General features: G+C 39.7%; 2 protein-coding genes and 2 pseudogenes across 2 annotated transcripts; 2 read left to right on the top strand and 2 right to left on the bottom strand.

Moving 5' to 3' along the window:
• Positions 1-21,960: 21,960 nt before the first annotated feature.
• On the bottom strand, positions 21,961-23,358 carry LOC109439013 (elongation factor 1-alpha 1 pseudogene; annotated as a pseudogene).
• Positions 23,359-38,567: 15,209 nt separating this feature from the next.
• On the top strand, positions 38,568-98,821 carry GCSAML (germinal center associated signaling and motility like). Its single transcript, XM_019719201.3, has 5 exons — positions 38,568-38,761; positions 66,181-66,240; positions 72,443-72,492; positions 95,867-95,895; positions 97,057-98,821. Exons 1-5 carry the CDS (start codon positions 38,733-38,735, stop codon positions 97,300-97,302), a joined length of 414 nt encoding a protein of 137 aa, XP_019574760.1. The 5' UTR covers positions 38,568-38,732; the 3' UTR covers positions 97,303-98,821.
• Positions 98,822-131,701: 32,880 nt separating this feature from the next.
• Positions 131,702-132,671, top strand: OR2G2 (olfactory receptor family 2 subfamily G member 2). Its single transcript, XM_019719198.2, has one exon. It carries the CDS (start codon positions 131,718-131,720, stop codon positions 132,669-132,671), a length of 954 nt encoding a protein of 317 aa, XP_019574757.2. The 5' UTR covers positions 131,702-131,717.
• Positions 132,672-133,942: 1,271 nt separating this feature from the next.
• LOC141567425 (U6 spliceosomal RNA) lies at positions 133,943-134,056 on the bottom strand (annotated as a pseudogene).
• Positions 134,057-144,179: the final 10,123 nt, after the last annotated feature.

The raw sequence follows: 144,179 nt of genomic DNA, 5'->3' as shown, positions 1-144,179 counted from the left end.
AGACACATCATAATTAGAATGCCAAAGTTTAAAGACAAAGAAAGAATCTTAAAGGCAGCAAGAGAAAAGCAATTAGTTACCTACATGGAAGCTCCCATAAGACTATCAGATGATTTCTCAACAGAAACTTTGCAGGCCAGAAGGGACTGGCATGAAATATTCAAAGTGATGAAAAACGAGGATCTCCAACCAAGAGTTCTCTACCTAGCAACGCTATCATTTAGAATGAAAGGACAGATAAAGAGCTTCCCAGAAAAGAAAAAGTTTAAAAAGTTTATCACCTCCAAATCAGTGTTACAAGAAATGTTAGAGGAACTTATTTAAGAATATGAAGAAGAAGAAAAAAGATACAAAATATGAATAATAAAATGGCAATAACAACATATGTATTAATATCAACAATTACTTTCAATGTAAGTGGATTAAATGCTCCAATCAAAAGATAGGGTGGCTGAGTGGATGAGAAAAGAAGGCCTTTACATATGGTGCCTACAAGAGACTAACTTCAGATGGAAAAACACACACAGACTGAAAATAAAGGAATGGAATAAGATATTTCATGAAAATGGAAATGAAATAGGAAAAATAAAACGCTGGGGTAGCAATATTTATACCAGAAAAAACAGTTTTTAAACAAAGGCTATAACAAGAGACAAAGAAGGACTCAGTAATCCCACTTCTGGGTATTTATTCAAAGAATCCCAAAATGCTACTTCAAGAAGACATGTGCATTCATATATTCATTGCAGCATTATTTACAATAGCCAAGATATGGTGGCAGCCTGTATTTCCATCAATGGGTTAATGGATAAAGAAGAGGTGGTACATATATACAATGGAATATTACTCAGCCATATAAAATAATGAAATCTTGCCATCTGCAACAACATGGATGGACCTTCAGGGTATTGTGCTGAGTAAAGTAAGTCAGACAGAAAAAGACAAATGCCATATGATATCACTTATAAGTGAAATCTATAGGACAAAATACACAAACAAACAAAATAGAATCAAACTCATAGATACAGAGAACATTTGATGGTTGCTAGATGGGAGGCAGGTGGGGGGCTAGGTGAAAAATGTGAAGGAATTAAGAAGTTGTCATGCAGGGCAGCATACGGGGTCTCTGGTCCCGCTCCCCACATAAGAACACAGGACATGGTGAGGCCAAAAAGGAACACCCATGGAGCCATAGATAGGGGAGTCACGCCACTATATTCTCGCTGGCGGCTGGGTTGGAGACACAGGAAGCAGGAGCCACACTGTGGGGACAGAGCCCCAGAAACCAGTTTCCAGGCTCTCGGCCTCACATAGAAAGCTGCTGGCTCAGGTAGTAAATGGCCATCAACTGTGATTGGATCGCCATCAGCTGTGGCTAGTTGGCCGTCAGCTATAACCAGTGAGCCATTGGCCACTAATATAACTGCCGTGGCTACGCTAGCAGAAAAATGGGGGCTAGCAAGAGGATGGTGGCTGAGTCTGCAAGTGGCGTAATGAGGGTTGAGAATTGTGTGGCTCCTGTTTCCTGTGTCTCCAACCCAGCAGCCCGCAAGAATATACTAGTATGACTCCTCTATCTATGGCTCCGTGGGTGTTCCTTTTTGGCCTCGCCATGTCCTGCCTTCTTATGTGGGGAGCGGGAGCAGAGACCCCACCGGATGCCCTGCACGACAAATGGCGCAGCGAGCAGGGTATGGTGCCGGCCAAAGCTCTCCGAAGGACGGTAGAGCAGTTTGTGCATATGAACACTCAGTCTCAGGAAGACCAGGAGGAGCAGCTGCCTGAAAGATGGACCCCCATGGAGGGGTGGGAAGACGTGGACGGTTCCCCAACCAGCATAGGCCGGAGAAAGCGAAGGTCTTTGCGGCCTTGTGGGCTGGAAGTTCTTGCTGAGGCAGCCTGGATGCAGGACTTGTAGTCCCAGGAGGAAACACTTGCTGAGCCCTCTGTGGGAGCTGAGGGTGAGGTCAAGTTTGTCCCTCACCCCCAGGACAGCCCTGGTGAATGACTATGGACTATGGGGAATTGCCTTCTATCCCTGATTTAATGGACTGCTTGACTGTTTGCTTGGGAACACGCCACCATGTAGTGGAACTGGTGGATGTTTGCTTTTGTGTCTTGACTGGCTGCCATCGAGAATATGTAAGCACCTTGACTATGAGCTGCTACCCTGAGAGGCCTAGAGAGAGTGGTAGTGCCCTGAGAACCCTGGCTGAGCCCAGGAAGTCTGACTGTGTCCAGAGAGAGTGGCAGTGCCCTTAGAACCCTGGCTGAGCCCAGGAAGTCTGACTGTGTCCAGAGAGAGTGGCAGTGCCTTGAGAGCCCTGGCTGAGTCCAGGAAGTCTGGCTGTGCCCAGAGAGAGTGGCAGTGCCCTGAGAGCCCTGGCTGAGCCCAGGAAGTCTAGCTGTGCCCAGAGAGAGTGGCAGTTCCCTGAGAGCCCTGGCTGAGTCCAGGAAGTCTGGCTGTGCCCAGAGAGAATGGCAGTGCCCTGAGAGCCCTGGCTGTGTCCAGGAAGACTACTGGTACCCTAAGAAATCCAGGAAGTCTGGCTGTGCCCAGAAGCACTGGTGGTGCCCTGAGAAACCCTGGCTGTGCCCAGAGAGCTTGGCTGTGCCCAGGATATTGTATTCACCTCCAGGGTCCTCACACAGGGCCCCTAGTGGAAGACGCTTGTGTAGATTGTGAGGCGAGAGCCTGTAGGGGTGGAATGTGGGGACAGAGCCCCAAAAAGCAGTTTCCAGGCTCTCGGCCTCACATAGAAAGCTGCTGGCTCAGGTAGTAAATGGCCATCAACTGTGATTGGACGGCCATCAGCTGTGGCTAGTTGGTCATCAGCTGTAACTAGTGAACCATTGGCCACTAATATAACTGCCGTGGCTATGCTAGCAGAAAAATGGGAGCTAGCAAGAAGATGGTGGCTGAGCCTGCAAGCAGCGCAATGAGGGTTGAGAATTGTGTGGCTCCTGTTTCCTGTTTCTCCAACCCAGCCGCCAGCGAGACTATAGTGGTATGACTCCCCTATCTATGGCTCCGTGGGTGTTCCTTTTTGGCCTTGCCATGTCCTGCGTTCTTATGTGGGGAGCGGGAGTAGAGACCCCACAGGATCTCCTGCATGACACACACTGTCCACAACCTGCTGTCCACTTCTCTCTCTGCCAACCAACCTCACTTATTAGCTGCAATCTGCTGTGCTAACTGTAGTCCGCTCTTGCTCGCTCAGCCACCATCTTCTTGCTAGCCCCCATTTTCTGCTAGCATAGTCACAACAGTTACATTAGTGGCCAGTGGCTCACTGTTACAGCTGATGACCAACTAGCCACAGCTGATGGCCATCCAATCACAGTTGATGGCCATTTACCTCCTGAGCCAGCATCTTTCCACGTGAGGCCGAGAGCTTGGAAACTGGTTCTGTCCCCACAGAAGTACAAATTGGTAGTTAGAAAATAATCAGGGGGATGTAAAGTATAGCATAGGGAATATAATCAACAATATTGTAGTAACTATGTATGGTGTCAGATGGGTACTAGACTTATTGAGGTGATCACTTAGTAAGTTATGCAAATGTGTAACACTATGTTGTACATCTGAAAGTAATATAATATTGTATATCAACTGTAACTGGAAAATAAAACAATTATTAAAAAATAAACAAAATTTACTCCTTTATTAACTTTCAAAAAAAAAGAAAAGAAAAGAAAAACACATGAGTCCTATTCGGTAACTTTCAGTGATGCCTCTTTGGTGAGCTCTGCTTGGGGGCCTGGACTAGTCTGTGGATGAGAACATCAGTCCCTGTAAACAAACCAATGTCTTTCCTCAGGCTCCCAAACGATTTCAAATTCCATAGGTGACAGGGTATTAAAGTTGTTCTCCCATCTTCTTAGTGTGCACCAATAAAATGACATTGTTTATGTTCTTAAAGCTCTTAGAACTGAGTCTACTTCCCTTTATCTCTGCAGGCTCTGCCATCTCCTTCACCCTCGGGTAACTGTGTACACGAGTGTGAGATAAAACATGCTGATTTGAACTGTGGTGCCATGCCACTTTGATCAGTCAGAGCCAGTGCCACCTCTGGCTGGTACTGATAGCTTCTGCCTACAGCTAACTATTTCTTTTCTAGGCTATGATATTTAAATTTCATTAACAGTTTAATTGAGCAGATTATTTTTGTGCTCAATCCCCCATTAGAGTTTTTGGCTGGAATTTACTTCAGAAGATCTGGAAACTGAAAGGGACCAGAATAAATTCCCTTATCCCTGAAAAAAACTCCTGGTTGAGCTCTGGAATTGAAGTGAGGAGGGCTGATCAAATGTTAGGTCTTCTACTTTCTGGAAAGAGTAAGAGTGAAGATTTTGATATGAGCTTTGTTGTAGCAATGAGTTTTATTTTTGCATTTTTGTTCCCTCGAGTATGGATACATAATTATATTTGGGATAGTGCTGTTAGGGTTTATATATGTCAGGGCACCAGGGTGAGAGGGTTCCCAGGGCCAAGTCACACTTTAACTGCATTTTGGAACAGAACTGCTGCCTCCAACCCAGAAACAATTGAACACATCAAATTCTAACAAAGTGGGTGTAGGACAGGCAGGTTAGGAGAGAGTTTGTTCTGCTTGCTTCCCATTCCTTGCTGGGCAGTCCAAGGGCAATCCCTGGTCCTGGATGCAGACTTGTTGTCGTGGAGGGAGGCCTGCAGGGTCTCTGCTCCCGCTCTCCACACAAGAACGCAGGATATGGTGAGGCCAAAAAGGAACACCCACGGAGCCATAAGTAGGGGAGTCATACCACTACGGTCTCACTGGAGGCTGGGTTCACTGGATGTGCGACCTGCTGTCCGTTTTGTCTGCAACCCACTGACGACTCTCTTTGACTCTCCTCCACTCTCCTCGGCTCTCCTTCGTAGCCGCAGCAGTTATATTAGCGGCTAATTGGCTAACTGGCTACAGCTGACAGCCAATCAGCCACAGCTGACGGCCATCTACTACCCGAGCCAGCACCCCTCCACATGAGGCCGAGAGCCTGTAAACTACTTTCTGGGGCTCTGTCCCCACACTCCACCCCTACAGGTTCTCGCCTCACAATCTAGGTGACAAGCGTCTTCCGCGAGGGTCCCTGTGCCATATTAGCCTACTGACACCTACGGACGAAAAGAAACGGTAGTCTTAGGAACCAACAATGGCAAATCCCTTCCATCTGGGAGGATACATGCCAGCTTCTTGTCCTGGGAAAGGAGGGTTGCTGCCACTGGCACCTTTCCCGGTTTGTGGTACCAAACCTTTATGGCAGTGCTTGGGGTCCCTTGCATAGTTTCAACATGTAACAGAACAGGGGACCCCATAATAGGCCATAGTGAGAGCACATAGTTTCCTCGCAAAATCATCCCGGTATCGGGACCTCTGTATACTACAGTCCCTTGAGGTGGCCACTCAGCCACCACCCCTGGCGTCACTTGCAAATCATGAGTCAAACCGGCCCCCCATGGGGCTATCAGACCCAACCACCGACAGTGGGGGCTTTTGACCTGCCAGGGCCAAGTCCATTGCTGCCGTTTCCCTGCTTTCAAGCATGTGGGTGCTGGCAGCAAAATGTTCCCATTTCTGCCATAGCCTGGCTTTAACAGAGTCTCACTGGTAGTAACTTGCAATTGAATGGGAGCGGCCGTTCGATGTAGCAGAGCTTCTACTGGCGCGGGCCCTCCCTTCCGTGGTCTCTCATTCAGGACTCTCAGGACGTCCCATAGACGCGAGGTCCAGTCATGCATCGTGGGAGGGTGTTTTGATACCCGGAGACCTTGCTTCAAAAGACCATTATAACGTTCAATCATGCCAGCTGCTTGCGGATTGTACGGGGTGTGAAACAACCATTGCACGTCCATCCTGGCAGCCCAGCGCTGCACTTCTTGCCCCGTAAAATGGATACCCCTGTCACTTTCAATGACTTGGGGGCGCCCATAGAGGGCGCACAGCCGTGTAAGGGCGACCACTGTATGCCGCTGATCCGCAGCCGGACAGGGTCAAGCAAACATCAACCCCGTAGCAGTGTCCACTGCTGTAAATGCATATATCGCATTGCGGGCCTTAGGCAGGGGTCCAATGTAATCCACTTGCCACCGAGTGAGGGGCACCCTCCCTTGCGTAATCTGCTGTGTCTCCCAGGGGAGCCTCCGCTTTTGGGGGCTGTCCTGGGCACAGACGGCACAGTCATAGCAGGCATCTGCTATCTCCTGCCATTTCAAAGGCAGGCCCCAGCGTCTGCTCACCTGCCACATGGTTCGGCTTCCAGCGTGCTGTAATTTCCTATGCAGCCAATGGGCCACATCAGTGGCAGGAACCCGCTCTAACCATCGTACCCGTGCTAGGGCGTCTGCTTCATCATTACCTGGGGACACTAAGGGGGAGTGACCTGTGACATGCATTAAGGTCACCTCTTTTTTCTGCCCTAGGTCCCAGAGGTCCTGCCACATGGCTTGACCCCACAGTGGACGGTGTCCCACCAACCAGTTTTGGTGTTTCCATGTAGGGAGCCACAACGTTAGGCCCCGGAACACCGCCCAGCTGTCAGTGCAAATAACTAGGGGCCCAGGCTCATGGCTGATCACCATCCACACAGCCCGTAATTCAGCCCACTGGCTACTCTGGCCCGTCCCAGTATCAAACCAAATGGTGTCTGTTTTGGGCTGCACACCAATAGCCATCCAAACAGCTGCAGCCCCTCGGCTAGAACCATCGGTAAACCAGGCATCCTCAGGTACTGGGGACTGTCCTTCTTTGTAGGGCGAGGGCTCCAAGTCCTCCCCTCTAGGCAGAGCACTTGGCTCAGCCTGGGCTACAAGCTCCACAGGCCCCAGGACCTATTGTAGCTCTGTGCTCAAAGGGCTTGAACTAAGGGTGCTACGTTGCTCCAAGTAGGCACCCCATTTGGCGAGGGTGGTGGTCTGTGCCACCCCCGTTTTGGGTCCCTGGGTCCACGTACGGACCCACCCCTGGACAGGATACGTTGTTCTAACCAACACGCGTGCCGTTCCTGTGATGGCTTCTGTGGCCACTAGGGCTGCATACACAGCAGCCAGCTGTTTCTCTATTAGAGAGTAGCGGACCTCCGCTCCTTTCCATAATTGGGACCAAAATCCCACTGGCAACCGGAGACGCTCCTGCCGTTGCCAGAGGCCCCATCCGTACCCCTCTTGGGTTACGTGAACATCAAGTTCAAATGGGCGGCCTGGGTCCACTACTTGCAGAGCCTGTGCCTGCTGCACTGCCCGTTTCGTGGCAACGAAGGCTTGCTCTATAGCCTCAGTCCAATCCCATGAGGCCCCCTTTTGTATCATATTGTACAAGGGCCTTGCCATTTGTGCTAAATGGGGTACAAACGCCCGCCAATATCCTAGCAGACCCAAATACGTCTGCAGTTGGGAGACCTTGGTCGGCCGGGGAAAGGCTTGTATTTTGTCAATGATTGCCTCAGGTATAACCTTTGTCTTACCCGACCACACAACACCCAAAAACTTGACGGATAAGCCAGGGCCTTGGACCTTTTCCTCATTCACCGCCCAGCCGCGTGACTTCAGGTGGCGGAGAAGAGAGGGAGCTGCTTGCTCTAAATCAGAAAGAGAATCTGAGGTTAACAGAATGTCATCAACATAATGAAACAAGGCCACAGAGGATGGGTGATCCCACTGTGCCAAATCCTGGGCCACAAGCCCGTGGCAGATAGTGGGGCTGTGCAAGTATCCTTGCGGAAGGACTTGAAAAGTCCACTGACGCCCATCCCACGTAAAAGCAAACTGCTCTTGACACTCGGGTGCAATGTCAATGGAGAAAAAAAGCATTGGCCAAGTCCACTACATAGTGATATGTCCCTAGGCGGACAGTCAGACGATCCATTAAATCATGAATTGAAGGCACTGCAGCGTGCAAGGGTGGCGTCACCTTATTTAACTCCCTATAGTCCACAGTCATTCGCTAGGTCCCATCTGGCTTCTTGACAGGCCATACTGGGGAGTTAAAGGGACTGTGCGTTGGCCTCACAATATGTGCCTTCTCCAATTCCAATATTGTACGACCGATCTCCTCCTGTCCTCCTGGCAGGCGGTACTGTTGCACTGTAACCACGTGCCAGGGTTGTGGCAACGCTTGAGGAGGGTGGTGAGCATGCCCGCGTGTCACCGCTTTCACCACCCGGATCCGGAGACGGAACTCTCTGACCGACGTCTGTAAGCTGAGGCCATGTAGCACGTCCACCCCTAGAATATACTCCGGAACGGGGGAGACATAAACCTTGTAGGTACGAGGAGGGAGCCTTCCTATACCCAGTGGTAAGGAAACGGCTTTCACAGTCACAGTTTTCCCCCCGTAGCCATCAATGCAGACTGCTGGTCCGGGGAACAGTTCTGGGTTCCCATAAACGAGACTGCAGTCAGCACCAGTGTCAACTAGAGCCAAAACCCTCTGTACATTCGAAGGGGACCAATGTATGGACAGTTCCACGTGGGGCCTCCGGTCCCTGCTTGTCCCCTCTGACCGGGTACCTTGGCCCCACCCCTAATCAAGCTGCAAGGAGTCGGCCTCAAGCGGCTGCATGAAGTCCTGGAGGGACACCGGTCGCGCTTTGCCAGACTCCTCCTTTATGTTTCTCCGGAATTGTTGTTCCGGACACAACTGTTTCCAAAGTTCCAGCAGGAGTGCGTTGAGTTGCTGGTCTATTTTCTTCCTATCGACCCCTGCTGCCACGAGATCACGCCACATCTGTGCGTGTGTTACTCTCTGAGGCCCGCGACCTCGCCCCTTTACCTTTGGTTTGGGCTTCCAGGTCTCAACTGTGCGGACCTCCTGTCTTAACTTCCTTCGCCTCCGGCTTTCAACATCCCCTAGGGTGGCCATGGCAGTTGTAACTTCATGGATCCGTCGCCCTACATACGGTGTAAGAATAGCAACCAAGGATCCAAAAGCACTCGCAGGTGCAGTATCCAAAACCAGATCTCTCATGCTGGCAGTAAAAAGCTCATCATCTGGGCCCTGCATGTTGAGGTTAAAAATAGCATGTCTCATACCCATTTCACGGATTATTTGCGTAAGTTCTGTATATGACTGCCATTGACTCACAGTGTCTGGCAGCTCGCCAGCCTGTTCCCATACGGTGCGTACCGCAGCCGTGAGCCACGCCATTAGAGAATGGTTGCCTTGGTTGTTGGCCAACCTATGGCAGTTTTGTAACCTTTGTCGCAGGGACAGATGCACTGTCATGAAGGCTAGCTTTTCCATCTCGCCTGGGGAGCAGAGAATGTTGTCTGCTTCCTCATCCCATAAACGTAACAGCCAAGCCGAGACTGGCTCTCCAGGGCGTTGTCTGTACCGCCTCCCCAGCTCCTGCAACTCAGTGGGAGTCTATGGGGTGTAGGTAGTGAACTCAGTCACAGCTGGGTTGCCGGCAGCAACGCCCCCGGGGCCCAAAGGTTGCTCACGTTTTACCCTTTGCTTCAAGATTGGCCGGGCTTGGGGATTGGGAGCTACATTGTTTCCACTTGCTTCCTCCGCCTCTGCCTCAGAGTCTCCACTGTGGGGCCCCTGTTCTAACAGGCAGACCCGGGCTTCCAGCGCTTCCAACCGGGACACCTGGTCAGGCACCCAGGCCACTTCATTAAGCACATTTTCCGTGTTGAGACTCAAGGCCTTGAGGAACATCCAGCCCACACGGCCGGCTGTAGCCTTCTCCTCCTCTGGCAACTGCTCAGCCAGAGCCTGCAGGGCCCTCTCCACGCTGGCCGGAGAGCTGTCCATGTCCTCCCACCCCTCCTTGGGGGTCCAACCCTTGAGAACAGTGGCCACTGTACACCACACATTGTGTGGGGGCCATACATCCTCCTGCCCAGAGTCAGACGCCATTCCTACCTGGTCGGAATCTTGCTTACCGTGCCAGGTGTCTGAGTGGGTGGAGGCCTCGATGTAAGATGTCCACAGCCCTCGGAGCCTATAGCAGCAGCCCACCAAAAAGCCGGTAATGCCTGCTATGGCCAACAGGGCGGCATGCCATCAGGAGGCTCGAGAGGACCACCAATTCACCGAGGGGTCACGTCTCTCCCAGGCAGACTGTGCTCCCCCTCTCTGGCGCGGCTCCTCATGGGCTTCCTGAGACTGCATTTTCACACGCACAAACTGCTCTACCATCCCTCGGAGAGCCTTGGCTGGCGCCATACCCTGCTCGCTGCGCCATTTGTCGTGCAGGAGACCCTGCTCGCTGTGCCATTTGTCGTGGAGGGAGGCCTGCAGGGTCTCTGCTCCCGCTCTCCACACAAGAACGCAGGATATGGTGAGGCCAAAAAGGAACACCCACGGAGCCATAGGTAGGGGAGTCATACCACTACGGTCTCACTGGAGGCTGGGTTCACTGGACGTGCGACCTGCTGTCTGTTTTGTCTGCAACCCACCGACGACTCTCTTTCACTCTCCTCCACTCTCCTCGGCTCTCCTTCGTAGCCGCAGCAGTTATATTAGCGGCTTATTGGCTAACTGGCTACAGCTGACGGCCAATCAGCCACAGCTGACGGCCATCTACTACCCGAGCCAGCACTCCTCCACGTGAGGCCGAGAGCCTGTAAACTACTTTCTGGGGCTCTGTCCCCACACTTGTCAAATCATTCTATTTAATTGCCTCATGAAATGACAGTGAATTTGAACAGAAAACCTTTGCATTGTCTCTTCCGGTACAGTGGCAAACCAAGTGTTGCATGCCTGCTCTGGCAATGTTGAGGATGCCAGCAAGCTCTCTCCCAGCAAGTGCTTGTCATGGATTTTATTGTCGGGCCTGCATGTGCCAATTAGGGGACAGTACCAACGGATCACCTTTAAAATGTTTAAGTAGATAGGAGCAGGGGGAGGGCGGCAGAGTGAACCCAGTACTGAACTAAGGGGTAGGACTAGCGTTTTGGACCTTGCTCAGGTAAAAGGCTGTTGTGTCACTTTTGGCTATGCTTTGACCTCTCTGTCACTGGGTTGTTCTTTCCAACATGGAGACCATAACGTTTGGCCTGCCCACCTTGTGGGGCTGCTGTGAGTATGGCCTCTAACTGTAGTGTCAAAACTGTGCAAAATGTTTACCATATTGGAAATGTGAAAAGAGTGATGATAAAGATGTGCTATATCCCTGAGATAGACACAAAACAGCTCTACTGTTTTGATGTTGTTAAGTCCCATTCAATAAGCTTGGAGAGCCATTCACCAGGTCCTCCTATGGGGGTCGGTGCTGGTTTGGCCATAGCCTTTGGTCAGAGGATCAAATCCGGTGCACCAATCCAATTTCAGACTCTTTTTTCTTTTTTAAAAATTATTATTATTATTTGTTTAATTTCAGGTGTACAAAATGATGTAATAGTTAGACACTTACACCCCTCACAAAGTGATAACCCCCCCAACCTACTATCCCTCTGACATCATATATAGCTGTTACAATTCCATTGACTCTATTCCCTATGTTGTTCTCCACATCCCCTGGGGGGAAAATATATATATATATATATATATATATATATATATATATATATATATATATAATTATTATAGCTTCTGCCCACAGTTAACTATTGATATATAACTATTGATGTACTATTGATATATAACTATTGATATATATAACTATCAGTTATATATACTGATATATAACTGATATATAACTATATAACTATTATAGATATATAATTATAGTTGACAGTCAATATTATTCAGTGACAGCCTCAGATGTATAGCACAGTGGTCAGACATCTACAGTCTATGAAGTGTTCTCCCTAATAAGCCCAGTGCCCATCTGACACCTTACATAATCTTTACAACATTATCGATTGTATTCTCCATACTGTATTTCATATCTTCATGAGTATATTGTGGACTAATTTGTGCTTTCTAATCTCTTTACCGTCTTCCTCAGCCCCACCCCTTTCCATCTAGCAACCATGTTTTTCCCCCCTATATCTCTGAGTCTATTTCTGTTTGGTTTGTGTGTTTATTCTGTTCTTTAGATTCCACATATAAGTGAGATCTCTGTCTAACTTATTTCATGTAGCACAATATTCCTAGGTCCATCCATTTCATTGCAAATGGTAAGATTTCATCCTTCTTTATGGCTGAGTAATACTCCATTGTATAAATGTACCACAGTTTGTTTATCCAATCATTTATTGATGGGCATTTTTGCTATTTCCATATCTTGGCTATTGGGAAAAGTGCTGCAAAAAACATAGGAGTGCATATATTTATTCGAATTAGTGTTTTGGATTTCTTTGGATAGATACCCAGGAGTGGAATTGCTGGGTCATAACGTAATTTTTCCATTTTCAAATTTTTGAAGTACCTCCATACTGTTTTCCATGGTGGCTTCACCAATCTGCAATCCCACCAACAGTACATGAGGGTTCCCTTTTCTCCACATCATCACCAGCACTTGCTGTTTGTTGATTTACTGATGATAGCCATTCTGACAGGAGTGAGGTGGTATCTCATTGTGGTTTTTATTTGCATTTCTCTAATGATTAGTGATGTTGAGCATTTTTTCATATGTCTATTGGTCATCTGTATGTCCTCTTTAGAGAAATGTCTCTTCATGTCCTCTGCCCATTTTTAAATTGGGTTGTTTTTGTCTCTTGTTGTCGAGTTGTATGAATTTTTTATAAATTTTGGATATTAACCCCTTTTCAGGTGTATCATTGGCAAATGTCCTCTCCCACTTGGTAGGATGCCTTTTTGTTTTGTAATGGTTTCCTTTACTTTGAAAAAACTTTTTAGTTCGATGTAGTCCCACATGTTTATTTTTTTTATTTTGCTTCCCTTGCCTGAGGGCATATATCAGAAAAATATTACTAAGGGTAATGTCTGCAAATTTACTTGCTATATTTTCTTTTGGGAGTTTTATGGTTTTAGGTTTTACATTTAAGTCTTTCATCTATTTTGAATTTATTCTTGTATATGGTTTCATATTTTTGCATGTGTCTCTTCAGTTTTTCCAGCACCATTTATTAAATTCTTGCTTCCATTGTCATAGATTAAATGACCATATAAGCATGGATTTATTTCTGGGCTCTCTATTCTGTTCCATTGATCTATGTGCCTATTTTTATGTCAATACCATGCTGTTTTGATTACTATAGCCTTATATAATAGTATGATTTGATGTCAGATAGTGTGATACCTCCCACTTTGTTCTTATTTCTCAAGATTGCCATGGCTATTTGGATTCTTTTATGGTTCCAAATAAATTTTAAGATTATATGTTCTAATTCTGTGAAAATGTCATTGGTAATTTGATAGGGATTGCATTGAATCTATATATTGCCTTAGGTAGTATGGACATTTTAACTATATTAATTTTTCCTATCTGTGAGCTTGGTATATGTTTCCATTTATTGTGTCTTTAATTTCTTTCTTCAGTGTCTTATAATTTTCTGCATACAGGTCTTTCACTTCCTTGGTTAAATTTATTCCTAATAAAAAAAAAATTATTCCTAAGTATTTTATTGTTTCTGAAGCAATTATAAATGGGATTGTTTTCTTAATTTTTCCTTCTGATAGATTGTTATTGGTGTATACAAATGCAAATGATTTCTAAATATTAATCTTGTATCCTACTACTTTACTAAATGTATTTATCAGTTCTAATAGTTTTTTGGGGGAGTCTTTGGGGTTCTCTCTATATAGTATCATGTCATCTGCATATAATGACAGTTTTACTTCCTTCTTTCCAATTTGGGTGACTTTTTTTTTTTTTTTCTTGTTTGATTGCTGTGGCTAGAACTTCCAGAACTAAGTGGTGAAAGTGGGCAGCCTTGTCTTGTTCCTGATCTTAGGGGGAATGCTTTTCCTCATTGAGTATGATGTTAGCTGTGGGTTTATCATGTAAGGGCTTTATTATGTTGAGATATGATCCCTCTTTTCCCACTTTGCTTAGAGTTTTTATCATAAATAAATGCTGGATTTTGTTAAATGCTTTTTCTGCATCTATTGATATGACCAAATGATTTTTATTTTTCATTTTGTTAATCTGGTGTATAACATTAATTGATTTACTGATATTGAACCAATCTTGCATACCAGGAATGAATCCCACTTGATTGTGTTGCATGATCTTTTTAATGTATTACTGAATTCAGTTTGCTAATATTTTATTGAGTATATTTGCATCTATATTCATTAGGGATACTGATCTATAGTTTTTTGTTTTCTGTTTTTTTGTAATATGTTTGTCTGGTTTTGGGATCAGAGTGATAGTGGCCTCGTAAAATGTGCTTGTGTAAAGTAAATATAATTTAAGTTAGGTGCCCCTTTGTGCCTTCCACTTGTTGCATCAGGGGAACTCTCTGTCCGGGTGGTACCGGACGTTGACTCCCCAGTCAGCAGGAGTAAACTCAGGAAGGCCTTGTCAGCCTTCCTTGTTGAACAATAGCTGACCCGCCAGTGGCACGCTTGAATAGGATCACGTAGGTTGCCCTGTGGTAATAGTAACCTCATGTACATTGTGAAATTGCCGAAATTATGTCCCCTGCCTTCTACCCTAGATAATTACCCTGAAACTTGATTCATTGTCCCCATGCTTGCTGATTGTAATCCTATGGTCTAGCATTCTTTCCTGACTGGTAATCTATTAGAAAAAACTCTATAAAATTAGTGTCCTGGGGGACTCGTAGTTGGAACTCTTTCACAGGGACGCTCGCTGGACACACTTGAAGCCAAGATGCTGTCTCGGTTCCCCAGCGCCTTAGAAACATTAGTTGGGTGGTGAGAACTCGCTGTTGCTCTTTGTCTTACTTTGCTTTATTCTGTCTATCTTACTTATTGCCTCACTTAATAAATAGAGTTTTGCTGCCTCAACTCCGTCTCAGTGTGAATGGTGAATGCGTATTCAACACCCAAATTCTGTAGCTATATAAAACGTAGCCCGAGGCTAGGTGAGGAAAAATGGCGGTGTGAGGTGAGCCTCTGTAAAGCTCCCCTGGAATTTACAATGAATCGAACAACAAAAACCCCACAAAGGACTCCCTGCACAGCAGACAGGCAAGAAGAAGAGGCCCACTACCGACTGAAATCACCTACAGGTGGTAGATTCGCACGAGCGGGGGGAGGAGGAAAGGGAGAAGTATGGTGACGGAGCCGTGAGGGCTCAGGACGCAGACCTAGCTCAGTGCTCCGAGCTCGCTGCATCCCGGAAATACTGCAGATGCGGGAGAGGGAAGACCTCGGACTGCTAGGGCTCCGCTTGTGGCCCACAGGGCTGAGGGGGCAGCATATGACACAGCTGAACCCAACGCTCACGGCAGAGACCTCAGAGAAAAGACTGAGGGAAGAGGCTGAAAATGGTGGTTTAAGCCCTCACTGCCGAGCAGAAAACGGAAGCCTTAGGCACTGAGACTAGCCGCCCCCTCCCTACCCTCCCAGAGCTCACAACGCCCCCACCTGCCTGGTGCTAGAAACAGAACAGTACCAGTGTCAGATCAAAAGAACAGAATATTTGCTGTTCTGAGAACTGTGGACTGCAGACACAGATTCGCAGCCCAAATAGTTTTGGCAAAGGGGAGGGAGCTGTGGAAGCAGGACCGGCTTTGGTGGTGGTCGCCGCCATTGCTCTGGGCCACCTCTCACAACTCACCCTGCCCCTGACCCCACCTATCTGGGTGGACCCCTACAGGAGTAAACAGAGCTGCTGAAACATATGGGCTCTGAATCTGGAGCTGGAAGAGCTTTGGAACATCAAAAGCTCTTCACATACCCACCAGGACACTGCACCCTGTGACCTAGACGAACTATTAGCAGAGGAGAAGCCCTTCTCCCAGGGAATCCCCCCATTGTGTGAGAAGCTGGAATAGTGCAGAGAAAACATAGCACTACCGTGTGGGAGAAGAAAAATAAGCTGCAGTCGGAGAAAAAATAAAACATTCTACCAACAAGTACTGGAAAACAAAAGAAAGACTGCTTCTTATCAACCTGTCGCAGAAGCCACTCCTGTAGATGTCTAGGAAGAGAAATAGTGAACCAGTAATTGCCATGAATAAGCAAGGCAACAAGATAGCTCAGAAAGAAAATGAAAAATCTCCAGAAAAGGCACTTAAAGATACAGAAATATGTGACTTAAATGACAGAGAATTCAAGATTGCAGTTCTGAAAAAACTCAACAAGATGCAAGAAAACACAGACAGGCAGTTTAATGAACTCAGAAACACAATCAAAGAACAGCATGAGCATTTTACGAAAGAGATTGAAATTTTAAAAAAGAACCAAATAGAATTTCTGGGGATTAAGAACTCAATAGAAGAAATTAAGAATGAAATAACCATCTTAGGTAGTAAAGTTGACCAGATGGAGGAAAGACTCAGTGACATTGAAGATAGAAACCTGGAAATGACACAGATGGAACAAGAAAGAGACTTGACTTAAAAGAAATGGAAGAACTCTACAAGAAGTTTCTGACTCCATCAGAAAGAGCAATATAAGACTAATGGGCATACCAGAAGGAGAAGAAAGAGAGAAGGGAACAGAGAATATATTCAAACAAACCGGCGATGAGAACTTCCCAAACTTGTGGACAGAACTAAACCCAACCATATGCTGTCTCCAAGAGACACATCTCAGATACAAGGACAAGCATAGACTCAAAGTGAAAGGGTGGAAATTGACAATCCAAGCAAATGGTACCTGAGAAAATCAGGTGTAGCCATAATGATATCAGATGAAACAGACGTCAAGGTGAAAAAGATAACAAGAGACAACGATGGACATTTCATAATGGTGAAGGGGACTATACAACAAGAAGACATAACAGTCATCAATATTTATGCCCCCAACCAGGGAGCACCGAAATATACCAAGCAACGACTAACAGAACTAAAGTGAGAAATTGACCAAACACACAATTATACTAGGGGACTTAAATACATCATTGACAGCTATGGATAGATCATCCAAACAGAAACTAAATTTAAAAAGAGCAGCCCTAAATGACACATTAGATGAAATGGACATAATTGACACTTATGGAGCACTTCATCCTAAAACATCAGACTATACATTCTTTTCTAGTGTACACGGAACATTCTCAAGGATAGACCATATAGTGTGACATAAAATCAGTCTCAGCAAATTTAAGAAGATTGAAATCATACCAAGCATATTCTCTGATCACCAGTCTTTGAAACTGGATATCAACTGCAAAAAGAAAGCGGGAAGAAACACAAATACATGGAGATTAAACAACATAGTTTTAAAGAACGACTGGGTCAAAGAAGAAGTTAAGAGGAGAGATCAAAAGATACATAGAAACAAATGACAATGAAAATACATCCTACCAAAATTTTTGGGATGTAGCGAAAGCAGTTTTAAGAGGGAAATTTATCTCATTACAGGCCTATCTCAAGAAACAAGAAAAATCCCAAATAAATAACCTCATGTTACACCTTAAAGAACTAGAAAAAGAAGAACAAATAAAACCCAAGTTCAGCAGAAGAAAGGAAATAACAAAAATCAGAGCAGAACTAAATGAAATAGAGAACAAAAAGACAATAGAAAAAAGTAATGTGACAAAGAGCGGGTTCTTTGAAAAGATTGACAAACCCTTGGCTAGACTCATTAAGATAAAAAGAGAGAAGACACTAATTAACAAAATCAGAATGAAAAAGGAGAAGTTATCACGGACACCACAGAAATACAAAGGATCATCCAAGAATACTATGAAGGACTTTATGCTACCAAATTCAATAACCTAGAAGAAATGGACAAGTTCTTAGAAACATATAGCCTTCCAAGGCTGAACCATAAAGAACTGGAAAATCTAAACAGACCGATCACCAGTAACAAAATTGAATCAGTCATCCAAAACCTTCCCAAAAGCCAAAGTCTGGGAGCAGATGGCTTCACTAGTGAATTCTACCAAACCTTCAAAGAGGATCTAATACCAGTCCTGCTCAAACTCTTCCAAAAAATTGAAGAAGAGACAGTACTCCCTAACTCATTTTATGAGGCCAACATTACCCTGATACCAAAACCTGGTAAGGACAGCACAAAAAAAGAAAACTACAGACCAATATCTCTGATGAATACCGATGCAAAAATCCTAAATAAAATTCTAGCAAATCGAATACAACAATGCATTAAAAAGATTATTCATCACGACCAAGTGGGGTTCATCCCCGGGGCACAAGGATGGTTCAACATCCGCAAATCCATCAATGTGATACATCACATAAACAAAATAAAGGACAAAAATCATATGATTATATCAATTGATGCAGAAAAAGCATTTGACAAGATACAACATCCATTTATGATTAAAACACTTAATAAAATAGGTATAGAAGGAAAATACCTTAACATAATAAAGGCCATATATGACAAGCCCTCTGCTAATCTCATAATTAATGGTGAAAAACTGAAGCCCTTTGCTCTACGTTCAGGAACATGACAGGGCTGTCCCCTATCACCTCTGCTTTTCAACATAGTGTTGGAAGTCCTCGCCAGAGCAATCAGGCAAGAGAAAGAAATAAAAGGCATCCAAATGGGAATGAAGAAGTTAAATTGTCACTCTTTGCAGATGACATGATGCTATATATAGAAAACCCTAAAGACTCCACCAAAAAGCTATTAGAAACAATCAACGAATACAGTAAAGTTGCTGGCTGCAAAATCAACGTACAAAAGTCCATTGCTTTCCTATATACTAACAATGAAATCTCAGAAAAAGAAAAACACACACAAACAATTCCTTTTGCAATTGAAGCAAAAAGAATAAAATACCTAGGAATAAACTTAACCAAGGATGTGAAAGTCCTATATGCTGAAAACTGTAAGTCATTTTTGAAAGAAATTGAAGAAGACACAAAGAAATGGAAAGACATTCCATGCTCATGGATTGGAAGAATCAACATAGTTAAAATGGCCATATTACCCAAAGCAATATACAGATTCAATGCAATCCCCATCAAAATCCCAATGGCATATTTTAAAGAAATAGAACAAAAAAATCATCAGATTTGTTTGGAACCACAAAAGACCCCGAATAGCCAAAGCAATCTTAAGAAAAAAGAACAATAATGGAGGTATCACACTTCCTGACTTTGGCTTGTACTACAGGGCTACAATAATCAAAACAGCATGGTATTGGCAGAAAAACAGACATAGACCAATGGAATAGAATTGAGCACCCTGAAATAAAACCACATAAATATGGACAGATAATTTTTGACAAAGAAGCTAAAAACATACAATGGAGGAAAGACAGCTTCTTCAATAAATGGTGCTGGGAGAATTGGATAGACACGTGCAAAAGAATGAAACTAGACTGCTATCTGTCACCATGTACCAAAGTTAATTCAAAATGGATCAAAGACTTAAGCATAAGACCTGACACAATAAACTGCATAGAAGAAAACATAGGTACTAAACTTATGGACCTTGGGTTCAAAGAGCATTTTATGAACTTGACTCCAAAGGCAATGGAAGTAAAGGCTAAAATAAACGAATGGGACTATATGAAACTTACAGCAAAAGAAAGCATCGACAAAATAAAGAGGCCACCAACTGAATAGGAGAAGATTTTTGCAAATAGTGCCTCCGATAAGGGGCTAATATCCAGAATATACAAGGAACTCATGCAACTCAACAACAAAAAAATAAACAACCCAATTGAAAAATGGGCAGAGGACTTGAAGAGACATTTCTCCAAAGAGGACATACAAATGGCAAATAGACATGAAAAAATGCTCAACATCACTAATCATCAGAGAAATGCAAATAAAAACCACAATGAGATATCATCTCACCCCAGTCAGAATGGGTATCATCAACAAAACAAATAGTAGCAAGTGTTGGAAAGGCTGTGGAGAAAAAGGAACCCTCATACACTGTTGGTGGGAATGCAGACTGGTGCATCCATTATGGAAGGCAGTGTGGAGGGTCCTCAAAAAATTACGAATAGAATTGCCATATGACCCAGTAATCCCTCTCCTGGGTATCTACCCAAAAAATCTGAAAACATTTATATATAAAGACACGTGTGCTCCAGTGTTCATTGCAGCTTTGTTTACGGTGGCCAAGACATGGAAACAACCAAAATGTCCTTCAATAGATGAATGGATAAAGAAGTTGTGGTACAGACATTACCCAGAGTAAGATTTTTACTGATATATTCCCTCGTGCGAGGGAAGTGAGAGAAAAAATAAACATGTGGGATTACATCAAACTAAAAAGCTTTTTCACAGCAAAGGAAACCATCAATAAAACAAAAAGGGATCCTACTGAATGGGAAAAGATATTTGCCAACGATATATCTGATAAGGGGTTAATATCACAAATTTATAAAAAACTCACTCAACTCAACTCAACTCCAAAAAAACAAACAACCCAATTAAAAAATGGGCAGAGGACATGAAGAGACATTTTTCTAAAAAGGACATACAGATGGCAAACAGACATATGAAGAAATGCTCAACCTCACTAACCATCAGAGAAATGCAAATAAAAACCACAGTGAGATACCACCTCACCCCAGTCAAGATGGCTATCATCAAAAAATCAACAAACAACAAGTGCTGGCGTGGATGTGGAGAAAAGGGAACGCTGGTGCACTGTTGGTGGGAATGCAGATTGGTGCAGCCACTATGGAAAACAGTTTGGAGGTATCTCAAAAATCTGAAAATGGAACTACCTTATGATCCAGCAATCCCACTCCTAGGTATCTATCCGGAGAAATCCAAAACTCCAATTCAAAAATCTTTATGCTCTCCTATGTTTATTGCAGCACTATACACAATAGCCAAGACCTAGAAACAACCGAAATGCCCGTCAGTAGATGACTGGATTAAGAAACCGTGGTACATTTATACAATGGAGTATTACGCAGCCATAAAGAAGAAAGAAATCTTACCATTTGCAACAACATGGATGGACCTAGAGAACATTATGTTAAGTGAAATAAGTCAGAAAGAGAAAGACAAATACCATATGATCTCACTTATATGCGGAATCTAAAGAAAATAATAAGTGAATGAACTAATCAGAGACAGTTTTGGAAACATGGAGGAAAAACAGAGGGTTGCTAGAGGGGCGGGGGGGGTGGGGATAAGGGGAAGGTGAGAGGTTTTGAAAAAAAGTCGGTAACCACAAGATGGTCATGGGGGTTTGAAAATTAATTTGGGGAACGTACAGAGGGATAGTGGATGGGGGGAGGGGGGTTCACACAGTGTGAGGGATATAAATGATAAACGTCTAAGTTTTGCTTTGTCTTGTGCACCTGAAACTAATTAAAAATAAATAAATTAATTAAAATGAAAAAAAAAAGAAGTCGTGGTATATATACACAATGGAATACTATTCGGCAGTAAGAAAAGATGATATAGGAACATTTGTGACAACATTGATGGATCTTGAGAGTGTAATGCTGAGCGAAATAAGTCAGACAGAAAAAGCAGAGAACCATGTGATTTCACTGATATGTGGTATATAAACCAAAAACAACAAAAGAACAACACAAACAAATGAGAAATAGAAACTCATAGACACAGACAATAGTTTAGTGGTTACCAGAGGGTAAGGGGGGTGGGGGTGGGAGACGAGGGTAAGGGGGATCAAATATATGGTGATGGAAGGAGAACTGACTCTGGGTGGTGAACACACAATGGGATTTATAGATGATGTAATACAGAATTGTACACCTGAAATCTATGCAATTTTACTAACAATTGTCACCCCAATAAATTTCATAAAAGAAAGGAAAAACAAAAGAAAAAAACCCAAAGCAAAACAAAAAAAAACTACCCCACACAAAAAACAAATGGTCCACAAAACATTCTTCTTTCCTTCTGAAGTTTGTATGGTTCATTGTAATTATTAAGCAGTCTTTTACTATGAAACTTAAATGGCCAATTGAGTCAAACAGTTCTGAGACCATTCTTCCACCACTGGTTAAGACTGGGGTGGCAGGTATTGGGGATAATATTCATTTAGCCTTCTGTGCTCTCTGGGCAGACTTGGTGACCTTGCCAATCCCAGTTGCCTTCTTGTCCACGGCTGTGATGACATCCACAGCAACTGTCTGTCTCATGTCACAAGCAGCAAAATGGCCCAGAGGAGGGTCATCAGAGAAGCTCTCAACACACGTAGGCTTGCCAGGAACCATGTCAACGATGGCAGCATCACCAGATTTCAAAAACTTGGGGCCATCTTCCAGCTTTTCCTTGAATGACAATTAATCTTCTCCTTCAGCTCAGCAAATTTGCAAGCAATGTGAGCTGTGTGACAATGAAGCACAGGTGTGTATCTGGCACTGATTTGGCCTGGATGGTTTGGGATAATGATCTGAACCATGAAGCCAGCTACCTCAGTTGGTGGGTCATTTTTGCTGTCACCAGCCACACTGCCACGACAAACATCTTTGACAGACACATTCTTGACCTTGAAGCTCACATTGTTCCAGGAACAGCTTCACTCAAAGTTTGATGGTGCATTTCAACAGACTTTACTTCAGTTGTTATATTGACTGAAGCAAAGGTGCCGGGTCTGAGAACACCGGTCTCCACTTGGCCCACAGGGACAGTACCAATACCACCAATTTTGTAGACATCCTGGAGGGGTAGATGCAAATGTTTGTCAGTTGGACAAGTTGGTGGCAGGATGCAATCCAGAGCTTCAAGCATCCTGGTTCCACTGGCACTGCCATATTCATGGGTGACTTTCCATCCCTTGGACCAAGGCATGTTAGCATTTGGCTCCAGCATGTTGTCACCATTCCAACCAGAAATTGGCACAAATGCAACTGTGCCAGCATTGTAGCCAATTTTCTTAATGTAGGTGCTGACTTCCTTCATGATTTCCTCATATCTCTTCTGGTTATGAGGTGGCTTAGTGGAGTCCATTTTGTTAATACCCACAATTAATTGTTTCACACCCAGTGTGTCAGCCAGAGGGCATGCTCACGGGTCTGCCCATTCTGGGAGACACCTGCTTCACATTCACCAACACCACCAGCAGCAACTAGGACAGCATAGTTGGCCTGAGATATGACTGTAATCATGTTTTTGATAAAGTCTCTGTGTCCTGGGGCATCAGTGATGGTCACATAATACTTGTTGGTCTCTAATTTCCACGGGGAGATATCAATGGTGATTCCACATTCACATTCAGCTTTCAGTTTATCCAAGACCCAGGCATACTTGAAGGAGCCCTTTGCCATCTCAGCAGCCTCCTTCTCAAATTTTTTGATGGTTCTTTTGTTGATCCCACCACATTTGTAGATCAGATGACCAGTAGTGGTAGACTTGCTGGAATCTACGTGTCCGATGACAATGATGTTGATGTGTGTCTTTTCCTTTCCCATTTTGGGTTAGATTTAGTGGTGGTTTTCACTACATCTGTGTTCTGGCAGCAAACCCCTTTCAAAAAAGCTTTCTCCTCATTTTTAATGGCAGGTGTGGGACCAGCCCGTTCCTCATCTCTGCCCCTCCTACCAGTTTGAGGTGCCTTCTTCTGCACGTCCATAGTTGTAGGGTTTCGGTTAAGCAAGATTTCAGGCAATTCTCAATGATGCTTGTTCTGTGGTTTAGTTGTACTTTTGATGTAGTTGTGAGAGAAGGTGAGCACAGCATTACCTAATCCACCCTTTTGAACGGAATCCCCTAATTATGATTTATTTTGTGTGGTGACAACACTTGATATTTACTCTTTCAGCAACTTTCAAGTATATGATACAGTATTAACTATAATCGCCATGCTGTACATGATATCCTCAAAACTTAACTATCTTTTAACTGTAATTTTGTACCCTTTGATCAGTATCTCCTTGTTTCCCCACTTCTAAGCCCCTGACAACTACCATTCTACTCTGTTTTAATGAGTTTCATATACAAGTGATACTATATATGTGATTCTACATATGTGATATTATACAGTATTTGTCTTTCTCTGTCTGACTTATTTCACTTAGTATAATACCCTGTGTGCCCATCCATGTTGTTGCAAATGTCAGGATTTCCTTCTTCCTCATGGCTGGAGAATATTTTATTGTATGTGTATGTATGTGCCACTTTACCCATTCATCTATTGTAGGACACTTAGGTTGTTTCCATGTCTTGGTTGTTGTGAATAAAGCTGCAGTGAACATCGGAGGGATGATATATCTTTGTGATTCTGTTTTCATTTCTTTTAGGTAAATACCCAGAAGTGAGATTGCTGGGTCATATGGTAGTTCTATTTTTATTTTTTTGATAAACTTTTGTACTGTTTTCCATGATGGCTGCACAAATTTACATCTGACCAACAGTGCACAAGAGTTCCTTTTTCTCCACATCCTCACCAACACTTGTTATCTCTGTCTTTTTGATAAAACCATTCTAATAGGTGTGAGGTGATATGTCATTGTGGTTTTGACTTGTACTTCCAGGATGATTATTGATGTATTTTTTCATTTACTTGTTGGCCATTTGGATGTCCTCTTTGGAAAAAAAATGTTTATTCAGATCCTCTGCCCATTTTAATAAAATTGTTTAATTGATTTTTTGCTATTGAGTTATATGAGTTATTCATATATTTTGGGTACTAACCCCTTATCAGATATATGTTTTGTAAACATTTTCTCCCAGTCCATACATTGTCTTTTCATTTTCTTGGTTGTTTGTCGCGTCCAGCACAACACGGGCAGTGAGGGTGCGAGAAGGGGCGGTTTGGGTTAAGTTTTTTAGAAAGAAACAAACAGAGACTTAATGCAGTTAAATCTCTCCGAAGGCCACGGGTCTCTCAGTCTCAGAGGACTGGAGCCCAGAATAAGGCTGACTGGGGGTTTTTATTGAAGAGGTATACAAAAACAAGAGAAAGCAACATTGTTTCTTACACGGTCTCTGAAACTCACACATCATAACAGAAAAATATTTATCTCAATCACCCTTTGTCAGTCAACAGCTGAAGCACAAGGTCCCACAATGTCCTAATTAAGGTATGTACCTTCTCAGGGTCAGAAGGGCCAAGTCTCTTATTTTGTAACAGTTCCGTTGAGCTAAGTGGAGAGAACTGACCTTTATTGTTTTTGTAACTTCTCTCACAAACAGGTGCCAGGGAAAAGGCAGAGCCGGCAACAGCTTTTCCCAGGCCGGGGAAAGGGGAGGCAAGGCCCCTTCCCATATTTTTCTAAGGCAGCTCATTGGGGGTCCCCACTCGGTTCTGCCTGGCTTAGGTTGTATCTCCCGTGAGATATCTTACCCGTCTTTGGCTGCAAACCATCTTTTGGGGACCAGACAGAGAGACATAAGGTGTAAACATAAGGATGGAACAAAGACCCAGAAAGGCAGTCTCACAGACTCTTCTTTCCTTAAGGAAAGACATGGGGGGACAGTTGGCTAGGCTGTTGTGTGACTATAGTTGTTTCTTTTGCGTGCAGAAGCTTTTAGTTTAATTGTAGTCCCATTTATTGATTTTCACTTTTGTTGCTTGTAATTTTGGTGTCATATTAAAAAAATCATTGCAAAGACTGATGTCAAGGAGTAACTTTTCTGCATTGTTTTCTAGGTGTTTAAGGTTTCAGATCTTACATGTAAGTCTTTAATCTATTTCTAGTTAATTTTTGTAAGCACAGTAAGATAGGGATCCAATGTCACTCTTCTGTATATGATTATCCAGTTTTCCCAACACCATTTATTGAAGAGATTGTCCTTTCCCCACTGAGTACTTGGCTCCCTTGTCAAATGTTAGTTGACCATCTATACAAGGGTTCATTTCTGGGCTCTTGATTCTGTTCCACTGGTTTATGTGTCTATTTTTCTGCCACTACCATACTGTTTTGATTACTATAGCTTTGTTGTATAGTTGGAAATAAGGAACTGTGATGCTTCCACCTTTGTTATTTTTTCCTGAAGATTGCTTTAGTTATTCAGCATCTTTTGTGGTTCCATACACATTTCAGGATTTATTATTTCTATTTCTGTGGAAAATGACATTGGATTTTGATAGGGATTGCACTGAATCTATAAATGGTTTTGGGTAGTATGGACATTTGAACAATATTAATTTGTCTGATCCATGAGCAAAAGGTATTTTTCCATTTGTTTGTCTTCTTCAATTTCTTTCTTCAAAGTCTTATAGTTTTGAACATAAAGGTATTTTACCTCCTTGGTTAAATTTATTCCTAAGTATTTTATTGTTTTTGATTCTATTGTGAATGGGATATAACCAAGCAATATAGGCAGTGAAATATGTGATTGACACAATCTACTGCCTATAATCTTGTATGAGGCATTTGATACCAATCATACTTTTATCTGATTTTTCAGTCCAACCTGAATTATCCAAATTACTCTTAATTTGACTCTTCAAAGAGCTCTTATGAACCCCACTTTAAAGATGAGGTCACTGAGGCTTTGAGTGGGCTGGTGACTTGCTCAACGTAACATCGTAATTAGATGGTAGAGAAAGGACCACACATAGGTTTGCATTCACAAAGTATTTCTGTTCCTTCTCACATACTCCATTAGTGATTTCAAGTAGCCTAATGGGTTCAAATGCTAACTGCATCCTGAAGCCTCTCCCAGTTATAGCCCTGGCCAGCATGTCTATGACAAACTTCAGGTTTCTACAGCTTACTGCCTTACAGCTTACCACCTTCATTTGGAAAGTGATATGGACTGAATGCCCCCTCTCCCCAATTCATATGTTGAAACCCTTACTCCTATTGTGACTGTATTTGGAGATGGGCCCTTTAAGGAATAATTACTGTTAGCTGAGGGAGGGTCATAAGAGTGGCACCCTAACCCCATAGGACTGGTGTTCTTACAAGAAAAGAAAACAAAAACAAAACAAAAACAGGTTGTCCCTTCCCTCTCCCCCGAGCATGCACAGGGAAAGCGGGAAAGGCCCAATGAGGACACAGGAGGGCAGCTATCTATAAGTCAGGGGGAGAGGTCAGAATCCAATCTTGACCACACCTTGATCTAGGAATCTAAGAAAATAAATTTCTGTTTAAACTGCCCAGTGTGTGGTATTGTGTGTTGGCAGCCTGAGCTGATTAATGCAAACGGTTAATATAAAGCCCTCAGAAAATAATAAACCCTGTTCCCTCCCAGGTCTGCTGCAACTTCAGGACCCATGTCAGTTTATCACAACTCTGTGCTTGGCCTTCCCCGGTCAGAAAGCTCAGCGTGGACTTGACCACTCTCTCTTCCCCACCCACTACCCTCACCCAGCAGCTACAATCCATTAGTAAACCCTATTGACTCTGCGTTCAAAATAGATTACAATTACTTCTCACAACTTGTTCGTCTTCCTGTCTTGGCCATAATAATCATACTAATGTGAATCAAACCATATCCATCTTCCCTGAAAACCCTTCATTCAGTGCCTTCCACCTGACAGAGTAAGCATTCAGTCTTGCTGTAAAGTCTGTGGTGCCCTGTACTGGCTGGCCTTTGGGCTCTCCCTACCCGTCACCTCTCTGACCTGTTTCCCACCCCCACCCCTGAGTGGAGCCAAACGAGTCTCCTGCCTGCCCCTGAAAGCAGTGCGAGGCACTTACTTGCCATGTTGCCTTTGTCCCTTCTGACGACCCTGCCTAGGATTGCTACCATCTCCTCAGGTCTGTCCTCAAGCTTCACCTCAGGACAGCTTCTCAGATTGCTACTCAGAACTGGAGACCCACCTTTCCTCCATCCCTGCTCTGCTTCTCTCCATCGCTTCCCACTGCCACACTCTGTCAGACAGCAAGCTCACGAGAGAAATGGCCTGCTGCTCGCTTCCGTTGCTTCTGCATTCCCAGCTCCCAGAAGCACATCGGTGCTGCACGAAACCCTTGTGAATGAGTAAGCTGGATTGTAGAGCGCACGGTGCTGGGCGCCTGCGGAAGTCATGTATAAGGTCATTCTTACATAACTCCATTTCTGTATAGAATTCAATAAGCTTGGAATATTAGCACTGTAAGAGAAATTCGTATCTCAAGATAAAAAAAATCATTTTTTTCAAAATGACAAATATTTTAAATGATAATTATGTTACTCAAGTCTTTTACTATTATTTTTTATACCTTCCTCAAAGACCTATGTGGTCATAGTTTTGTCTTAAAATACGCTGTTTTACAATTAAAATACTGTGACTTTTTAAAATAGAAATCATATATGTATTTCCTATGGAAGCTACTAAAACAAAAAGAAATGTACTTCATTAGTCATACAGAAATTCATTGCATCTTCCCAGGCTTCAAGCTCCCCTGAGTTCACAGTTCTGTGTATGTCACTCAGCAAAGCAGTGGCTGTGGCCTCCTGTCATGCAGGCCACATTAACTGGGATACAACAGCGAGGATTGAGTCATCCATTAATCACATAATGGTACATTTTAGATGGTCTTGAAAAATTCTGAGATGTTCTGAATTAAGTTACAGTGGACCAGACAGGGAGAGAAAGAGACAAGATTAATTAACTAGTTACTAGCTGTGTGCCAACTAGACGGCTCACATCCCCAAGTGTGTGTTGGAGCTTTGAGTCACCTTCTGTCATGACCAGCAGAGACCACCGGGTCCTGCACGAGAACTTTCAGAACTGTTACCTGTAAGTGATCAGAAGTAGTGAATGTCTCTTCCTCACAGATTGTGTTCCTAGTATAGAAATGCCTGCCTTCACCACATCCCACCTCCTTCTCTGTAGCTGGTGTCAATTTTTTCAAAACAGCTTGCATCTTTCTTCCCCAAAATATCACTTGTAAAAGCGCCTGTCAAATCCAGGATGACAGACAAGTTGTCTTCTCCATCTAACCCTGTTGTTGGTGTTTCAAGGGTCATGACCTAGCACCTGGTCCGTTTCTGGCCAGCATATGACTCAACACAGCCTTTCTTTCAGAAAAGCCTTTGGCAGTGAATGTTTTTGTCTAATGGCCTCCTTCTGCCTGATGTGGGGCAAGCAATCTACGTCCAAGAGTGCTGATACCAAGGTATAGACCCCAAACAGAGAATCCCAAGCAGAAAACCAGGCCACTGCATTTTGATATCGTGGCGTCAGAAAACAAATGGTGGTTTTCAGTCAGAACTCACTCTGACAGACATTCCAAATGTGGGGTGTTGATTTGTAACATAGAGACTTCTTAAAATGGGAAATCCTCAGGTGAACGGTGGCAGCGATTTCTATTTTTAAGGATGGTAATGGACTCTTAGAAAAGATGAAAAGACAAACTAATAACTAGTAAATACTCTTGTTGTATTTCCATAGCACATGTTATATAATATGGTTTAGGGAAAAAATGCCTGCTAGTGTAATATTTTCAATGGAGAGGACCTCCTTGTAGGGGTATTGGTGATCCAAGGAATTGCATGTGGGGAAGGGTGCTTACGTCCTGCCCCATGGAAGGAAAGGTCTGCACAGAAAACCCCCACATGGGACATTTCATCCTGTCAGGTGTATTCTGTCCTGGATTTTTCCATTGCACCTCAGAGAGAAAAGTGAATTGCTCCCTAGGTTTATGATTTATGAAAACCTGAAATTTTGCAGACTGAGCCCATCACCTGCTCACAGTACTAAACACACCGTCATTTGGAAAATCAGAACATAAGCGCCCAGGAGGTGACTTCTATTTCTTTCTGTCCATTCCTCTGTGTAGGCCAAAGAAATACACTTTTAATTTCTCTTCCTTTGTGTTCTGCTGGTGAGTGAATGTGTTTGTGACAAGCTGTGATGGAAACTGTATGTATTAATTTGCTAGGGCTACCGTAACAACATACCACAGACTGGAGGGTCAAACAACAGGAATTCATTTCTCACAGTTCTGGAGGCCAGAAATCCTAGATCAAAATGCCGGCACAGTTGGTTTCCCCTGACGCCTCTCTCCTCAGCTTGCAAGCAATAGCCTTCCTTCTCTCTGTGTCCTCACAATCTCTTTCCTCTGTGTATGCACATCCTTGATCTCCCTATGTGTCCAAATCTTCTCTGTTTATAAGGACACCAGTCAGACTGGATTAGGACCTACCCTAACAGCCACATTTGAGTTTAATCACCTCTTTAAAAATCCTATTTCCAAATACAGTCACATTACGAGGACTGAGCATTAGGGATGTGACATAGGGATTTTGTGGGGACACAATTCAGTCTATAACACTGTGATTCTAGGTTCAATGTCTTGAGAAACATTAAGTTAGTTTTTGTCCTTTTCTCCCAGCTTTATTGAGGAATGATTGACACATAAACAATGTATGTATGTAAGGTATGTAAAGTTACGTTTTGAAACATGTACACTTGTGAAATAATGCCTCTAATCAAGCTAATGGACCTATCTATCACCTCACATAGTTTGTGATGAGAACATTTAAGATTTACTCTCTTAGCTGATTTTAAGTACACAATACAGTATTATGAACCACAGACACCATGCAGGACATACGTCTCCAGGACTTAGTCACCTTACAACTCAAAGCTTGTACCCTTATATTTCATTTAGCTCTGATGAGATCTAAGCCTCCTATTTACACAAATAATAAGGAAATGATGACATCACACAGGCCACCTCTTAGCCAAGAATGTCACCTCTTATATTCCTTCCACACAGCCAAACTCAATACTTGAAGAACTGTACTTTATGAAGAACAGCTGCATAATACCTGCATGCGCAGGTATACACACACACACACACACACACACACACACACACACACACACACCCTGCTGTCTGCCTGGCACCTTTGCTGAAATGCAGACTGACTATGATTCAGCCTGTCTACAGAACTCCAAACACACTTTTTTGATGCATCAAACTTCCTCAGAACACCTTGGTGCTTTGGGGAAAATGAAAGGACACCATTTGGCTTGGTTAATTACTTGATTGCTCCACTTAAATGACAAAATTTTTATTATATGAATTGAGGTTTTAAGTAAGAATGCTGAGGAACCTCCATACTGATTTGCATAGTGGCTGCACCAATTTGCAATCCCACCAACAGTGCATGAGGGATCCCTTTTCTCCACATCATCATCAACACTTGTTTGTTGATTTACAGATGATGGCCGTTCTTACAGGAGTGAGGTGATGTCTCATTGTGGTTTTATTTTTGTTTCCCTGATGATTAGTGACGCTCATACACCTGTTGCCAACTCCTGTACTTCCTTTTTCATTGACGCTTTATTCACAATAACCAAGTTATCAAAACATTTAAGTGTCTGTCAACACATGGATGGATAAAGAAAATGTGGTATATATAGGAATATTGTTCAGCTATAAAAAAGAAGGAAGGAAATCATGCCATTTGTGACAACATGGGTGAAACTGGAGGGTATTAGGTTTAGTGAGATAAGCGAGCAGAGAAAGACAATATACATTGCATGGTATCACTTATATATGGAATCTAAAAAAAACAGCTGAACTCATAGAAACATAGAGTAGAATGGTGGTTGCCAGGGGCTGGGGGAAATTGGTAGAACTTGGTCAAAGGATACAAACTGAGTTATAAAGTGACTGAGCTTGGAGGATGTAATGTACACCATTGTAACTATGGTTAATGACACTGTATCATACACTTGAAATTTGCAAAGTGAGTAGATGTTAAGCATTCTCGCCATCAAAAAAAAAAAAAATAAGTAAGTGAGATGATGGGTGTAATAATTAACCGAATTGTGGTGACTATTTCATAGTGTGTGTTTATCAAAACATCATCTTGTACACCTTAAATATATATGCAATTTATTTGTCAATTCTCTCTCAAAAATAAATAAAATGAACGTAAAATCTGTCAACGAAAAACCATTTAGCCTAAAAGAAAGATTAAAAGAGTTTATTTGAACCAAACTGACGACAAATGCCAGGAAGCAAAGTCTCAATGGATTGAGAAAATGTTCTGGAAAATGGCCGCTTTGTAACTTATTTTATACATTAGAATCAAAGGAGGAGGGTTACATGAAATCCATTGGCTGTAGATTAAGGGGGTGGGAGAAAGCAAAGCAGGGAAATCTCAGAGATTGAATAAAAAGCAAAATGGAGACACACACACTTCTTTTACATAGGTGGGTACAGGATAGTTAATAGCGTTTTACAGCACAGAGAGATGGAATTTGGGGAACAAGATAGCAATGAGGGATTTTGTAGTTTCCTGCTCTGGTGTGGTGGGTTGTGCCCCCTGGGGGGTCCAGAAAAAGGGATTACTCTGACAATCCGAGGGTATGTTATCCTAGATGGAAAAAGACAACAGACAGACTCACTTAAGGTAAAGACTGACCTTTGTCAAGGAAGCTCCAGGCCAAGGATATGACTTCCCGCCATGGCCCACCTTAGTTAGGAATTTTTGTGTTCACACCATCTTATGTGGTTATTTTCAGTCTCCTGAGCTTGTCAGGTTTAACCTGTGCCTTCTTTTCTGTCCAGGAATCTGAAAAATGATGTGAGAATGCTGATCTGTCATGAAGGAAGATGCATGGGGACTCCACATCCTGTAGGTGGTGCCGCATGTCTCCCACTGAGAACCTTTTTAGCCATGTTCATCCCAACAAATGACAGACCATGACCATCGCCACAGACTCATGCACATCAGATCTTCTGCTCTCTGGCATCTGGATCCACTGCCTGGAACAGGATGCTTCGGTCAGCATCTTTAATGACTCTCTGGGCTTAATTCCCCTCCTCCAGGACAAGGCAGGGCTGAGGTCTGGCCAGGATGAGCTCTATTTCCTACAAGGATTACAATAAGTCTGGAGACCAGTGGGGAGAGGGCTGTGATAATAATCATTTTCACTGGGTGTTTTCACATGCAAGTTCTTGCTAACGCCAGAGTGTGAGGCACAGGCTTGGGGATCCTTGGGGAACATTTGCAATTATAATTTTGTGGAATTGCAGAATGAAGCATCAGAAATAAAAGGCGGTTCTGTGCACTGTTCTCTTAAAGAACACCTGATTTTACTGAGTGGGACTGTGTGAAGCAAAGCAATACAACGTCTCAATTCTAGATGAGAAGTTTCCACTCTTTTGAAGGCAAGCCAAATTGACAACTGTAGTTCATTTAATCAGGGATAAGAGTATTTACTTACAATCTACAGCCACTTATTAAGTTGATTTCTAATGAGAGATGGATGCATCTTGGTTTTACCGCAATAGATTGTACTGATACTTTTTTCTTACTAATAATAGACATCTGAAAAACTGAGAGTCAAACCTAATTTAATACAATTAAAAATTTTACTATAGGCAACTCTTAAGTTAAAGGAACTGGATAGAGAGAAGTTATTTCTGAAGACAGGCATTGACTACAGTTGTAAAACAGAGTATTTAAGAAACTCAGGCTCTACAACCTAAGTCTGTCCTTGCCTCCCTCCTCTTGGGGTCTAATCAACAATAGAGCCAGAGTGTTTTACTCAGCCTGGTTTTACTCAGCCTCCTGGCTAGGATCCGTGCCCTGAAAATTGGGGAGATGTCAGGCAGAGGGCACAAACTCACCTAGAAGATAAAAAAGTTCTGGGCATCTAATACACAGCATTGTGACTATAGTCAACAATACTGTATTTACAGACTTGAAAGTTGCTAAGAGAGAAGGTCGAAAATGTTCTCACCATAAAAAAAGAAATGGTAATTATGTGATCGAGGCCTTAGCTAATGCTACAAAGTCAGACATATTGAAATATGTAAAATGTATCAAATCAACATGTGTATACCTTAAATTTATATGTCAATTACATCTCAATTAAAAACAAAACAAATAAAGCTATGACATACCTAAAAAAGAAGAAAATAGGGAAAGAAATGCCCATGCATTTGAGATTTAACCACACAACCCAGGTTAGTTTTCCTCATGGCGTGTCTTTTAATTGGAAATAACATTATAAGAACAAGATGTTCAAAGTTATTATTGAATGTGTCAAAGCACTGGCCATTGACATTATTATTTTTATTATCATTATATTAATTATTAAGAATACAGCAGGAAGATAAAGGAGATGGTACTAAAAGAATTTCAATAATAGGAATTTATATAGTTATTTCAGGAAAAAAGTGCCAAAATTAAGATTGCTACACTACATGTGAACTTTCTACTTAAAGTAAGTCTGAACCACCTGTCCTCTAGCAGCTATCAATCCACAATAACTTATTTCTGCAGTTTCACCTCTAATCTTATTAAGATGTAAATATCAGAACCTCTTAAGATTTGCTCATTCTTAGTGTCAACAAAACCAAGACCATCAGAACATTAAAGAAAACTGCTTATCAACAGTAAGGGGCCTTATGCCAGGGAAGCAATGCGCTACACAGATGACTAAGGAGAAAGTTCACGGGAGCTTATAGGAGGGGCGTTCAGATGGGTGTGCTATGAAATGAACAAACACGTGCTTTGTGGGTGAACAGATCGAGACCACAGGTCTGTACGCAGTTTGTTAAACCAAGTTACAAGTACGTCATTGATTGGTCGGGGAAATGTTTTCAATTAGGTACCGATCCAAAGGGGATGGTAAACAGACACTCCTCAAGTCCTTCTACACTGTTAGCTTTGGCTTTTGAATTCCTCAGCATTTCTGGTCATTTATGGACAGCAGCACTGGAGGACACACCACACTGTACTCTGATTTGTTTAGGCGAGTGGTGTTGTCAAGGGAAGTTTTCCTTCTACACTTGCAAATATATTGTAGCAAGAAAGGTACATTGCCCACAAGTTTCAGATGAGAATCTGTTAGGCAGATTATAAAATTCCTTAGCCTGAAATAATCATCATCATTAACCAAATGACTAGAGGGGAAAAAAAACCCATTATCTCTACCCTCCTGTTTAGTGACTGGGGGCCTGGAATTAAACTGACAACAGAGAAATTAATATGATAAAAGACGTGCAAATTTATTAATTGTTAATTTTACATGCATGGGTCATCACAGAAGGAAATTAATGTCCAAAGGGGCAGTGAGATATGAAAGCTTATATAGCATTTTAGTAGGAAAAAGGAGGGGACAAAGGCTACTTACAGTGGAAATTTTTAGGAAAGATAAGTGGCCCCTTAGGGGAATAGGTGGAAGGCATGATAGTAGGTGATGTCTGTTTAGACGTGGTGCCAACTTCTCTTCTCACCTGTGATCAGTCTTCCCTGCTGACAAAACTCAGGGAGGTGTATGACAATGGAGGTTTTTTTGGAGGGTCTGTTCTTAGCAGACAAGTGGGTTCAGAGAAAGCCTGTACCTGTACTTGTGGATCCTCAAGAGTTTGCATTATACCAGATACACGCATTTTGTGGCCTATTTTGAGTTCCTACACAATCATCACTTTACCTTTTCCCAAATTTGAGATAATTCCTTTATTTCATACCACAAACATAACAAAGTTTAAATTTACTCAAATAATAACATTGAAAACATTTGCAAACCAAATATCTGATTTGTTGGAGTGTAAGGTTTTCCAATGGTTAATATTCATCTAATTGGCCATTCCTTACTAATAAAACATTTGATCAAACTTCAGAGTCTGTTTCTCTACCATGTGTTTGGCTAAGGAACTGATTTGGGTTCCAATAGTATCTGCAAATGAGCAGGAACCAGCTGTTAACAGAAACAGTGTTTCACCTCCCCTGCTTGGTCTAGCTCCAAGCTTTACAGAAGCAAATGAGGTCACATTTCCCACACCTTGGGTAGACTGATTCGAAAATGTTACAAGTATCTATCATTTTCATGGTGGGAAATTTGCATCTAGTATTAGAAATCTTAAACATTATCAACAATACCATATCAAGATTTATTTATAAGAATGTTAATTGCAGATTTGTTATAATAGAAAAACTGGAAGTAACCAAAAAAGGAGTTCAAAATGAGTATTGTACAATGTAGTACTTTGCATCCCTTAGTAAGACTATTAAGAAAATATATTTAATAATATCAATTCTAAAAGGTGTGAGGTGACAAGAAGAAAATTCTGAGATGTTCTAATTAAATTACAGCGGCCAGAGACAGACAAAAAGATGGAATTGTTAGTCTGTTAATGGCTGCTGATCAGCTAACAAAAACCCGATCCCGTTCCTGTTCTGCCTGCTGGAGCTGCGGTTTACTTTCCAGGGCTCTTTCTGTGTGTTATTCGGCCAGGCACCACCTAACTCCAGGAGATTGCTTGTTAACATGAGGGCTTTCTGGGACATTTGTGAGTGGGGAGCCTGCCCTGCATCTATCCCAGAGGTGGCCCCACTTCACCGTCTCCCACCCCTTGCCTATAGCTATTGCAAACAAGCTGTCTTTTCTTACCGAGGCATGCTGCTGGTGCTTTAGACCCCATGCCCCAAGAACCCGTCTTTTGGCTGGTATTTTTGGTTCAATAAAACCTTACTTAAAAAAGACTTCAGTCATGGAAATTAAAGATATTTAGTTTAGCACAGGTAATATCTCATTGTGGTTTTGATTTGCATTTCCCTGACAATTTGTGATGGTAATTATTTTTTGGAGAAATATTTCTTCAAATTCTTTGACCATTTTTAAACTGTTATTTGTTTTGTTTTGTTTGTTTTGTTACTGAGTTGTAGGAGTTCTTTATATATTTTGGAATTAACTCCTTATCAGATATGTGATTCGCAATATTGTTCACTTGAAAATTTATTAAGAGGGTAGACCTTATGTTAAGTGTTGTTAACACACACAGACAAACCCCAACAGGACACAAAAAAACTTTTGGAGGTGCTGGATATGTTTATTACATTGATTGTGGTGATGGTATCAAGAGTGTATACATATGTTCAAACTCACCAAATGATATATGTTAATTATATTCCATTTTTTAAATATACCAGTTATACCTGAATAGATTTTCAATACAAAGCACATAATTTAATAAGAAAAACGTTGGACGTTGAAAGCACAAAGTGAGATGATAACTCTATCAGAGTAAATAGAAAGCACTGCGTGTCTTTTAAAGTTCAGATAAGTAAACCTTAACTTGTTGATAGTCAGGAGACCAAGTAGAGAGACCAAACATAGGAGCAAGCAAGTGGGGCTATTACAGAGAGGGTCCCGGTAAAGGCTGGAGATGACCGGCATTGGGGGAAGTTGAGGCACTACCTTCGAAAGGACTGGCATCTCTGCTCTTCCACACAACATTGAGAATACAAATGAAGCTAGGCGTGCCTTCTGTATTCAGTCAGTAATGACAGCCACCATTACGTCACAGAAGACTCTTACAGGTCACTAAAACCTCACTTTTACCTGTGTCCTATCTTTGTACAGATAAAGCACGTGAGGCCCAGGGGGTTCATTGGTGAGCCTTCAGTAGTGGAATTAAAGTCTCCTTTACTAGATTGATTCGTGCTAGTGTGGGCAGAGGGGGAGTTAAAGCGGCTGAGGAAACTGGAGACCTTTGCTGTTATCACATCTCCATGGTTGACTGACTGGGATGCAATAGGGGCCTACTTACTGAGCATTCCGGGCTTGAGGAATTAATCTGTGATTAATAAATGTTTATTGCTGTGGTTCTCAAACTTTAGCAGACAACAGCAAGAACAACCCTCCCCCCCCCCCCCCGAGTTTCTGATTCAGCAGGTGTGAGTTGGGACCTGAGAATCTGCATTTCTAACAAGTTTTCAGGTGACTTACGGCTGTTGGTCTGGGACAACAGGAGTGGCCTCAGCAGCAAGCGTGTTAGAAACATGAATTATTGACCTGCTTTGCCACAGTAAGAACCTGCATTTAACAGGATCCTCAAATGGTCAGCATAGATGTGAAAGTTTGCGGAGCAGGGCCCTGGGGCCTAGGTTCTCAAATACGAGTCAGGTAAACCCAAAGCTGGGGATGGGGTGTGTGACCTTCCTGCTTCAGATATAATTTTCTCAAGCTTATGATTAGCACATAAAATTTAGAAATTATTATAAGACACTTGAAACCTCTGGCAGTGAGTTAAACTTTGTCAGCCTTGGTACCCTTATTCAGAAACAAACAAGAATTGGAATAGGTAAACACATAGTTTCTGAATTCAGCATGTGAATTTCATGTTGGATGAAAACCAAAGAAAACCAGGCTCCTGTCCTGCACTTCACCGGGTGAAAGACACGCACACAAGTCATTTACTCCTCCAGCAACCCTGGCTCAGTCAGCTGGCAGCCAATTGTCCTTGAACTTATCACTGCAGCCAGCTTGGGCTCTGTGGGCCACGGTGCTGTGGGAGGAAGTCAGCCAGACGGCAGAGATGGCTCCGGCAGGCCGGCTTCTTCCCCTGTAGTGTTAGCCTTGGAACAACAACAGGAAGAAGAACTGCTCCGCTACCTGCCCGGATAACTCTTCATTGCCACTCTCTTTCTTTGCAGCCTAGTCTTTAAAGCCTCAGAACTCTGAGGGAAGGTATTACATTTGATTTTTTTTGTAAGACTGGAGGAACAAACAGACATTTCATTCCTTTTTTTGTTTGTTTGTTTTTGTTTTTGTTTTCTTCTAACAGGCTTTCTTGTGTGTTTGGAAGAGAACAAAATATCAGGAGTCTTGAGATACCAGATTTCTGAGGAATAGGAAAGCCCCTACCCTGTCTGGTCTTGTAATCTTGGAATTTCCTTAAAAGCCAAGTGAACCCAGAGTGTTAGATTTACTCTCTCATGTTTCAGTCTGATGTGCGCCCCCGTCCCCACACCCACACTGAAAAAACATGCCTTTCTTTGCCCCTCCCCTTCAGTATGGCCCCTTCCTTCTCTAACATGCCTGTCCCCAGTCAGCTAGTGGTTGGCGGAGCACAAGCGCGTGGTCGGAGGCAACATCCTGCCTCATGCTGCTTTGGTCAAAACTGCCCCAAGTCTAGTGAACGCAGGAGCTGAGAACCCCAGCCACACTGACAGGATGGGAAATAACCTCCTCAGAGAACTCAGGTGAGTCCTGACTCTTGGGACTGCCCCTCTTGGGAGAAAAAGGAGAAGGAGGCTGGCTTTACACATTTGCGGGGGGAGAGGCGGGGTACTTGTGCTTTAAAGAAGGTTGAACCTGAATGGCTTCCTCTACGAACACACAGCTGCCACGCCCTCATGCACTCCTCTTACCTTACTTTGGAACCATGGTAGGTTGCTAGATTTAGAAAATAAAAATGCAAGATACAGAGTCAGATTTGAATTTCAGATAAACAAACATTTTTTTCTTTTCTTTTTAGTATAAACACGCCCCACGTAATATTTGGCGCATTATTGCATGGGTCATACTTATACAAAGAAAATCGTCATTTATTTGAAATTCAAATAAATTCAAATAAATCATCATTTATTTGAAATCCTGTATTTTATCCAGCAACCCTTGACTATGGTCACTTGAACCTTTTTGTACCTCTTTCCTCATTTGGGTATAGAGATTATCTTCCCATTCATCAGCTTCAGGGGGTCAGTATGAGAACAAAAAGTCAGGTTCTTGAAAATAATGCATGTAAAATAATGCACTCAAATGCTTTTGATTTAAGTAGTACCTTCTATTGGTGATTTTTATCTCTATGATTTTCAAATGCTTTGAAGTTTTAGAACAGATATGGATAACAGGTGTTATTTTTTTTTACATCTTGCTTAATTTTAAATAATTTTCTCCACAGCACCCCACTTCCCATCCATTCTCCCTAACTCCTTCCAGTCTTATTATGTTACATAACAAGACTATATGTTTTAAATTGACATGTAATTGACATATAATATTGTATAAGTTTAAGATGTACAATGTGTTAATTTGATACACTTGTATATTGCAATATGATTACCACCATACTCGTAGTGTTTAGCAAACACTGTATCACACCACATAATTATCATTTCTTTTTTGTGGTGGAAACCATTCAGATCTAGTCTCTTAGCAACTTTGATGTTTATAGTAAGTACTGTTGTCTGTAATCACTGTGTTGTTCATGAGATGTCCAGGACTTGCAACTTCTAGTTCCAAGTTTGTACCTTAAACGACATCTCCCAATTTCCCCAACTCCTAGCCCCTGATAATCACCATTCTTCTCTCTGTTTCTACAGGTTCACCTTTTGTAGATTTCACATGTAAGTGAGGTCATACACTATTTCTTTCTCTGTCTGACTTACCTCACTTAACATTATTTCCTCAAGGTTCATCCATGTTGTCACAAATGGCAGGATTTCCTTCTTTCTCATGGCTAAATAATATTCCATTACAGACATAGAGGTAGAGATAGAGATATAGAAGAGACGATAGCGATAGAGATATAGAGATGATAGAGATAGAGATGGATCACATCTTTATTCATCTGTTGACAGACAGGTGATTTCCATGTCTTGGCTATTGTGTGTAACATTGCAATGAACACGAGAACGCAGACAGTTCTTTGAGATCCTGTTTTCATTTCCTTTGTATATATACCCAGAAGTGGGATTGCTGGATCATATGGTAGTTTTAGGTTTCATTTTTAAAAATTGTTTTCCATAGTTGGTGAACAGACAGTGTACAAGTGTTACCTTCTTACCAATAGTGTACAAGTATTCCCTTTTCTCTACATCTTTGCCAACATTTGATATCTTTTCTTTTTCTTTCTTTTCTTTTTTTTAATTCTTTTTTCTTGTCTTCTTCATTGTTGCCATCCTAACAGATATGAGGTGATATCTCACTGTGGTTTTGGTTTGCATTTCCCTGATGATCAGTGATGTTGAGTACCTTTTCATGTACCTGTTGGCCATTCGGAAGTGTTTTTTTTTTTTAACACAACTGGATTGACCTGGCCATACAAAACTCGAATCACATTACTCTGTGTTCCCATGAGTGTATCCTTTTCTCACTAGCTAATGTGAAAAGTGCGGACCACCTGTTCTGGATTTTAAGGTTCTGTGTATTCTGTTTTAATCACTCTCTTCTTCTTGTTCTCTTCTCACTTTGAGCATTGCCTCCACTGTCTTCCGTAGCAACTGGCCTCTAATTATTTCCTAACTCCTGGCCTCTCAAAGGCAATTGTTGCTTTGGATGTATCTTTGCAGCCCCTATGCCTCCCTAGAGTTTAGCACCAAGCAGACATTTAAAGAATGTGTGCCTAGTTAGTTTACTTAAATGTGCCCTTCTGCCCTTTCTGCCATAAATGTGTTGTATGGACCTACGCCCTTATCAGACTTGTTCTTTTGATTCCAAGTCTGTGTGATTTGGCTGTCAGAACTTTTGCTCTGAAGTTATTTTCCATACTGTGACTTGTAAACTATTTATATACATTTAAGACACTAAACATATCCTGTCTAGTGTCATGGTTATAACTGTATGTCTTTTAGATTATAATTCTTTGGTCACAGGATCAATGCTCATGATCTCTGAAACCCTTGCTCATACTCTGCAGAGAGAAGGCCCTCAGAAATGTTTCCTGGCTCCTGTGGAGTGGAATTCTCAGTCTTCCCAGCCTTCCCAGCCGAGGGTCACATGGTCTGTTTTGGAATACTGAGACATAAAGCTTTCTGTTTTGAGTTGTCTGCCTCTCTGTGTGAATTTAAAATTTCCCTCTTATAGATGTTACTGTGTTCTGATGGGATGGAAGGTCTTTGGGAACAACATGAAGTTCCCCTACTTTATAAACTTTAAAGCAGCAGGAGGATGCTGACTCAATCCAACCACATTGTAAACAAGCCCATTTAGACTCCAAGACAGGGAGCTCTCGAATCAGAGGTCCAGGTCACAAAGTCTCCTTCTCATTCTGCCCTCAGTCACTGCTCTCTCTCTCTCTCTCTGCTTAGGGTCCTATGACTCACTTTCTGAAGAAGCCTGTTTGCAGGATTCCACTCTATTCTAAAATCCAGGCAGATGCTGGATTTTCCAGGCAGAAAAAGGAGGACATGGGCTCAGGTCTCGCGGTTGCATCTGTGAGTGACATCTCCACAGTCCTGGCCTTTTCCCAGCCAGCGCCCAGACACACTGCTGAAGCCAGCCAAATTCAGTAGCACTCAATGCAAGGGCACGTTTAGGAAACGAATTAATATGCGTTGACAATAATGTGTGATAATTATCCCATGTATTCTTTTTTTTTTAAATTCAGAACTAGTTTTTTCTTTTAAATTTTTTCTTTTTTTAAATTTTATTAGTTTCAGGTGCACAAGACAAAGCAATACTTAGACGTTTATCATTTATATACCTCACACTGTGTAAACCCCCCTCCCCCATCCACTATCCCTCTGACATCGCACAGAGCCATTACATTTCCAGTCTCTATTCCTAATGCTGTACTCCGCTTCCTGTAACCATATACATACATATATATATACACACACACACACATATATATATATATATATATATATATATATATATATATATATATATGGTTATAGTTGGCATTCATTATTATTCAGCTTCAGGTGTACAGTGCAGAGATCAGGCATCTACATCATCCCTGAGGTGATCTCCCAAATGGGACACATGTCCATCGGATACCCTACAAAATCTTTACATTATTGATTATGTTCCCCAAATTAATTTTCAAAACCCCGTGGCCATCTTGTGGTTACCAACTATTTTCTAAACCCCTCACCTTCCCCCTTATCCCCACCCCCCCGCCCATCTAGCAACCCTCAGTTTTTCCTCTATTTCTCCAAGACTGTTTCTGATTAGTTCATTCACTTATTCTTTTCTTTAGATTCCACATATAAGTGAGATCATATGGTATTTGTCTTTCGCTGTCTGACTTATTTCACTTAACGTAATGCTCTCTAGGTCCATCCATGTTGTTGCAAATGGTAAGATTTCTTTCTTCTTTATGGCTGCGTAATACTCCATTGTATAAATGTACCACGGTTTCTTAATCCAGTCATCTACTGATGGGCATTTCGGTTGTTTCCATGTCTTGGCTATAGTGTATAGTGCTGCAATAAACATAGGAGAGCATAAAGATTTTTGAATTGGAGTTTTGGATTTCTCCGGATAGATACCTAGGAGTGGGATTGCTGGATCATAAGGTAGTTCCATTTTCAGATTTTTGAGATACCTCCATACTGTTTTCCATAGTGGCTGCACCAATCTGCATTCCCACCAACAGTGCACCAGCGTTCCCTTTTCTCCACATGTGCGCCAGCACTTGTTGTTTGTTGATTTATTGATGATAGCCATTTTGACTGGGGTGAGGTGGTATCTCTTTGTGGTTTTTATTTGCCTTTCTCTGATGGTTAGTGAAGTTGAGCATTTCTTCATATGTCTGCCATCTGTATGTCCTTTTTAGAAAAATGTCTCTTCATGTCCTCTGCCAATTTTTTAATTGGGTTGTTTGTTTTTTTGGAGTTGAATTGAGTGAGTTTTTTTATAAATTTGTGATATTAACCCCTTATCAGATATATCATTGGCAAATATCTTTTCCCATTCAGTAGGATCCCTTTTTGTTTTATTGATGGTTTCCTTTGCTGTGAAAAAACTTTTTAGTTTGATGTAATCCCAAATGTTTATTTTTTCTCTTACTTGCCTCGTGCGAGGGGATATATCAGTAAAAATCTTACCCCGGTTAAGGTCTGTGAAGTTTCTTCCTATATTTTATCTAGGAATTTTATGGTTTCAGATCTTACATTTAAGTCTTTAAGCCATTTTGAATTTATTTTTGTATATGGTGTAAGGAGGTGGTCCAGCTTCATTTTTTTGCATGTGTCTGTCGAGGTTTCCCAGCACCATTTATTGAATAGACTGTGTCTTTACCCCACCATACATTCTTGCTTCCATTGTCATAGATTAAATGGCCATATAGGCATGGATTTATTTCTGGACTCTCTATTCTGTTCCATTTATCTATGTGTCTGTTTTGATGCCAGTACCATGCTGTTTTGATTACTGTAGCCTTGTAGTATAATTTGATGTCAGGTATTGTTATACCTCCCACTTTGTTCTTATTTCTCAAGATTGCTGAGGCTATCCGGGGTCTTTTATGGTCCCATATAAACTTTAGGATTATATGTTCTATTTCTGTGAAAAATGTCCTTGGTAATTTGATAGGAATTGCGTTGAATATGTATATTGCCTTAGGCAGTATGGACATTTTGACGATATTAATTCTTCCTATCCATGAACATGGTATGTGTTTCCATCTATTTGTATCTTCTTTCATTTCTTTCTTCAGTGTCTTATAATTTTCTGAGTACAGATCTTTTACTTCTTTGGTTAAATTTATTCCCAGGTAATTTATAGCCTTTGGAGCAATTGTAAATGGGATTGCTTTTTAAATTTCTCCTTCTGATGTTTTATTGTTGGTATATACAAATGCAACTGATTTCTGAATATTAATTTTGTATTTTGCTACTTTACTAAATTCATCTATCAGCTATAATAGTTTCTTGGTGGAGCCTTTAGGGTTCTCTATATATAGTATCATATCACCTGCATATAATGACAATTTTACTTCCTTCTTACCGATTTGGATGCCTTTTATTTCTTTTTCTTGTCTGATTGCTGTGGCTAGAACTTCCAGCACTATGTTGAATAGAAGTGGAGAAAGTGGGCAACCTTGGTTGTTCCTGATCTTAAGGAGAATGGTTTTAGCTTTTCCCCATTGAGTATGATGTTAGCTGTGGGCTTATCATACATGGCCTTTATTATGTTGAGATATGATCCCTCTATCCCCACTTTCTTAAGGGTTTTTATCATAAATGGCTGTTGGATTTTATCAAATGCTTTTTCTGCATCTATTGATATGATCATGTGATTTTTATTTCTCATTTTATTAATGTGATGTATCACATTAATTGATTTGCGGATGTTGAACCACCCTTGCAAACGAGGGATGAATCCCACTTGATCATGGTGTATGATCTTTTTAATGTATTGCTGAATTCAGTTTGCTAATATTTTGTTGAGGATTTTTGCATCTATGTTCATTAGCGATATCGGCCTGTAGTTTTCTTTTTTTGTGGTGTCTTTGTCTGATTTTGGAATCAGGGCGATAGTGGCTTCGTAAAAAGTGTTTGGGAGTCTTCCCTCCCTCTGGATTTTTTGGAAGAGCTTGATGAGAATAGGTGATAATTCTTTTTTGAACGTTTTGTATAATTCACCTGTAAAGCCATCTGGTCCAGGGCTTTTGTTTGTTGGGAGATTGTTGATTACTGATTCAATTTCCCTGGTGGTAATCAGTCTATTCAGGTTTTCTGTTTCTTCTTGAGTTAGCCTTGGAAGGTTGTACGCCTCTAGAAAATTGTCCATTTCTTCCAGATTGTCAAATTTGTTGGCATATAGTTGCTCATAGTAATTTCTTAAAATTTTTTGTATTTCTGCGGTGTCTATTGTCACTTCTTTTTTTTTTTTTTTAATTAAATTTATTGGGGTGACAATTGTTAGTAAAATTACATAGATTTCAGGTGTACAATTCTGTATTACATCATCTATAAATCCCATTGTATGTTCATCACCCAGAGTCAGTTCTTCCATCACCATATATTCGATCCCCCTTACCCTCACCTCCCCCCCCACCCCCCTTACCCTCTGGCAACCACTAAACTATTGTCCGTGTCTATGAGTTTCTGTTTCTCATTTGTTTGTCTTGTTCTTTTGTTGTTTTTGGTTTATATACCACATATCAGTGAAATCACATGGTTCTCTGCTTTTTCTGTCTGACTTGTTTCGCTCAGCATTACTCTCTCAAGATCCATCCATGTTGTCACAAATGTTCCTATATCATCTTTTCTCACTGCCGAATAGTATTCCATTGTGTATATGTACCACAACTTCTTTATCCATTCATCTATCGAAGGACATTTTGGTTGTTTCCATGTCTTGGCCACCGTAAACAAAGCTGCAATGAACATTGGAGCACACGTGTCTTTATCTCTAAATGTTTTCAGATTTTTTGGGTAGATACCCAGGAGAGGGATTGCTGGGTCATACGGCAATTCTATTCGTAATTCTTTGAGGAACCTCCACACTGCCTTCCATAACGGCTGCACCAGTCTGCATTCCCACCAACAGTGTATGAGGGTTCCTTTTTCTCCACAACCTCTCCAACATTTGTTACTATTTGTCTTGTTGATGATGGCCATTCTGACTGGGGTGAGGTGATATCTCATTGTGGTTTTGATTTGCATTTCTCTGATGATTGGTGATGTTGAGCATTTTTTCATATGTCTATTTGCCATTTGTATGTCCTCTTTGGAGAAATGTCTCTTCAAGTCCTCTGCCCATTTTTCAATTGGGTTGTTTGTTTTTTTGTTGTTGAGTTGCATGAGTTCCTTGTATATTCTGGATACTAGCCCCTTATCGGAGGCACTGTTAGCAAAAATCTTCTCCCATTCAGTTGGTGGCCTCTTTATTTTGTCAATGGTTTCTTTTGCTGTGCAGAAGCTTTTAAGTTTCATATAGTCCCATTCGTTTATTTTAGCTTTTACTTCCATTGCCTTTGGAGTCAAGTTCATAAAATGCTCTTTGAACCCAAGGTCCATAAGTTTAGTACCTATGTTTTCTTCTATGCAGCTTATTGTGTCAGGTCTTATGCTTAAGTCTTTGATCCATTTTGAATTAACTTTGGTACATGGTGACAAATAGCAGTCCAGTTTCATTCTTTTGCACGTGGCTATCCAATTCTCCCAGCACCATTTATTGAAGAGGCTGTCTTTGCTCCATTGTATGTTTTTAGCTTCTTTGTCAAAAATTATCTGTCCATATTTATGTGGTTTTATTTCTGGGTTCTCAGTTCTTTTCCATTGGTCTATGTGTCTGTTTTTCTGCCAATACCATGCTGTTTTGATTATTGTGGCCCTGTAGTACAGGCCAAAGTCAGGAAGTGTGATACCTCCATTATAGTTCTTTTTTCTTAAGATTGCTTTGGCTATTCGGGGTCTTTTGTGGTTCCAAACAAATCTGATGATTTTTTGTTCTATTTCTTTAAAATATGCCATTGGGATTTTGATGGGGATTGCATTGAATCTGTATATTGCTTTGGGTAATATGGCCATTTTAACTATGTTGATTCTTCCAATCCATGAGCACGGAATGTCTTTCCATTTCTTTGTGTCTTCTTCAATTTCTTTCAAAAATGTCTTATAGTTTTCAGCATATAGGTCTTTCACATCCTTGGTTAAGTTTATTCCTAGGTATTTTATTCTTTTTGCTGCAATTGCAAAAGGAATTGTTTTTTGTATTTCTTTTTCTGAGATTTCATTGTTAGTATATAGGAAGGCAATGGACTTTTGTGCGTTGATTTTGTAGCCAGCAACTTTACTGTATTCGTTGATTGTTTCTAATAGCTTTTTGGTGGAGTCTTTAGGGTTTTCTATATATAGCATCATGTCATCTGCAAAGAGTGATAATTTAACTTCTTCATTCCCAATTTGGATGCCTTTTATTTCTTTCTCTTGCCTGATTGCTCTGGCAAGGACTTCCAACACTATGTTGAAAAGCAGAGGTGATAGGGGACATCCCTGTCGTGTTCCTGAACGTAGAGCAAAGGGCTTCAGCTTTTCTCCATTAATTATGAGATTAGCAGAGGGCTTGTCATATATGGCCTTTATTATGTTAAGGTATTTTCCTTCTATACCCATTTTATTAAGTGTTTTAATCATAAATGGATGTTGTATCTTGTCAAATGCTTTTTCTGCATCAATTGATATAATCATATGATTTTTGTCCTTTATTTTGTTTATGTGATGTATCACATTGATGGGTTTGCGGATGTTGAACCATCCTTGTGCCCCGGGGATGAACCCCACTTGGTCGTGATGAATAATCTTTTTAATGCATTGTTGTATTCGATTTGCTAGAATTTTATTTAGGATTTTTGCATCGGTATTCATTAGAGATATTGGTCTGTAGTTTTCTTTTTTTGTGCTGTCCTTACCAGGTTTTGGTATCAGGGTGATGTTGGCCTCATAAAATGAGTTAGGGAGTACTGTGTCTTCTTCAATTTTTTGGAAGAGTTTGAGCAGGATTGGTATTAGATCCTCTTTGAAGGTTTGGTAGAATTCACTAGTGAAGCCATCTGGTCCCGGACTTTTGCTTTTGGGAAGGTTTTGGATGACTGATTCAATTTCGTTACTGGTGATCGGTCTGTTTAGATTTTCCAGTTCTTCATGGTTCAGCCTTGTAAGGCTATATGTTTCTAAGAACTTGTCCATTTCTTCTAGGTTGTTGAATTTGGTAGCATATAGTCCTTCATAGTATTCTTGGATGATCCTTTGTATTTCTGTGGTGTCCGTGATAACTTCCCCTTTTACGTTTCTGATTTTGTTAATCAGTGTCTTCTCTCTTTTTATCTTAGTAAGTCTAGCCAAGGGTTTGTCAATTTTGTTAATCTTTTCAAAGAACCAGCTCTTTGTCACATTAATTTTTTCTATTGTCTTTTTGTTCTCTATTTCATTTATTTCTGCTTTAATTTTTATTATTTCCTTTCTTCTGCTGACCTTGGGTTTTACTTGTTCTTCTTTTTCTAGTTCTTTAAGGTGTAACATGAGGTTATTTATTTGGGAGTTTTCTTGTTTCTTGAGATAGGCCTGTAATGAGATAAATTTCCCTCTTAAAACTGCTTTCGCTGCATCCCAGAAATTTTGGTAGGATGTATTTTCATTGTCATTTGTTTCTATGTATCTTTTGATCTCTCCTCTAATTTCTTCTTTGACCCAGTCCTTCTTTAAAAGTATGTTGTTTAATCTCCATGTATTTGTGTTTTTCCCCGCTTTCTTTTTACAGTTGATATCCAATTTCAAAGCCTTGTGATCAGAGAATATGCATGGTATGATTTCAATCTTCTTAAATTTGTTGAGACTGATTTTATGTCCCAATATATGGTCTATCCTTGAGAATGTCCCGTGTACACCAGAAAAGAATGTATAGTCTGATGTTTTAGGATGAAGTGCTCTATAAATGTCAATTATGTCCATTTCATCTAATGTGTCATTTAGGGCTACTATTTCGTTATTTATTCTCTGTTTGGATGATCTATCCATAGCTGTCAATGATGTATTTAAGTCCCCTAGTATAATTGTGTTTTGGTCAATTTCTCCCTTTAGTTCTGTTAGTAGTTGCTTGGTGTATTTCGGTGCTCCCTGATTGGGGGCATAAATATTGATGACTGTTATGTCTTCTTGTTGTACAGTCCCCTTCACCATTATGAAATGTCCATCTTTATCTCTTGTTATCTTTTTCACCTTGAAGTCTGGTTCATCTGATATCATTATGGCTACACCTGATTTTCTCTGGGTACCATTTGCTTGGAGTGTCAATTTCCACCCTTTCACTTTGAGTCTATGCTTGTCCTTGTAGCTGAGATGTGTCTCTTGGAGACAGCATATGGTTGGGTTTAGTTTTTTGATCCAATCTGCTACTCTGTGCCTTTTTATTGGTGAGTTCAGTCCATTTACATTTAGGGAAATTATTGATATGTGAGGATTTCCTGTCATTCTATCTTTAATTTTCTGGTAAGGCTGTGTCTCCATTGTTTCTTTGCCTTTTTGTTGTTGTCTATTATTTCTGTGTGGTGGTATTCTATGATGTTTCCCTCTGTTTCTTCTTTTATTTCAGTATATATTTCAATTCTGGATTTATTTTGAGTGGTTACCCTTAAGTTTATGTAAAAGAAAGTGTGATATTTAGAGTATTCCATTTTCTTCAGCATGCTTACTTTCTCCATTCCCATATTCCGGTTCAGGCCTTTACTCTCCCCCTTTTTGAGTTTTGGTTGCCACAAATTGTCCCTGTTGATGGTCGTCGAATAGCCTCCTTTAGTATTTGTTGTAGTGCAGGTCGTGTATTAGAAAATTCCCTCAGCTTCTGTATGTCTGGAAAGGTCTTTATTCCTCCTTCATATCTAAAGGATATCTTTGCTGGATATATTATTCTTGGCTCATGATTTCTCTCTTTTAATAGTTTGAATATTTGGTTCCACTCCCTCCTGGCTTGTAGAGTTTCTGCTGAAAAATCTGATGATAATCTAATGGGCTTTCCTTTGTATGTTACCGTCTTCTTTTCCCTGGCTGCCTTGAGGATTCTTTCTTTGTCGTTGATTTTAGACAGTTTCAATACAATGTGCCTTGGAGAAGGCCCGTTGGGATTGAGGTAACTAGGCGTTCTATTTGCTTCTTGGATTCGAGGGTCCAGTTCTGTCCACAAATTTGGGAAGTTCTCATCGACAATTTGTTTGAATATATTCTCCGTTCCCTTCTCTCTTTCTTCTCCTTCTGGTATGCCCATTATTCTTATATTGGTCTTTCTGATGGAGTCAGAAAGTTCTTGTAGAGTTCTTTCATTTCTTTTAAGTCTCAAGTCTCTTTCTTCTTCTCTCTGTGTCATTTCCAGGTTTCTATCTTCGATGTCACTGACTCTTTCCTCCATCTGGTCAACTCTACTACCTAAGCTGGTTATTTCATTCTTAATTTCTTCTATTGAGTTCTTAATCTCCAGAAATTCTATTTGGTTCTTTTTTAAGATTTCAATCTCTTTCGTAAAATGCTCATGCTGTTCTTTGATTGAGTTTCTGAGTTCCTTTAACTGCCTATCTGTGTTTTCTTGTATCTCTTTGAGTTTTTTCAGAACTGCAATCTTGAATTCTCTGTCATTTAAGTCACATATTTCTGTATCTTTAAGTGCCTTCTCTGGAGATTTTTCACTTTCTTTCTGAGTTATCTTGTTGCCTTGGTTATTCATGGCGATTACTGGTTTACTATTTCTCTTCCTAGACATCTACAGGAGTGGCTTCTGCAACAGGTTGATAGAAAGCGGTCTTTCTTTTTTTGCCAGTACTTGTTGGTAGAATGTTTTATTATTTCTCCAACTGCAACTTATTTTCCTTCTCCCACACAGTAGTGCTATGTTTTCTCTGCACTATTCCAACTTCTCACACAATGGGGGGATTCCCTGGGAGACGGGCTTCTCCTCTGTTAATAGTTCGTCTAGGTCACAGGGCGCAGTGTCCCGGTGGGTATGCGGAGAGCTTTTGATGTTCCAAAGCTCTTCCAGCTCCTGATTCAGAGCCCGTAGGTTTCAGCAGTTCTGTTTACTCCTGCAGGGATCCGTCCAGATAGGTGGGGTCAGAGGCGGGGTGAGTTGTGAGAGGTGGCCCAGAGCAATGGTGGCAACCACCACCACAGCCGGTCCTGCTTCCACAGCTTCTCCCCTTTGCTGGAACTAGTTGGGCTGTGAAATTGTGTTTGCAGTCCACAGTTCTCAAAACAGCAAATTTTCTGTTGTTTTGATCTGATACTGCTACTGTTTCGCTTTTAGCACCAGGCAGGTGGGGGCGGGGCGAGCTCTGGGAGGGTAGGGAGGGGCGGCTAGTCTCAGTGCCTAGGGCTCCGTTCTCTGCTCGGCAGTGCGGGCTTAAACCACCGTTTTCAGCCTTTTTCCCTCAGTCTTTTCTCCGAGGTCTCTGCCGTGAGCGTTGGGTTCAGCCCTGTTATATGCTGTCCCCTCAGCCCTGTGGAGCCCTGGCGGAGCCCTAGCAGTCCGAGTTCTTCCCTCTCCCGCAGCTGCGGTAGTTCCGGGAAGCAGCGAGCTCGGTGCACTGAGCCAGGTCTGCGTCCCCCGCCCGCGCGTCTCCGTCTCCGCGCACTTCTCCCTTTCCTCCTCCCTCCACTTGCGCGAATCTCCCACCTTTGGTGATTTCAGTCTGTAGTGGGCCTCTTCGTGTTGCCTGTGTGCTGTGCAGGGAGTCCTTTGTGGAGTTTTTGTTGTTCGATTCGTTCTAAATTCCAGGGGAGCTTTACAGAGGCTCACCTCACGCCGCCATTTTTCTGGAAGTCCCCCTGTTGTCACTTCTTTTTCATTTCTGATTTTATTAATTTGGTTCCTCGCTCTCTTTTTTTTAATAAGTCTGGCTAAAGGTTAGTCAATTTTGTTTATCTTCTCTAAGAACCAACTCTTGGATTCATTGATCTTTTGTATTGTTTTTCTGGTTTCTATTTCATTTATTTCCGCTCTGATCTTTATTATCTCCTTACTTGTACTCCCTTTGGACTTATTTTGTTGTTCTTTTTCCAGATCCCTCAAGTGTGAAGATAAACTGTTGATTAGTGATGTTTCTTGTTTCTTTAGGTAGGCCTGCAATGCTCTGAATTTCCCTCTTAGGACTGCTTTCGCGGCATCCCATAGATTTTGGGTCGTCGTGTTTTCATTTTCGTTTGTCTCGAGATATCTTTTGATTTCTTCCTTGATCTCCTGCTTGACCCATTCATTATTTAGTAACATGTTATTCAGCCTCCATGAATTTGTGTGTCTTCTAGTTTTTTTCCTGAAGTTCATTTCTAATTTCATAGCACTGTGGTCAGAGAAGACAATTGGTATGATTTCAATTTTCTTAAATCTATCAGGACTTGTTTTGTGGCCTAACATAAGGTCTATCTTGGAAAATGTTCCATGTGCGCTTGAGAAGAACGTATATTTTGCAGCATTGGTGTGAAATGCTCTGAAAATATTGATTAAATCCAAGTGGTCCAATGTGTCATTTAAGGCTGTTGCTTCCATATTGTTTTTCTGTTTGGAAGACCTGTCCCTTGTTGTCAGAGGTGTGTTGAAGTCCCCTACTGTGATAGTGTTACTGTTGATCTGTCTTATGTCAGTCAATATCTGTTTTATATATTTAGGTGCTCCTATATTGGGTGCATAAATGTTTATTAGGGTTATGTCCTCTTGTCGGATCGATCCCTTTATCATTATATAGTGCCCGTCTTTTTCTTTTAATATTTTCTTCATTTTAAAGTCTATTTTGTCAGAGATAAGTTTTGCAACTTCAGCTTTTTTCTCATTTCCATTTGCATGAAATATCTTACTCCACCCTTAAACCATCTTCATTGTTTTTTATTCTGTTTTCGTTCTGTTGTTCAGTTTGGGTGATCTCTGCTAACTTGTCTTCTAAGTCGCTGATTCGATCCTCTGCTTCATCTAACCTGCTGTTAATTCCTTCAAGTGAGTTCTTTATTTCAGTAATTGTGTTCTTTAGTTCTAACTGGTTATTCATTATGATTTCTACATCCTTCTTGATGTCCTCTCTAAGCTCCTTAAACATTCTTATCATCAGTGTTCTAAACTCTGTCTCTGATAGGTTGGTTACCTCTGTTTCATTTGGTTCCATTTCTGGAGGTTTCTTCTGTTCTTTTATTTGGGACATGTTTCTTTGTTTCTGCATTCTGGCTGACTCTCTGTGTTTGCTTTGATGTATTAGGTAGATCCCCTAGAGTTCTTAGTTCTTGCTGGGTTATCTTATGTAGTATGTGTCCTTTATATTTGACTTGCACTACTTCATTCTTCTACTCTGCGTGTGCTCCAAAGGTGACTCTTGTGTTGTGTATATTGTCCTGTTAAAGAAGATCTTTAATTGCTTTTTGCTTATGAGTAGGTGGGGTTAACTCCTAGGCTGACTGGTTGTGAGACTTGGCTCTGCCCACTGCAGGGTGTTCTGCTGCGTGAGGGTTGACCGCTTAAATGTGGTTTGGCCTCTATGGGCTCTTGTGCCTGTAAAGAATCCCCTCTGGGATTCACTTGTAGGTCACTTGTAGGTCACTTGTAGGTCAAACCCTGTAGTACTCTGGTTTGGTTTGGAGTTGGCCTCTGGGTATGTTGAATCTTGTGCCTCTTAAGCTGGGCCCTGGTAGGGCAATTTCAGAACAAAGCAAATCACCAAGCACAACAACAACAACAAAGAAAAAGTCAAATACATTCAACAACCGACAATCCCCACTCAACACAGGCAAAGATATCAAAGATATAAAGACAAAACAAAACAAACAGTGCCAGTCTTGGCTTAAGCCCATCAAGTAATCTCCAGGTTGTCCTCTGCTGTACCAAAAGTCCCCTGCGTATTGTGCAGGCAGAGCTGGTCACCTGGTGCCCAGAGTGACGTTGGGACTGCAGATTTAGATGCGTGGGGCTGAGGGGTCTGGATGGTAGTTTCTACAAAGTCAGTGCAGTTTCTGCCCTTGCCTGCACATATGCGCACTGAGGGTAGCACCACCAGCCCTGTGCCTAGTTCTCCAGAGTCTCAGGGCACTTCTTCTGTGTGTGTGTGTGTGTGTGTGTGTGTGTGGCGGGCGGGAGATTTCTGAGCTTCTGAAAGCTGGGAGCTGCATCTGCCGCTTACTGCTGATGCCGGGGAGTGCCTCCGCCGATGTAATTGCCCCGCCCTAGGCAGGCCTGAAAGGGTAGGGGCTGGGGATGAAGGGGTCTTCTCTCTCCCAGCCCAGCCGTGTCACACTCTTCCTGCAGGCCAGAAAAGGTGGTGGTGGGGGCGGAGGAGTCCCCTATCTCCCAGCACAGCAAAAACCACACTCCTCCCAGCCTCCTCCCTGGGCCAGAGCTGCCCGCCAGTCTTCCCGGAGCCCAAGCACCAAGGCTCCTCTGCAATCGGACAACACTCCTCAGTTCAGGGGCCAGTTCAAGTCTCTGGAAGGGCGGGGGTAGGATTGGAAGAGCAGGGGGAGGGGCCCAGGTATGGAGTTTGTGTCCTGTGTCCGGTCTAGGGCTTAACTGGAGGTATCAGCTGAGGTTATTGCCTCAAATCCTAGATATGCTGCCCCCTCGGCAGGAGAGATCAGCTGTGGGACGCAGGGAAAGAGCCCACCTCCTGGCTTTTGTGTTCTCTGTTCCGTCCTGGGATCCCCTGCGTCTCTGCAGCTGCGAATGTCGGCCAGATTTCCACTGCAGCAGATGTGGGCCTCATCTCCACAGCTGAAGTTGTCGGCCGCGTTTCCTTCCACCGCCGCTGATGTGGCTGCATCTCCACTTTGCTCCCTTCCCTCTTCCCCTGCTCGCCCAATTTGCCCACCTTCCTGAATCCTTGCACGAGTCTCTTAGCTGTTCTGCGTAATGAGCAGAGAGTCCTTTGATGGGTTATAAATGTCCAGTTTCTGATAAGATCTGAAGGAGAACTCAAAAAGTGCGCCCCGCTGCTGCCATTCCTATGACGTCCATCCCAGGTATTCTTTCTGTCCAGCACAGTGTTAAGAAGTTTACAGGATTATCTCGTTACTTTTCCAAAACTACTGTATGAAGTAGTTGTTATACTTATTGTGGGGACTGAGCCCCAGAAAGCAGTTTCCAGGCTCTCGGCCTCACATAGACAGGTGCTGGCTCAGGTAGTAAATGGCCATCAATGTGATTGGATGGCCATCAGCTGTGGCTAGTTGGCCTTCAACTGTAACCAGTGAGCCATTGGCCACTAATATAACTGCTGTGGCTATGCTAGCAAAAGAAGAAAGGATGGGGGCTGGCAAGAAGATGGTGGCTGGGCTGGCAAGCATGGATTGCTGTTAGGATGGCGGGTTGCGGACAGTGTGGATCCAGCCTCCAGTGAGAGTATAGTGCCGCCAGCGAGAATATAGTAGTATGACTCCCTTACCTATGGCTCCGTGGGTGTTCCTTTTTGGCCTCACCATATCCTGCGTTCTTATGTGGGGAGCGGGAGCAGAGACCTGACACCCTGCATGACAAATGGCGCAGCGAGCAGGGTCTCCCGCTTGACACTTATTTACCATGAGCTTGAAAAAATTCAATATTAAATATAAAAAAGGGTTTCATAGTTGGATACATTTATTAATTGGTGAGGGGAGATATTTTATTCCCAGTAAGTGAAATCTGGGTGATTTCTGTCTAGAGCACTTTGTGTGTTAGGAAACTTGGGAGACGGGTTTCCTAAGAATAGCAGTGCTTGGAGATCACACAATCAGAAAAGGGGGATGTCGTGCGGGGAAGCCTGCGGGGTCTCTGCTCCCGCTCCCCATACAAGAATGCAGGATATGGTGAGGCCAAAAAGGAACACCCACGGAGCCATAGGTAGGGGAGTCATACCACTACGGTCTCACTGGAGGCTGGGTTCACTGGACGTGCGACCTGCTGTCCCTTTTGTCTGCAACCCACCAACGACTCTCTTTCACTCTCCTCCGTAGCCGCAGCAATTATATTAGCGGCTAATTGGCTAACTGGCTACAGCTGACGGCCAATCAGCCACAGCTGATGGCCATGCAATCACAGTTGGCCATTTACTACCTGAGCCAGCACCTGTCTATGTGAGGCCGAGAGCCTGGAAACTACTTTCTGAGGCTCTGCCCCCACACTCCACCCCTACAGGCTCTCGCCTCACAATCTACGCGACAAGCGTCTTCCGCGAGGGGACCTGTGCGAGGAACCTGGGGGTGAATGCAATATCCTGGACACAGCCAGGCTCTCTGGGCACAGCCAGGGTTTCTCAGGGCACCACCAGTACTTCTGAGCACAGCCAGACTTCCTGGACTTCTTAGGGTACCACCTGTCTTCCCGGACACAGTCAGGGTTTCTCATGGCACCACCAGTACTTCTGGGCACGGCCAGACTTCCTGGACTTCTTAGGGTACCACTAGTTTCCCTGGGCACAGCTAGGATTTCTCAGGGCACTGCCACTCTCTGTGGGCACAGCCACACTTCCTGGACACAGCCAGGGCTCTCAGGGCACTGCCACTCTCTGTGGGCACAGCCACACTTCCTGGACTCAGCCAGGGCTCTCAGGGCACTGCCACTCTCTCTGTGCCTCTCAGGGTACCCTGCTGGAACAATAGCGACTCACAATCAAGGTGCTTACATATTCTCAATGGCGGCCAGTCAAGAGACAAAAGCAAATATCCCCCAGTTCCACTAACAACAGTTCCCAAACAAACAGTCAAGCAGTCCATTAAATTAGGGATGGAAGGCAATTCCCCATAGTCCATAGTCATTCACCAGGGCTGTCCTGGGGGTGAGGGATGACCTTGACCTCACCCTCATCTCCCAAGAAGGACTCAGCAAGCCTTTCCTCCTGGGACAAGTCCCGCATCCGGGCTGCCTCAGCAAGCACTTCCCAGCCCACAGGGCTGCAACGACCTTTGCTTTCTCCGGCCTGTGCTGGTTGGGGAACCGTCCACATCTTTCCACCTCTCCACGGGGCTCCATCTCTCCAGCAGCTGCATGGCTTTTCCTGTGCGGGTGGGAGAACCGTCCACATCCTCCCACCCCTGCATGGGGGTCCAGCTCTCAGGCAGCTGCTCCTCCTGGTCTTCCAGAGACTGAGTGTTCATACACACAGACTGCTCCACCGTCCTTTGGAGAGCTTTGGCTGGCACCATACCCTGCTCGCTGCGCCATTTGTCATGCGGGAGACCCTGCTCACTGCACCATTTGTCGTGCGGGGAAGCCTGCGGGGTCTCTGCTCCCGCTCCCCATACAAGAACGCAGGATATGGTGAGGCCAAAAAAGAACACCCACGGAGCCATAGGTAGGGGAGTCATACTACTACGGTATCACTGGAGGCTGGGTTCACTGGACGTGCGACCTGCTGTCCCTTTTGTCTGCAACCCACCGACGACTCTCTTTCACTCTCCTCCGTAGCCGCAGCAGTTATATTAGCGGCTAATTGGCTAACTGGCTACAGCTGACGGCCAAGCAGCCATAGCTGATGGCCATGCAATCACAGTTGGCCATTTACTACCTGAGCCAGCACCTGTCTATGTGAGGCCGAGAGCCTGGAAACTACTTTCGGAGGCTCTGCCCCCACAGGGGAGATGGAGGGTTTCTGATGGACAGTTCACCCAGGAAATCATGAAGCCAGATGAGGCTTGTGTCCTGCTTCATCCTGGTCTGCTTTTCCTGGACTCCTGGACAAGTTCCTTGGTCTTCCTGACACAATATCTCCATGTCCACGGTGGGGATAAGAATTTTGCCACATCCTAGATTTAGTTGTGAAGATAAAGGAAAACAATGCAGGGACACAGTGGGTGATTAATTAGTCAGTGATGGCTACTGGTTAGCTAGCTCAGTGCTCTGAAGTCCATTGGGTTTTCAGGTTCTCGTGCATTTTGTCTCAGTGAACCACTCTTCAGAATTATTTGGTTCATGAGGAATCTCATTCAAAGCTGAAACGACTGGTAATGAGATGGAAGAATTCTACTTCCTAGAGCGTATTCTAACAGGGAGCAAGGATAACAAACACCTGTAAATCATGCAATTTGGTAGGGATGAGTGTTACAGATGATAAACAGCAGAGGGCAGGGTGCGATGTCACCGAGACCTGACCTCTGAGGAGAGACCTGGATGATTAAGACAGAGCAGGTTAGGCAAAGACTGTGGGACTGGCTTCCAAGAGACCTTAGGTAAGGGCCTAAGGAGGGGTTGGGCACGGTGGGTAGTGGGATGGTGAGGGTGGGGGGACATGAAGTTAATGAGATGAATTAGGTCACTGAGCACGTCATATCCCACATCTGGTTGTCCTGACTTTTTTCTTAGAGTTTTTGCAGTATAATAGGTATGCCAAATATTGCTCATATTTAATGTACATATTATTTTGAGTTTGGACCTATGCAAACTCCTGTGATACCGTCACTGCAACAAAAACACTATATATATCCATCACCTCCAAAAGTTTCCTTGTGTTCTTTTGAGGGTTTTGTTATGTTTTTGTATAACTTCTTTCTTTCTCCCTCCCTCCCTCCCTCCCTCCTTCCCTCCTTCCCTCCCTCTCTCTTTCTTCTTTCTTCTTTCTCTCTTTCTCTCTCTTTCTTTCTCTCTCTCTTGTACAATGTGATGATTTGTTATATGTATACATTGAAATGACCCCCAGGGTGTAATTTCTGATGTCAGGTCTCCGCCATTTCCATAGCACCACAACAGCCTCTTTTTCAGATAGGGCAGATGTTCGTTTTGTGTTCGTTTTGTGTTTTGTGTTAAGCACACTTAACATGAGATCTATCCCCTTATCATATTGTAAATTACACAGTACCATACTCTTGACTATGGGTACGATGCTGTACAGCAGATCCCCAGAATTTATTCATGGAGCAGAACTGAAATTTTATACCTGTGGAGCAATGACTTCCCATGTCCTTTTCACCAATTCTTAGCAGCCACCACGCTACTCTCTGCTTCTATGAGACTATTTCAGCTTATACAATAATTGTTGTTCTGTGACTGGCTTATCTCACTCAGCATAATGCCCTTCAGTTTCATTTATATTGTCACCAATGGCAGGATTTTCTTCTTTTTTTAAGGCTTCATAATTCTTTATTGTATATGTGCCATATCATCTTTACTCATCATCAGTGAACATATGGATTGTTTCCATATCCTGGTTATTGTAAGTAATCTGAGATAAGCATGGGAGTGCACATATCTCTTTGACATGCTGATACTGATTTTTTTTATATATACCCAGAAGTGTGATTGCTAGACCATACGGTACTTCTATTTTTAATTTTTAAAAATTGTTTTTCATAGTGGCTGAACCAATTTACATTCCTACCAACAGTGTGCAAACTTTCCAATTTCTCCACACCCTCATCAGCACTTACTGTCTTGTTGATAATAACCATCCTAACAGGTGTGAGGTGGTATCTCACTGTGGTTTTGATTTGCATTCTCCTGATGATTAGTGATGTTGAGCATCTTTTCGTGTATCTATTGGGGATCTTTATGTCCTCTTTGGAGATGCAGGACAGATGACACAATTGTGCTCATAGAGTTGAATTCAAACATGTACTCTGATAAAAATGTGTCCCTCTCTTTAAGGTTAATCAGTATTTATGGGAAACCTACATGAAACAGCACTCTTGGCTTCAAGAAGAAAATAGTCATATAGGCATAGAGGATAGACTCCAGTGGATGCCAATTTAAAAAATTGATGAACACCTTCAAGAAACACTGTAATTATTAAACACTGTACTTTTTTTAAAAAAAATAGAGATTATATAGCTGAGAGGATAAAAACTTGTCAAGGTCACTTTTGCTAGTAAGCAATGAAACCACAGTATAACTTCTTTCTTTCTCCCTCCCTCCCTCCCTCCCTCCCTCCCTCCCTCCCTCCCTCTCTCCCTCCCTCCCTCTCTCTTTCTTCTTTCTTCTTTCTCTCTCTCTCTCTCTTTCTTTCTCTCTCTCTTGTACAATGTGATGATTTGTTATATGTATACATTGAAATGACCTCCAGGGTGTAATTTCTGATGTCAGGTCTCTGCCATTTCCATAGCACCACAACAGCCTCTTTTTCAGATAGGGCAGATGTTCGTGGGTTCTAGGTAGAAACACAGACAATGTGCTATAGAAACCAGAAGAAGAAATGAATGGCACCGGGTTTGGAGGTTTGGAATGGCGGAAGGAAGGACATGTTTGAGGAATTGCTGTCTGGATTGTGAAGCATGTTAGGCAGGCTTACCAGAGGAAGAAAAGACTTTCCAAACTGAAGGGACAACATATGCAAATGTAGAAGAGTGATTTAGGAAGGAAAAGTATTTTTCAATACCTGGAACATATTGTTTAAGGATAGAGCCAACACGAGGAGAAACTGAAAATGAGGTTCAGTGTTTGATGATGAAGAGTCTTCAAAGGCACACAGGAAGTAATGTGGTAGACATTTGTAAGTTAGAGAAATATGTAATGTGGCTTATATTTTAGGGAAAAATGTCTGTCCTCAGTGTGTAAGGTGCAATGATAGAGAAATAGTCACAATGTTAAGAAACATAAAATTTAACAAGCAAGAGATAGGGAAGAACTGAAATTTGCAGGAGCAACCACAATGAAGAAAGAGGTTCAGTGAAAGTAAATGCATTCCATTGATTCATCTTGTGCTTGTCAGTCATTTAGGTCACAGATGTGGTGTGAGAGAAGCCTGAAATTATTTTCCCAAATGAAGTTAAGTTCACTCCCGGTCTCTCCAGGGAACCCGTCCATCACTGGAGAGTCTTGGGATATGCTGTACATATCTGCAGATGGAAGAGACACAGAAGCAGGGAGAACAGTGATGGATCTGAGATGAGCTAGTACTGGGGAGTCCCAACTTCCTCCTGCAGCTGTCAAATAAATCCCCATCAAATCTACCAGATGGAGGAAACAAAAATGATAAGAAACAGAGACCCAACCCATGAGTCATTTTTCTTTGTGATAACGTGTTTCACTCTCTCTTGACTCAGTTGTTACTCTGCCTCTGTGGGGTCATTCATCCAATGAAAGAGGCATGAGACTTGTACCAAAGGCTTCCCAGAGATTTTGGGTTTTTTTTCTGTCACTAGTCCAATGGTGTTGATGGGAAAGGGAAATGACATTTATCAAGCAACTGAAGGATGCCGAGCATGTCGTGTAGTTGGATTTAACCTTCATTAGTAATACTTTGAAGAAGGCATTGCTTTCTCCATTTTTACAAGTTTTGAAATTTAGGGTACAAGGGTGTCAGTCTCACAGGTAGAAGAGGTAGTTTAGGTCACTAGACATAAATCGAGCAAGACTCCAAAGCCTGTGGACCTCGTCTGTTTACTTGAGAGAGGCCTTCTCCAGGACTCATTTCCACGGAGATGGCAAGTCCACACTGTGCCCAGGGCCCTCTGGAAATCGGGAGGGTTCAAAGCCGATGGGGTCCCTCAGAGGGCAAGGAGGGGTGCAATGCAGTCCTTTACCTGTTGTTCATCTATGGGTTTAACATTAAACGGATAATAATGAGTGCTTTTTTCTTCTGGAAAACCACAGCTAGCAAACACATTACAACTAGCACACATGAATTCTTCCCACTTATCTATCTGCCTGTCCGTGTGCAGTGTGTGTGTGTGTGTGTGTGTGTGTGTGTGTGTATGTGTATATACACACCACGCAAACAAGCCCTAATCACCTGTAAATAATGGGATGATTCCTTAATAATGGCACAAAAACTTCAAAATTGAAGTTTGTCAATACAATAGTATGTCTATTGTTCTTTTTTTTTATTTATTGGGGTGACAATTGTTAGTGAAATTACATAAATTTCAGGTGTACAATTCTGTATTACATCATCTATAAATCCCATTGTGTGTTCACCACCCAGAGTCAGTTCTCCTTCCATCATCATATATTTGATCCCCCTTACCCTCATCTCCTACCCCCCACTCCCTTACCCTCTGGTAACCACTAAACTATTGTCTGTGTCTGCGAGTTTTTGTTTCTCATTTGTTTGTCTTATTCTTTTGTTGTTTTTTATTTATATACCACATATCAGTGAAATCATATGGTTCTCTGCTTTTTCTGTCTGACTTATTTTGCTTAGCATCAGACTCTCAAGATCCATCCATGTTGTCACAAATGTTCCTATATCATCTTTTCTTACCGCTGAATAGTATTCCATTGTGTATATATACCACAACTTCTTTATCCATTCATCTATCCAAGGACATTTTGGTTGTTTCCATGTCTTGGCCACCGTAAACAAAACTGCAATGAACATTGGAGCACACGTGTCTTTATGTATAAATGTTTTCAGATTTTTTGGGTAGATATCCAGGAGAGGGATTGCTGGGTCATATGGTAATTCAATACATAATTTTTTGAGGAACCGCCACACTGCCTTCCATAACGGCTGCACCAGTCTGCATTCCCACCAACAGTGTATGAGGGTTCCTTTTTCTCCACAGCCTCTCCAACACTTGTTACTATTTGTCTTGTTGATGACAGACATTCTGACTGGGGTGAGGTGATATCTCATTGTGGTTTTGATTTGCATTTCTCTGATGATTAGTGATGTTGAGCATTTTTTCATATGTCTATTTGCCATTTGTATGTCCTCTTTGGAGAAATGTCTCTTCAGGTCCTCTGCCCATTTTTCAATTTGTTTGTTTGTTTTTTTGTTGTTGAGTTTCATGAGTTCCTTGTATATTTTGGGTATTAGCCCCTTATTGGAGGCACTGTTTGCAAAAACCTTCTCCCATTCAGTTGATTGCCTCTTTATTTTGTCGATGGTTTCTTTTGCTGTGCAGAAGCTTTTAAGTTTCATATAGTCCCATTTGTTTATTTTAGCTTTTACTTCCATTGCCTGTGGAGTCAAATTCATAAAATGCTCTTTGAACCCAAGGTCCATAAGTTTAGTACCTATGTTTTCTTCCATGCAGTTTATTGTGTCAGGTTTTATGCTTAAGTCTTTGATCCATTTTGAATTAATTTTGGTACATGGTGACAAATAGCAGTCCAGTTTCATTCTTTTGCACGTGGCTATTCAATTCTCCCAGCACCATTTATTGAAGAGGCCATCTTTCCTCCATTGTATGTTTTTAGCTTCTTTGTCAAAAATTATCTGTCCATATTTATGTGGTTTTATTTCTGGGTTCTCAGTTCTTTTCCATTGGTCTATGTGTCTGTTTTTCTGCCAATACCATGCTGTTTTGATTATTGTAGCCCTGTAGTACAAGCTAAAGTCAGGGAGTGTGATACCTCCAGTATTGTTCTTTTTTCTTAAGATTGCTTTGGGTATTCGGGGTCTTTAATGGTTCCAAACAAATCTGATGACTTTTTGTTCTATTTCTTTAAAAAATGCCATTGGGGTTTTGATGGGGATTGCATTAAATCTGTATATTGCTTTGGGTCATATGGCCATTTTAACTATGTTGATTCTTCCAATCCATGAGTACGGAATGTCTTTCCATTTCTTTGTGTCTTTTCTCTGAGGTCTCTGCCATGAGCGATGAGTTCAGCCGTGTTATATGCTGCCCCCTCAGCCCTGTGGGCCACAAGCGGAGCCCTAGCAGTCTGAGGTCTTCCCTCTCCCGCATCTGCGGTATTTCCGGGATGCAGCGAGCTCGGAGCACTGAGCTAGGTCTGCGTCCTGTGCCCGCTCAGCCCCGTCTCCGCACTTCTCCCTTCTCACCTCCCCTGCTCGTGCGATTTGCCCACCTTTAGGTGAATTCAGTAGTGGGCCTCTTTGTCTTGCCTGTCTGCTGTGCAGGGAGTCCTTTGTGGAGTTATTGTTGTTGGATTAGTTTTAAATTCTAGGGGAGCTTTACAGAGGTTCATCTCACGTTGTCATTTTGATGAGATCCACCCAATTTTTGCATTTTATTTCATTAAATTTATCCATTTTAAGTCATTATGTTTATTATATATATATAATTGTTCATAATATTTGTTTTATCCCTGTAGCACTTATTCTGAAATTCACTTTTGTATTATTTTTGATTCCTTATTTTTTTACTTAATTGATCTTGCCAGAGTTTTGCCTATCTTACTTGTATTATTTTTTAATAAATGAGTCTCTATCTTACTTTTACTTCTGTCCATAACTTTTCTTGTTTTCTCTTTTTTTTCTCTCTTTTTTCAACTTTTTGAGATGTGCTTACTTTGTGTTTTCTTATAAATGTATTTTAAAAACTCATTTTCTTTACATTTTCTTTATCTATATGCTTCAAATAGTCTTGTATAGCTTTTACTATTATTTTATTATAAGTGTTTTTAAAAAGTTCCTTTATAATTTATTCTTTAAAATAAGGATTACTTATTCTATTGCCTAATTTCTAGACATATGTACATTATTATTATTATTTCACCAGATTTTTTTTTTTTTTTAAGATTTTATTGGGGAAGGGGAACAGGACTTTTTCTCCAAGTCAAGTTGTTGTCCTTTCAATCTTAGTTGTGGAGGGTTCTGTTCAAATTCAAGTTGTTGTTCTGTCTTAGTTGTGGAGGGCGCAGCTCAGCTCCAGGTCCAGTTGCCATTGCTAGTTGCAGGGGGCACAGCCCACCATCCCTTGCGGGGGTCGAACCGGCAACCTTGTGGTTGAGAGGACATACTCCAACCAACTGAGCCATCTGGGAGCTCAGCGGCAGCTCAGCTCAAGGTGCCATGTTCAATTTTTAGTTGCAGGGGGCGCTGCCCGCCATCCCTTGTGGGAGTCAAGGAATTGAACTGGCAACCTTGTGGTTGGGAGCCCACTGGCCCATGTGGGAATCAAACCAGCAGCCTTCAGAGTTAGGAGCACGGAGCTCTAACTGCCTGAGCCACCGGGCCGGCCCCTTCACCAGATTTTTAACTTTATTGCTTGATGGAGAAATAGTGTGTATGTTGTGGATATTTTGAATATTTATTTAAGATTTTCTTTTTGGAGTTATGATGTCTCAAACTAATGTCAAATATTTGGAAAGTTAAAAACACCCAAAATGTATGGGAAAATGACCCATGATCTCAATATTTTGGCCAATACATTTTTATGCTTAATTTAATCTTTTTTAATGGCAGAGTATTAGACGATTTTTTAAATTCAGTCAACAAGTCTTTGTATATCACCTATTGCTTGATAGTATCTTGAATTCCCCCTGATTTAAAACAAAACAAACTTTTACTTCACATATAGCAGAATTTAGTATCCATTTATAATTAGTAATATTAATGATGTGGAATTCTAATCAGACTCCTACTAATGTTTTGGGTGTTATGCTCCTGATTTTAACTTTGAAATATGAATATTCTTTAGAAGGGTAAGTCAGTAACTCATTAATAATCTCAAAGATAATAATTTTAGCATTCTTTATTGACCAGTTTAGGAAGGTGAAATCACTAGGAAACTGAACTCTAGGGAACAGGAAAAGAAGAGAAGATAGGGGACAATGAAATTAAATTTTTCCAGGTGTACAGTCTATACTATTAAGTAATTATTACATTCAAATTTGAATACTTGTGACTATTGTCCAGAAATCTCTATATCATATCTCATCCTATAAAAGAAAAGGGTCTCTTAGTCTGCAAATTTGACTTACTTTGCTTTTAACATATGTCAATGTCTAACAATGTTTCTGTATTTTTTAACATCAACACTGAGGAAATGCCTACAATGAATATTGGCAGTAAGCAGGTGTGAGGCTCATAGTCTATCCTATGATATTTTATATGCAAACAGGAAGAGGTGTGATAATAGAGAGAAAAGAGCATTCAAAGAAATGCCATTATTGGACAACGGGTGTAGTAGAAAGCTGGGGTGTGTTGCTAACTGTTGTGTAAGCATGCAAGGCACTGATTTCTCTGGCCTTCACTTCATCATTTGCAAGTGCTTGCAGCTTGATTTTCCCAAGGATGGTGATAATTGATGGGAGAGCACAAGAGTAATATGCACAACAGAAACTTCCCTGAATGTAGCTGAAGATCACAGCACCCTATATTGTACATAGGTGGCCAATAGCAGGGCTGGGAGAAGCTTGCTCTGGCTCTGAGAGCCAAGGTTAACAGTCTTATACTCCATGGGATGGATGTTGGTGAGCTGCTGATCCCACCTAGGCTTGCTGGGGAAGCCCCACCTTCCTTCCTGTCCTGAGGTTGTTAGGCTCCTTCTACTCTCTTGGCCCCACCCACCTCTTCTGGAGATTCAGGAAATTTACATAGATCATGATAAATTTCAGCCCTGGAAAATTTTCTGATCATGAAATACAAACCTGAGAGAATCAAAGGCTAGGCTATAGGCGTTTCATCCCATTGTTAGCCTGCCCTCTGTGGTTAATTTCTGAATTGCATTTTATGTCTATGACTGCATGTCAATTCTGAGGGAAAGATTGTTAGGGAAAAAAATGGCAGGCTTTGTCTTAATGATAGAGAAAGCTAGAAAAGGTGGTGAAAACATTTGGAGGGAGGTAACAACCTCTTTTATTTATTTATTTTTAATGTGTTTTCATTTAGTTGCCTCAGAGACAATCAAAAGAAGTCCAGGAAGGTAAACCCAGATGTGGAACAGAAACGGTAAGAACATAGCATACGAAAGTGTTTTTCTCTGAAATTTATGCCCCAAATTTCTGTCCTGTGAGAGTGGACATCTTAGACCTCTTAGAGTCACAATGATAAAGTTCTTTGGTGACTTCCTGTAAGACTTGGCAGAAGGTGAGATGGTGACTCAATCGAAACGAGACATGAGGTATTAGTGCACATTCTTTGTTTCTTTTCTTTCTTCTTTTTTTGTTTTAGGTGTACAAAACAATGTAATAGTTAGACATTTACACCCCTCACAAACTGATAACCCAATCTACTACCCCTCTGACATCATACATAGCTGTTACAATTCCATCGACTCTGTTCCCTATGCTGTACTCCATATCCCATGACTATATATATATTAAATTATGGTTGACACTCAATTTTATTCAGCTTCTGCTTCAGGTGTACAGTGCAGTGGTCAGGCATCTACATCATCCTTGAAGTAGTCTCCCTAATAAGAGAAGTGCCCATTTGACACCCTACGAAATCTTTACAACATTATTGATTATATTTCTCAAAATGTCATTCATATCCCTGTGGCAATATTGTGAATACCAGTTTGTGCTTTCTAATCCCCTCACCTTCTCCCTCATCCCCAATTCCCCCCACAACCAGCAACCATCGATTTTTCCTCTGTATCTCTGAGACTATTTCTATTTAGTTTGCTTATTTATTCAGTTCTTTAGATTCCACATATAAGTGAGATCATATGGTATTTGTCTTTCTCTGTCTGACTTTTTTCACTTAGCATTATGTTCTCTAGGTCCATTCATATTGTTGCAAATGGTAAGATTTCCTTCTCTTTTATGGCTGAGTAATACTCCATTGTATAAATGTACCTGCTTTGTTTCTTAATGTTTATATAAAGCAAATGTATAAATGTGTAGCTGAAATAAAAGAAGTTTTTTTTTCCATTGGCTATTTGTAGTGGCCATATTTCCAACTTATTCTTTATGTTTAGCCAGAATAACATTTAGAAAATGTAAGTGTAATCATACCTTTCCCTAAGACCCTTCAATGGTTCTCTATTGCATCCAGAATAAAGTTCAAACTCTTTACCAGGGACTACAGTCCTCTAGGGATTGAGCCCTGTGTGCTCCCCAGCCTCATTCCCCACTCTTCTCACGCAGTGTCCCCAGGCATCCTGCTCTCATTTCCTATTCTTCAGGCCACTATACTTAGCCTCACTGCAGGGCCTTGGAACATGCTGCTGTGCCATGCACACAGTTTCTAGTTCCGGGACTTGTGCTCGCTGGCATCTCTCCCTGAAGATGCAGGCTCTCACTCTCCTCTGCAAGACCCCGGACTACAGTCTGTACGAATACGCCATGTGGATTTCCTGCACTGCTTGCTGCGTGTACTTGCCATGCTTTTCTCTCAACTTGTAACCTGATATTAGTTAGTTTACCATGTGCTTTCAAGGCACTAACCACTACCTGATTTACTAGTGCCTATCTGTGGACTAACCCCTACAAGACGCTCAATGGAAAAAATGAAAAAAGAACAGTGGAAAAACATCAGATAACTGGACACTGATAGCTTGCCCCAGCTTAGATGAACAGAAACACCATGCTTGTTTGTTAATCATGGGCGTTTCATATCTTGGCACTCAGCCTCCCTCTTTCCTAATCATTTAATCTCAAAGTCTGGGTTTCTATCTCAGAGATAGACCTTTTTCTTTTACACAGTGTGAAAGGGTGGGGGGCTGAGGGGAGGACCCAGGTATTTGTTGGTGATATGAAAAGATGTTTGCAGGAATCCGCCATTTCCTATGTTCCACCTACACTTTCTCTGCACCAAGAAAAAGGTAGAAACAGTGGAGTGGCTGTGCCTGGACTGTGTGACTCTTTGCAACTCCCCTTTAAATTATAGCAAACATCTGTTGATGTTACTGAACCAAGTTCCTCCTTCCAGGCTGCCATGAGTCAGCTCTGTATGGAGTCAAGCTTTATCGTGTCTAAAGCGAGATCTGCATCAGCTGATAATCTCTAATTTTTCCCGGTTACAGGAACTGAAGTGTCAACAGTTTCAAATACAAGCAAGTCTTTATTACAAACAGACAATAACTAAGTGAAGAATAATTACATGTCTAGGGTGTCCCCATGCAAGCAAATTCTATGAGTGAGACACAGAATTTTAACCAGCTTGGGGAGGAAAATCTCAACCATTTTGACCATCCCAATTAATTTCAGTGAAATACATATAAGATTTATATGGGCTAGAAATGATTCAATTTTGTTTTTGGCTAATTTGACAGGATGATACTCTTTGAATAAAGTTACGTTATCTACATCTTCTTGAGTCAATTTTGGTTATCTAATTTTACTAGACTACCATTCATTTAACTCATGACTTCAAATATATTCATCAAAATGATAATATAAGCTCTTTCAAGTCACTTAACTTTTTAACAATTTAGGTTTGTAGAGGGATAGTACAGTAAAATTCACTCTTTTTAGGTAAATAATTTGATAAGTTTAGGAAAACATATACAATCGTGTAACCATCACCTTCACTCAAGATATAAAATATTTCCATTCCCTCTCCCCTCACCTATAGCCCCGTGAACCACTGGCCGGATTTCTGTTTTGCTTTTTTCAGGATGGCACAGTGTTGTTACTTTTATCTTTATTGGATTCTTACTTCTGCTTACCTTAGTTTTTGAAATTGCTGCTATTCTAACTGTTTTGAATTAAAAACTTAACTTTTGTGTTTTTAATTTCTTTTTGTTTAGAAATGGGAGTATGTAAGAATATAACGTTTACTTTAAAAATATTTTATCTGTACCCCACATTTTGTTAAAGGAAATGTTATTATCCAATATTTTGTTACTTTGCTTTTTATTCCTTCTTGTATCTGAGTAGTTTTTAATTTCAAGCATTGTCTTACATTTTTTACATTAAGTTCTAATTTTATTGCCTTGTTATAAGTATCTGTGTTATTTCTGCTTTGTGGATTTCATCGAAGTCCTTTGTCATATATTATGTATCAACTTTGACAGGTTACTTATACCTTTTAATTTTAGTTTCTTCATATGATAATAGTCTTAGAATTTTTAAATACTACAACTTTAGATTGTGGTTGTGAAAATAACGTTAAAAAAAAACAATGTCTATTCATCACCACAGCTCCTGGCTGGAACTAGCATTCCATAAGTATGAGCTAGCATTATGTTCACTATGCCCCATAGGTTTTGAAAATTACTATATAAATTTTTGTTTAAGGATCACAATTTTGAAATTAATCTATTAAATAAAGAATTAATTATGTATTTCAATAGTCTACATCCTCATTTTTCTTACCTTTTGTTATTGGCTGTGAGAAATTAATTTACTGCTATTTTGTTTTCATTAATATTCACGTTTTCTTTTTCTTTGCTTCATATTGATTCTAAATATGTTAGTGGGTAACAATTTATGACAGTCATAGGTGTTTGGGGTTTTCATCTTTGTCATGCCATCTCCTATCTGGATGTAGTTCTGATATGAGAGAAGGGAGGTTTGCTAATGGCTTTATCTTCTGGGGTGTGAGAAGGTCCATGTGGTGGAAGGGAGAGCGAAAGTGAGGAAGTGGCAGGGCACTCCCTCGGCAAATAAGGAGGATGAGGGGGAGTATAGTGTTAATACTTAGTCTTGTCTGGTCCAAATTCCACTATCAGGTTGTATTACTTTGCTCAGGCTGCCACAACAAAGTATCACAAACGGGGCGACTTAAACAACAGAAATTTATTTTCTTACAGTCCTGGGGCCCTAAGTCCAAGATCAAGGTGTCAGCAGCGTGGGTTTCTCCTGAGTCCCCTCTCCTTGGCCTGTAGGTGCCTGTCTTCTCCCTGTGTCTACATACTGTCTTCCATCTGCACCTGTCTGTGTCCAAGTTTCCTGTTCTTGTAAGGACACCACTCAAACTGGATTAGGGCCCACTCCAATGACCTCATTTTAACTAAATTACCTCTGTAAAGACCCTGTCTCCAAATACAACAGTGTCATTTTGAGGTCCATGGTGGGGGTGGGAGGGTGGACTTCCCCATATCAATTTTCTTTGGAGGCATCATTTAGTCTATAACACAGGTCAATTAAAAGAAAAAAGCTTTAAAAAGAAAATAGAAAGAGATTTTCACTCTCGAAGTTACAGTGAGGCACAGGACCCAAAACTGTCCCACTGTATGTATAACAGAGAGTAGACAATTAGCAGTAGGTGGTGGTAATTCATAACCTGGACTTAGACAGGCTTGTATTCATGGCCAGACCCTTAGAACCACAGACAGCTGGCTGAGCTAGTTGGACTCATCATTCACCAACCCTTTTGCAATATGACTTTTCATTTTACAAAGTTCAAATATGGTTTTACATTCATCGTTTGTTTTCTTTTTCTTTTTTTTCCCCTAAAGAACTCATAGGTTTTATAGCCTCTGAGTACTAAGATATTTGACAATATGTTTTCTTTCCTTGGAGGGTCATGTAGTTCTGGGATCATCCTCTCTTCCTCACGACTTTGTGAGTGTGTCTCCAGGTATGGAGTCTGGCCCACCTTAAGCTCATCTTATTGATCGCTTGGTTTTACACATATGCTTTTGCAATGGGTGTTCTAGAATTCATTATTTATTCTTAAAGTTCAGAAGCTATTGCATATCTTGGTGTTCCGTGTGATTTGTGGGTTTTTGTTGTTGTTGTTATTTTGGTTTTTGGTAAAATCAATTTTGATATACAAGTCTTTATTTCAGGAGTTTTCTTTTATTATTATATCATTAGATACTTTTGTTTCATTTGTTTGGATCTCATCTCCAGGAATAACAATTATGTGTATATTAGGTCTTGTTTTTTTTCCATAATTATCATCCTTTCTCTAACCACTCTACTTCCTTGTTTTCTACCATTTAATTGTTATTTCAAGCATGCTTCACATGCTACCAATTTATTTTAGAAGAATTTCTATTAGCTTTTGATGCTTTTAATTCTGTTTTAATTTCTCTAAAGAGTTTGTAATTTCTATCTGTTATTTTCCTGATTTATGCTAGCCCACTTTCCCTCTCCATGTATTATTATTATTAACAATAATTAAAAATATAGTTATTGCCTTATCTGCCTTTAATATGTTGTTTCTACTTTCTTGTACATTATTTTTGATATCCAGTTCATGTTTGCAACTTTGTGCTTACTACTTTAAGTGGAAGCAGGTCATTTGTGAGATAAAATGGTGTGTGTGAATCTTTGTGCATTTGTTTGGGGAGAGTGCAGAAAAGAAAAAAGCTGAGATTCAGGATTGATTTTGATGTTGTCTCAGACTGCTTCCTCACCAAATGTTCTCTTCCCTGTGCCCTGGGAACATTCCTGTTCTGTGTGTATTACCGACCTTGAGGTGGGCAGGTCATTACAGGTGGTATCCTTGGTCACTTCTGTATTCCCCTCTAGTTTAGTAGTTTGGGAGACTGAGGAACAAACTGTGATGTGCTGGCAACTCCATCCCTTCTTAGCCCCCTCTGTTGCGTGTGGAATCGTGTCCCTATAGAAATCATCTCTATTTCTCTCATCACCAGCTCACACTTATTAATATCTGTCATTGTAAATTTGTATTTAGAATTCCTAAGGCCTTCTCATTTACCTTTAAGATATATACTCCCTCACCAAGAACAGCAGAGAAATAAAGTCACTTTCAATCTTCTCACTTGAATATTTCCAAATTTCACTATATTGAACATATATAGTTCGCACATGTAATAAATATGGTCTGATAATCTAGTAATTCCTTAAATTTCATACAATAAGAGGTTTTATTTTCCATTTGTTAAATTATTTCCCTTGATTTAGTGGTTTTTTCCAGCTTTATTAAAATATAATTCAAAATAAAATTGTAAGACATTTTAAGTATACGTCATAATTTGATATATATATAAATTGTGAAAGATTCCCAACCCATTGAGTTAATTAACACACCTATCACCTCACATATTTATCTTTTTTGCTTGTTTGGTTTGGTAAGAGCATTTAAATTCTATTCTCTTAGCCAATTTCAATTATATAATACAGTGTTATCAGCTATATTTCATGGTTTTACAGAAAAAAAACTAGGGTAAGAAAGCTTTTATTTATCTCTTGCATTGTTAATCTAGGTTAAGAGCAATGAAGCATTTATTTCAAGTGCAATTTCAGCTTCAGATAACTGGAGTTTCTCATGTAATCTCTTTTCTTTGTAGGCAGGAAATGACTACAGTTGAGAGACAAAATCAACGTCAAGATAAGAAAAGTAAGTCATTGCTTGATAATATTTTTTATACTAGGGAAGTTGTAAATTTAAACATCCAAATTAGCTGAGATTCTGATACTCTGTTAGGATGGGAGGAAATTTTGTTTGGAGTCCTTATAGAGATGTCTTAGCCTTCATTTTTTTTGTCTCACAAAAAGGATATTATTCTTTGTATTACAGCAGTATCTATATACAATTTATTTCAAGCAACACGTCACAAACTTCTATTGAAGCAATTAATCAAAATCCTACTGATTTTAATTTCTATATTGTTATTTTAAATAGGGTCATTTTGTATATGCACCCTATGTTTATTGCAGCACTATTTACAATAGCCAAGACTTGGAAACAACTGAAATGCCTGTTGGTAGACAACTGGATTGAGAAACTGTGGTACACTTAAACAATGGAATACTGGCTCGGCTATAAAAGAGACTGAAATCTTACCATTTGCAACGATATGGATGGACCTAGAGAACATTATGCTAAGTGAAATAAGTCAGTCAGAGAAAGACAAATGCCATATGATCTCACTTATATGTGGACTCTAAAGAACTGAATAAATGAGCAAAGTAAATAGAAATAGTCTCAGAGATATAGAGGAAAAGCTGATGGTTGCTAGATGGGAGGGGGTGGGATGAGGGAAAAGATTAGAAAGCATAAATTGGTAACTACAATATTGCCACGGGATATGAAAGACAGTTTGGGGAATATAATCAATAATGTTATAAAGATTTTGTAGGGTGTCAGATGAGCACATGTCTTATTAGGGATACCACTTCATGGACAGTGTAGATGCTTGACCACTGCACTGTACACCTGAAGCTGAAGCTGAAAAATATCGTATGTCAACTATAATTTAACATATATATAGTCATGGGATATGGAGTGCAGCATAGGGAATAGAGTCAGTGGAATTGTAATAGATGTATACGATGTCAGAGGGGCAATAGATTGGGGGAGGGGAGTTATCACTTTGTAAGGGTTGAAATGTCTAACTATTACATTGTTTTGTACACCTGAAACTAATAATAAAAAATAACTAAATAAAATAAAATAGTTCTGTAGGTGACTGATGCACAGCCAGAAAAGAAAAAAAAAAGGGCCATTTTGAATGTTAGCTGGTGTTAAGTGTATTTTTTTTTCTCATGCATTTGCTCTGTTTGACATAGTGTCTATGTGTAGTAATGATGTAATTACTTAAAATGGACAATTATGAATAACAATGTTCAGTCGCTAGGGACAGGCCTATCTGAAGGAAACTCACTTTTTTTCATTGCTGTTACTTCAACTGTCTTCTCACCTTACAGTCAAGCTTCTTCGAGGCATTGTATAGCCACATTATTCGGAACTTTGCATTTCCCAATCATCTCTCAGCTCCACTGAGTGTATTTGATGGGCTATGAAATAAATGTATTTCACCAACATCATAATGACCATAAACAGCATAACATACTTAAAAAGCATCAAAATGTACCGTACATAAAATTGTCATATGAGACAATTATTTTAAATTAAATTTATTGAGGTAACACTGGTTGATAACATGTAAGTTTCAAGTATGCAATTCTATAATACATCACCTGTATATTGCATTGTGTGTTCATTACTCAAAGTCCCACATATTTGACACCCAAACACCCACATATTTGACACCCTTTACCCTCTTCATCCACCCTCTATCCCCCATGTCCTCTGGTAACCACTTTTCTGTTGTCTGTGTCTATGAGCTTTTTGTTTGTTTGTTCACTTGTTGCTTTTTGTTTTATATATCGCATATGAGTGAAATAATATAGTTCTTGTCCTTTTCTAATGACAAAGTTCTTTTGATTGTATTTAATGTATATGGTTGTACTGAACCACGGCATAAAATATATTTCTAACTATGGGTCATGTTGAAACAAAAAGTTGAATGCCTCTACCCAAATGTAATTACTACAGACTTACAAATGCAATGTTCAATCTTAATCTCAATCTCTTCATTTCTAGCACTTACAAATGTTGCTCCATATCTCCCTCCTGACATCGTTCCTTCCTCCACTTGACACCACACTCCATTGTTTGCATCCTGGGTTACAGCTCCCTTTCTGCCATCTAACACTACCCTTTCCTGAGTACACAGAAAATACCAGTGCTCCACAGTGATCCAACCTGGGAATTTTTTACTCCCTTAAAGAATTTGTGTATGATTGATCTTATTTCCTCTTCTAATATTTGGTAGAATTTTCTCGTGAAGCTATGGGGGTCCAGGGTGATATTTATTGTGAGGAATTTTTTACATGCAGATGCAAATGCTTTTGTTGTTGTAAAGTATTCACATTTTCTGTTTAATTTTGTCAGCATTGTAACGTATATTTTTCTCATCAAATCTGTCTTTTTATTAAAATTTCAAGGTCTTAAGTTTAAAATTAATTCATATTCTTACATGTATTTATATGTGTCAAAATTTTCAGTTACAGTTGACATACAATATTATATTGGTCTCAACATAGTGACTAAACATTTATATAACTTATGAAGTGATCTCCCCTATATGACTTGTACCCATCTGACACCACACAAATGAGGTCGGACAATTAAGTTCGTGAACTAGAAAAAGTGTTACATACCTGATTGCTGAATATCACTATGGTCACCTTCGAAGTACTCCCCTTGGGAAGCTATGAACTGACGCCAGCGCCTAGTCCATCCATCAAAGCAATTTTGGAACTCTTTTGCTGGAGTGGCCATCAGAGCTGTCATCGTATTACCCTTGATGTCCTGAATGTCATCAAAATGTCTTACTTTCAATATTTCTTTTGTCTTCAGATAAAGGAAGAAGTCATTGGAGGCCAGATCAGGTGAATAGGGAGGGTGTTCCAATACAGTTATTTGTTTACTGGCTAAAACCTCCCTCACAGACAGTGCCGTGTGAGCTGGTGCATTGTTGTGATGCAAGAGCCATGAGTTGTTGGCAAAAAGTTCAGATTGTCTAACTTTTTCACACAGCCTTTTCAGCACTTCCAAATAGTAAACTTTGTTAACTGTTTGTCCAGTTGGTACAAATTCATAATGAATATACCCTCTGATAGCAAAAAACATCCAGCCTAAGAGAAAACTTGTTAAGAGTTTATTTGAGCCAAACTGACGACAATTGCCAGGAGGCAAAATCTCAACAGGTTGAAAAAATGCTCCGGAAAATGGCCTTTTGCAGCTTATTTTATACACAGACCCAAAGGAGGAGGGTTACATGAAATCCACTGGTGATAGATTAAGGAGATGGGAGAAAGCAAAGTAGGGAAATTTCTGGGATTGGATAAACGTAAATTGGAGAGACAGATACTTCTTTCACATAGGTGGTACAGGACAGTTAATAGTTCACATAGAGATGTTGATCAAGGGACAAGAATAATAATGAGGGATTCTGTACTTTCCTGCTCTGGTCCAGAAAAAGCGATTACTGACATTCCAATAATGTCATCTTAGGTGCAAAAAGACAAAAGACAGGCCCACTCAAAGGCACAGATTAACTTTATGCAGGATGCTTTTGGCTAAAAATGTGACTTCCCGCCATGGCCCACTTAGTTATGAAATTTTTTATGCTCACGCCATCTTATGTGGTTATTTTCAGCCTCTTGACCTTGTTAGGTTTAATAGGTGGCCCCTTTTCCGTCCACACCTCTGATATAAAAAAAGGTTAGCAACATTGTTGCAACAAGTTTGCAAACTTAATTATCAGACCTTCGTATTATTACAATATTACTGACTATATTCCCCATGCTGTACTTTACATTCCCATGACTGTTTTTATAACTGACCATTTGTACTTTGTAATTTCTTTACCTTTTGCACCCATCTCTCCACTCCCTCCCATCTTGCAATCATCAGTTTGTTCTCTGTATCTATGAGATGTTTCTGTTTTGTTTGTTTATTAATTTTGCTATATAGATTCCACATATAAGTAAAATCATATGGTATTTGCCTTTCTCTGACTGACTGACTTCACTCAGCATAATACCATCTAGCTCCATTCATGTTGTCAAAAATGGTAAGATTTCATTCTTTTCTATGGCTGAGTAATATTCCATTGTATATGTACTACACCTTCTTTATCTAATCATCTGTTGATGAACACTTAGGTTGCTTCCGTATCTTGGCTATTGTAAATAATGCTTCAGTGAACATAGGGATGCATATGTCATTTCAATTTAGTGTTTTGGATTTTTTGTATGAATTCTGAGAGGTGCTGGGTCATATGTTAGTTCTATTTTTAATTTTTTGAGGACCCTCACATTGCTTTCCATAGTGGCCACACCAATCTGCAATCCCAGCAACAGTGTATGAGGGATCCCTTTTCTCCACATCCTCACTAACACTTATTGTTTGTTGATTTATTGATGATAGCCATTCTGACCAGAGTGAGTGGTATCTCATTGTGGTTTAAATTTGCATTTCCCTGATGATTAGTGATGTTGGGCATCTTTTTACGTGTCTATTGGCCATGTGTATGTCCTCTTTGGAGAAATGTCTGTTCAGTATGTTTTTAATTGGATTTTTGGTGTTAAGTTGAATGAGTTCCTTATATGTTTTAGATATTAACACCTTATTGTATGTCCCATTGGAGAATATCTTCTTCAATTCAATAGGTTGTCTTTTGGTTTTATTGGTAGTTTCCTTTGCCGCACAAAATTTTTTTAGTTTGTTGTAGTGACATTTGCTTATTTTTTCTTTTGTTTCCCTTAAGTGAAGAAATATATCCAAAAAATATATTACTAAGAGTGATGTTACTGCCTATGTTTCCTTCTAGGAGTTTTATGGTTTCACATCTTACATTTAAGTCTTTAATCCATTTTGAATTTATTCTTGTAGATGGTTTAAGAAAGTGGCCTACATTTATTATTTATTTATTTATTTATTTATTTATTTATTTATTTATTTATTTATTTAGCAATGTCTGTCATTTTCCCAACACCACTTATTGAACAGACTGTCTTTACCCCAAAGGAGGTATATTCTTGCCTCCTTTGTTATAGATTAATTGACCATATAGGTGTGGGTTTGTTTCTGGGCTCTCTATGGTCTTCCATTGATCTATGTATCTGGTTTTATGCCAGTACCACACTGTTTTGATTCCTATAGCTTTGTAGTATAGTTTGATATCAGGTAGCATGATACCTCCAACTTTATTCTTCTTTCTTAAGATTGCTTTGGTTATTTGGGGGTCTTATGTAATTCCATAGAAATTTTAGGATTATTTATTCTAGTTAAAAATGCCATTGATAGACGTCATCAAAATGGTGGCGTGAGGTGAGCCGCTGTAAAGCACCCCTGAATTTACAACTAATCGAGCAACAATAACTCCACAAAGGACTTGCCTATCTGGACAGCAGACAGGCAAGACGAAGAGGCCCACTACTGAATTCACCTAAAGGTGGGTGAATTGAGTGAGCGGGAAAGGTGGGAAGGGAGAAGTACAGAGACGGAGCAACAATGGCGCAAGAAGCAGACCTAGCTCAGTGCTCCGAGCTCGCTGCTTCCCGGAACTACCGCAGCTGTGGGAGAGGGAAGAACTCGGACTGCTAGGGCTCCGCTTACGGCCCACAGGGCTGAGGGGGCAGCATATAGCACGGCTGAACCCAACGCTCATGGCAGAGACCTCGGAGAAAAGACTGAGGGAAGAAGGTTGAAAACGGTGGTTTAAGCCCTCACTGCCAAGCAGAGAACGGAAGCCTTAGGCACTGAGAATAGCCACCCCCTCCTTACCCTCCCAGAGCTCGCCCTGCCCTCACCTGCCTGGTGCTAGAAGCGGAACAGTAGCAGTGTCAGATCAAAAGAACAGAATATTCGCTGTTCTGAGAACTGTGGACCGCAGACACAAGTTCGCAGCACAACTAATTCCGGCAAAGGGGAGGGAGCTGTGGAAACAGGACCGGCTGTGGTGGTGTTCACCGCCCTTGCTCTCGGCCACCTCTCACAACTTACCCCGCCCCTGGCCCCACCTATCTGGGCAGATCACTGCAGGAGTAAAGAGAACTGCTGAAACACACGGGCTCTGAATCTGGTGCAGGAAGAGCTTTGGAACTTCAAAAGCTCTCCGCAAACACACACGGACACTGCGCCCTATGAACCAGGCGAACTACTAACAGAGGAGAAGCCCATCTCCCAGGGAATCCCCCCATTGTGTGAGAAGCTGGAATAGTGCAGAGAAAACATAGCACTACCGTGTGAGAGAGGAAAAAAAGGCTGCAGTCAGAGAAAATAAAACATTTTACGAACAAATACTGGAAAACAAAAGAAAGACCTCTTCCTATCAACCTGTTGCAGAAGCCACTCCTGTAGATGTCTAGGAAGAGAAATAATAAATCAGTAATTGCCATGAATAACCAGGGTGACAAGACAGCTCAGAAAGAAAGTGAAAAGTCTCCAAAAAAGAAACATAAAGATATGGAAATATGTGACTTAAATGACAGAGAATTCAAGATTGCACTTCTGGAAAAACTCAACGAGATGCAAGAAAACACAGAAAGGTAGTTTAACTAACTCAGAAACACAATCAAGAACAACATGAGCATTTTACGAAAGAGACTGAAATTTTAAAAAAGAACCAAATAGAATTTCTGGAGATTAAAAACTCAATAAAAGAAATGAAGAATGAAATGACCAGCTTAGGAAGTAGAATTGACCAGATGGAGGAAAGAATCAGTGACATCGAAGATAGAAACCTGGAAATTACACAGATAGAAGAGGAAAGACACTTGAGACTTAAAAGAAATGGAAGAACTCTACAAGAAGTTTCTGACTCCATCAGAAAGAGCAATATAAGAATAATGGGCATACCAGAAGGAGAAGAAAGAGAGAAGGGAACAGAGATTATATTCAAACAAATTGTTGATGAGAACTTCCCAAACTGTGGACAGAACTGGTTCCTCGAATCCAAGAAGCAAATAGGAAACCTAATTATCTCAATCCCAACAGGCCTTTTCCAAGGCACATTGTATTGACTCTGTCTAAAATCAACGACAAAGAAAGAATCCTCAAGGCAACCAGGGAAAACAAGACGGTAACCTACAAAGGAAAGCCCATTAGATTATCATCAGATTTTTCAGGAGAAACTCTACAAGCCAGCAGGGAGTTGAACCAAATATTCAAACCATTGAAAGAGAGAAATTATGAGCCAAGAATAATATGTCCAGCTAAGATATCCTTTAGATATGAAGGAGGAATAAAGACCTTTCCAGACATACAGAAGCCGAAGGAATTTTCTAATACACAACCTGCACTACAAGAAATAATAAGGGAGGCTATTCGACCACCATCAACAGGGAAATTTGTGGCAACCGAAACATAAAAAGGGGGAGAGTAAAGGCCTGAACTGGAATATGGGAATGGAGAAAATAAGCGTGCTGAAGAAAATGGAATACTCTAAATATCAAACTTTCTTCTACATATACTTAAGGGTAACCACTCAAAAAAAAAAAAATACAGAACTGAAATATATACTGTAATAAAATAAGAAACAGAGGGAAACATTATAGAATAGCACCACACAGAAATAATAGACAACATCAAAAAGGCAAAGAAACAATGGAGACACAATCTTACCAGAAAACTAAAGATAGAATGACAGGAAATCCTCACATATCAATAATCACCCTAAATGTAAATGGACTGAACTCACCAATAAAAAGGCAAAGAGTAGCAGATGGATAAAAAAACTAAACCCAACCGTATGTTGTCTCCAAGAGACACATCTCAGTTACAAGGACAAGCATTAGCTCAAAGTGAAAGGGTGGAAATTGACACTCCAAGCAAATGGTACCCAGAGAAAATCAGGTGTAGCCATAATGATATCAGATGAAAAAGACTTCAGGGTGAAAAAGATAACAAGAGACAAAGATGGACATTCCATAATGGTAAAGGGGACTATACAACAAGAAGACAAAACAGTCATCAATATTTATGTCCCCATTCAGGGAGCAATGAAATATACGAAGCAACGACTAACAGAACTAAAGGGAGAAATTGACCAAAACACAATTATACTAGGGGACTTAAATACCTCATTGACAGCTATGGATAGATCATCCAAAGAGAAAATAAATAATGAAATAGCAGCCCTAAATGACACATTAGATGAAATGAACATAATTGACATTTATAGAGCACTTTATATAAAACATCAGACTATACATTCTTTCTAGTGTACATGGAACATTCTCAAGGATAGACCATATATTGGGACATAGAATAAGCCTCAGCAAATTTAAGAAGATTGAAATCATACCAAGCATATTCTCTGATCACAAGGCTTTGAAATTGGATATTAACTGCAAAAAGAAAGAGGGAAAAAACACAAATACATGGAGATTAAACAACATACAAAGAAGAAATTAGAGGAGAGATCAAAAGCTACATAGAAACAAATGACAATGAAAATACATTCTACCAAAATTTTTTGGAGGCAGCGAAAGCAGTTTTAAGAGGGAAATTTATCTCATTACAGGCCTAGCTCAAGAAACAAGAAAAATCCCAAATAAATAACCCCATGTTACACCTTAACGAACTAGAAAAAGAAGAACAAGTGAAACCCAAGATCAGCAGAAGAAAGGAAATAACAAAAATCAGAGCAGAACTAAATGAAATAGAGAACAAAAAGACAATAGAAAAAATTAATGTGACAAAGAGCTGGTTCTTTGAAAAGATTAACAAAATTGACAAACCCTTGGCTAGACTCACTAAGATAAAAAGAGAGAAGACACTAATTAACAAAATCAGAAACAAAAAAGTTTCACGGACACCACCGAAATACAAAGTTATCACGGACACCACCGAAATACAAAGGATCATCCACAAATACTATGAAGGACTATATGCCACCAAATTCAATAACCTAGAAGAAATGGACAAGTTCTTAGAAACATATAGCCTTCCAAGGCTGAACCTGAAGAACTGGAAAATCTAAATAGACCGATCACCAGTAATGAAATTGAATCAGTCATCCAAAACCTTCCCAAAAGCCAAAGTCTGGGAGCAGATAGCTTCACTAGTGAATTCTACCAAACCTTCAAAGAGGATCTAATACCAATCCTGCTCAAACTATTCCAAAAAATTGAAGAAGAGACAGTACTCCCTAACTCATTTTATGAGGCCAGTATTGCCTTGATACCAATACCTGGTAAGGACAATACAAAAAAAGAAAACTACAGACCAATATCTCTGATGAATACAGATGCAAAACTCTTAAACAAAATGCTAGCAAATCGAATACAACAATTCATTAAAAAAGATTATTCATTATGACCAAGTGGGGTGCATCCCAGGGGCACAAGGATGGTTCAACATATGCAAATCCATCAATGTGATACACCACATAAACAAAATAGAGGACAAAAATACTATGATTATATCAATTGATGCAGAAAAAGCATTTGACAAGATACAACATCCATTTACGATTGAAACACTTAATAAAATAGGTATAGAAGGAAAATACCTTAACCTAATAAAGGCCATATATGACAAGCCCTCAGCTAATCTCATAACCAATGGTGAAAAACTGAAGCCCTTTGCTCTATATTCAGGAACACGACAGAGCTGTCCTCTATCACTTCTGCTTTTCAACATAGTGTTGGAAGTCCTCGCCATAGCAATCAGGCAAGAGAAAGAAATAAAAGGCATCCAAATTGGGAATGAAGAAGTTAAATTATCACTCTTTGCAGATGACATAATTCTATATATAGAAAACCCTAAAGACACCACCAAAAAGCTATTAGAAACAATCAATGAATACAGTAAAGTTGCTGGCTACAAAATCAACGTGCAAAAGTCCATTGCATTCCTATATACTAACAATGAAATCTCAGAAAAAGAAATACAAAAAACAATTCCTTTTGCAATTGAAGCCAAAAGAATAAAATACCTAGGAATAAACTTAACCAAGGATATGAAGGATGTATATGCTGAAAACTATAAGACATTTTTGAAAGAAATTGAAGAAGACACAAAGAAATGGAAAGACATTCCATGCTCACGGATTGGAAGAATCAACATAGTTAAAATGGCCATATTACCCAAAGTAATATACAGATTTAATGTAATCCCCATCAAAATCCCAATGGCATTTTTTAAGGAAATAGAGCAAAAAATCATCAGATTTGTTTGGAACCACAAAAGACCCTGAATAGCCAAAGCAATCTTAAGAAAAAAGAACCATACTGGAGGTATCACGCTCCCTGACTTTAGCTTGTACTACAGGGCTACAATAATCAAAACAGCATGGTATTGGCAGAAAAACAGACACACAGACCAATGAAAAAGAATTGAGAACCCAGAAATAAAACCGCATATATATGGACAGATAATTTTTGACAAAGAAGCTAAAAACATACAATGGAGGAAAGACAGCCTCTTCAATAAATGGTGCTGGGAGAAATGGATAGCCACGTGCAAAAGAATGAAACTGGACTGCTATCTGTCACCATGTACCAAAATTAATTCAAAATGGATCAAAGACTTAAGCATAAGACCTGACAGAATAAATTGCATGGAAGGAAACATAGGTACTAAACTTATGGACCTTGGGTTCAAAGAGCATTTTATGAATTTGACTCCACAGGCAATGGAAGTAAAAGCTAAAATAAACGAATGGGACTATATGAAACTTAAAAGCTTCTGCACAGCAAAAGAAACCATCGACAAAATAAAGAGGCAACCAACTGAATGGGAGATTTTTGCAAACAGTGCCTCCGATAAGGGACTAATACCCAAAATATACAAGGAACTCATGCAACTCAACAACAAAAAAACAAACAACCCAATTGAAAAATGGGCAGAGGACCTGGAGAGACATTTCTCCAAAGAGGACATACAAATGGCAAATAGACATATGAAAAAATGCTCAACATCACTAATCATCAGAGAAATGCAAATCAAAACCACAATGAGATATCACCTCACCCCAGTCAGAATGTCTGTCATCAACAAGACAAATAGTAACAAGTGTTGGAGAGGCTGTGGAGAAAAAGGAACCCTCATACACTGTTGGTGGGAATGCAGACTGGTGCAGCTGTTATGGAAGGCAGTGTGGAGGTTCCTCAAAAAACTACCAATAGAATGACCGTATGACCCACCAATCCCTCTCCTGGGTATCTACCCAAAAAATCTGAAAACATTTATACATAAAGACACGTGTGCTCCAATGTTCATTGCAGCTTTGTTTATGGTGGCCAAGACATGGAAACAACCAAAATGTCCTTGGATAGATGAATGGATAAAGAAGTTGTGGTATATATACACAATGGAATACTATTCAGCGGTAAGAAAAGATGATATAGGAACATTTGTGACAACATGGATGGATCTTGAGAGTCTGATGCTAAGCAAAATAAGTCAGACAGAAACAGCAGAGAACCATATGATTTCACTGATATGTGGTATATAAACCAAAAACAACAAAAGAACAAGACATACAGAGAAACAAAAACTCATAGACACAGACAATAGTTTAGTGGTTACCAGCGGGTAAGGGGGGGGGGTGGGAGATGAGGGTAAAGGGGGATCAAATATATGGTGATGGAAGGAGTACTGACTCTGGGTGGTGAACACACAATGGAATTTATAGATGATGTAATACAGAATTGTACACCTGAAATCTATGTAATTTCACTAACAATTTTCACCCCAATAAATTAAATAAAAATGCCATTGATATTTTGATAGGGATTGCTGTGAGTCTGTGTATTGCTTTGGGTATGGACATTTTAATGTTAATTTTCCTAACCGTGAGCAAGGTACATACTTCCATTTATTTTTATCTTCTTCAATTTCTTTCTTTATTGTTTTATGGTTTTCTGAGTACAGGTCTTCACTTCCTTGATAAATTTAGTCCTAGGTATTTTATTCTTTTTGGTGCAATTGTAAATGGGATTATTTCTTAATTTTTCTTTCTGATAGTTCATTATTAGTGTATAAAAAATAGAACTAATACCTGAATAGTAATTTTGTATCCTGTTACTTTACTGATTTCATTTATGAGTCATAATAGTTTTTTGGTGTAGTCTTTAGGGTTCTCTCTAGATAGTATGTCATCTGCATATAATGACAGTTTTACTTTTTCCCTTCCAATTTGGATGCCCTTTATTTCTTTTTCTTGTCTGATTGCTGTGGCTAGAACTTCCAGAACTGTGTTGAATAGAAGTGGAGAAAGTGGGTAACCTTGCCTTGTTCCTGATCTTAAGGGGAATGGGTTTAGCTTTTCCCCATTGAGTATGATGTTAGCTGTGGGTTTATCATATATGGCCTTTATTATGTTGAGATATGATCCCTCTATTCCCACTTTCTTAAGAGTTTTTATCGTAAATGGCTGCTGGATTTTTTCAAATGCTTTTTCTGCATTTATTGATATGATCATATGCTTTTTATTTTTCATTTTGTTAATGTGGTATATCACATTAATTGATTTGGGGATGTTGAACCAACCTTGCATACCAAGAATTAATCCCACTTGATCATGCTGTATGATCTTTGTAATGTATTGCTGAATTCTGTTCACTAATATTTTGTTGAAGATTTTTGCATCTATGTTCATTAGCAATATCGGCTTGTAGTTTTCTTTTTTTGTAATGTCTTTGTCTGATTTTGGGATCAGGGTGATAGTGGCCTCATAAAAAGTGTTTGGGAGCCTTCCCTCCTTCTGGATTTTTGGAGTAGTTTGAGAATAGGTGATAATTCTTTTTTGAATGTTTTTTACAATTCACCTGTAATGCCATCTGTTCCAGGGCTTTTGTTTGTTGGGAGCTTGTCGATTACTGATTCAGTTTCCCTGGTGGTAATCTGTCTATTCAGGTTTTCCGTTTTTTCTTGAGTTAGCCTTGGAAGGTTGTATGTTTCTAGGAAATTGTCCATTTCTTCCAGATTGTGGTCAGAGGAGACAATTGGTATGATTTCAATTTTCTTATCCACTCAGCCACCCTATGTCTTTTGATTGGAGCATTTAATCCTTTTACATTTAAAGTGATTATTGATAGGTACAGAGCTATTGCCATTTTTTTATTTGTAGTTATATTGTTTTCATCTTTCTTCTGCTTACAGAAGCCCTTTTAATATTTCCTGCAATGCTCTCTTGGTGGTAATAAATTCTTTTCGCTTATTCTTTTCTGGGAAGCTCTTTATCTCTCCTTCAATTTTAAATGATAGTCTTGCTGGATAAAGCCATCTAGGTTATAGGTCTTTGTTTTCCAACACTTTGAGTACCTCATGCCACTCCCTCTTGGCCTGCAAATTTTTTGTAGAAAAGTCATTTGATGGTCTTATAGGAGTTCCCTTGTATGTAATCCACTGTCTTTTTCTTGCTGCTTTTAGGATTCTCTCTTTGTCTTTAACCTTCGCCATTTTAACTATAATGTGTCTTGGTGTGGACCTGTTTGGATTTATCCTGGTTGGAACACTCAGCACTTCCTGGGCTTGTATGTTGGTTTCCTTCACCAGGTTTGGGAAGTTTTCGGACATTATTACTTCAAATATGTTCTTGATCCCTTGCTCCCTCTCTTCACCTTCTGGTATTCCTCTGATGCGCATGTTGTTGTGCTTGATGTTATCCCAGAGGTCTCTTAAACCATCTTCATTGTTTTTCATTCTTTTTTCTTTTTGTTCTTCCGTTTGGGTGATCTCTGCTAACTTGTCTTCTAAGTCGCTGATTCGATCCTCTGCCTCATCTAACCTGCTGATAATTCCTTCAAGTGTATTCTTTATTTCAGTTATTGTATTCTTTAGTTCTAACTGGTTGTTCGTTATGATTTCTCTATCCTTCTTTATGTCGTCTCTAAGCTCCTTAAACATTCTTATCATCGGTGTTCTGAACTCTGTCTCTGATAGGTTGGTTACCTCTATTTCATTTGGTTCCAATTCTGGAGGTTTCTTCTGTTCTTTTATTTGTGACATGTTTCTTTGTTCCCCATTCTGGTTGACTCTTTGTGTTTGTTTCGAGGTATTAGGTAGATCCTCTAGGGTTCTTGGTTTTTGCTGGGTTATCTTATGTGGTATGTGTCCTTTATATTTGACCTACGCTACTTCTCTAGTCTCCTGTGCGTGTGCTCCAAAGGTGACCCTTGTGTTGTGTATATTGTCCTATTAAAGTTGATCTTTAATTGCTTTCGGTTTGTCAGTAGGTGGGATTGACTCCTAGGATGACTAGTTGTGAGACTTGGCTCTGCCCACAGTGGATGTTCTGCTGCGTGAGGGTTGACTGCTCAAATGAGGATTGGCCCCTATGAGCTCTGTGCCCGTAGAGAATTCCCTTTGGGTGTGTCACTTGTAGGTCAAACCCGGTAATACTCTGCTTTGGTCTGAAGTTGGCCTCTGGGTATGTTGAATCTTGTGCCTCTTGAGCTGGGCCCTGGTATAGGACAATTTCAGAACAAAGCAAATCACCAAGTACAACAAGAACAACAACAATAACAAAGAAAAACCAAATACACTCACATGTAAAAACAGCTGATAACTCACACTCAACACAGGCAAAGATATCAAAAATAAAAAAACAAAACAAAACAAAGCATCGCCCGTCTTGGCTTAAGCCCACCAAGTAATCTCCAGGTTGTCCTCTGCTGTACCAAAGAGTCCTCTGCGTCTTGTGCAGGCAGAGGCGGTCACCTGGTGCCCAGAGTGACCCTGGGATTGCAATTCTAGATGAGCGGGGCTGAAGGGTCTGGATGGTAGTTTTTACAAAGTCAGTGCAGTTTCTGCTCTTGCCTGTACATATGCGCACTGAGAGTAACACACCAGCCCTGTGCCCAGGTCTCCTGAGTCTTAGACCACTTCTTCTGTGTGTGTGTGTGTGTGTGTGTGTGTGTGTGTGTGTGTGTGTGTTTGTGTGTGCGGGGGGAGATTTCTGAGCTGCTGAAAGCCTGAAGCTGAGTCTGTGGCCTGCTGCTGACCCCTGGGAGTGTCTCTGCGGTTATAATTGCCCTGCCTTAGGCAGGTCAGAAAGGTGGGGCTTGGGGATGGAGGAGTCTTCTCTCTCCCAGCCCAGCAGTGTCACACTGTACCCAGCCTCTTCCCTGGGTCAGAGCTGCAAGCTGCATCTTCCCAGATCCTGAGCACTACGTCTCCTCTGTAATCTGACACCACTCCTCAGTTCAGGGGCCAGCTTGAGTCTCTGGAAGGGTAGGGGTAGGATTGGGAGAGTGGGGGGAGGGGCCCATGTATGGTATTTACATCCTTTCTGACCTAGGGCCCGGCTGAAGGTCTCAGCTGAGGTTACTGCCTCCAAGGCTGGATACCATTGCTCTCGGCGGGAGAGAACAGCTGTGGGACGCAGGGAAAGAGCCCACTTCCTGACTCTTGTGGTCTCTGTCCTGGGACCCCCTGCATCTCCGCAGCCGCAGATGCAGGCTGCATCTCCACTCTGCTCCCTTCCCTCTTCCCCTGCTCGCCTAGTTTGCCCATCTTCAAGTAATCCTCCTACGAGTCTCTTAGTTGTTCTGTGTGATTAGCAGAGAGTCCTTTGATGGGTCATAGATGTTCAATTTGAGGTTAAGTTCTGGAGAACTGAAGAAGACCACCTCGCTGCCACCATTCCTATGACGTCCTGATCATGTGATTTTTATCCTTCTTTTTTTTTTATGTGGTGTATCACATTAATTGATTTGAGGATATTGAACCAAACTTGCATTCTTGGAAGAAATCCCACTTAATTATGATGTATGATCTTTTTAATGTATTGCTGAATTTGGTTTGATAATATTCTGTTGAGGATTTTTGCATCAGTGTTCATCAGGGATATTAGCCTGTAATTTCCTTCCCTTCCCTTCCCTTCCCTTCCCTTCCCTTCCCTTCCCTTCCCTTCCCTTCCCTTCCCTTCCCTTCCCTTCCCCCTTTCTTTCTCTCTTTCTCTCTCTCTTTCTCTTTCTTTCTTTCCCTTCCTTCCTTCCTTCCTTCCTTCCTTCCTTCCTTCCTTCCTTCCTTCCTTCCTTTTTTCTTTAAGATCTTTGTCTGGTTTTGGTGTCAGGGAAATGCTGACCCAGTAAAATGAGTCCAGAAGCATGTTTTGGAATAGTTAAGAAGGATAGGTATTAATTCTTCTTTGAATGTTTGGTAAAATTCACTGTTATTTATTTTTATTTAAGTGTAGTTGAATGTAATCTTATGTTGATTTTATTAATTTCAGGTTTATAATTTAATGCTTTGACATTTTTATACTTTATAATGTTACCACCTCACTAATTCTAGTAATCATCTGTCACCGTGCAATCTCATCACAATATTATTGACTATATTACCCTTCCCCTTTTCACCCATCTCCCCATCCCCTCAGTTCTGGTAACCATTCCTTTGGTCTGTTTCTACCATGTTTCCCCGAAAATAAGACGTAGCTGTACAATCAGCTCTAATGCAGTTTTTGGAGCAAAAATTAATATAAGACCTGGTATTATATTATATCATGTTATATTATTATATTATAGACCTGGTCTTATAGTAAAATAAGACCGGGTCTTATATTAATTTTTGCTCCAAAAGACGAATTAGAGTTGATTGTCCAGCTAGGTCTTATTTTGGGGGAAACACGGTATTAGTCTATTTTGGTTTTTGTTTGTTTGTTTTGTTTAGATCCTAGAGAGTACTATGCTAAGTGAAATAAGCCAGGCAGAGAAAGACAAATACCATATGGTTTCATTTATATGTGTGTCATGCGGGAGACCCTGCTCACTGCGCCATTTGTCATGCGGGGAGGCCTGCGGGGTCTCTGCTCCCACTCCCCACACAAGAACGCAGGATATGGTGAGGCCAAAAAGGAACACCCACGGAGCCATAGGTAGGGGAGTCATACCACTATATTCTCGCTGGTGGCTGGGTTGGAGAAACAGGAAACAGGAGCCATACAATTCTCAACCCTCATTGCTCCGCTTGCAGGCTCAGCCACCATCTTCTTGCTAGCCCCCATTTTCTCTTTCTCTTCTCCTTCTGCTAGCATAGCCACAGCAGTTATATTAGTGGCCATTGGCTCACTGGTTACAGCTGACGGCCAACTAGCCACAGCTGATGGCCATGCAATCACAGTTGATGGCCATTTACTACCTGAGCCAGCACCTGTCTATTTGAGGCCGAGAGCCTGGAAACTGCTTTTTGGGGTTTGGCCCCACACTCCACCCCTACAGGCTCTCACCTCACAATCTGCGCGACAAGCGTCTTCCACGAGAGGACCTGTGCGAGGAGCCTGGAAGTGAATGCAATATCCTGGACATAGCCAGGCTCTCTGGGCACAGCCAGGGTTTCTCAGGGCACCACCAGTACTTCTGGGCACAACCAGACTTCCTGGGCTTCTTAGGGTACCACCTGTCTTCCCAGACACAGCCAGGGTTTCTCAGGGCACCACCAGTACTTCTGGGCACGGCCAGACTTCCTGGACTTCTTAGGGTACCACTAGTTTCCCCGGGCACAGCTAGGATTTCTCAGGGCACTGCCACTCTCTCTGGGAACAGCCCGACTTCCTGGGCACAGCCAGGGCATCACAGGGCTCAGCCACCATCTTCTTGCTAGCCCCCATTTTCTCTCTTTCTGTTAGCATAGCCACAGCAGTTATATTAGTGGCCAATGGCTCACTGGTTACAGCTGACGGCCAACTAGCCACAGCTGATGGCCATCCAATCACAGTTGATAGCCATTTACTACCTGAGCCAGCACCTGTCTATGTGAGGCCGAGAGCCTGGAAACTGCTTTCTGGGGTTTGGCCCCACAATGTGGAATCTAAAAACAACACAAAACAAAACAAAATACTATTCTTATAGATATTTGGTGTTAGTAGGATCTATAGTGGTGCCTTCTTGCTCATTTCTGACATTACTTCTGTGTGCGTGTGCGTGTGTGTGTATGTATGGTGTGTGTGTGTGTGTGTGTGAGAGAGAGAGAGAGAGAGAGAGAGAGAGAGAGAGAGCGAGAGAGAGAGTTCATGTGCTTTCCACCTATTATTTGATTAGTCAGTTTTACCAGAATTCATTAATATTTTTATAGAATCAAATTTTATGTTTTATTAATCCTTTAGCACAGCAGAGTGTCTCTGTTCCTGAGCCCAACTCCAACTGATATGTGGATTACTTAAATTCTAAGAGACTCACCAAATATCGTTCTGCTTTTACAGGAAGAGGAGATGGAACTTAATTTGGATGAGGTTATCCTGAAATAATTCAGACTACTAACCCCTGAGAAACTTCACTGGGGTGCAGGAACCTTCGTTTTTCTTAGACATGCTATGTGTTTAAAGTTGCTTAGGGTACCCACTTTTTCCTATTCACCAGGACCTATCAGCCGTGTGTTTTCCACGTAGTAGACCATTATTATATGCTGTGGATGTATGGAATGGTTAATGTTCCTGCAAAGGAGATTTTGACAGAGAGACAGAAATTGATAAAGCCCTGAGATACACTATTGTAGCTGTGCTGGATTCTCTCCATGTAGAATCAAATTCATGTTAGATATCTACCATTGTATGAATTTAGTCAAACAAACAGACCTCATGCAGCAGTAAATACAATGAAGTTGCCATCTAGTTAAATTTGAAAAATGTCCAAGACCCAGCCATCTTTTGTCCAGGTCCAAAAGGGAAATTAAATGGGAAAGTGATTAAATCACCACCTCTGCGTCTTTTCAATATTCAAATAAATAACTTACTAATCTCTTTAGGGAGGCTATATTACTGTCAGTTTATTTCTTTGTTTACATCACATTTAGGCCAAGTTACAAGAGCAGGTTAAAAGAATTAGAGTGATGATGCTCCCAGTTGGTCAACAGAGCTATTTCATACATGTTTTCAAGTTTTGGTGAAATTCACAGGACGTGTTTCCATAAATACTTGTTGTTGTTGTTTCATTTAAATGTTTTTTTCAATTAAAGTTGACATACAATATTATATTAGTTGTAGGTGTACAATATAGTGATTAAGCATTTATATACCATGTGTGGTGATCACCCTGATGAATCCAGTATCCATTTGACACCACATAGTTGTTTTAATACTACTGACTATATTCCCTATGCTGTACTCTAAATCCCCATGACTATTTTATAACTATCAATTTATAACTCTTAATCTCCTCCCCCCTTTATAAATCTTTCCAATCCTCTCCCTCCACATAGAAATGGTGTCTGTGTCTATGAGCTTGTTTCTGGTTTGATTGTTCATTTATCCTCTTTTTTAGATTCTACGTATAAGTGAAATCATATGGCATTTGTCTTTCTCTGTCTGACTTACTCCTCTCAGCACAATACCCTCTAGGCCTTCCAGGTTGTTGCAGATGGCAAGTTCTCACCATTTTTATGGCTAACATTCCATTGCATATATGTACCTCCTCTTTATCCATTCGTCCATTGAGGGACACCCAGGTTGCCTCCATATCTTGGTTATTGTAAATAATGCTGCAGTAAACATATGTATGCACATTTCTTTTCAAAGTAGTGTTTTGGGTTTCTTTGCATAAATACCCAGAAGTGGGATTACTGGGTCCTTCTTAGTCTCTTGTGATAGCCTTTGTTTTAAAGTCTATTTTGTCTGGTATAAATATTGCTACCCCAACTTTTGTTTGTTTGTTTGTTTCCATTTTCATGAAATATCTTTTTCCATTTCTTTACTTTCAGTCTCTGCATATCTTTTGATCTGAAGTGCATTTCTTGTAAGCAGCATATGTAAGGGTCTTCTTTTCTTATTCATTCAATCACCCTATGTCTTTTGATCAGAGCATTAAATCCATTTACATTCAAAGTAGTTGTTGATAGAGATGTAGTTATTGCCATTTTAGTATTCATATTTTTTTTATCTTTTTCTTCTTCTTCTCAAAGAAGTCCCTCTAACATTCCTTGTAATACTGGTTTGGTGGTAATGAACTCCTTTAGCTTTTTCTTTTCTGAGAAGCTCTTTCTCTGTTCTTTGATTCTAAATGATAGCTTTGCTGGATAGAGTAATCTTGGTTGTAGGTTCTTGCTTTTCATCACTTTGAATATTTCCTGCCAATCCCTTTTGGCCTGCAAAGTTTCTGTGGAGAAATCAGCTGACAGTCTTATAGGAACTCCCTTGAAGGTAATTAACGGCTTTTCTCTTGCTGCTTTTAAGATTCCCTCTTTGCTTCAAAATTGGCATTTTAATTTATGATGTGTCTTGGTGTGGGCCTCTTTGGGTTCATCTTATTTGTGACTCTGTACTTCCTAGCCTTGAGTGTCTGTTTACTTCATATAGTTAAGGAAATTTTCAGTCACTATTTTTTCAAATAGGTTCTCAATCTCTTGCTCCCTGTCTTCTCTTTCTGATACCCCAGTGATGCAAATGTTGTTACATTTTATGTTGTCCCAGAGGCCCCTTAAACTATCCTCATTTTTTTTTGGATTCTTTTTTTCTTTTTGCTGTCTGAGTGGGTGTTTTCTGCTACCTTATCTTCCAAATTGCTGATTTGACCCTCTGCTTCATCTAATCTACTGTTGATTCCTTCTAATGTATTCTTTATTTCAGTTATTGTACTCTTCATTTCCAACTAGTTCTTTTTATTTTTTTTGATTCCATGTTTATGCTTGTTATTTCTTTGTTGATGTTCTCACTGAGATCATTGTGCTTCCTTATAACCAGTGTTTTGAACTCTGCATCTGGTAGATTGCTTTTTTTCATTTTGTTTAGCTCATTTTTTGCAGCTTTGTTCTCTTCTTTTATTTGGGACATGTTCCTTTGTCTCCCTATTTTGGCTGCCTCCCTGTGTTTGTTTCTATGTATTAGGTGGAACTGCTATGTCCCAATCTTAGTAGAGTGGACTTATGTAGTAGGTGCCCTGTGGGGCCCAGTGGTGCAGTCTTCCTGGTCAACTGAACTGGGAGCTACAGGTATGTCCCTTGTGTGGGTTGTGTGTGCCCTCCTGTTGTAGTTGAGCCTTGGTTGCTCTTTGTAGGTCAGTGAGGAGGACTGACCCTCAGGCTGTTTGGTTGTGAGGACTGGCTATGATTACAGAGGAGAGGCTGTGCAGCTGCTGACCCTACAGAGCAGGGCTCTGGTGCCTGCCCATTCATCCCTTTGGGTATGTTGTCTGTGGAGGTGGCTTGGTGGTGCTCTGCCGCAGTTGAAAGCCAGCCACTGGCAGTGCTGGCCCTGGTGCTTCCTGCAAGGGGCTTGCCACACACCAAGTTTAGCCTCCACCTGTGCCCTTCCTGGGGCCACTCAGTATGAGCCAAAAAGCAATTCGCAGATGTCTTCCACTTGTGCTGGGCTTGGAGGTGCCTGGGAGAATCTAAGCTGGGAACTGAGTCCAGCTGCTACTGGAGCCAGGCTTGGGGTTGCTTAGCAAGAGGTACAGAGCATGCCAAAACCAGACACTGCATATTTGTGAACCTTTGAGAGTTTTTAGGAAAGTATGCAGCATGAGACAAGACAGGCCATTGTATGGAAAAGTCACTGGAAGTAGCTTGAGTGGGCCTGCAAGTTGGGTGGGGCAGGGTCTCAGGTAATCACCAGGGTGGGTTGAAATATGTTAGCCAGGTTGATGCATATTCAGATATGGTGCTGCCTGCATCTCAAAAAAAATTTTTGAGAGGGCTCTAAAAAGGATCTATGGTTTCTGCTACCATTTTTATCTGAGAGAAAGCTGCCTCTCTAGCCCCCTCTCTGAAGTCAGACACCTCAGTTCCTCCCCATATATCCCTGACACGTTTAAAGCTGTTGCCTCAGCGCTGGAGTTCAGAGTGAGTAAGTCTGCTAGTGAGTAAGTCCATGCATAGGCCCTTTAAAAGAAACACGTGGGAATCCAGCCACCCTCCATCTAACTCAGCCACAGTCTCTGTTGGCTTTCATAGCCAGAAGTTATGAGGGCTCCTCTCCCTGGCAGTGGAATTCTGTACTGGGGAGCCTGGTGTGGGGGTAGGACCCCTCACCCCTCAGGGGGTGGATGTCTACAGCCAAGATATCCCTTCCAAATTTTGACCACCGCACATGGGTTTGGGAACAGCCCATTCCATGTCTGCCACTCTTACCACTCTCTATGTGGCTTCTTCTGTACATCCTTAGCTATAGGACTTCTGTTCAGCTAGACTTTAGGTGATTCTCAATGATTGTTGTTCTGCAGTTTAGTTGTAATTTTGATGTGATCATGGGAAGAGGCAAGCAGAGCATTTTTCTTCTCCGCCATGTTGACTGGAACTCTGTTACTTTGCCTTTTATTTCTTTTTGGATCTAAGCAGTTTTTAATTTCAAGCATTGTTTTACATTTTTAATAAGTTTTAAATTTATTGCATCATTATCAGTGTCTGTGTTATTTCTGCTTTGTGGGTTTTATCAAGTTATTTGTCATATATCATATATAAACTTTGAGACAAGTTACTTATATTCTTTAAATTTTGGTTTCTCCATATGGACAACAGTCTTAAAATTAAAAAAAAAAGCTACAACTTCAGATTGTGGTTGTGAAAATAACATTGAAAAATCAATATCTATTTATTAGCACAATGCTTTAGCTCTTGAATCACAAATTTAAAGTCATGATTGTACCATTTCCTCTGTTTATGTTCTCCAGAAGCAATCAGGTCACAGACCAGTCTTTACATTCCTCATTCTTTTCATAATGGTCTGTTGGAGCAGTTACTTAGGCTGGCCTCTTCCATTCAGGTGACTACAGATAAACTTATTGGGTTGAATGGCAGAGAAGACATTGCAGTCTACAAATAATAATAGGACTACTAGATTTACCAAAAAACAAACAGCAAGTTAAATTAGCATTTCAGAAAACAATGTGATGCTCACCAATGTATTATTTCATGGATTTGGAGAAAAGATAACAGGTTACATTAGTATACTCACTTTAATATTTGTATACTCCTAAATATTAGACATTTTCCTGTATTTTTTTATAACAAGGAACACATGTGTGGTAGACAGAATAAAAAACCCCAATGATATCCAAGTTTGAACGTGCTTTTTTGTAAAAAAAAAAAAATGACAACAGGGACTTGCAGATATAACTAAGTTAAGGATCTTGAGGTGGGGAGAGAATCCTGGATTGCCCAGATGAGCGCAGTGGGAACACAAACGTCCTTAAAAGGTGGAAAACAGAAGCACAAGAGACTATCATAGTGATGTAACAGTGAAAAATCCCAACAGCAATTGCTGGTGTTATGTTGCTGGCATTGAAGATAGAAACAGCCATGATCCAAGGAATGAGGCCAACCTCCAGGAGCTGGAAAAGGCAATGAAACAGAGTCTCTTCTGTCAATCAAGGAAGGAAAACCCTCATTATCCAAGACCAGAGGGGCAGCTTAACTGACAAGAGATACTTGTTGGAGGTTGGGATTCAGGTTAATATATATATATATATATCTCCAAACTGTGATGGTCTAAAACTCTTAGATTTTTGTTTGTTTGTTTGTTTTTATCCTCTAGGTAAAGAAGTTTCATCCACTTCTAATCAGGTAATAAAAAATACTACATTTGTCTGATAAATGTCAAAATATAGATGACTTTATAAACATAGCTGTAGATCTTCCTTTACTTGCAATTTCTGAATGCATTGATCAATGTTTTCCATATTTTGAATCATAATCTTGGTAATTTTAATGCATAAATAGAAAGAAATAAAAATTAAAAAATATTTTTAACTTTTTAATTTAGATGATTGGAAACTTCTTGTCCCAATTTTACTGAAGTCTATTATTTTAATTTTCACAATTATTATAACAAAAATAAATGAAATCAAATAAATACACACTTAAAATCTGACCACCATAAAACATCAATTTATTTTAGCTTTCCACATTTCTTTCCAATCCTATGCTCATGAATTAGCATTTATATTTACAAACCTGGTGGATATCAACAAACATGTGAAAAATGTTTATTCTTTTTAATACTACATCACAAACATTTTATTGATTTAATTATTATGTAGTATTTAAATTTTTCTTTCATGGTGTATGCAATTGAAAATTTATTTAATCACCATATATTTGATCCCTTTTACCCTCATCTACCACCCCCCTCCACCCTTACCCTCTAGTAACCACTAAACTGTTGTCTGTGTCTATGAGTTTTTGTTTCTTCATTTGTTTGTCTTGCTCCTTTGTTGGTTTCAGTTTTATACACCACGTGTCAGTGAAATTATATGGTTCTCTACTTTTTCTGTCTGACTTATTTTGCTTAGCATAATAATCTCAAGATCCATCCATGTTGTTGCAATTTAAACTCTAAATTTTACTAATTATATTTTATCTTATAAAATTTATAGTTATGTAACTTGATTAATTACTTATTGAGTTCTAATTGTTGCATATATTCTGTCCCAATATGTGTGACCTAAACTGTACAACTGCTTTCCTCTTGATATTCAGAAGGATAACAGTATCTTTCTTTCCTCTTTTATTATATAAGGTGACATAAAAGCAGAATGAATAGCAACTTAGAGCATAGTTCATGTTGCTTAAATGGGGTCTTTAAGACACCAGGGTTTGAAGAAAGGACTTTGGGTACCTGTGGTGTAAGATCACCATTACAAAAGAAGAAAGGAGGGTTGCAGCACTGAGTTCAAATTTGATGGATGATTATGGATCCTTGATTTCTTTCTTCTTTGTGCTTAGCAGGAAAATGAGAGTGGCAGTGGTTCTGAAGAGGTGTGCTACACTGTCATCAGTCACAGCTCCTATCGGAGGCCCTCCGTGAACTCCAATGACAATGGTTATGAGAACATCGACTCTTGCACAAAGAGAGTGAGATCCTTTAAAGAAGGGTCAGAAACAGAATACGCCCTCCTCAGGACAACATGCATTACTAGGCCTTCTTCCTGCACCGCTGAGCATGATTATGAACTTGTGCTTCCCCACTAGAACCTCATCTTTCAGTAACAAAGATGGCACAGAACAATGCCCTCTGGGGAAGTTGCTCTCAGCAGTTCATAAAACATTCATTTCTGCCCAGAGTTTAGAATGATACCCTTTTACTCTATTGTCTTGGGAAACTCTTAAACATGGCATCTCTGTGGTTTGTGTGAAGCCATATAAATTGACATAATGATATAAAGTATTCTACATCTTTTTGTTTGTAAAGTTGGAGGATATAGAGATGGTGGGGAAATTGCATTTGTCAATAAGCATCTACAAATTTGACCTAAAATATCCAATTCCAACCATGCTCTCCAAATTTCAAATGCCAGTATTCTCATTCCTAATTATTTGTTTTAGTTTTAAAGTGTCATCCACTCAATAAACTTTAAAAATATAAGACCAATGATGAGACCCTTTGCTAGCCTGATATTTACTTCAATTTCACCTTCAACACGTTTTTGAGATTTTCCATGTATTTCGAATTTTACTTGTAGTAGCAGTTCAAAAATCAATAGTTTTTGATATTGGCTTTTCTGAGAGTAGATGAGCCTACCATTAAAAGAAGAGTTTTAATTGCCCATTGTCTTTCTTGCCCATCAGGTTTAGTTGCCCATTGTCTTTCTTTCCAATAGCAAATAGAATTTTGTTCAACTATTAGTAAAAATCAAGTAAATTTGTACCTTAGCTTTGTTCACAGCATATTAGATAGTTTAACCTATAATTAGTTGCCTCTGCTAAAGAAGAACAAATAGTGTCTGATTTTACATTTTGGGCATATTGGCAAATAACCCATTCATTTTTATTTTAATTCCCAAGGAACTTTAAATGATATGCCAACCTCCTAATAAGGACACAAATGCTGTAACTGATGAAACATCCATGATTTTTTTCCTTTGTAATGACTTTTTGGTCATACATAAATATCAATCAATAGATGGACACTGGCTAAGTTTTGACTCCCTTGACTGATTTTTGTGCTTCTTTGTGGTGATTACATTGTCTGAAAGGAGAACATAATTGGAATTTTGTAATTCTGGAAAAGTCTCCCTGTCAGAAATATGCCTGTCTTTTAGAAATCAGCTAAATTTAAGAAATGACAAAATTCAAAAAATTGAGATATAATTTACACAAGAAACGTTGTATTAGTTTTAGGTGTAGAACATAATGATGTTGATATATGTATATATTTTTTTCTTGTCATGAAAACTTTAAAGATTTACTCTCTTAGAAACTTTTAAACATACGATATAGTACTGTTAACTATTACCACCATACTGTATACTGCATCCCCAGGACTTATAACTGCAAATTTGTACTTTTTCACCACCCTTGCCTATTTTGCCCTGACTTTTTTCTTGATTTGGATATTTAGTATGATTTAAGAAGATGTATATGAATGCCTCATAGACAAGGGGTGGACTGTGATGGTTAATTTCATGTGTTCACTTGTCTAGGCTAATGTGTCTAGTTCTTTGGTTAAACAGCAGTCTAGATGTTGCTATAAAAGTAATTTTACATGTGATTAATGTTTAAATCAGTAGACTTTGATTGAGTAAAGTAGATAACCCTTTATAGTGTGTGTCGGTCTCAACTAATCAGTTGAAAGTCTTAATAGAAAAAGACTGGTGTTACCTGAGAAAGAAGGAACTGCAACACAGACACTAAGACTACAACGTAGAAGCCATGCCTAAATTTCCAGGGTGCTTTCCTGCAGAATTCAGACTCAAGACTACAACTTCAACTTTTATCTGAATTTTCAGCCTGCAGGCTCTCTTTAGGGCATTCACACATATGACCTTCACAGTTGTGTGAGCTAATTCTTTAGTCTATCTCTACAGACAGGCAGATAGATGATAGATATACAGGTATTAGGTTGGTGCAAAAGTAATTGCAGTTTAAAGGGTAAAAATAATTGCAAAAACCGCAATTACTTTTGCACCAACCTAATAGCTATAGACTAATAGCTATAGATGTATTTATCTTGTTGGTTCCTGTTCTTTGGAGCACTCTGACTATCTCTATCCATCAATCTATCTTAGTTATTTGAAGCATTTCAAATTAAATCACTGATAGTAGGACACTTCCATATTAAATACTTCACCATGCATACCATGACTGTAGTTTAATATTTCCTTACCATTTTTCTTTTAATGTGACATTTAAATTCAATATAATTGTCCAAAGTTCAAAAATAGGTAAAGTAATACCAAAACACTGAAGTTGTGATTAGTAAAAGTTAATTGTACACACCACAAAAAGACATTTCTTGAACCAGGAGCAACCAAATCAAAACATGGAATGAGATTTAGGAATATAGTGTTATAGAGCAGCTTATATAGTGGGAAAGCACTGACTGTTTACCCTTCCTTCATTCCTCCTTCCTTCCTTTCTTCCTTCCTCTTCCTCCTTACTATTTGTAGGGAAGATGTGGAGAAAATTTGCCTTCATTGGCTCATGTTCTTTTTTGTCTGTTAGCTTTTTGTTCCCCCATATGAGAGACTACATGTGGGGTTTCCTCATGTGAGAGAATGCATGTGAGATACCAGTTAGTTTTTGATTAGCATTTTTGTTCCTTTGTTCCCTCATGTGAGAGACTGCACATGAGGTACTGGTTAGCTTTTTGTTCCCTCGCATGTGGAGGACTGCATGTGAGGTTTGTCCCAGGCTAACTCTGAGTTGTTTTTTTGTCTATTTTGCCTGCATCAGCAGATGAGGTAGAGAAGTAACTAAATTATATCAGAATGATGTGACAGGCGTGTTGCCAGACTTTGAAAGGCCTTGGGCTGAAGGTTCCAGGTGAAAACAGTCGGTATTGTTTGTCCAAATAAACTGGCCCTTCAGCCGGATAAACAATATTTTAATCACAGTAACTGCCGGACCCTCCTGGAACTGGCTGTTTCCTGAGGGGCAGGCAGGAACAAGGAGCTTGGCTATAGGGCACATCTGAAAAAATATATAAGACAGACCTCAGTTGGCAGTGTAATTTCATCTTTTGTCATTAGTGATTCTTCATCATTCTAGCATCTAGGAAATTTGTATACAACATGCAGCTTACAACACCAGGAGATGCCCTGACTTCCAGCCATGGACCTGGTGAGGACCTCTCCAGTGTTGTTCCCCATGGTTAGCCTTCTTGAGAACTTGTTAGCATTTTAGAAACTTGTATACAGCTTGCAGCTTACAACATCAGGAGACACCTGAGCTTTCTCAGCTGCAGACCTGGCAAGGTTTTGATTCTTGAGCTTTCTACTGTTGTTGCCCTACAGTTTGGTGAGCTTTTGGCATCTACTACAATAGTTACTATCCTATAAAGCTTATTGCTGCTTTTAGATACTCCTCATTAATGTTATTTGTGTATTTAGCCAAGTGATTTTTGATCAATAATAAACATATGTTGGGATCTCTTAAACTTGTATGTATGCATACTCTTTTGGCATGACATTATTATCAATGTATGTAGTTTAGTCTTAACCACCTTTACTTTCTGTCATTAGCACCTCGTTTGAATTGCCTTTGTCTTTTGCTATTGCATATTGCTAATAAATTGATTAGATATTGCTAAATACATTAATTAGCCCCTCTTGAGCATGTCCCTTCCCTTCCTTTTCCCCACTCATCATTACACTGTTCCATTGCATGAATATACTGATTTGTTAATCCATTTTCTTATTAATAGTCATGTGAGCTACTTGCTATGAACATTTTTTTTTTACATGAGTTGTTGTGGACATGCATTTTCCTTGCTTTTCAGTAAATTTTTAGATGTGGATTAACTAGGTCAGAGGGTAAATATGTTTAGTTGTACAGAAAACTGATAGACCTTTTACAAAAGTGGTTTTATTATTTTACTCTCCCACATGTAATTTATGAGTTTTGGTTGTTCCACATCTTTGCTAACATTTGTCATCACTGATAAGATGGGGAGTTGTAAGGTGGCACTATATCTTCTATTTTGAGATTGGAACCCTGGTATAATTCAATTTAACAAATGTAATTTAGCTTGGGACATTTCTGAAAGTTGTTTTTTTCTTTCTTTTCTTTGCTTCCCTCCCCACCAAACCTTAATGACTCCGTTTACTATACATTTACCATGCATACCAGTTTTAATGGTTCTGTTTACTTCGGCCTTGCATGCCTGGCCGGTGACTTGGGAGAGGTTTTCTACATCTGTATGGGATCCACTCCTTGCTCCAACTTAAATTTACATTAACATATGCAAAGATTGTGATAACCAGTTTAACTGCACCTTTCCCCACCCCACTGGACAAAACAGAACACAATGGAAGTTTCCATTACAGGCTGAGGCAATTTACATTCTGGTTAGAAAATATAAAACTTCAGAAGAAACAAAGGTTCGAGGCAGTAGTCTCCAGCAGACGCTCTGCCCAGCTGACCCTCCTCTTACTTTAATAAATCTTCCTTCTGTATTTCTACCTACCTCGTGAATGCTTTCACAACCTGCAAGCGAGCAGCCATGACAATTACCTCTCTATTTAAGTTTAGCTATTGTGGTGGGTATGTATCTGTATCACATTTGGTTTTTTTATTTGTATTTTCCTGATGACTAATGGTATTGAGTACTTTTCACATGCTTATTGACCATTTATATATATTCATTTGTTTCTTATTCGATTATTTATCTTTGTGTTGTAAGACTTCTTTGTTTATCTTTGCTACAAGTCCTTTATCAGGTGTAAATTTTGCCATGTTTTCTTCCATTTTGTGGTTTACCAATTGTTCTCGTAATTGATATTCTGATGAGCAGATATTTATTGATGAAGTTAAATTACAACTTATTTTTAATGTTTTGCTTTCTGTGTCCTGTCTAACCATTGTATACTCCCAAGCTATGGTTTTAGCTTTTTAATTATCATTATGATGCACCTCAGATTATTTTTGTGCATAGTGTAAGTAGTATTGCGGTTGACATTTTGAGAAAACTATTGATATGTAGCCATTTGTTGAGAAGACTTTCCTCCCCACATTTGATTGTCTTTATGACTGCTTCAAGTTAATGATTGTGTAATGTTCATGGTCACATCAATACTACACTGTCTTGATTACAGTAGTTTTATGGTAAATATTAAAGTCAGACAGTTTAAGTCCCAAAATGTATTCTTAAAACTATAGTTTTATATATTATATTGTCATTAAAATTACAGAGTTCCTATGCCCTCTCCAGCTGCATTACCCTCTCAGCACTTCTGAGTTGGAAGTCACCAGGAAAAGCACGGTAAATAAGGTAAGTGTTTGTTATGCAGATTTAAGGAGGTGCTTTCTCCATTGCTAAGTTTCTCTTGTGATTTAGTCATCCTTCTCTTCCTGGGTTACAGAGAGTGCGACGCCCTTACAAATGGAGATTTCTTTTATAAATGTAAATTTCTCTTATGAAAGAGTAACTTAAACTCTGGTTTTCAGAGCTTCACTTATGTGTGTAGTTTAAAAAAAATAATCAGCTCAAAATAATCTTATGCCAAAGGGGCAACTTTGGAGTGGCATATTTTGACATTGTTCACTAACAGTAACAACATTTTTTGACATTTACATATTTTACTTCAAGAAAATCTTTAATTTGTTTGAAATCCTAGCATTAATGCTGAGGAAGAGCAGAATATGCCACTTTAGCATATTGATTATTTTGAATTAAAGTTGCTTGAGAAGCAGCCCATGCAAGAAGGACATTCTGAGTCTCTTTTGCCCCCCCAGTGAAAACAGAAAATAAATCTCCATGTGAAGGTATTGAAGCAGGCCTGGTTGGGATTCCCATAGTAGAGACCTCTCCGTGACTCTGGCCTCACCTTTCCTTGACCTACCTATAGCTTAACAGATCATCCCCCTGTGGTTTGAGCTCAGAATGTCCCCTGTCTCAGTTTCCCATTTTAGAAAATTACCCTGAAGTTTACAATTAATACCCTTAGGCTTATTGATCACAATCTCTATGGTCTACCATTCTTTCCAGGCTACCCCCATCATTGTTCCTGGGTTCCTGATTCCACCAGAGAACCACGTTGCCAGAGGGAAAGCTCCATGCAGGCCCCCAGAACCCTCATGTAGCCTCTGGAGGAACACCCAGATTTTCTCTTAAATACCCTAAGCCGGTCTGAGAATGTTAAGGGAGTTTTTGAAGGTGTTGACCCGCTGCCTTCTCAGACAACCAGTGCTCTGAAAATAAATGCTTATCCTAAAGCCCAACTTCTGTGTCTGTCTACTGGTTGAGTGGTGCAGGAAGCACGGGCCCTTGAGTTTGTTGTCCTCTGGTTTCAGTATCCTTCCTATGCCAGGAGGATAGAAGGCATCCTTATTTCCAGAAAGAGGGAATTCAAGGCTGAGGAGGCTTTATAAGCAAACATTATTACTTCATTAATTTTCTGCTTCAAACCCGAATCCCTTTGTGTTTGTCAATTCTTCACAAATTCCATGTTTTTTTGTCTACAAGGTATGACTGCTTTGATCACCTATTTGAGTCTCATATCTTTTGGGCTCCTGCGCATACAAGGTCTGACAATTAAGTTTGCGAACTCACCCTAGAAAAAGTGCTACATACCTCATTGCTGAATATCACTACGGTCACCTTCAACATACTCCCTTTGGGAAACTATGCACTGACACCAGTGCCTAGTCCACCCTTCAAAGCAATTTTGGAATTTTTTTTTCTGGAATGGCCATTAGAGCTCTCATCGTATTACCCTTGATGTCTTGAATGTCATCAAAATGCCTTCCTTTCAATATTTCCTTTATCTTCGGGTAAAGAAAGAAGTCATTGGGGGCCAGATCAGATGAATTGGGAGGGTTATTTGTTTCCTGGCTAAAAACTTCCTCACAGACAGTGACTTGTGAGCTGGTGCATTGTCGTGATGCAAGAGCCATGAATAGTTGGCAAAAAGTTCAGGTCGTCTAACTTTTTCAACCCTTTTCAGCACTTCCAAATGGTAAACTTGGTTACTGTTTGTCCAGTTGGTACAAATTCATAATGAATAACCCCTCTGATATCAAAAAAGGTTAGCAACATCATTGCAACAAGTTTGCGAACCTAATTGTCAGACCTCATACAAAATTAAATTTGGTTCAGAACGTGAAAATTTCCAGAAGACAGGACACTCAGGATGGTATATCTCTGAGCAGGTGGAGAGTGTCTGTAGTGAGGAGGCTCAGGAAGGTCTTGCAGCAACATGACATTGGAGCCCAGCCTTGTGTATGTGTGTGCACATGCACGCACGTGTGTGTTCCTAGAATTCCTCAATTTTTTTCTTCTAAATTTATATTCCTCTCACAGAGGGAGATCATGTGTGACATCCCCATCATCTTCCAACTCAGTTTTTGTCCATAAGTTCTATACTGGCATTGTTTGAAGTTATTTTTGTTTATCAATCTCAGTGTTGTAATTAAGCTTAATTTGCATATTAATTCAACTGGATTTGAATGCTTTTGGTAAACCTATTTCAATCAGTTTATAACCAATGATATGTACCTACATGAGGCCTTCTAGTAAGACGTTTTACATTTTTCATCCTTTATTTAGGGAGATTGGGGGTAGGGTGGGGAGTGGGAACAGTTAGGAGAACATCTGGAAAAGATGGATTTTCAGCAGAGGTTTGAAAAATGTTAGACCTTCCAAATAAGATGATACCCCATCCTATCTATTCATCTTATTTGGAATTTGAAAATTGCAAGTAATCTCTCACTAAATAATAAGAGCAGAGTGACAAAAGTGTCTTGCCCCACAGGTGTCCTTTTTCCTAAGTGAGTTCTGACTAACTGTACATGAGTGAACACAAGTCCTAATTGCTTCTTTGGGATCTGTTGCCCCAGTGACCCAGCCAAGGAAACACACGACATAGTCCTCTTTGTGACTTCCTCATGCTCTCATTATTTTAGAGAAAGGAAGAGTCCTGACTTTAGAAGTAGATGCCTTTGCTCTTTCCTGGTGCCTGCTTTTTGAGCTCAGGTAACAGATGCTGGCCGACAGTTATGTCCATAGTTCTTTCCATGTGTGGTGTCCATAGATCTTGTGGCAAAAGCTCTATGGGGGGTAAGGCCATTTGTTGCTTTGGCTCCTCTATAATAAATAAATACATAATTAAATAAAGTGTTCTGTTATTAATCAGATTTAAAGGAAATGAAGATGATTGTTTTTCAGTATTTTTACATGACAGATATATGTTTTTCTTATGTGAATTCGTTAAATGAAAAAATTGCATACAGATCAAAACCTATCAATCCATTTTATGGCATGGATGAAGTGCTAATTTAAAAAAAAATTACTTGGATTTGGCGCAAACATTGCAAATAATTCTGTGTTCTTCTAGTATGCAAATGTGTAGAAATTTGTGATTAGATTAAATTTCCAGGAAGTATAAATCATTTTTAAAAATACTATTAAGAAAGTAAAATATGGATGACATTCCTTGTGAATATAACAACATGACTAATTTCTTTTAAAAAGATTTTATTGGGGAAGGGGAACAGGACTTTATTGGGGAATAGTGTGTACTTCCAGGACTTTTTTCCAAGTCAAGTTGTTGTCCCTTCAATCTTAGTTGTGGAGGGCGCAGCTCAGTTAAAGGTCCAGTTGACGTTGCTAGTTGCAGGGGGCGCAGTCCACCATCCCTTGCGGGAGTCGAACTGGCAATCTTGTGGTTGAGAGGATGCGCTCCAACCAACTGAGCCTTCCAGGAGCTCAGCGGCAGCTCATCTCAAGATGCCGTGTTCAACCTTATTTGCAGGGGGCGGAGCCCACCATCCCTTGCGGGACTCGAGGAGTTGAACTGGCAACCTTGTGGTTGAGAGCCCACTGGCCCATGTGGGAATCAAACCAGCAGCCTTTGGAGTTAGGAGCATGGAGCTCTAACCGCCTGAGCCACCGGTCCCAACATGACTAATTTTTAAAGTGGCCAACTGTACTTTCATTCTTCTCTATTTCTGTATTATTATCACATTTAAGGGATTTCCTTGGCAATAAGAAACTGGCAGATGGAACCTGCTGACAAAGCTTCAAGCAAGCGGTCCTTAACCAGGTGCAGAGTGAAAACATCTGTGGATAAATGCCTTTCGACATGTCTAGGTTAACATGCTTCATTCACTAAGACCTGTTAACATAACACAACATTGAGTCAAAACAATGGAAGACAAGTCTTTTTTAAATCATTATTTTTAGAGCTGATTAAGTGCACGTAAAATGTGAGGTTGCAGGACAAAAGTGAGGCGTATGCATGTGTGTGTATGTGTCTGTGCACACATGTGTGTGCATACATGTGAATTATCTGATTAGAGATGATGGTTGATGCTGCTACATAGATGAGATTGGTGGTCAGGATCTTACCGAGAAAGAAGAAAGGTGAGAATTAGAAAACATGCATATTTAGGAAAAGAAGAAGTAGGCCTTTGCACTCAGTTTTGGCATAGTTAATAATGTCATCAGCCCACATTTCATAGAATTTCTGTTTTATTTGCAAGATTTGGCTATGCGGCTTTTGAAACACATTTATTGCTCTTTTCTTCCAGATGCTCATAATATGTATAATAAAGCTAACATGACTATATAGAGATATTCTATATACAAGTCTGTGTCTATATACAAGTCCATGTAAAATTACTGGCAAGGAAAAAGCTTAGAAGCTCACAGAGCAAGGCATATATTAAAAGTTAGGTGGAATAGTTGAGAAGTATTGGCAGAAGAGAGAAGAAAACAAGTATGAAAAATTGGGAAATGACCCCAATGAAGAGGAGGAAGAATGAACTCAGTATAGAAAAGGCAAAAGTTGTCATAGCAGAGAAAGAACAAAATATGTTTAGACTATGCTAATGAATAGAGTTTAAAAATAAAACATGACAACGTAATTCATTGAGGCAGAATGGAAGTGAGTCAAGCTCACAGGACTTACTGTTAAGAGAGTATGTCTAAGTTTTGTGAATCCCATTTCAGCAAGACAAAAGCACAGAAAACAAATTTAGGATATTGAGTAAAATTTAAAAAGTGGTTAATAATACAGTGTGCGTATACGTGTATTGATCAAAGATAGTAGCGCTGGGGGATGGAGGGTGCCTTCAGCAGTGAAATCAGAGGAGGACCTTTCCGATTATATTTAGATATTGGAGTCATATCTTTACAGCCTTAATTAGGACATGATAGCTGGAGGTATAGAGAACAGCAAGGAAAAAAGAATTTTAATAGCATTGTCAATTTTCAAAATAGGGGAGACATATGCATGTTTGAAGGCAGAGGTAAAGAAATGGAGAAGTCATAGTTACAGGTAGTGTAAATATATAAAGTGAATGACAGATATTCCAGGGAAGGCAGGCGAAATATAATAATGTAGGCATAAGAAGAGGCCAAGGGTTTAAATCTGACGTGATTATTTATAATTCAAAGAGAGGAATGTGTTCTCTTTGTGTCTTTCAGTTCAGCACCCAGGAAAGATGATGAAAGTGTACATTTCTATTCAGTAATATATAATAATATTGAATGTCAACTGTAATTGAAAAATCACAAAAAGGGGAGAAAGGGTATAGAGGAGTAAGAGGTTCAAATTTCCAGGCATAAAACAAATAAGTCATGGGGATGTCATGCACAGCACGGGGAATATAGTCACTAATATTGTGATAGCGAGGTATGGTGCCAGACGCTTGCTGGACTTGTTGCGTATTTTCTTATTCCAGCATATTTTTCTCTTTTAGTAGTAATGCAATGAAAAATAACAGTCATTCTGAACCTCAGTTCCTTCAGTGGGTTTTTTCTGCTGGGCTTCTCTGAGCAGCTTGTACTGTAGATGAACCTCTTTGCTATCACTGCGCTTCTGTGTTTGCTGACCCTGCTGGGCAACGTGGCCAGCATCGTTTTGGCTGGTCTGGATCCCCGGCTCCACACTCCGATGTACATTTTCCTAACACAGTTGTCTTTAGTGGACCTCTGCTATACCAGCAGCACGGTGCCGCAGCTGCTGGTTAACTTACAGGGCCCAGGAAGACGATAACTTATGGTGGCTGTGTTGGTCAACTGTATGTGTCCTTGGCAATGGGCTCCATATGCCGGACCTTACTCTACACCATCCTCATGCATCCAAGAGTCTGTTGGCAACTGGTGGCCACAACCTGGCTGACTGGCTTGGGCAGCTCACTGGTGCAGACTGTGCTTATCACACAGGTCCCCCTTTGTGTAAGGAATGTCATAGATCATGTTTTCTGCGAAGTGCCGGTTCTCCTCAAACTGGGCTGTGTGGATATCACATTCAATTGGATGAGCTTTTTCTGGTCAGTGCATTTTTACTCTGGGTGCCCCTCTCTCTCATTCTTATTTCCCACAGCTGCATTGCTCAAGTCCTGTGGAAGATCAGGGCCTCTCAAGATTGTCAAAAGGCCCTGGGAACATGCTCTTCCCATTTGGTGGTGGTGTTTCTCTTTTATGGCTCTGCTATGGCCACGTATCTGCAGTCCACTTCGGCCACTTCCTGGGACCGGGACAAGTTCACTCTATGGAACTGTCACTCCAACTCTAAATCCTTTCATTTACACATTATGTAACAAAGATATGAAAGGGGCACTGAGGAAAGTGATAGGGAGTGAGTAAAGAAAAAGGAGTCTGAAGAGATAGTGGAAACTGGAGAATGCAGAATTGCTAAATGGAAACAAACCATGAGATGTTTTTCGTTCTCAAAAAGTGGTGATCTTTCTTTTATTTCTGAGTAGCCAAATTCATAAGACAGAACATATTAATTTTATCAGGTTAATGTATTTTTATAGCTTAACTACAAGGGATAAATAACTGAGATTAGCTAATCTTCACTCTACCAATGACCAGCTTAATGGCAATGACTAACTCAAGCAATTCTTATCGTCATTATTAATATTAGAAAAAGGCAATGAAAATACCATCCTGCATAGTTGAGAAGGTACTGTGAGATGGAGTTAGACAAAGTAGTGATTTGTAGATTGCAAATGTAAAATACAAGCAATTCCACATACAATTTTAGGGGGTTAATTTTAGTTTTAGATTATTTAGAATTATATAATCTCCTCATCGGTAGGTACCTTAGAGTCCATCTGGCCTAATTGATCTAACAAACAAATCCCAGTAAAACATTTTTAAATGATAGTTATTCAAATTTATTTAAACATTTCCATAAAAGGGGATCTATTTTTCCCAAGGTGCATACTCCATATTTAGAAAGATATGCTCATTATCCTGTTTTTCCGAAGATCAAGCTGGAAGTTTGCCTTTTTATGAAATCAACCCTGTTGGTTTGGCTTTGGCCTTCAGAGGCAGACAAATAGCCTCTGACAATATAATATTCCCTTTGCCTAAATATTTTCAACATATGAAATAGAGTGCTATGCACTTTTCTGAATTAACACATAATATTTTCCTCTATTGCTTAGGTCACATGATGCCAGGCCTCCTCACAATCACAGTATTTTATCTTTATTGTTTTAATTTTAAAATTACAGTTGACATTAAATATTACTTTATATTAGTTATAGGTGTGTAGCATAGTGGTTAGACATTTATATAATTTATGAAGTGAGTGCTCTGTTAAGTCTACTACCCACCTGGCACTATACACAGTTATTACAACATTATTGACTATATTCTTTATGTTGTACTTTACATCCTTATAACAATTTTGTAACTATCCATTTGTACTTCTTAATCCCACCACTGTTTTTACCTAGCCCCACAACCACTCTCCCATCTGGCAATCATCAGTTTTTATCTGAGTGTGTTTCTATTTTGTTTGTTTGTTTATTTTATTCTTTAGATTCCACATACAAATGAAATCAATCATATAGAATTTGTCTTTTTCTGTCTGATTTATTTCACTCAGCCTAATATACTCTAGGTCCATTCACGTTGTCACAAATGGTAAGATTTCATTCCTTTTTATGGCTGAGTAATATTCCATTGTGTATGTACCACACCTTCTTTATCCAATCATCTATTGGTGGGCAATTGGGTTGCTTCCATATCTTAGCTGTTGTAAATAATAGTGCAATTAACATAGGGGTCACATATCTTTTCAAATTGGTGTTTTCGATTTCTTCAGATAACCCAAAAGTGGGATTAGTGGGTCATAAGTTAGTTCTATTTTTAATTTTTTGAGGAACCTCCATATTGTTTTCCATAGTGGCTGCACAAATTTGATTTCATAGCAACAGTGCATGAGGGTTCTCTTTACTCCAGATCCTTGCCAACACTTATTGTTTGTTGATGTTTTTCATAATAGCCATTTTGACTGGTGTGAGGTGACATCTCGTTGTGGTTTTAATTTGCATTTATCTGATAATTAGTGATATTGAGCATCTTTTCAGATGTCTATTGGACACTTGTATGTCCTTGTTGGAAAAATGTTTTTCAGCTCTTCTGCCCATTTTTTAATTGGAATTTTTTTTGGTGTTAAGTTGAATGAGTTCTTTATAAATTTTGGATATTAACCCCTTATTGGATATATATTTGGCAAATATCTTCTCCCATTCAGGAGGTTATCTTTTTGTTTTGTTAATGGCTTCTTTGCTGTGCAAAAACTTTTTAGCTTGAAATAGTCCCATATGTTAATTTTTCTTTTGTTTTCTTTGCCCAAGGAGATATATCATATATATATATATATATATATATATATATATATATATATATATATATATATATGCAATGTCAGAGAGTTTATTGCCTGTTCTCTTCTAGGAGTTTTATGGTTTCAGATCTTACATTTAAGTCTTTAATCCATTTTTAGTTTATTCTTGTATATAGAGTAAGAAGGTGATCCAGTTTTATTTTTTTGCATGTGTCTGTTCAGCTTTCCCAACACAATTTATTGAATAGACTGTCTTTACCCCATTGTATATTCTTGACTTCTGTATAGTAGATTCACTGTATAGGCATAAGTTTATTTCTGCACACTCTATTTTGTCCCACTGATCTATGTGTCTGTTTTTATACCAGTACCATACCATTTTTATTACTATTGCCTTGTAATATAGTTTGAAATCAGGTAGTGTGATACCTCTGCTCTTTCTCAAGATTGCTGTGGCTATTCAGGGTCTTTTGTGGTTCCATATACATTTTACAATTATTCTAGTTCTGTGCAAAATGCCATAGCATTTTGATAGGGAATGCATTGAATCTGTAGATTGTTTTGGGAAGTATGAACATTTTAACGATGTTAATTCTTTTTATCTCTGAGCATGGTATGCTTTCATTGATTTGCATCTTATTCAATTTCTTTCTTCAATGTTTTATAATTTTCTGAGTACAGGACTTTCACCTCCTTGGTTAGATTTGTTCCTAGGTATTTTATTTTATTTTACTTTTTTATGGAATTGTAAATGAGATTGTTTTCTTAATTTCTCTTTCTGATAGTTTGTTATTGGTATACAAAGATGCAACTGATTTCTGAATATTAATTTTATGTCCTGCTACTTTACTGAATTTGTTTATCAGTTTAATAGTTTTTTGGTGGAAATTTTTGTGTTCTCTATATATAGTATCTGCAAATAATGACAGTTTTACTTCTTCCTTTTCAATTTGGATGACTTTTGTTTCTTTTTCTTGTGTGATTGCAATGACTAGGACTTCCAATGCTATGTTGAATAAAAGTGGTGAAAGTGGACATCCTTGTCTTGTTCCTGATCTTAAGGAGAATGCTTTTAGCTTTTTCCTGTTGAGTATGATGTTAGGTGTGGGTTTGTCATATATGGCCTTTATTATGTTGTATGTTGAGGGATGTTCCCTCTATTCTTGGTATTTGTTTTTAATTCAACTTAAAAAATTTAAATCTGCTTCCAACAAATAAACAAATAAACTTTGCTGATCAAGTTGATTTATATGGATATAGTGAGATGGGAAGACTTTTTCTTTTAAGTATCTTTTGCCCAAAACCAACCTAATTTTCATATGAGGGGGTTATTTTCCAGTTAATTTCGTCAAGACTTTCTTTCCATGTAGAAAGGAAAATGGCCATGATCATATTGATGGACAATAGGCTTCCACATCTATTGAGAATAGCAGTAGGTATTATGAATTGCATTCCTGCTCCACTGGAGTGGTACCGTCAGGACTATTCATAGCTCAGAAGACTACCTATGCTACTGAGGGCTTTCCATTGTTTTCTCACCCAATATTGTCTCCTCAGCATGGAAATAATTATAACATGTCCTTATAAAGTGGGCAATAAAACAAGAAAAATATAAACCATATAGATGCTGGTGTTTCCTCTATTTGCTTGGTTGTGTCAACCAGAATGTATGAAGCAAACTTGAAACTTCTCCTCTTTCAAAATATCAAATTGGTCATTGCATCCTATGGATGTTCTTTCTTAATACTTCTCAAATTATTTACCATCATTTCCAGTCTAATGTAAAAGAGAGTGGTGTCCTTTGCTTACAATAGGCTGTATAAATACTTGTTGAGTAATTGAGTAAATGAAATTAATAATGATTAGAGGTCAGTAAACTGTTTAGGTAGAAATGCCATATTAGATATTTATATGACAATGACACATTAAACAGACTGCTTATATACATTAAGGCTATCACTTATTCAGTTAATTCATGATTTAAAGTTTTTCATTAGCCATTTTTTTCTTTATCTTATAATATTGACTTGGGCCATTGAAAGAATCTTTAGCACTATCAGTAATGGCATGTAACTTTTTCTTTTTTTAGTGTTAAAATGAATGTGTTCAAGTTTTTTCCCCACTAAATATGATATTAGAGGTAGGTTTTGGTATATAATTCTTAATAAATATAATAATTTCCATTTAATTCCTGGTTTTATGAGATTAAAAAAGCAATGCCCCCCATAAATTGTTATTAAATTCCATTAATTTTTTTGTGCATTTACTTTGAAATACTTGTATATGTGAAATTTTTCTGTTAGGCCATTATTCTGATGAATTTTAGTCTTATATTTATTGCTATTGACTCATATTTGCAAAGCTGTGATAAGCCTTATTGGATAACAGTTTTTTTTTAGAATGTTCATTTGTATTTAACGAATGTTTCATTTATGAATTTTAAGTCAATGTTAATAAGTGCTCCTAATTTTTCTGAACTGGTGCCTTTCTAGAAATACAATCCTGATGATCAATGAAGAACATCACATGAGAAGACTACAGTCCACTTTTGATGACAATTACAAAACAATTATAAAACAGTAGAGAGAGAGAGAGAGAGAGAGAGAGTGAGAGCGAGAGCGAGAGAGAGAGAGAGAGAGAGAGAGAGAGAGAGAGAGAGAGAGAGAGAGAGAGAGAGAGATATTATAATGGAGGTGTTACAGGCAATGTAAAAACTGACAGTTTTGTGAAGGGACTTATTTCCCCCCCCAGAGGAAGTTCTTATAAAGGATGATGGGGCGATATTTGGTGCAAAGAAGAGAAAATCTTTGCAGCTGTTGATTACTATAGATTAGCTTTGATTCTTGGGCAGCAAGCAGTCTGGCACTGTGGTGCTCAGTGACACCATTAGGCATTATTTGGGTATCAGAGAGGGTCCTGTCAGGTAGAGAAATCCTCCTGGATGGTTTAGATGAAGGTATACATACCATTTTGAGTAGGAGTTTGGGGAAACAGAAGGAATAGGGAGGCACCCAGAGACTAGCCACAGGGGGAAGCGTATTCCCTTTTGATCTGGAAGAACAAGGGAAGGAAAAGTGTCATCAGAGATTGGGAACTATGGATAGGAGTGACTTGTGTGTGCTGTAGGGATGCAGCTGCTCCCAGAGATGCACTGAAGCACGGGGAAGAAAGGGAAACTATCCTGCAAGCTTTCACTTCATTTTCTCATCTTCTGGTGCCTTGATAGGTGTGGGGACCCTGATGAAAATTCAACAAGCAGATGAAGCTGGGAGATGGCAGTCCACAAGGATCAGCTTCTGAAGGCAAAGAGCAGATCAGAAGATGGATCTGAGGCCAAGCAGAATAAGAGTCCTCAGGCTCCTTCTCTCTTTCTGCTCCACCATCTTTAGCATGAGTCTTCATTCTCATACTTTTTGCCTTATGATTGCATAAAGATATTTTCACCTGTAGGCTTCATGTTCTGAGCAGAATGAAAGCGTTGAGTAAAGAAGCTAAAAGATGTATTCTCTGAATATTTTGTCTTTTTACCTGAGAAGGTACATTTTCCTATATTTTATTGGCCAGAACTGGATCAGTTCTGGCATTGAGTTAGGTTGGGAAATTGAGTATTTCATCTAGTCACATTGCTTTCTCCCCAAAATTGGGGCTCAACAAATTAAGGGAGAAAATGGGGGATGGATCTTGGGTAGGCAACTAGTAGGGTGAGCCAAACTGACTATGATTAATTTGGTAGAGTGGGGAGGTGTCAAGCAGAGGTAAAATGTGATTAAAGTTGGAAGTTTAGAAATAGTGTGTTCAGTTTCTGACTAGAATTAATTTAATACTAGTGAGGTCATTAAGGAGAGGCTCATGGGAACCAGATATTTAGTGACTGTTAATTTCTGGGAAAAAGGTGAAGAAATAAAGATGTTGAATAGGCATGTCATAGTCAAAGATGTCAATGGCGTAAGACATTGGACTCCCACTGTTTGTGGATGCAACATTTCTAGAGAAGATATTAAAAATAGTTTTGAAAAGTGTCCAACCATTTTGCAAAATGGTCTGTGTTAAGACTTCATGAAGTACTATATAATTGAGAAAATGGAAACAGTAGTGTCCAACAATAGGAGATTTGTTTGACAAATTATGGTGCATACCATGTTTTACAATTTATCATTATTCAAGTATTCATAACACACACACATTGCAAGAGTAAAGCATTGATAGTATATTATTAAGTGAAGACACAGATTATAAAATATGATATATAGTAGGAGCCTAATTCATTATACATCTTATGTATGTGTAAGTGCATGTAATTCTAGTGAAACCATTGCAGACATTTTAGTGTAAAATTTTCCTAAATTTTTTACAAGTGTTATTATTTTTATCTTTATTAAATTTATTGGGGTGACATTTGTTGGTAAAATTATATAGGTTTTAAGTGTACATTTCTATAGTGCGTCATCTATATATATTGCATTGTGTGTAAAATGTGTGCGTGGGCAAGAAGACATGCAAATGTGAAATTTTTGGTGTTTTCAATGTTTTATTTTCTTAATATTTACTTACCTGTATTTTCCCTACAAAATTACAATGACCAATAACATTTTTAATCCAGAAAAAAAATACAGACATAAAGAAATGGGAAGAGCACTGAGTCTGGGTGGTGAACACACAATGTGATATATAAATGATGTAGTACAGAATTGTATACCTGAGACCTAAGTAACTTTACTAACAATTGTCACCCCAATAAGCTTTAAGTGAAAAAAAAAAAAAAAAAAAAAAAAGAAGAAGTGTTTATTCCTGGGCCTGGGAGGCCCATGGCATTCATGTTTCATGTCTATGGGTCTTAGCTTTCTTCTTTCCTTTAGTCCCCACAGGATGTCTTATCCTGGCTTCTGAGTGAGAATAAAATACGATTTTTACTGTAATATTATAACCATGGTCTATAAATTCCTGTGGTTTTTATCATATCTAAAATACTCTAGACTTCAAACCAATAAATTAACATAAAATGTAGCCTTGAGTTGGTGATGCTCTTGGTGTCCCTGTTTCTCCAGGTAGATTAAGAAGAAGCTCCTATAGCTCAAGCCCTTCCTAAAACAAGCTCACAGTGTGAACTTAGGGAAGGAATGAGCACAGCGTCCGTCACTAGTAAGATTCCACAGACATAAAAGGTGGCAGGATTAGATCTCCAAGGACCTCAAATAAGTGAGCTAGCAGAGGCAATGAAATACAATGCTTTTAAAATGATTAGGCCACAGTGAGGTGTCACCTGACACCTGTCAGAATGGCTCACATCAATAAATTAACTAACAACAAATGTCGGCAAAAATGTGGAGAAAAGGGGTCCAGGTTGTGCAGGATACTGAAACCATTGTAAGGATCTGGGCTTTTCTTCTGAATGAGATGGAGGGCCATTGGATGGATAATTCTGAAAACTTTTCTAACTTGTTTTTAAAAGATACCTTTGGTTATTGTGTTAGGAATAGATTCTAGGGCACAAAGTTGAAAGCAGAGAAACAAATTAGGAGTCTGACGCAAGAAGCAATGGGAAATCATGCTGCTCAGGAAAGGGATGGTAGCATGCAGGTGGGAAGACCATGAAATGTCATATGGGCTTTTGAAAACGTATACGACTTTTCAGAAAACAAGTCCTTTTAGGATATAGTGGCATTCCCCATGCTGAAACACACTAAATAAATGTACCGTTTAAAATAAGTGGAAGTTTGATAGTGTTTCAAGCAAAGGCATATTGCTATTTGTATGACACCACAGTTTGTACTCAGATAATATGGTGTGTAATTTATAGGTATTGCTACCCATATTTGAATGAACTCATATAAATTTTTAATAGACTTTTTGGGGCAAGTTTTAGATTGACAAAAAAATTGAGAGGCAGGTACAGAGATTTCCCAGAACTCCCTGCCTCCATACATGTGTAGCCATTATCAATTTCCCCCACATTTGTCGTATATTTGTTACAATTGATGAACCCTTATTGACATATCATTGTCACCCAAGGTTCATAGTTTACATTAGGGATCATTCCTGATGTTGTACATTCTGTGGTTTTGGGAAAATATATACTGGTATGTATCCATCATTATTATAGTGTTACACTGCCCTAAAAATCCTTTGTGTTCCACCCATTCATCCTCAGTTCTCCCAACCACTGGCAATCACTGACTCTATAGTTTTAAATTTCCCAGAATGTCAGATAATTGGAATTGTACAGTATGGAGACTTTTCAAATTGTCTTCTTTCACTTAGTCATGTGCGTTTAAGTTTTCTCATGTCTTTTCGTGGCTTGATAGCTCATTTCTTTTAAGAGCTGAATAATATTCCATCGTCTCGAAGCTCCACAGTTTATCCACTCACCTACCGAAGGGCATCTTGGTTGCTTCCAAGTTTTGGCAATTAAGAATAAAGCTGCTGTAAACATCCATGTACAGGTTTTTCTGTAGATAATAAGTTTTCGACTCATTTGTGCAAATGCCAAGGAGTACAATTTCTAGATCTTATGGTAACAGTAGGTTTAGTTTTGTAAGGGTCTTCCAAAGTGGCTGCACCATTTTTCATTCTCACCAGCAATGGATGAGAGCTCCCACTGCCCCACATCCTCACCAGCATTTGATGTTGATGGTGTTCTGGATTTTGGCCATTCTATTACGTGTGTAGTAGTTTATCATTGTTTTAATTTACATTTCCCTAAGGGATATGTAATGTGGAACATCTTTGCATATGCTGTATATCTTCATTGGTGAGATGCCTGTTAAGATGCAATTTTTAATCAGGTGTTCATTTTCTTATTAAGTTTTTTTAAATTCTCTTATTCAATTTTATTCAATTTCTATATTTCCCCCATTATTGCCTTCACTGAACATAACAATTTTTTTTGTCATTCAATATTATTTTACATTAATTTCAGGTGTATAGCATAGTGGTTAGACATTTATATAATTTAAGAAGTGATCCCCCTGACTAGTACCCACCTGGCACTATAGATAGTTATTACCATATTATTGATTATATTCCCTATGCTTTACTTTACATCCCCAAGACTATTTTGTAACTGTCAATCTGTACTTCTTAATCCCTTCACCTTTTTCACCATCTCCCCAACACTCTCCCATCTATTACCCTGATAGATCTAGTACCCATCTGACACCATACATAGATATTACAATATTATTGCCTATATTCCTTATGCTATAACATACATGCCCATGACTGCTGTGTAACAACCAATTTGTACTTCATAATCCTTTCACCTTTTTCACCCATTCCCAACCCCTCTCCCATCTGGCAACCATCAAATAGTTCTCTGTATCTATGAGTTTGTTTCTGTTTTGTTTATCTGTTTATTTTGTTCTTTAGATTTTACTTATAAGTGAAATCATATCACATTTGTCTTTTACTGTCTGACTTACTACACTAAGCACAATACTCTCTAGGTCCAGTGATGTTATCACAGATGGCAAGATTTATTATTTTTTTTCCTGCTGAGTAATATTCTATTGTATATATGTACCACCTTTTCTTTATCCATTCATCCATTCAGGGACACCCAAGCTGCCTTCACATCTTGGTCATTGTAAATAATGCTGCGATGAACATATAGATGAGCACCGCCCCTCGAATTACCGTTTTAGGTTTCTTTGGATAAATATCCAGAAGTGGGATTACTAGGTCATTTTTTGCTTCTTGTTATAGTCTTTGTTTTAAAGTCTATTTTGTCTGGTGTAAGTATCGTTACCCCAGCTTTTTGTTTGCTTGCTTATTTCCACTTTTATGAAATATCTTTTTGTCCTCCCTTTACTTTTAGTCTCTGTGTGTCTTTTGATCTGAAATGAGTCTCTTGTAAGCAGCATATGTAAGGGTTTTGTTTTCTTATCCATTCAGCAACATCCCAGTAACTTTTGATTGGAGCATTTAATCCATTTACATTGGAAGTGTTGACAGGTAAGTAATTACTGCCATTTTACTATTCATAGTTTTTATTTATTTTTTGTCTTAAAGAAGTCCCTCTAAGATTCTTTGTAATACTGGTTTCGTGGTGATGAAATCCTATGGTTTCTTGTCTGGGAAGCGCTTTATCTGTCCTTCAATTCTAAATGTTAGCTTTTCTGTGTAGAGTAATCTTGGTTGTAGGTCCTTTCTTTTCATCACTGTAAATGTTTCCTGCCAATCTCTTCTGGCCTGTGAAGTTTCTGTTGAGAAATCATCTGATAGTCTTGTGGGGGCTCCCTTGTAGGTAACTAACTGCTTTTCTCTTGCTGCTTTTAAGATTCTCTCTTTGTCTTTAACCTTTGGCATTTTAATTATGATGTGTCTTGGTGTTGGCCTATTCTGGTTCAATTTGTTTGGGACTCTGTACTTTTTGGGCTTGTGTATGTATTTTCTTTGTCAGGTTAAGGACGATTTCTGTTATTATTTCTTCAAATAGGTTTTCAATTCATTGCTCTCTCTCCTCCTTCTGGTACCCCTATGATGCAAATATTAGTATGCTTGATGTTGTCCCAAAGGACTCTTAAGCTCTCCTCAATTTTTTGAGTTCTTTTTTTCTGTTTCCATTTGGTGTTTTCAGCTACCTTATCTTCTGAATCATTGATTTGATCCTCTGTTTCATTTAATCTACTGTTGATTCCCTGTAATATATACTTCATTTCCATTATTGTATTCCTTATTTCTGACTTGCTCTTTTTAATGTTTTCTATCTCCATTTTTACGTTTCCTATCTTATTTTTGAAGTTCTCCCTGAGATCATTGAGCATCCTTATAAGCAGTGCTTAGAACTCTGCATCTGGAAGATTGCTTGTCTCCATTTTGTTTAGTTCTTTTTGTGGAGCTTTGTTCTGTTCTTTCATTTGGGAAATGTTTCTTTGTCTCCCTATTTTGGCGACCTTCCTTTGTTTGTTTCTATGTAGGGCTGCTATGCCTTCCAGTGTTAGTAAAGTGGCCTTATATAGTAGGTATCCTGTGGGACCCAGTGTTGCAGTCTTCCTGGTCCCCAGAGCCAGGTGCTCCAGGTGTGTCCCTTGTGTGAGTTGTGTGTACCATCTTGCTGTAATTGAGACTTGATTGCTGTTTGCACATCAGTAGGAGGGATTGACGCTCAGGCAGATTGGTGGTGAGGATTGGCCTTGACTACAGTAGAGGAGCTGTTGTGCAGGAGTTGACCCTATAGAGCAGGATTCACTTTAGTGGGACTTTGGTGCCTGCCCAGTCTGCCCTTTGGGTGTGTCATCCTTGGAGGTGGCCGGGTGATGCTCCCACCCAGTCTGAAGCTCGCCATTGGGCCTGCCAGCCCTAGGGCCTCCTGGAAGGGGTTCTGTTGCAGGTCAAGTTCAGCTACAGTCTGTGCTCTGCCCAGGGCCACCTGGCATGAGCCGCAAAGCAATCCAGAGATAGCCATCACTTGTGCTGCACTTGGAGATGCCTTGAGAGGCCAACTCACAAACCAAAGCTGGCTGTCACTAGTGTCGGGCTTAGGGCTTCTCAGCAAGTTATATAGGACATGAGAAACCAGATGCTGCTTGTTTGGGTTTTGTGAGCCTTTGAGAGATTTTAGGCAAGTCCACAGCATGAACTTTTAGGAAAGTCCTCAGCATGAGCCAAGAGAGACCATTTATACAGAAAAGCCACTGGAAATAGCTTGGGTGTGCCCAAAAGTTGGGTGGTGTGTGGTCTCAGGGAATCACTAGGGTGGGGCAGATGAAATGTGATAGCCAGTTTGCTGGAGACTCAGATATGGAGGAGAAAGCCTCAACAAAGAAACAATGACTTCTGCCAGCTCCTCCATCCCAGAGAAAGCTGCCCCTCCAGCCCTCACCCTGAAGATAGATAATTCAGTTCCTCCTTGTATGTCCCTGGGGCCTTTTGAGCTGCTTCCCTAGTGCTGGAGATCAGAGTGAGTGAGTCCATTAGTGAGCAAGTCCATGTATGACAGGAACGCCTGGGACTCCAGCAGTCCCAGTCTGACTCAGCCCCAATCTCTTCTGGTTTTCACAGCCAGAAATTGTGGGGACTTCTCTCCCCAGCACTGAAACCCTGGGCTGGTTTGGGGCTGGGACCCCTTGCTCCTCAGGGGGTACTTCCGCAGTCAAGATATCCCTCCTGATTTTTAATGGCCACACATGGGTGTGGTACCAGTCCATTCTGTGTCTCTGCCCCTCCTACCAGACTCGAGGTGTATGTCTTTTGTATGTCCTCAGTTGTAGGGCTTCAGTTCAGCTAGACTTCAGGTGATTCTCAATAATGGTTATTCTGTGGTTTAGTTGTAATTGATGTGGTCCTGGGAGGAGGTAAGCACTGCGTTTACCTACTCTGTCATCTTGACGGAAAATCTTTCTTGCTAATCTTAATATCACAAAATGGAACATACCTCATTGTAACTCCTGTCCTCTCTCTCACCTGCTGTATGTAACATTTACACAATCCTGTGAATTTTACTCTTTAATTATCTTTCTAGTCTACTTTCTTATTTCCATTTTAAAAATTCTACCACTTGTCACGTGCACTGCAAATAAGACCTCCTTACTAGACAGAAGATATTTATGTAATAAATCAATCACTTATTCTAGTATACCTGTTATTTTTTCATACATTAGTAGGTACATGTGAGTTTTATGTTTGTCTTATTTTTTTCAAGAATTGGATTTGTTTATTTGACAATTACTGAGGCTTTGAGGATGCAGATGTGAACAAAACAGCCTTTATAGTGTTTATATGCTAATGGCTTAGCTCTATTAATTGGTAGAGTTTCATTATGTGATGTTATTAAACAATAGAAGTCAATGTTAGGGGAAACAAACACTTTCAGCAAATTGATTGTAAAACTGAATTTATCTCAATCAAGTAACAAGATTAATGGCTATGTGGTTTTATTTTAGTTAGATATCTGTATTAAATTAATAATGGTTCCTTTAAAATATTGTATAAGCAGTGACATCTCACCTTGAAGAAGGGAGATTATTGTTATTTGCTAAATTGAACACAAATGTGTTCACAAATGAACACAAATGTGTTCATATATGTATAAGAAAGAAAATAATCCGCAAATAGATTGTGAAGGTGCTGACAGTTTATAACAGAAGCTAAATCATATTCAAGTGGTAGAATCTAGTCCATGCGACGTCTAGTCTAGTCTGATTCTTATTAAAAGAATCAGAGGATATATACACAAATATAGCAGGATGTGGTTGGAAATAAAATGTTCTCCCCTGTGCTGAAGAGGACACAAATGTCTCTGAACTCCAAGTAAAGTGGGGCTTAATGACCTAGAAACTATATGGAAAAGAAAATAGACTTACTAGTTTTGGACATTGTTGGTAAGCATGACTGGAGACTTAGATAATTAAGGGAAAATGAGGACTCTCCTATTTTGAGTAACAATAAAGCAACCGTTAATTTTTACTTCTTTAGGACAATTAGAGTAGAAAAGAGGAATAGGAACAGAATTTTTTATTTGTCTGCTTAGGAACATAAAGGAGCATGTTAGTATAGTGAGAACAGTGCAGTGCAATAATGGCTGACATTAGCTGTCCAGCTGGAGTTCAATCCATAGCCACTGTGATGTCATAGACCAATTATTCAAGGGATTGACTCATGAAGTTGTTTCTCTGAATTATTGTAATTCCTCTGAATTTTTTGTAGTTACTGAGTGATAGTACTTTTCTACTGCTTCATGCAGGTTTATACTGGGGTAATCAGGATGAATTTATTTGGCAAATGCTTTGGAAAGAGTCAAGGTAAGTTTCTGATATGTTACTGCATGTGTCTTTAAGTGATAAGAAGAAATTGTGACAGCAGGGCATTTTTTCATGGCTGCACCCCAGAACCCTGTGTTATGGATGTTTTAATGAGCTACACATTTTCTATAGAGGGAAGACTATAATTCTATTATCCTTCTGGGGATGTGATGATGTCATATCAGAAAAGCAAGTTTTTTTCTTCCCTAGCATAAACCATTTTCTATCCAGGAGGTAAGTCACTGGGGTTTCTCACCTACAAGTTAATTTCCTTAGAAATGTAGTCAGTGGAGATAGCTTGCTTTCTTCTGAGACATTTCCAAGCTAGCCCCAACTCCTGGCTTCAGAAACATTTAATTTTTTCTATGATTTGGAATGGACATTTCCATGTTGTACCACAGATGGCATGGACCAGAAGCAACATCTTCGTGAGCCTTTGCAGAGAGATCCAGCCCCTACAGAAGTGGCTTCCTAGCCGTTGTGATACTTCTCACTCACTTGTGCACCACCCTCTTCCAGGTGGGGAGAAGTCTAGCTATTCTCCTTCCAGGTACATTGACTCCAGCTCAGGTGGCCATCAGTGACAGTATCTGCTGAAACCTGATGCTTCGTTTTCTAGGAACCTCACATTTGGGTCCCAGATTGTTCTTCCTTGAAGAGCTCCCATGGCACTGGAACCTTAGCCCAGGGACACCCCGCTATTTCTTCTTACGACACAGGCAGCAGGAGTTGCTGTGGACAAGGACATAACCCCAAGGTCAGAATGCATATTCTTGGCCTGAAATAGGTATGTTGGCAGGAGACCAGATGCAGTCATTATGGTCATGTTGTCTGTTTTATTGCACATAGAGCAAACTATGACATTAAAGCACTCAGAATTGTGAAGTCTGTAGATTTCTAATTAGTGCTTTCATGTTGTCCTTGATATTTCTGAACATTTTAAAATCATGATTTCTATTTTTTTATGCCCAATATCACCTCTGCTCAAGGCAGCAAAGAATGGGTTTAAATTGATCATTCCTGAACTTGCTGTATTCTTCAAAATGATTAAAAAAACAAAACAAAAACACAACCTATCTTCCACCCCAAATATTTTTGTATGTGATGCACATTTCTGAAACCTCTTGCCAGGGACTAGAGATAATATCATTGAGTTAAAAAGGGAACTAAGTCAGGATATACAATATCTGCTCAACCAATCGATCTTGCTCATGACTATAAATAAATTCCCAGAATTTCAGTTCTAAAAGGAGATTAACATAATTTATAGCCCATACCTCCACTTACCATCTTCTTTGCCCCTTTATTTAATTGCAGCCTCAGTCTTCTGACCTGCTCTGGGGCTATGTTTGACCCCACAGACAATTGAAATTCTTGTCTTTCACATCAGCATGCTTCCCCCTCATGGGGGAAGCATAATCTTATTCTATTTCATATATAGTGATGGAAGGAGAATTGACTTTGGGTGGTGAACATGCAATGCAATATATAGATGATGTATTATAGAATTATACACTTGAAACCTATATAATTTTACTAACCAATGTCACCCCAATAAATTTAATAAAAAGAGAAAGAACATTTGAACTCAGTTTTAAAAATTGTTTTTGAGTGGAAATTTTGTTGTTTTTAAAAGGCACAGCTAGTTAGCTGACAATATTTGTGGTTTTGGCCTGGAGTTATTTCTATTCTATTTGGATGAGGAAGTTGTTTTTAGCATATTTAAAAATAAGCTATGTTTATGGGTTTTAGCAGTGAAAAAGAGCTACCAGAATAGAACAGAAGGTTGAATGGTTCATGGCAACATTTGTATTCTGTGAAGTATTTTGAGGAGAATCCTAATTCATGGTTAAGCATTATGACAGCACTTTCAACTCACAATCTGCAATCATACAGTAAAATAACGGATACTAGAATATTTCCAAAGTAACAAAAAATTAGTGCTAGAGAAGTTGGCACAATATGGGAGTTCACAAAATGTGTTGATCCACATAATACTTGTGATGGGGTCAACGGAGGGGCACACACTCAGGAAGTGAAAATGCAGCTGGAGTCTCATGAACAGGTAGGATCTGAATCCGTTCTCAAGGGATGGACAAGCTCCAGGTGGGTCATGAGGAGATGTGAAGTGCTTTCTCAATGTTTCTGTTGTAGTCAGGACAGAGTTACATTAAAAAACCCAGAAGTTTTCTATACTTTAAAATACATGGGTTGGAGATAGCACCCAAGGCAACATTGATTATGAGCATCTTGTTTCCTGAGGGTGGCACAAATAATCAGTGGTCTTTAAAGGGGGTAGGTGGCAATAGGGACACAGGGAGTATGATCTTCAAGGGCTTAGAGAGCTCTATCCCATGGGATGTCCTAGGTCCTTGTGGTTCGGTACTGGACAAAGGGACCAAAAGTGCACACGTTAGGAGGTCTTTTCAGCTTCCCAATCCAACAGTCAGCTTCACACGGTGGTTAAGGACCATGCCATTGTGTGTGTGTGGGGGAAGGGCGGGAGCGCCTGAGGAAAAGTAGGCTACACAGAAAGAAGAAACAGAAGTGCAGAGGGCATACTCTGCATTTGGGGGACTGGGAGGGAAATTTGGTTGGATCTTAGAAGAGTCTTCTCAATATTAGTGGAAGGGGAAATTATTAGTTTGATTCATTCAGTCCCAATTAGACAAACTGATTCTTTCCATGATGCCTCTGTATATTTAAGGAAATATCTTTATTTACAAATATTTTCTACCTTAATTAAAAATGTGTGATATATAGATGATGTATTACAGAATTGTACACCTGAAACTTATGTAACTTTATTAACAATTGTCACGCCAATAAATTTTAATAATAATAATAAAACGAATAGCTTGGGGAAATTTTTACACTGGCATTGATAAGAAGGTCAGATATTCCAACCAGAATAATGATAATAATAATAATAATAATAATAATAATAAATGAAATTGTAGTATAGATGTTTTACATTTTGTAATAAAGAATACAAATTATTTGCTATATAACTTCTTAATTAGATATTTTGTATGGAATGTTTTTTTGTGCAGTAACCTCTGAGATGTTTCTGAAATATTACCAAAAATTATCCTTTTGTTAATTTTGTATTAGTGTCTTTAATATTATGTTTTTCTCTATGCTTTTAAAAGGATGTTTCATTAATATTCGTGATTACTTTGTTTATTTCGTTATTTAAAATGTTACTTTTGTGTTTACAAGTTTTATGTTCTGGTGTTTTTCTAACTTATTTACCTTTAATTTTTTCTTATTTTATCTTGTTTATAAAGAGTGTTAAAACTGTGGATATCCTTAAATTTTAATATTTATATTTTTAAAAATGATACATTTAATAATCTCTAATTCAAATTTTGGCATCCTCTTTCACCTAACTTTCTATTATTGACTTCAGTTTTATAACAATGAGTTAGAGAACATAACAAGCAAAATTTTTATTCTATAGATAATAAAAGTTTTTATTAAAGCTTAATACCTGATCAATGACCAAACATTATATCACTGACATGTTTGGTTTATATGTGTTTATTTTATGTTACTTGGTGCCTGAAAATTTAATAGTGGTATGTCTTCATTGTGGATTTTGTAATATACAGTAATAAAGAAACTAAGAATTATTTCATTTGCTTGGATGTTAGTTTTCATAGGTAAAACTGTGAGCTTTTGATGGCAAGAAAATTTACTGACTGTGAGAACTTGAGAATATATTACGTTTTTTGACTTTTTCATGTAATCTTTCTTAATAACTCTTTCTTTTTTATTTCCATTGCATTCTGTGCAAGTTACTCAAACATATTTTTATTCAGCTCCTTTTTTCACTTCCTAAACATAATTTAGGATGTGTAACCATTATATATTTCATTAATTATTTTTACATAGTTCAAACAGTCTCCTTTTAAAATCTACTGTTGTTTTAAATCATTTGTTCTTGTAGCTCCAGGTTGTCTTAAATTTTTGACTGTGTGAAGAAATACATTTACCTTTCCAAATATCTACACTGTTTCCTGGAGAAATTCTCCTTCCAGTGTATGTTCCTTACCTAATTTTTGTTTCTTAAAGACCTTTCCTTTTCCTCTTTAAAATGTTTCTTTGGTCTTCTTTTTTTATTATGGATTTTTAAATGTGTGAAACCTAGAATCACTGTTGTTGCTTTATTAAAATTAAATTTATTAGGGTGACAATGGTTAGTAAAATTACATAGGTTTCAAGTGTACAATTCTGTAAAACATCATCTACATATCACATTGTGACCCACTGTTTTATATTTCTTACATATCTGTCATCTTTGGAGGCAGACAATGATCTAGGCTTGTCTGTCCCCAAATATACCAGGATCACTTTTGCTTTTCTTTCCCTGGGTGCTGTTTTAGTTGTATTTTTAGAACGTGAGCTGAAGACTTAAGTGTCAGTACTTCTCAGTTTGTATTCTATCCTTTAATCACTTTGTGGAAAGGTACCATGGACATCTGAAAGGTTCACTCAGATACAGTCTTTCCAATCACTTTACCCCTTATGAAAGATGTCTCTGCACTGGAACCATGCCCAGCTTGCTTTGTTATCCAGCCCGGCCATTTGCTTGTGAGTCGAGCCCATCTCCCTTATGCAGCCATCTTCTGTGTGGACTACATCCCCAGGGGATATTTTTATTCTGCATGGCCTGCTACATTTGACACTTAGTTTCTCCAAGATGAGTCAGTGTGTGTAGAATGGTGCTTAAAGAAGAGTGTGTCACTCTGTCTGTTCATGTGATTTTTTTAAGTTTCAACATATCAGACACTTGATAAGTAGATTATGTGATATATGCTCATAGACATTCTATAGTTTCAGGACTATTCTTGTTTAGAATGGTATTTCCCTTGTATTCTCTGTTTTTTGTGTCCAAGAAATTAATTTTAAAGAGAGAAGTTGTGGAAATATTGCATTCACTGTCAATGTTTACGTCTTAAAGTGTTTATTTAGAACTTATTCCAAGACTTTTACACTTAGTAATGTATGATGTCCTAATGAGCAACGAAGATAGTTTGCTTGCTCAGGAAATTATTGCTAAACGGGCCCCCGCTCAGCGTTGTCTGTGAGTGGCATTACCGGCTTTCTGCAGCTCCACACTGCTCCTGCTCCCTGTGAGCCCGCTCACGGTCCCCGGAGCCAGCGGCTTCAGGGTTCAGACTGAAAGGGAAGGTGAACGTTGGCAGTTATTGTTCACCATCGTTCGGCAAGTAAAAGGGCAGTGATTCAAGGACTCACCAATGAAGGGACAGGGGACCATTTTGCAGGTCACTGACAAAGAGAGAACTAATAATTGTTAATGCATAATATTTACTGGAAAATATGAATTTGAAAGAAAAACACTTGCTTTTGTAATAAACATGTATTTGCTTTAGTAATAGACAAAATATATGAAGCTTCCTAGTGGGGAGAAGTGGGGAAAAGGGGTGCAAATAATAACGAAAACATGGAAGGATGTTTTCATTCTGTAATTACAAGATTGGGGTAGAGGTCATTAAAATCAAGGAGAGGGCCATGTGTGATCATGACTCCTAGTTATCACGTTGCAAATCCCCCTTTTGACATTTATGCTTTTAATCAAGTCGTGTTCAAATAGATGGCAGAATCACATGTGTTTGAGGCAGCTTTAATTTAGAGAAAAATTGGTAAGCAGATTACTATCTACTAGTTGACTAGAGATGTGTTAGTCTCTCAAGGGAAAATAAGAGAGGTATAAAATGATGGACATAATATGGGTGGACTGCTGAATCCTTTTTGATAAGCCGCAGTGTGCTGAACACTCTAAGGGCAGGGGCCTGCAAAATCATATCCTGCACAACCCCTGGCCTCATGAATTTCACAAAATATTGTGAATAGATACGTATACAACTTGGTCAAACAAAAAAAATCAATCCCTTATAAAGGTTCCCATATAATTAAGAACAAAGATTTGGAAGTGTCTAGCAGTAAAGCACTATTTTTACTAAGGAAGTTCCCTGGGTAACTATGGGGATAAAGGAAGAACTGGCCTTTCATAATGAAACCATAATTGGTAGCTTTCTGAGTAGAATTTCATAAATCAGACACAATGCCCTCATTGGAAATAAAATATCCTTTTAATTACTTGCTTCTAAAACAAGAAGCACATTTTGCATCTACACTTTGAGCTGATGACTAAAATGCAAATGATTACAGGAAAAAAAATCTGAAATCATAAGGATAACATCTCATTTCCTAAAATCTGATTTTGGATCCAGAAGGATTCTGTGTCTCTGAATAAATGAATAAGCTAAAACAAACAAACAAACAAACAAACAAACAAACAAACAAAGCAGTAAGCGCGAGAAAAAGAAAGCCAGATAAGAGTGTACAATTAACAAAAGCATGGAGTTGGTTGTAAGAGAGATTCAAGTGTTGCCTTAAACACTTGCTGAGTATGTTTGTGCCTTTGACTGAGTCACATAAGCTCTCAGAAATTGATTTTTAGTTAACGACAATCACATCTAGTATATTTAAAAATGTAAACTTGTAACTAATTTCCACTCTTTTGGGGGGGTGATGAAAAATGGCTTTATTTCTCCTTTATTGAAAATTGCTTAAAACTTCAGTGTAATTTTTTTCTGTAGTTGGAATTAACTGGGATTCCCTTTTTTTTGTAACTAGAAAAACATTGCTATAAAGAGTTAAATTTGGTTGGATGTAAGTGATAGTCTAATTTATTTCCTACAACAAATGATAGTTACTTTTACAGCTTGATTGAGTTATAATTGATATATAAAACCTGCACAATTTATTTAATGTATACAATTTGATGAGTCTGTACAAATGCATGCACATGGATATATATCATTACCATGATGATGATACTATCACCACAATCAAAGAAATACACTTATCCATTACCTCCAAAAGATTCCTGTGTCCTTTTGCTGTGTGTGTGTGTGTGTGTGTGTGTGCGTGTGTTAAGAATACTTAACATGATCTACTCTTTCAATAAATTTTAAGTGTACAATACAGTATTGTAAAATATAGGCAATATGTTGGACAGCATCTCTCTAGAATGTATTCATCTTGATAGCTATAATTTTTTAACCATTGAACAACAACTTCCCATTTCCCCTCCTTCTAGTCCCTGGCTGCCATCATTCTATTTTCTGTTTCTATAAATTTGACTATTTTACATACCGCATATAGGAGGAGTATTTGTCCTTCTGTATCTGCCTTATTTTACTTAGCACGATGCCCTCAAGGTCCATCTATTTTTTTTGACATTGCAAAATGTATTTCCTTTTTTTTTTTAATTTTTTTTTAATTTTTTTTTTTTTTTTTTTTTTTTTTAGATTTTATTGGGGAAGGGGAACAGGACTTTATTGGGGGAACAGTGTGTGCTTCCAGGACTTTTTTCCAAGTCAAGTTGTTGACTGTTTTCCAAGTCAAGTTGTTGTCCTTTCAATCTTAGTTGTGGAGGGTGCTATTCAGCTTCAAGTTGTTGTTCTTTCAGTCTTAGTTGTGGAGGGCACAGCTCAGCCCCAGGTCCAGTTGCTGTTTTCTAGTTGCAGGGGGCGCAGCCCACCATCCCTTGCGGGAGTCGAACTGGCAACCTTGTGGTTGAGACGATGCACTCCAACCAACTGAGCCATCCAGGAGCTCAGCGGCAGCTCAGCTCAAGGTGCCGTGTTCAATCTTAGTTGCAGGGGGCAGAGCCCACCATCCCTTGTGAGAGTCGAGGAATTGAACCGGCAACCTTGTGGTTGAGAGCCCACTGGCTAATGTGGGAATTGAACCGGCAGCCTTTGGAGTTAGGAGCATGGAGCTCTAACCGCCTGAGCCACCGGGCTGGCCCCTGTATTTCCTTTTTTAAAGGCTGAATAATATCCCATTAATATTCTAATAATTTCCATTAATTAAGGATGTATAATATACCATGTCTTCTTTATTCATTCATTCATAGGTGGACACTTAGGTTGATTACTGTGAATAATGCTGGAATGAACACAGGAATGAAGATATCTCTTTGGTATTCTGATTTCAATTCTTTTGGATATATACCCAGAAGTGTTTTGAATCATACAATATTTACATTTTTAATTTTTTGAGCAATGCTGATTCTGTTTTTCATAATGTCTGCACCATCTTGCATTCCTACCAATGCTATACAAAACTTCTAATTTTCCCATGACTTACCAACATTTATATTTTGTTTTTTGATAACAGCCATTCTAACAGGTGTGAAGTGGTGTCTCATTGTGGTTTTTATTTGCATTTCCCTAATGAGTAGTGATGTTGAATACCTTTTCATATACCTATTGGAATTTGTATGTCTTATTTGGGGAAATATCTATTCAACTCCTTTGCCCACTTTCTATCAGATTATCAGGTATTTTTAATGTTGAGTTATTTTAATTCCTTATATATTTTACATTGTAACCCCTTGGTGGATCTCTGGTTTGCAAATATTTTCTCCCATTCCTTATATATTTTTGCTTTTGTTGCCTGTGGTTTTAGTATCCATAAAAATCACTGCCAACACTAATGTCATAGAGATTTTCCCCTATGTTTTCTTCTAGGAATTTTAGTTTCAGATTTTACATTTAAGTTTTTAATCCATTTGAGTTGATTTATGTGTATGGTGTAAACTGGGTATTCAATTTCATTCTTTGGCATGTGATGTTCAGTTTTCCCAACACCATTTATTGAAGAGACTGTCCTTTCCTCTTTGTGTATTCTTGACACTTTTGTTGATGCTCAGTTGACTGTATATGAGTGGATTTATCTCTGGGCACTCTATTCTGCTCCATTGATTCCTATGTTGATTCCTACCTTTATACCAGTACCATACTATTTTAATTACTGTAGCTTGATGATGTTTTAAAAAAATATTTTCTACTTTGGAAAGCATCAGTGAACAGCTATGATATTAATAAGGTGTATATTGCTTTTATTGAGAATGCATACCATAGGAAAATAGGCAGATCTAAGTCACTGCATGTGAGGACATGGCTTCTAAACATTTAAAATAGAGTACTTTTTGGGGAGGTGACCCTTAAACGTTTGGCCTTCTGTAATATGTCGTCTTTCTCAGCGATGACTCAGCTTTCTGGGACATAATTTGCACATGGGGATCATGAGGAGTATCAATGAGAGCAACCCAGCAGGTTTCATCCTGTTGGGGTTTTCTGATTATCCTCAGTTACGAAAGGTTCTCTTTGTGGTTATTATAATCTTGTACTTACTAACAGTTTTGGGGAATACCACCATCATTCTGGTATCTCGCCTGGAGCCCAAACTTCATACACCAATGTATTTTTTTCTTTCTCATCTCTCCTTCCTGGACCTCTGCTTTACCAGTAGTGTTATTCCCCAGCTCCTAGTAAACTTGTGGGATCCCATGAAACCCATTACCTATGGTGGCTGTGTGGTTCAGCTTTATGTCTCTCTTGCCCTGGGATCTACTGAATGTGTCCTTTTGGCTGTGATGTCCTATGATCGCTACGTTGCTGTCTGCCGTCCCCTCCACTATACTGTCTCAGTGCATCCCCGTCTCTGCATGTCCTTGGCATCTTTGGCGTGGCTCAGCAGAGTGACCACCACCCTGGTACAGTCCACTCTCACCCTGCAGCTACCCTTTTGCGGGCATCGCCAGGTGGATCATTTTATCTGTGAGGTCCCTGTGCTTATCAAGTTGGCTTGTGTGGACACCACTTTCAATGAGGCGGAGCTCTTTTTGGCTAGTATCCTGTTTCTTATAGTGCCTTTCTCCTTCATCCTGGTTTCTTACGGCTACATTGCCAAAGCCGTTCAGAGGATCAAATCAGCTACTGGAAGAAAAAAAGCATTTGGGACTTGCTCCTCCCACCTGATGGTCGTCATCATCTTCTACGGAACCATCATCTTCATGTACCTGCAGCCGGCCAAGAGTAGATCCAAAGAACTAGGGAAGTTTGTTTCCCTCTTCTACACTGTGGTGACTCCAATGCTCAACCCACTTATCTACAGTCTGAGGAACAAAGACGTTAAGGGGGCACTCAAGAAAGTTCTAGGAAAGATTCTGGGAATACATTTTACATGATTGTCAAAAAAGTTTGAATAAATACTACAGTGATAAACATCTTTATTTTGTTGTAAAAAACCATTTTTTAATAGAAGCCTATTTGGCTAATTTTCTCCCATTTTCTTTTGATTTTTTTATAGAACATTCTGTAATATACTATGGAATACGAGTATATATGTCTAGTCCAAACTTTGCCGTGAACCAGTAGTAACATAAAGTAAATCCTTTAATCAATCTGTGCTTCAATATCTTTTCTCCAAAACATTTATACATGTAGCATATATGACACTCCTTTTAAATAAATAAATGCTTTACCGGATTAAGACAAACATGAAACTATTCAAGGAATGTTTTAAACCAGTCATCCTCTTTTCTTACATCTGTGAACAAAACATTGGGAAGTCTCTCAGCCTTCCTGTATCTCTATATAGACTTAAGGCTTACTTTTGCAAGGATGAGCCTTAGGCAAGCTGTCATACAAAAGATTATTTTATTTTACCTTATACTCTATCCATTCAGAATGTGGCAGATGTGTGTAGAGATGCATAAACAACATGAGGAGAATGCCACACATTACAGGTCAAGGATAAAGCAGAAGGAAAGAGCCTGGTTGTATTATGTTGTGGTTGAACCAACGAACCAGTTTGAACTGCCTGACATTGGAGTCTGATTCCTAAGAAAAAGCACAGTTCCAGAATATTTTATGGCTTGTGAAGACATATAAATAATATCATTTATTATTGGTAGTATAATCTTATATTTGTTTTGTTATGTTTAAAATATGCAATAGTTAATTATTACTGTTTTTTCATAATGTCTGCACCATCTTACATTTAAACCCTTACATTTCTATATGCAAAAACATATTTTCATAATTTGGAGATTTATTTTCCAGATGAAAGCTTAATCAAACACCTATTATTTTTTATTCTACAACACTTTTACTTCACCCCCTATTACTTCACTCTATATGGCTTTTGCCTATAACACTCCTTTTCTAAAAATGAGAAACTTTTGCATCTTGATTTTGGGAAATTTTATGTAAAAACATAATAGTATACTCTCTTTTCATTGCATTATAGCAAATTAGGGTTGCATAGTTTACAGTTGGCAAAGTGCTCTGGGTTCAAACTTACATCAAAATAAGTAAACAAATTCAGTGAGATGGAAAAGAATTTTGTGGTATAATCCCATAGGTCCAAATGTAATTGTTCCAAATAAAGAATAAGAAATCAGAGAATGAACTGTCATCTATAACTGTTCAGAAGCAGAGGCATAACTAGATAGATAAAATTCTGCCTGGCCTATCTCTTTTCAGTGTTGTTGTTTTTCTCCCCTCAGGGGCCATGCTAATCTTCTCTGTAAAATTCGAAGTTTAATATTTGTGCTACTGAAGCAAGCATCCTTCAGTGCTTTGAGTATTAATTCCTCAATCACTTATTTACTCATTCAAATTTTTGAAGACTAATACTGAATGTCAGGTGCGCTGCTAGTTGCTAAGTACAGGAAGCAAACTAGAAAGAAATGACACACCCATATTGATCTCATTACCATTAGAAAGATAGACTCTGAAAACTATAAGATTATCACGGAAATGAAATTTGGATAAGATCCATGAAGGAAAAACAAAGAGGGAGTTATACAATTGAATATTACCTTGCTAACTGAAGGTTTCATGAGTAAGTGGCACTCAATCTGTGACCTCAGTAAAGTTCAGGAGTAGTCCTGGAAAACTACAAAGGAGGGGCTGGATAAGAAGAAGGAAGTTTCTAGAAGACTGTGCTTAAGGCAATGTAGCCAAGATATCAGCTGGAGTTTTACCCTAACATTCAAAATCTGGATGATATGGGATATACCTCTCGTATTATACACCCTGCTATTTTTCAAGCTCCCCTAAATTCTTACAAATTCCTTGAAGACTTTCTTTCTTAAATTTACTATGGCCTTTTTGCTGGATCTTTATGAATTCTTCATGAGATTAGAACACCAAAAACGTTTTCCGAGTGGGGATATATGACAGAGCGTACACTAAATACACTCGATTGATTCTTCCTGATCACTCTTCTTCAGGTTGATCCTTCCATATCTTCCCAAGAATACTACATTTCTTCTCATATTATCAGCAAGAATATGCTTTTCTGAGGTATTCTATACCAGCAAACATCCAGACCTAGAAAGATCCAGTTTACAAGCTAAGTTATTAGAATATGTTTACAAATATAGACTGTTTTCTCTTAAGAGTAATTGTAGTGTCATGATCAGTTGCCCAAGTTCCTGTGTATATTATAAAAATAAAAACAATGCTGCACTAATTTATGTTGTGGATTTTAAATAATTATTTCAAGCCCTTCCAAAACCATACTGGATAACTTATTTGTAGAGTGTGTATGGCCTAAAATCATCAAAAGTTTATATTGGACCTTTACTTTCTAGTCAACTAAGCTTTTGCAAAAATAAGACTAATGTAAGTAAGAAATTCATGTTTCTTTTGTCACCATTCAGAGTCAAACATTTCGTCCATTAATCAGTTCACTTATCAAATATGTATTAAGTCTGTTCGGAGCACTGGGGGCAAGTCTCTTGGAATCACATAAATTACATATTAGAAAGAGAAGCAATGAAATGACCAATAACAATAAAGTAACGTAACTGTTAGAGTAGAAAAGTCACAATGCTGATGGAGCACATATACAGCAGGATTACTCATCTCCCCTTTTTACAGATATGAGCATTATGAGTGCTATAAACGTTTTTGCTAAATGAATAAAAGTCAGGAAGATTTTACATGTATTATATACCAGGGATGCAAAAAAAAAATGTATACAAATAGACACCTTGGCCAACGTTGCTCAAGCAGTAGGTCACCATAATCAGAGGTGTCTGGACACTGATGGTAACCACTTTGAACACCTCTTGTAATTGCAGAAGTCAAACGTGACTTGTATTCATCTTTTGTTATCGGTATATATTATTACAATTTTAATAGTGTTTTCCTTTCTTAAAATGTGTATACATTTTTCTGGCACCCTCTCTGTGTGTGTGTGTGTGTGTGTGTGTATGATATATAAATATAATATATAATATATACATATCTATACATAATATATAATTATATATATGTATATATATATATGTGTATGTATGTGTGTATGTCTATGTATGGGGAGAGAGACAGAATGGCATTTTTCTAGTTAAATTTTTTTTAATTAAAGTTTATTTGGGTGACAATTGTTTGTAAAGTTACATAGATTTCAGGTGTACAATTCTGTATTGCATCATCTATAAATCCCATTGTGTGTTCACCACCACATTGTCAGTTCTTCCATCACCATATATTTGATCCCCCTTACCCTCATCTCCCACCCCCCACCCCCCTTACCCTCTGGTAACCACTAAACTATTGTCTGTGTCTATGAGTTTTTGTCTCTCATTTGTTTGTCTTGTTCTTTTGTTATTTTGGGTTTATATACCACATATCAGTGAAATTGTATGGCTCTCTGCTTTTTCTGTCTGACTTATTTCGCTTAGCATTATACTCTCAAGATCCATCCATATTGTCACAAATGTTCCTATATCATCTTTTCTTACTGGCGAATAGTATTCATGGTTTATATATACCACAACTTCTTTATCCATTCATCTATTGAAGGACATTTTTGGTTGTTTCCATGTCTTGGCCTCCGTAAACAAAGCTGCAATGAACATTGGAGCACAAGTGTCTTTATGTATAAATGTTTTCAGATTTTTTTGGGTAGATACCCAGGAGAGGGATTGCTGGGTCATACGGTCATTCTATTCATAATTTTTTGAGGAACCTCCACACTGCCTTCCATAACGGCTGCATCAGTCTGCATTCCCACCAACAGTGTATGAGGGTTCCTTTTTCTCCACAGCCTCTCCAACACTTGTTACTATTTGTCTTGTTGATGACAGCCATTCTGACTGGGGTGAGGTGATATCTCATTGTGGTTTTGATTTGCATTTCTCTGATGATTAGTGATGTTGAGCATTTTTTCATATGTCTATTTGCCATTTGTATGTCCTCTTTGGAGAAATGTCTCTTCAGGTCCTCTGCCCATTTTTCAATTGGGTTGTTTGTTTTTTTGTTGTTGAGTTGCATGAGTTCCTTGTATATTTTGGATATCAGCCCCTTATCGGAGGCACTGTTTGCAAAAATCTTCTCCCATTCAGTTGGTTGCCTCTTTATTTTGCCGATGGTTTCTTTTGCTGTGCAGAAGCTTTTAAGCTTCATATAGTCCCATTCATTTATTTTGGCTTTACTTCCCTTGCCTTTGGAGTCAAATTCATAAAATGCTCTTTGAACCCAAGGTCCATAAGTTACTAAACCTGTGTTTTCTTCTATGCAGTTTATTGTGTCAGGTCTTATGCTTAAGTCTTTGATCCATTTTGAATTAACTTTGGTACATGGTGACAGAGAGCAGTCCAGTTTCATTCTTTTGCACGTGGCTATCCAATTCTCCCAGCACCATTTATTGAAGAGGCTGTCTTTCCTCCATTGTATGTTTTTAGCTTCTTTGTCTAAAATTATCCGTCCATATTTATTCGGTTTTATTTCTGGGTTCTCAATTCTATTCCATTGGTCTATGTCTGTTTTTCTGCCAATACCATGCTGTTTTGATTATTGTAGCCCTGTAGTACAAGCTAAAGTCAGGGAGCATGATACCTCCAGTATTGTTCTTTTTTCTTAAGATTGCTTTGGCTATTCGGGGTCTTTCGTGGCTCCAAACAAATCTGATGATTTTTTTGTTCTATTTGTTTAAAAAATGCCATTGGGATTTTGATGGAGATTGCATTAAATCTGTATATTGCTTTGGGTCATATGGCCATTTTAACTATGTTGATTCTTCCTATCCATGAGCACGGAATATCTTTCCATTTCTTTGTGTCTTCAATTTCTTTCAAAAATGTCTTATAGTTTTCAGCATATAGGTCCTTCACATCCTTGGTTAAGTTTATTCCTAGGTATTTTATTCTTTTTGCTGCAATTGCAAAAGGAATTGTTTTTTGTATTTCTTTTTCTGAGATTTCATTGCTAGTGTATAGGAAAGCAATGGAATTTTGTACGTTGATTTTGTAGCCAGCAACTTTACTGTATTCGTTGATTGTTTCTAATAGCTTTTTGGTGGAGTCTTTAGGGTTTTCTACATAAAGCATCATGTCATCTGCAAAGAATGATAATTTAACTTCTTCATTCCCAATTTGGATGCCTTTTATTTCTTTCTCTTGCCTGATTGCTCTGGCAAGGACTTCCAACACTATGTTGAAAAGCAGAGGTGATAGGGGACATCCCTGTCGTGTTCCTGAACGTAGAGCAAAGGGCTTCAGTTTTTCACCATTAATTATGAGATTAGCTGAGGGCTTGTCATATATGGCCTTCATTTTGTTAGGGTATTTTTCTTCTATACCTATTTTATTAAGTGTTTTAATCATAAATGAATGTTGTATCTTGTCAAATGCTTTTTCTGCATCAATTGATATAATCATATGATTTTTGTCCTTTATTTTATTTATGTGATGTATCACATTGATGGATTTGGAATGTTGAACCATCCTTGTGCCCCGGGGATGAACCCCACTTGGTCGTGATGAATAATCTTTTTAATGCATTGTTGTATTCGATTTGCTAGAATTTTGTTTAGGATTTTTGCATCTGTATTCATCAGAGACATTGGTCTATAGTTTTCTTTTTTTGTGTTGTCCTTACCAGGTTTTGGTCTCAAGGTAATGTTGGCCTCATAAAATGAGTTAGGGAGTACTGTCTCTTCTTCAATTTTTTGGAAGAGTTTGAGCAGGATTGGCATTAGATCCTCTTTGAAGGTTTGGTAGAATTCACTACTGAAGCCATCTGGTCCCGGATTTTGGCTTTTGGGAGGGTTTTGGATGACTGATTCAATTTCATTACTGGTGATCGGTCTGTTTACATTTTCCAGTTCTTCATGGTTCAGCCTTGGAAGGCTATATGTTTCTAAGAACTTGTCCATTTCTTCTAGGTTATTGAATTTGGTGGCATATAGTCCTTCATAGTATTTGTGGATGATCCTTTGTATTTCTGTGGTGTCCGTGATAACTTCCCCTTTTTCATTTTCGATTTTGTTAATTAGTGTCTTCTCTCTTTTTATCTTAGTGAGTCTAGCCAAGGGTTTATCAATTTTGTTAATCTTGTCAAAGAATCAGCTCTTTGTCACATTAATTTTTTCTATTGTCTTTTTGTTCTCTATTTCATTTAGTTCTGCTCTGATTTCTGTTATTTCCTTTCTTCTGCTGACCTTGGTTTTCACTTGTGCTTCTTTTTCTAGTTCTTTAAGGTGTAACATGAGGTTATTTATTTGGGAGTTTTCTTGTTTCTTGAGATAGGCCTGTAATGATATAAATTTCCCTCTTAAAACTGCTTTCGCTGCATCCCCAGAATTTTGGTAGGATGTCTTTTCATTGTCATTTGTTTCTATGTATCTTTTGATCTCTCCTCTAATTTCTTCTTTGACCCAGTCATTCTTTAAAAGTATGTTGTTTAATCTCCATGTATGTGTGTTTTTTCTGCTTTCCTTTTGCAGTTGATATCCAATTTCAAAGCCTTGTGATCAGAGAATATGCTTGGTATGATTTCAATCTTCTAAAATTTGCTGAGGCTGATTCTATGTCCCAATATATGGTATATCCTTGAGAATGTTCCATGTACACTAGAAAAGAATGTATAGTCTGATGTTTTAGGATGAAGTGCTCTATATATGTCAATCATGTCCATATTTCGGTGCTCCCTGATTGGGATCATAAATGTTGATGACCATTATATCTTCTTGTTGTATAGTCCCTTTACCATTATGAAATGTCCATATTTGTCTCTTGTTATCTTTTTCACACTGAAGTCCGTTTCATCTGATATCATTATGGCTATACCTGATTTTCTCTGGATACCATTTGCTTGGAGTGTCAATTTCCACCCTTTCACTTTGAGTCTATGCTTTTCCTTGTAGCTGAGATGTGTCTCTTGGAGACAGCATATGTTTGGGTTTAGTTTTTTTATCCATTCTGCTAGTGTGTTCCTTTTTATTGGTGAGTTCAGTTCATTTACATTTAGGGTGATTATTGATATGTGAGGATTTGTCATTCTATCTTTAGTTTCTGGTAATGCTGTGTCTCCATTGTTTCTTTGCCTTTTTGTTGTTGCCTATTATTTATATGTGGTGCTATTCTATGATGTTTCCCTCTGTTTCTTCTTTTATTACAGTATATATTTCAGTTCTGGATTTTTTTTGAGTGGTTACCCGTAAGTTTATGTAAAAGAAAGTTTAATATTTAGAGTATTCCATTTTCTTCAGCATGCTTACTTTCTTCATTCCCATATTCCGGTTCAGGACTTTACTCTCCCCCTTTTTATGTTTCAGTTGCCACAAATTGTCCCTGTTGATGGTGGTTGAATAGCCTCCTTTAGTATTTCTTGTAGTGCACGTCATGTATTAGAAAATTCCCTCAGCTTCTGTATGTCTGGAAAGGTCTTTATTCCTCCTTCATATCTAAAGGATATCTTTGCTGGATATTTTATTCTTGGCTCATAATTTCTCTCTTTCAATAGTTTGAATATTTGGTTCAACTCCCTTCTGGATGGTAGAGTTTCTGCTGAAAAATCTGATGATAATCTAATGGGCTTTCCTTTGTAGGTACCGTCTTGTTTTCCCTGGCTGCTTTGAGGATTCTTTCTTTGTCATTGATTTTAGACAGCTCCAATACAATGTGCCTTGGAGAAGGCCTGTTGGGATTGAGGTAATTAGGTATTCTATTTGCTTCTTGGATTCGAGGGTCCAGTTCTGTCCACAAATTTGGGAAGTTCTCATCGACAATTTGTTTGAATATATTCTCTGTTCCCTTCTCTCTTTCTTCTCCTTCTGGTATGCCCATTATTCTTATATTGCTTTTTCTGATGGAGTCAGAAAGTTCTTGTAGAGTTCTTCATTTCTTTTAAGTCTCTAGTCTCTTTCTTCTTCCATCTGTGTAATTTCCAGGTTTCTATCTTCGATGTCACTGATTCTTTCCTCCATCTGGTCAACTCTACTACCTAAGCTGGTTATTTCATTCTTTATTTCTTCTATTGAGTTCTTTATCTCTAGAAATTGTATTTGGTTCTTTTTTAAAATTTAAATCTCTTTCATAAAATGCTCATGCTGTTCTTTGATTGTGTTTCTGAGTTAATTAAACTGCCTTTCTGTGTTTTCTTGTATCTCGTTGAGTTTTTTTCAGAATTGCAATCTTGAATTCTCTGTCATTTAAGTCACATATTTCCATATATTTAAGTTCCTCTTCTGGAGACTTTTCACTTTCTTTCTGAGCTGTCATGTTGCCTTAGTTATTCATGGCAATTACTGATTTACTATTTCTCTTCCTAGACATCTACAGGAGTGGCTTCTGCAAGAGGTTGATAGGAAGAGGTCTTTCTTTTGTTTTCCAGTACTTGTTGGTAGAATGTTTTATTTTTTCTCTGATTGCAGCCTTTTTTTTCTTCTCACACGGTAGTGCTATGTTTTCTCTGCACTATTCCAGCTTTTCACACAATGGGGGGATTCCCTGGGAGACTGGGTTCTCCTCTGTTAGTAGTTTGCCTAGATTACAGTGCACAGTGTCTGTGTTGGTATGCGGAGAGCTTTTGAAGTTCCAAATTTCCTCCTGCACCAGATTCAGGGCCTGTATGTTTCAGCAGTTCTGTTTACTCCTGCAGTGATCTGCCCAGATAGGTGGGGCCAGGGGCAGGGTGAGTTGTGAGAGGTGGCCCAGAGCAATGGCGGTGACCACCACTACAGCCGGTCCTGCTTCCACATCTCCCTCCCCTTTGCCGGAACTAGTTGGGGTGCGAATCTGTGTCTGCGGTCCACAGTTCTCACAACAGCAAATATTCTGTTCTTTTGATCTGACACTGCTACTGTTCTGCTTCTAGCAATGGGTAGGTGGGAGCGGGCGAGCTCTGGGAGGGTAGGGAGGGGGCGGCTAGTCTCAGTGCCTAAGGCTCCATTCTCTGCTCGCTTAAACCACCATTTTCAGCCTTCTTCCCTCAGTCTTTTCTCCGAGGTCTCTGCCGTGAGCGTTGGGTTCAGCCATGTTATATGCTGCCCCCTCATCCCTGTGGGCCGTAAGCGGAGCCCTAGCAGTCCGAGTTCTTCCCTCTCCCACAGCTGTGGTAGTTCCGGGATGCAGCGAGCTCGGAGCACTGAGGTAGGTATGCGTCCTGTGCCCGCGCGGCTCCCTCTCTTCACTTCTCCCTTCCCTCCTCTCCCGCCCGTGTGATTCGCCCACCTATAGGTGAATTCAGTAGTGGGCCTCTTCGTCTTGCCTGTCTGCTGTGCAGGGAGTCCTTTGTGGATTTATTGTTGTTCGATTAGTTGTAAATTCCAGGGGAGCTATACAGAGGCTCACCTCACGCCGCCATTTTGATTTCAGTTTCTTTCTTGACCCTTCGCCGCCTCTTCTCGTTCTCTTACTGCCCATGTTGTAGTTTTCTGCACAGAACTCTGGCGACATTGGCTGAGGAACCAAGGGCGATGGTGGTGAGAGGCAGAATGGAAGAGAACCAGCAAAAGTGAACCTGGTGAACCGCAGCACCGCAGCTTCCCTCTTCCCTATTTCCCCCTTGGAACCATCGCAACTGACTTTTTTTTTTTTTATACCTGGATATTTGGACTATTTATTACCCTTCTTCCCCCCCACCCCTTTTTAATTTTTCAATTACAGTTGACATTCAGTATTATTTTGTATTAATTTCAGGGGTACAGCATAGTGGTTATACATTTAAATAATTTAAGAAGTGATCCCCCTAACTAGTCTAGTAGCCACCTGCATTATACATAGTTATTGCCATAATATTGACTATGAGAATGGCATTTTTTAATGACTGGAATAACTATGAACATGTTGAAAGAATTTAAAAAAAAAAAGTGGCTTCCCTGGATTAAAGATTCTGAGGTGAGATGATAAGATTTATAAACTGTAAAATAGTCTTGTCAAGATGGCAGAGTATGTAAATGCTGTGCTTAACTTCTCTCATGACCACATCAAAATTACAACTACAAAAGAGCCAGAATTGCCTGAAATCTTTCTAAATCAAAGCCCTACAACTAAGGACAACAGAAGAAACCACCTTGAGACTGTTAGGAGGGGCAGAGACGTGGAACGGGCTGGTCCCACACTCGTATGTGACCATTAAAAATTGGGAGGGATATCTCAGCTGCAGAGGTCCTCCCCATAGGAGCAAGGGGTCCCAGCTCCACACCAGACTTCCCAGCCCAGGATTTCAGCACCGGGGAGACCAGTCCCCATAACTTCTGGCTGTGAAAACTAGCAGAATTTGTGGCTGAGTGAGTTGGAGGGTGGCCGGAGTCCTGGTGCGCCTCTTAAAGGGAACGTGCTTACTCACTAATGGACTTACTCACTCTGATATCCAGCTCTGGAATAGCAGCTCAAAAGGTGCCAGGAACATTCAGGGAGGAACTAAATTGTCTGTCTTCAGAGTGAGAGCTGGAAGGGCAGCTTACTTTTAGACAGAAGTCCTGGTAGAAATCATTGTTTTCTTGTTTAGCCCTTATCTTGGCATACAGTTGCAGGTGACTGCCATATCTGTGTCTCCATCAACCTGGTTAAGACATTCATTGGTGCCAATCTGGTGATTCCCTGAGATCCTGCTCCATCCAATTTCCAGTGGCTTTTGCATACAAGTGACCTGTCTTGGCGCATACTGTGGACTTTCTAAAAATCTCTCAAAGGTTCACAAAATCCAAACAAAGAGCATCTGGATTCAGAGTGTCCCATACCTCTGGCTGAGCAGCCCCAAAACCCAGCAATGGTGGCAATTGCCCCAGTTTGCAGTTTGGTCTCTTGAGGCAACTTTAAGCCCAGCACAGGTAGGGGCCATCTGGGGATTGCTTCTTGGTTTATGCCCCAAGTACTGCACAGGCTGAGGCTGAACTTGGCCTGCAGTGAGACTCCTCCCAGGAGGCCCTGGCGCTGGCACAACTGGTGGCCAGCTTTGGACAGAACTGGAGTATCACCTGGCCAAAACCAAGGTGAACACACCCAAAAGTCAGTCTGGGAAGGCACCAGAGCACTGCCAAAGTGAATCCGGCTTCATAAGGTCAGCCCCAGCACAACAGCTCTTCCACTGTAGTCACATCCAGTCCTCACAAGTCCAATCAGCCTGAGGCTGAATCTCTCCCATTGACCTGCAAACAGCAACCAAGGCTTAACTACAACAGGAGGGAACACACTAACCACAGAAGGGACACTCCTGGAGCACACGGCTCTAGTGACCAGGGAGACTGTGCCAATGAGCTCCACAGGGCACCTACTACATAAGGCCACTCTACTAAGACCAGGAGGCATAGCAGCCCTACATGGAAACCAACACAGGGAGGCAGCCAAAATGGGGAGACAAACATGTCCCAAGTAAAAGAACAGAACAAATTTCCAGAAAATGAACAAAATGGAGACAAGCAATCCACCAGATGCAGAGTTCAAAACACTGGTTAT

This window comes from Rhinolophus sinicus, chromosome 5, assembly GCF_057876585.1.
Source record: "Rhinolophus sinicus isolate RSI-liver-muscle chromosome 5, RSI-T2T, whole genome shotgun sequence".
Taxonomy (NCBI): Eukaryota; Metazoa; Chordata; class Mammalia; order Chiroptera; family Rhinolophidae; genus Rhinolophus; species Rhinolophus sinicus.
Note: the sequence above shows the minus strand (reverse complement) of the source record. Positions and strands in the feature narration are given on the sequence as shown.

What these genes read in the sequence shown, in the direction of transcription:
- GCSAML (XM_019719201.3), top strand. Translation starts at nt 38,733, where the DNA reads ATGGGAAATAACCTCCTCAGAGAACTCAG. An exon ending in AACCTCCTCAGAGAACTCAG is followed by an intron (nt 38,762 to 66,180) that starts GTGAGTCCTGAC and finishes GTTTTCATTTAG; the next exon opens with TTGCCTCAGAGACAATCAAA. An exon ending in TTTCATCCACTTCTAATCAG is followed by an intron (nt 95,896 to 97,056) that starts GTAATAAAAAAT and finishes CTTTGTGCTTAG; the next exon opens with CAGGAAAATGAGAGTGGCAG.
- OR2G2 (XM_019719198.2), top strand. Translation starts at nt 131,718, where the DNA reads ATGGGGATCATGAGGAGTATCAATGAGAGCAACCCAGCAGGTTTCATC.